This window comes from Salmo salar, chromosome ssa06, assembly GCF_905237065.1.
Source record: "Salmo salar chromosome ssa06, Ssal_v3.1, whole genome shotgun sequence".
NCBI classification, from domain to species: Eukaryota; Metazoa; Chordata; class Actinopteri; order Salmoniformes; family Salmonidae; genus Salmo; species Salmo salar.
In genome coordinates, this window is record NC_059447.1 from 54547172 (window position 1) to 54691350 (window position 144179).

Here is a 144179-nt window from a genome sequence, read left to right on the forward strand (position 1 = left end):
CTGACTTTCTGGAGTGTAGAGGACAAATGTCACCAGATTAAGGTGGGTTCAGGAAAGGCAGGGGAAGAATGGATCCTGTACTGTGCCTTGAGTCAGTCATACGGACGGCATAGGCTAATAAGGTGGTAAATGTTTTCTTTGATGTAGATAAGGCTTATGATGTGGAAGGGATGCCTACTTATCAAGCTGGATAACATGGGGTTTGGAGGAAGGGTTTTTAACTTTTTTGGTGATCAATACAAGTGAGGGTGGGGAGCTCTATCTCAAGGCCATCAGACTGTTAAACAGCCATCACTAACAGACTCAAATCTCTTGCCACTTTAATAAATGTAATAAATGGATTTAATAAAGGTATCACTAGTCACTTTAATGTCTACATGTCCTACATTACTCATCTCATATGTATATACTGTATCCTATACCATCTACTGCATCTTGCCTATGCCACACGGCCATCACTCATCCATATATTTATATGTACATATTCTTATTCATCCCTTTACATTTGTGTGTATAAGCTAGTCGTTGTGAATTTGTTAGATTACTTGTTAGATATTACTGCACTGTCAGAACTAGAAGCACAAGCATTTCACTACACTCACATTAACATCTGCTAACCATGTGTATGTGACCAATACAATTTGATTTGAGGTATATAATTGTATCTCCCAGGGAAGTGTAATTAGGCCTCTGTTGTTCTCCATTATGTATCAGACCTCAGGATAAGACCCAGATGCAGACAGTTCGAAGTAACAAACATTTATTACAAAAACAGGGGGCAGGCAAACGACAGGTCAAGGGCAGGCAGAGGTCAGTAATCCAGAGCAGAGTCCAAAAGGCACAGCACAGCAGACAGGCTCAGGGTAGGCAGAGGTCAGTAATCCAGGGCAGTGTCACAAGGTACAGAATGGCAGGCAGAATGGTCAAAACTAGAAAACAGGGACTAGAGAGAGAACCAGGCGTACTGGAAAACCACTGGTACGCTTGACAAGACGAACTGGCAACAGAGAACACAGGTATAAATGCACAGGGGATAATGGGCAACACCTGGAGGGGGGTGGAGACAAGCATAAGACCGGTGAAACAGATCAGGGTGTGACATTATGATTGACAATGTATTCTCCCAGGTGTGGACTGATATCGGGAGGTCATTGTTTGTGGATGATGGGGCATTGGGGAAGAAAGGGAGAAATATTACCCATACAGCTAGAAGAGTTCAAGAAGCGATTAGTGAAGTTGAGCTTTAAGTTTTCAGTTGAGAAAAGTTTTTTTTTCCTAGAAGAAAGGTCAGGGAAGAAATATACTTGAGGTTTTATGGAAAACATCTGGGCATGGGTGGAGCATGTTCGCAGAGTAGTTGTCAAAGGAAAGAAAATGTTGAATGTGATGCGTTGCTTGTCAGGAATGGAGTGGGGTTAAGAGAATGTAATTGAGGCCCAAGCACTAAGAATACCGTATGTTGTCGAGCACTCAGTACCTCCCTGTTGGCAGCGATGCAGGTAGGGAAGAAGACAATAGTTAGCATGACATATTGGGTAAATGTACAAGGATGTAAGGTTACATATCCTACAAAAAAGGTACTCCCCGAGAGTGCTGGGGAAATGAATGAAATCTGAGTACAAGCTTTGGGTGGATAGGCAATGGCATGGCGAGCAAGATGGTGTTGCTTGGGAGGGAGTTTAGCCACTCTGTTCTTCCTGGTATCCCACCTTGGTTTCTCCCTCAGCCAGTGATAGATCTAGGGTTGTTTGAGAGGGTAAGAGATGTTGAGGAAGGAGTAGATTCAGTTGTAAGTGAACATTATTTAGACCTTCACTGTCTCTGCTCCACACTCCAGTCCAGTTGGTGGCGGTAATGCAACTTAATGCCAACTGCCAACTCTACAGACGAAGAAGAAACTCTGCTGCTGCATTTTTGGGGGGGGGGTGGTATATGCGTCACTTCCGTCTGTAGCTGTACACCACCTTCATATGGTAATGGCGAAAGCTCCTTGCATGGCAAAACGATTTTTCGAGAAAGACCAGGGTCATAAAACCAGGAGGCAAACCGTCGCTCAGGAACATAGTTACGGGCATAACGCAATTTTAGATAATAGTCGACCTATTTACTTAATCGGTTTAGCTTGCTAACGTTAGCTAGCTAATCATAACGTTTGTTCCTTTCGGTTGCCGGCATTTACGATTCATTTAGCTAGCTAGTTAGCAAGCTTCGGGGACTCAATTGTACAGCTTGTTTGATAGTAAGTTACTACTGTTGCTAACATTAGCTAGCCACCACTGTCGTCATGGCTAAATGGGGAGAAGGGGATCCACGCTGGATCGTGGAGGAGAGAGCCGATGCAACGAACGTCAACAACTGGCATTGGTGAGTAACGTTAGCCAAGTTGAAGAAAGCACACTGCCTTTTCGAGATGCAGTTGGAAAGGCCTGCTCACTGGCAAGCTATTATCAGACCAAGGCAAGGGTTCCGGAAGTAGAAACACGGTTTAGACTGCTCCTACAACAGTTTTGCTTCGGTACTGCACTGCAGTTTAAATAACGCCCGGTCCAGACTCCCACATAGAGAAGTCAGTTGAAAATGCCTAAAAATAGACTTTAGTCATCACCTTTGGGCGGTGGTGGAAAAAGTACTCAATTCTCATACTTGAGCAAAAGTAAATATACCTTAATAAAAAAATTAATTACTCAAGTGAAAGTCACCCAGTAAAATACTAACAAGAGTAAAAGTCTAAAACTATTGGTTTTTAAATGTACTTAAGTATCAAAAGTAAAAGTGTGGATAATTAAAAGTTCCTTATTTTAAGCAAACCAGACGGCACAATTGTTTTTTAAATTTACGGATTGCCCGGGTCACACTCCAACTCTGTCATCATTTAAAAACAAAACATTTGTGTTTAAGTCTGCCAGATCAGAGGCAGTAGGGATGACCAGGGATGTTCTCTTGATAAGTGTGCGAATTGGACCATTTTCTGTCTTGCTAAGCATTGGGCTCCCGAGTGGCGCAGAGGTCTAAGGCACTGCATGTCAGTGCTAGAGGCGTCCATTCCAGGCTGTATCACAACAGGCCGTGATTGGGAGTCCCATAGGGCGGAGCACAATTGGCCCAGCGTCGTCCGGCTTATGGGTTTGGCCGGGGTAGGCCGTCATTGTAAATATGAATTTGTTCTCTTACATCTAGACGTTCTGCTAGCGGAACACCTGCTCCAATATCCAATGATAGGCGTGGCGTGAATTACAAATTCCTCAAAAAACCCAAAACTTCCATTATTCAAACATATGACTAATTTACACCATTTTAAAGACAAGACTCTCCTTTATCTAACCACACTGTCCGATTTCAAAACGGCTTTACAGCGAAAGCAAAACATTAGATTATGTCAGCAGAGTACCCAGCCAGAAATAATCACACACCCATTTTTCAAGCTAGCATATAATGTCACATAAACCAAAACCACAGCTAAATGCAGCACTAACCTTTGATGATCTTCATCAGATGACACACCTAGGACATTATGTTATACAATACATGCATGTTTTGTTCAATCAAGTTCATATTTTTATCCAAAAACCAGCTTTTTTACATTAGCATGTGACGTTCAGAACTAGCATACCCCCCGCAAACTTCCGGTGAATTTACTAAATTACTCATGATAAACGTTGACAAAATACATAACAATTATTTTAAGAATTATAGATACAGAACTCCTTTGTGCAATCGAGGTGTCCGATTTTAAAATAGCTTTTCGGTGAAAGCACATTTTGCAATATTCTGAGTAGATAGCCCAGCCATCACGGCTAGCTATTTTGACACCCACCAAGTTTAGCCCTGACCAAACTCCGATTTACTATTAGAAAAGTTTGATTACCTTTGTTGTCTTCGTCAGAATGCACTCCCAGGACTGCTACTTCAATAACAAATGTTGGTTTGGTTCAAAATAATCCATAGTTATATCCAAATAGCGGCGTTTTGTTCGTGCGTTCAAGACACTATCCAAGGGTGACGAAGGGTTACGCGCCCGACACGTTTCGTGACAAAAAATTCTAAATATTCCATTACCGTACTTCGAAGATTGTCAACCGCTGTTTAAAATCAATTTTTATGCAATTTTTCTTGTAAAAAAGCGATAATATTCCGACCGGGAAAGCATGTTTACGTACAAAGAGAGAGAAAATAAAAGCATGGGATCCCCTCGTGCACGCGCTTGAGTCTCATAGTACTGTGACCGGCCACTATCCAAACGCGCTAATGTTTTTCAGCCATGGCCTGCAAAGCCACCATTCAGCTTTTTGCCGCCTTCTGAGAGCCCATGGGAGCCGTAGGAAGTGTCACGTAACAGCAGAGATCCCCTGTATTGGATAGAGATAATCAAGAAGGCCAAGAAATGGTCAGACAGGGTACTTCCTGTACAGAATCTTCTCAGGTTTTGGCCTGCCAAATGAGTTCTCTTATACTCACAGACACCATTCAAACAGTTTTAGAAACTTTGGAGTGTTTTCTATCCAAAGCCAATAATTATATGCATATTCTAGTTTCTGGGCAGGAGTAATAATCAGATTAACCTCTATGGGCTAGGTGGGACGCTAGCGTGCCACCCGTGGTGCACTCCATCAACAGCAGGTGCATTTCAAGAGCGGCAAATTTGAATCCAAATAAATGTCAAAATTCAAATTTTTCAAAAATACAACTATTTTACACCATTTGAAAGATAAACATCTCCTTAATCTAACCACGTTTTACGATTTCAAAAAGGTTTTATGGCGAAAGCATAAATTTAGAGTATGTTAGGACAGTACATTTACAAGAGTTGTGTGTAATGTTTTGTCAAGTCAAAGACAGGGTCACCAAAACCATAAAACCAGCTAAAATGATGCACTAACCTTTTACAATCTCCATCAGATGACACTCCTAGGACATTATGTTAGACAATGCATGCATTTTTAGTTCTATCAAGTTCATATTTATATCCAAAAACAGCGTTTTACTATGGCATTGATGTTGAGGAAATCGTTTCCCTCCAATAACCGGCAGTCAAGTCAACACCACAAATTAAATAATTAAAATTAGAAAACATTGGTAAAATATTATATTGTCATTTAAAGAATTATAGATTTACATCTCTTGAACGCAATCAACTTGCCAGATTTAAAAATAACCTTACTGGGAAATCACACTTTGCAATAATCTGAGCACTGCGCCCAGAAAAATACGCGTTGCGATACAGACTAGACGTCATGTTGGGGAGATCTAAAATCGAAAATACTATGTAAATAATCCATTACCTTTGATTCTCTTCATCAGATGTCACTTCCAGGTATCACAGGTCCATAACGAATGTAGTTTTGTTCAAAAAAGCTCATCATTTATGTCCAAAAATCTCCGTCTTGTTAGCGCATGATCTAAGCCAGCCGGACTTCTCGTCATGAACGAGGGGAAAAAATATATTTACGTTCGTTCAAACATGTCAAAGCGTTGTATAGCATAAATCATTAGGGCCTTTTTTAACCAGAACATGAATAATATTCAAGGTGGACGAATGCATACTCTTTTTATAACGTATTGGAACGAGGGTACCCAACATGAACTCGCGCGCCAGGTGTCTAATGGGACATCATCGTTCCATGGCTCTTGTTCGGTCAGATCTCCCTCCAGAAGACTCAAAACACTTTGTAAAGGCTGGTGACATCTAGTGGAAGCAATAGGAAGTGCCAAAATATTCCTCAGCCCCTGTGTTTTTCAATGGGATAGGTTTAAAGTCAATACAACACATCAGGTATCCACTTCCTGTCAGAAAATGTCTCAGGGTTTTGCCTGCCAAATGAGTTCTGTTATACTCACAGACACCATTCAAACAGTTTTAGAAACTTTAGAGTGTTTTCTATCCATATATAATAAGTATATGCATATTCTAGTTACTGGGTAGGATTAGTAACCAGATTAAATCGGGTACATTTTTTTTATCCAGACGTGCAAATGCTGCCCCCTAGCCCTAACAGGTTAAATCGGGTACGGTTTTTTATCCGGCCGTGAAAATACTGCCCCCTAGTCATAACAGGTTAACTGACTTGCCTAGTTAAATAAAAACAAATAAATATAATGAGTACTTTTGGGTGTCAGGGAAAATGTATGGAGTAAAAAGTACATAATCTTCTTTATGAATAAAGTGAAAGTTGTCAAATATAAAGAAAGGAATGATACCCCAAAAAACAACTTAAGTACTTACATTTACATTTACATTTAAGTCATTTAGCAGACGCTCTTATCCAGAGCGACTTACAAAATGGTGCATTCACCTTATGATATCCAGTGGAACAACCACTTTACAATAGTGCATCTAAATCTTTTAAGGGGGGGGGTTAGAAGGATTACTTTATCCTATCCTAGGTATTCCTTAAAGAGGTGGGGTTTCAGGTATCTCCGGAAGGTGGTGATTGACTCCGCTGTCCTGGCGTCGTGAGGGAGCTTGTTCCACCATTGGGGTGCCAGAGCAGAGAACAGTTTTGACTGGGCTGAGCGGGAACTGTGCTTCCTCAGAGTTACTTAACACAACTGCCTTGGTATAAAACATTCATTGAATTATTCAAATAATTGTTGAGGATGCCAATTTTGTTTTTCCATCACTCACATCAAAAGATATTAACATCTTATATTCATCCAATGTCTGCTGTGTTTTTGGATGATGTGACGTCTTTGCTGCTCCCTATGCGCAGTGAGTGCTAGTGTGCGTGATGTTGGTCCATATAAACCAGGCCCCCAGTGTCTGGTCTGGAGCGTGAAGTCACGAGCTCTGCTGCTACATAGCAACCTAGCGCTTCCAAAATGCCAGGTCTATCTGAGGAAGCCGATGTAAATTACGATCGCCAGAACTGCCAAACTAAAACATTTCAGACGCCCGTTTTGGGCTCTAAAATGTATTTATGATGATCAAGTTCCGTTTCCACAGTGAATTATTTGAATGTTCGCTACAAATCCATATATTTAATTAAATAGTGATCCATTCTGAGGACTTCATTTGTCATCATACAGGACCGTGCTGACAGACCAATCACGATGGGATTGGTCAATGAATCGGTAAGCATATAGGAACCGGACGATATTAGCTATAAATGCCAACATCTGCATTGGCCCGATGTCTAATTTAACGCCAATGTGCAAAACCGATGTCAAAGCTGACGTGCATACCTATATAACGTAGGTAGATGACAAATGACGCCACGGAGAATCCAGTGCTACATGTGCAACACAGCATTCCCAACCTAGCCCACAATGTCTGCAGTGTGTATCTATTTTTTTTGTTTCAAAGGAAGATAACAAAAAGGACACAAGCAACGTTTGTGCTGGTATTTCCTGAGGTGAGAAAGTGAAATCTTTCAATACCACAAACTTAATTACTCATTTGAAAGTGCATCACCCCCAGACGTTCAGAGACTACTTAGAACAAAAGCAGGAAAAAAAACTAAGCACACACTTCCAACAAGTTCAAGTCGAGCAGTCATTTGAAAGGGTGAGAAAATTTCAGCGAAACAACTCAAAGGCGAAATCCATTTACACCAAGCTAATGGAATTCATTGCCCTTGACTGGTCGAGCACCTCGAGCCCCAGTACACATTACCAAGTAGGTGCTTTTTTTCAGATGTTGCCCTACCGGAGTTGCAGTGTTGTTGAAACAAACATCCATGAGCTACTTGCTATGGGCGTCACTGTTATTAGCTTCACGACTGACATTTGGATCAGTGATGTCATCCCCGTGAGCATGCCAAGTCTGACACCACAGTGGGTCGACAAGGATTTCGTACTGAGGAAAGCCGTATTGCATGCTCAAGAATGTTACTGGTTCTCATACTGCTGCCATTTCAATGGCATTTGAGAACATGTTTGAAGCATGAACACTCATAGCTCCATTCAAAAAACTGACTGGAGAAATAAGCTCAACTGCGTCTGCAGCAGACGTGATACCCTGTCATGGCATTGAAACGCCTGCTCAACAAAAATGCCAACACAGACCGTCGGAAAAGTACTAGAGGTTGTGATCAAGCGATTCAGTGGCATTCTCTCTGAGCCTCTTTAACGCTACTTCGATGCAGACTAGAAAAAGGGTTTACATCAAATGTTAGACAGCTGGACAAGATAGAAAGGGACACAGTGACAGTGTGCACTGAGGAAGAAGACCCACGACAGAAGAGGCCACGGACAGACAGAGCTGAAACGTCGCTGCTTGACATGTATGATGCCTTCCCTGTAGCTCAGTTGGTAGAGCATGGTGTTTGCAACGCCAGGGTTGTGGGTTCGTTTCCCACGGGGGGCCAGCATAGAAAAAAAAATGTATGAAATGACATGTATGCATTCACTACTGTAAGTCGTTCTGGAAAAGAGCGTCTGCTAAATGACTAAAATGTAAAAACATGTAAATGTAATGAAATCCTGGTTGAGAAGGAAACGATTGAACAACGAAACAGCACAGCAAGTAAGTGAAATAAATAGGTTTTGATTGTTTTATTGGCGATGGGGACATGCATAATAAATGACAACAAAAGAAATTTTTGGTGTGTGTGTGTGAACTATTTAACTGTATTAGTTTTAAGGCCAAAATATTTTTAATCTGGCATCGGTATCAGAGTTTTTGGCAAGGAAAATATCGGTATCGCCCAAAAATGTCAAGTCGGTGGATCCCTATGCCATAGACATTAAGGTTGACTCTCTCTGGCAGGATGTTAATGACTACATTGAACATGATCTTTTGCTAGTTACTGCCACTTACATCATGATCCTTAGCGATTTGATATATATTTTTTGGTGCCATTCAGCAATATGCAGGGATGCAAACTAGTCGCCTTTTGGTGAAATTTGCCGTTTAAAAAAAATCCAAAGTAGGTAAACTACGTAATTTGTGCAGATTTGTATTTGGGGGCAGGGCTTGTCTAATATGTGCGTTTGGGTCACTAATGGCTGTAAGTGAACCAGTGATGTGCGTTTGGAGCAATACTGTCTTTATCCAAGGCTCGAGACTGGGCTCAGCCAGTCGTTCACATAACAGAATGCTGCACGCGACTGAAGAGAAGAGCCAACCAACTTTCTAGTTCCAGCATCAGCGCGTGCTCTGGAAAGAGAGTGGAAAGGCAGTTTGCCAGTTACAACGCTAGCATTGTTAAGTATCTTGCTACAGTAGCTGGATCGAATTCTCTGTTAACTAGCCAGAGAAATGTTGAGTAACATTTTAGCTAACTTGGCTGATCAAATAATTTAGTTTATGGTGTGAAAATTAGCTAAAAGAACGTTTCAACATCAGATGAGGTAACGTTAGCTCGAGGAACCAATTAGCTATATTATTAACTGGTTATACGACTCCTTGCCGTTCCTTAAGCTATAACATTAGTTGCTCACTGGACCCTGGCAATCTGTGTGAAATGTTAGCTAGCTAATGAACTAATGTTTTCCCTCTGGTTAATTTTCAGAATGGGAGAATTAGGTGAAAATTAGATGTTGCTTGTTAAACAAGTGGATTCAGGGATCAAGTGGAGCTGGGCCTGGCTTTAAGCTGGATGCCAATAGAGGTGAAAAGGAACACCACACACTTTCCCTCTTTTTCAATAAGGAGTATAAAAAGGGATATGTCAGGTGTGTGTACTCTCTGCCTGAAATAGATCAATTATGCCAACAAAAGGTCTCATGTTCTGCTGCAGGCACATTGTAGAACAATGTACACAGGCAGAAAGTGTACAATGTAATAATGTGCAGTGTAGCCCAAAGATATTGCTTTTGCTGTGTTGAACTTGACATACTGTAACACTTTCGTGTGAGTGAGGGGGGATTATTACATTTTTTTATTCAGTGAATATTACTTTTGCACACATGTAGCCTTGTGCACTTAATCCATGTCTACTATAGTGGCCACAATAATAGAGCATAAATAGAATGCCTGTTTGTTTCATTCTAGTGCAATATTTAGCGTGTGTGTGTGATCACAAGTTTTCTATTATAAAGGCTGTCATCGCTGCAATATTAGTGTATTGTTTTTTTTTTCTCTCAGGATTTGAGTGTCATTTGCAGTAAAGTCTAGGCAACAAATAACATTGGATTGCGTTCCTTAATTTTTAGCTAGGAGTTTGGTTCACATGAGCCACTTTTTATTTTACACACCGAGACTGATCATGTTCTTTGTTGTTTAATTAGTACAGTTAACCTGCATTTCAAGAAGGGATTCCAGCCTAAAAGTCACTAGAAATCTAAGGCAACAAATAAAGGATCCCCGCGTTTGCGTGTCAGTGAAAAAAAAGTCACCTTTTTGGGCCCTCACCAGTTTGCATCTCTGAATATTACATGCTTCATATTCAAATACTTCCTTTTTTTCGTTGTATTCACAGGAATGTCCCTGTATTGATGTGTAATATTGTTATTGTTTCAATAAATACTTCTGGCTTCATGTGACGTCGGGAGTTTTCCATAGCGCTGACATTCCAAGTATTCCTATCTACTAGTTTTAATGTCTATGGTATAAACTGTATGCAACCCGGATATAGACGGTCCATGAATCGGCGTATGCGAACGTGAATAGATTACTCTGTGTAGCATTAGTGCTGTAGGAAGGTGAACCTTTGCCCCAGTCTGAGGTCCTGAGCGCTCTGGAGCAGGTTTTCATCAAAGATCTCTGTACTTTTCTCCTTTCATCTTTGCCTTGATCCTGACTAATCTCCCAGGCCCTGCCGCTGCAGAACTTCCACACAGCATGATGCTGCCACCATGCTTCACCGTATGGTTTCCTCTTTGATGTACCTGTACTGTCTCCTCCTCCTAGATGTTAGCGGGGTGAACAGGCTGTGGTTCGGTGGCTGAGGTCCTTGATGATCTTCTTGGCCTTTTACTCCAGGTGCTGTAAATGTCCTGGGGAGCAGGCAGTGTGCCCCCAATGATGCGTTGGGCTGACTGCCCCACCCTCTGGAGAGCCCTGCAGTTGCAGACGGTGCAATTGTCATACCAGTCGGTGATGCAGACCGACAGGATGCTCTCAATGGTGCATCTGTAGAAGTTTGTGAGGGTCTTAGAGGCCAAGCCAAATGTCTTCAGCCTCCTACACCATACTCTCTGTGTGAGGGGACCATTTCAGATCGTCAGTGATGTACACGCTGAGGAACTTGAAGGCTGTGGCTTTGTCGAGGGCCAAGACCATAGTACACCACATGCACTGGGGGTAGAGAATAATCAATCGTGTTGCTGTGGACACAGGATATTCACACACACACACAACCTGTTTGACCTCGCTGTGATACTGTAGGCCTACTTATGTTACTTATCTGAGAAATACTATAGCAGTAAATTAATAAACCTGTCTCCAATACATTTGTATTAGTTTACACAGACCCACCGTGGACCTTTTTGGCAAATAAATGTGTGAAAAAGCATCCCGTGGTTTGATTTGTCAACGAGCTCAATGTATTCAACACTGGTGGTAACCAGTTGATCCTAGTAAATGATTCCCCCTCTATGTTCTTTTGTGAACTGTCTTGGACTCATTGTTTCCCTGTTTACTACTCAGATAATTTAGTCTGACCTTAAGTAAAATAATTGTAAATAGTGCCTTCAGAAAGTATTCATACCCCTTGATTTATTCCACATTTTGTTACAGCCTCAATACAAAATGGATTTAATATATTTTTCCACTCATCTACACACAATACCCCATAATAACTAAGTGAAAACATGGTTTTAGAAATGTTTGCAGATTTATTGAAAAATGAAATACAGAAATATCTAATTTCTGGGTCTAAGAGCTTTCCACACCTGGATTGTGCAACATTTGCCCATTTAAAAAAAAAAAAAAAAAAAAAAAATAAATATATATATATATATATATATATTTTCAAAATTCTTCAAACTCTGTCAAAGTGGTAGTTGCTTGTTGCTAGTCAGACATTTTTATGTTTTGCCAGAGATTTTCAAGTAGATTTTAAGTCAGAACTATAACTTGGCCACTCAGGAACATTCACTGTCTTTTTGGTAAGCAACTCCAGTATAGATTTGGCCTTGTGTTTTAGGTTGTCTTGCTGAAAGGTGAATTCATCTCCCAGTGTCTGGTGGAAAGCAGACTGAACCAGGTTTTCCACATTTTGCTTGTGCTTAGCTCTGTTCCGTTGCTGTTAATTATTATTATTTTTTTTTTATCTTAACACTCTCCGGTCAATGACAAACAGGCAACACTGCTTAAAAAAATGGAGAGTGAAACTATGTAATGTGTTGCATTTGAACACTTTGTATTCAGGACAAAAAGAAAGTGAATTGCTTTGCCACATTTTTTGCAGTATTACTTTAGTGCATTGTTGCAAACTGGATGCATGTTTTTGGAATATTTTTATTCTGTACAGGCTTCCTTTCCAGTCTGTTAATTAGGTTGGTATTGCGGAGTAACTACAATGTTGATCCATTCTCAGTTTTCTCCTATCACAGCCATTAAACTCTAACTGTTTTAAAGTCACCATTGGCCTCATGGTGAAATCTCTGAGCGGTTTCCTTCCTCTCCAACAACTGAGTTAGGAAGGATGCCTGAATCTTTGTAGTGACTCTGTGTATTGATACACCATCCAAAGTGTAATTAACTTCACCATGCTATTATATCTACCAATAGGTCCCCTTTTCTTTTAAGAGGCATTGGAGAATCTCCCCGGTCTTTGTGGTTGAATCTGTGTTTGAAATGTACTGTCCAACTGAGGGACCTTAAAAGTATCTGTATGTGTTGGTTACAGAGATGAAGTAGTCATTCAAAACTCATGTTAAACTCTATTATTGCACACAGTCCATGCATTTTAGTATGTGACTGTTAGTCAAGTTTTTACTCCTTAATTTATTTAGGCTTGACATAAAAGGGATTGAATGCTTTTAATTTATTAGTTTTTTTTTTTAATCCACTTTGACATTATGGGGTATTGTGTGTAGGCCAGTGATAAAAGCATTTCAATTGAACCCATTTTAAATTCAGGCTGTAGCTGAACAACATATGGAAAAGGTCCAGGGGTGTGACTTACTTTCTGAAGACAATGTATATTTATTATGTAAATAAACCCAATTGAACTATAGTTCTGAAGGAAAAATTAACTTGCCTAAGAATATGTTATTGAAACGGATTACTTTCTTTTGAGTCCATCTAGGGCTATGCACACACTGCTACAATGGAGCTTTGCTGGCATGGTGCCAGCAATACCTGGGTTGTGGGTTTGATACCCGCACGGGCCACACATACTGAACATGTCACGGTGCCAATGCTGACAGCTAAATTACCATATCACAGTTTTACTAGTTCATTACACAAGGCACAAAATATGAGAGGTCTGAAACAGGGAAATTCTCCAATAACAATTGCTTGTTTCTGTTACAGAATGCTTTGTTGGGTGACTGTGTGACCTTATGAACACAACCCAGTTGAATATATGAATTCATTGCGTGTCCCTACAGGACGGAGCGTGATGTGACAGGCTGGTCGACAGACAAGCTGAAGGAGCTCCTGTTGGGGCTGCGCGTGGAGGGCCCCGAGGGGAGCTGCGAGGTCACCGACGTCCCGAAGCTGGACGGCGAGGCGTCCATCAACAACCGCAAGGGAAAGCTCATCTACTTCTACGAGTGGAATGTCAAGGCGACGTGGACCGGTGAGTGCAGCACACTCTCTCACACCACTCTGTATGGAACTCATGTTGAACATATAGTAAGATGTTTTCTGCTAAAAGTATCCCACATTTTGATTGAAACACAGAGGGTTTTGAGCCAAACTAAGTGCAGCTTAACACTCGTTTCCATGGTGATGAGACTAACTTTTATTTATTTTATTTAACCAGGTAGGCCAGTTGAGAACAAGTTCTAATTTCAACTGCGACCTGGCCAAGATAAAGCAAAGCAGTGCGACAAAAACAACAGTTACACATGGGATAAACAAACGTACAGGCAATAACACAATAGAGAAATGTATATACAGTGCGTGCAAATGTAGTATGATTAGTGAGGTAAGGCAATAAATAGGCCATAGTGGCGAAATAATTACAATTTAGCATTAACACTGTAGTGATAGATGTGCAAGTAGAGATACTGGGGTGCAAAAGAGCAAAAATAAATAACAATATGGGGATGAGGTAGTTGGGTGTGCTATTTACAGATTGGCTGTGTACAGTGATCGGTAAGCTGCTCTGACAGCTAATGCTTAAAGTTAGTGAGGGAGCTATGACTCCAGCTTCTGTGATTTTTGCAATTCGTTCCAGTCATTGGCAGCAGAGAACTAGAAGGAAAGGCGGCCAAAGTAAGAGTTGGCTTTGGGGATGACCAGTGAAATATACCTGCTGGAGCGCGTGCTGCTATGGTGACCAGTGAGCTGAGATAAGGCGGGGCTTTCCCTAGCAAAGACTTATAGATTGCCTGGAGACAGTGGGTTTGGCGACGAATATGAAGCGAGGGCCAGCCAACGAGAGCATACAGGTCACAGTGGTGGGTAGTATATGGGGCTTTGGTGATAAAACGGATGGCACTGTGATAGACTATATCCAATTTGCTGAGTAAAATGTTGGAGGCTATTTTGTAAATGACATCGCCGAAGTCAAGGATCGGTAGGATAGTCAGTTTTACGAGGGTATGTTTGGCAGCAGCATAAGTGAAGAAGGCTTTGTTGTGAAATAGGAAGCCGATTCTAGATTTAACTTTGGATTGGAGATGCTTAATGTCAGTCTGGAAGGAGAGTTTACGGTCTTACCAGACACCTAGGTATTTGTCGTTGTCCACATATTCTAAGTCAGAACCGTCCAGAGTAATGAAGCTAGTCGGGCAGGTGGGTGCGGGCAGCGATTGGTTGAAGAGCACGCATTTAGTTTTACTTGCATTTTAGAGCAGTTGGAGGCCACGGAAGGAGAGTTGTAATGGCATTGAAGCTCGTCTGGAGGTTTGTTAAGTGTTCAAAAAAGGGCCAGAAGTTTACAGAATGGTGTTGTCTGCGTAGAGGTGGATCAGAATCACCAGCAGCAAGAGCGACATCATTGATGCATACAGAGAAGAGTCGGCCCAAGAATTGAACCCCGTGGCACCCCCATAGACTGCCAGAGGTCCAGACAACAGGCCCTCCGATTTGACACACTGAACTCTATCTGAGAAGTAGTTGGTGAACCAGGCGAGGCAGTCATTTGAGAAACCAATGCTATTGAGTCTGCCGATAAGGTTGTGGTGATTGACAGAGTCGAAAGCCTTGGCCAGGTCGATGAATACGGCTGCACAGTAATGTCTCTTATCGATGGCGGTTATATCATTTAGGACCTTGAGCGTGGCTGAGGTGCACCCATGACCAGCTCGGAAACCAGATTGCATAGTGGAGAAGGTACGGTGGGATTCGAAATGGTCGGTGATCTGTTTGTTAACTTGGCTTTCGAAGACTTTAGTAAGGCAGGGTAGGATAGATATAGGTCTGTAGCAGTTTGGGTCTAGAGTGTCACCCCCTTTGAAGAGGGTGATGACCGCGGCAGCTTTCCAATCTTTGGGGATCTCGGACGATACGAAAGAGGTTGAACAGACTAGTAATAGGGGTTGCAACAATTGCGGTGGATAATTTTAGAGGGTCCAGATTGTTTAGCCCAGCTGATTTGTCGGGGTCCAGATTTTGCAGCTCTTTCAGAACATCGACTATCTGGATTTGGGTGGGGGGTGGGCTTGGGCAAGTTGTTGTGGGGGGTGCAGAGCAGTTGGCCGGGGTAGGTGTAGCCAGGTGGAAAGCATGGCCAGCCGTAGAAAAATGATTATTGAAATTCTCGATAGTCGTAGATTTATCGGTGGTGACATCTATATTCTCCCGTACACAAAGACCCAGGGGTTCAGTGAGAAGTGGGTGGGTTGTCATAGTATCTGTCTTCTTCAAAGTAGGCTTCGACATCCTTTTCTCTCCCTCCCTCCCTCCCTCCCTCCCTCAGGAACATCAAAAACCGGAATCAAGTACAAAGGGAACATTGACGTTCCCAACCTCTCTGATGAAAATGACATGGACGACTTAGATGTAAGTTATGACAGAATGCCATTCAGGATCATGCTCTTTCAGGCTAATCGACAGCTGCTAACTGTTGGTTGTAATGTTAGTTACTCCTGAAAAGTTACATTTGTTTCTTTTCTACTTTATTTAACAATTTGCAGATATGAGAACAGAGACATTGAAAACAGTACAACATCCCTAGTCCCTTTCCCCCCCCATCCATCTCTCCCACCCACCCCACCAAGGCTTCATACAAGGACATCACAAAAAAGTAAATAAAAAAAAAGACAAAAATAAACAATGATGGAAAGAAAAACTAAACATTCAAGAAATTGTATTGATAGTAATTGGTAATGGCAACATCACTGCTGACTTCCAACTGTAGCACCAACACCATTCTCCAATAGGAGCACCAACAACATCTAGTCTATATCCGTGGGCCCAAAGGGAGTTAAGTTTATTTCTTTGCACTACCTTTATATGGGTAGAACAAGACCACACCTAACATAACAATTTGTATAGTCTATGCTCTCTTTTTTGCGGGGGGGGGGCACAGATCAGTGTGGTTCTTTGCAAGGATGAACCCAATACACCTCTCACCGAACTCATGAGGAAGGAGGGAGCAAAGAAAGTGCGAGCTGCCCTGGGGAGCTATGTTGGCCACCTGAAATCGGGTGAGGCCTTTATTCAAATCTATTTAACTCTATTGCCTGTTTATAGGCGATAGTTCAGCTTGATACTAGTTGAAATTGAACTTTTCCGATGATTGCAGAGTTCACTCAGGGCATGATCCTCCCCACGGCGAATGGGGCGGCGAGCAAGCCACAGCCTTCGCAGACTAAGGTCAAAGTTGACAAAACCCAGGTGGGTAGCAGTTGCCTTCTTACCTTACGCCCTGATTCTCTAACATCAATCTCTTCCGTTATGGATTTAACAATGGTGGAAACTTCCAGCTAATGTTTACATCAATCCAATACAAACAAAAGGAGAAGAATTGGGACGCAGCCAATGTATCAAGGGGGTAATGATTTAAAACCCAACTAGCAATAACAGTGTAAGGAATGTTCCATACATGTTGTGTTCAAGAAGAGTCCAATTAGCAAAACAAAGAAATTAATGCTTTTTTTTTATCTGCAAAAATGTAACTGTGAAGTTCATCCCCACCGCCCTTCATACAATGTAAAGCGCCACAATCCATTCCAAAATGTATTTACTCAACTTCCAAGTATTCAGGCTTATCGAGTATTACGTGAGCTTCACCTAAGGTACAAATACTGGGACTTCATGATCATGCTTGTCTGTTGTATGTCCCCAGATTGGTCCCTCTGCTTCTGCTCCACCATCCAGCACAGGGGTCAAGATTTCAACCTGCAAGTTTAGTCTCAAGGAGACCTTCCTCACCTCACCTGATGAGCTGTACAGAACCTTCATCAACCAGAACGTGGGTGGTCAAGTAGTCTTTTCCTTGTCCTTTCCTCGAACATCACTTATCGGGTCAGGCATAACAGTTGGAAGTAATACACTACATGACCAAAATATACTCCAGGAGTATATTCATTACGCAGATTCTGTTGCTAAACGTATAGTCTGTTGCAAAATGTTTTGCAAATGTAACTGTTTACTCCAAACGAAAACCTTTTAACAAAAACAGGAGTTTCTATTGGACAAATTCAGTTGGGTCCATCTCCGTTTCGTTCCATTTGCTCTGTTTGCTTCCGTTTTAGTTCTTAAACGGTTCCCCTTTCCAGTCTTTTCCCATTCACTGAGGAAGTAGGAAAGGATGCCATTTTAGAGTATTGAAACAACCATAGTTTGGCAATGGTGAGATGCAGAGAGGCTTAATTGCAGCGTTTCCCAAACTTGGTCCTTGGGACCCCAAGGGGTGGATGTTTTGGTTTTTGCCCTAACACTGCACAGCTGATTCAAATTATCAAAGCATGATGATTATTTGAATCAGCCGTGTAGTGCTAGGGCAAAAACCAAAACGTGCACCCCTTGGGGTCCCGAGGACCGAGTTTGGGTGAAGCAGTAAAGCAGGGTTTTCCATGTCATTAACAAGCTTAGTTGACCTAATAATGTAGAGTAAGAATATCATTGAGTGCATGTGCTAGTTTGCCTTCTAAAGAAAGGGTTTTGATATCCTTTTTTCCCCCTGCGGTACTTCACTAGTGCAAATAATTTCACCAGTGCAAACATTTTTGATTCACTCTTATATCCAATGTTGGATTTTACTGTTGCTTTCAATTGGGAACGAGGAGCAACCTCAGTGAACTAGACTTAAACTCTGTGTAGATTACTTCCGGGTCAGAAATGTTGCCTATTGTAAGATAATGTCCACCTACTTTTAAATTGGTGGACCATAACTCTTTTGAATCATGACTACAATTGGCTGACGGCTTGTAGGAATCATTGCTGATTTGACTCCTCTGGTCTCCTCTCTGGTAATGCAGATGGTCCAGGCGTTCACCCATGCTGCAGCTGTGGTCGACGGAGAAAAAGGAGGGAAGTTTCAGCTGCTAGAGGGGAGTGTCAACGGAGAGTTTACAGAGCTGGTGAGGACACGTGTCTGCTTGAGATCATGTTTGTTATCTGTCAATCGTAACCCATTGTGGAAGAATATCAAAATCTAACTGTAGTCTTTGTTTCCACTTCTTAGGTCCCAGATGAGAAGATTGTTATGAAATGGAGGTTCAAGACCTGGCCATGTGGTAGGTTTCCCCACTTGCTCTGTTGATTTTGTGTGTGCTCCTTTTAACCTCAGCAACTTTCAATATCAACTTTAATTTCAGCATGTCTCCACTTAGGTATTTCTTATACAGGTAATCTCTACAACACTAACTGCTTTCTCAACTAGCTCCTGGGGACCCACAGGTTTTGCAGGCTTTTGTTTCATCCTAGAACTAAGGATAACACTCATTGAGCAAACTGGAAACCGCATTTATTGTTGATGAGGACTTTAACAAAGGAAATCTGAGGAGAATTCTCCCGAAATTCCACCACCACATCTCCTGTGTTACACGGGAAGAGAGGACACTTGATCATTGTTATTCTCCCTTCCGAGACAGTTAATCCAGAGAATCAGAATCAGAGAAAATGGCTGTCTAGCAATGATCAACCAAGTTGATAGTGCTTGAAGAATTTTATTGAAGAATAATGTGCAAATATTGTACAATCCAGGTGTGCAAAATTTATAGACTTACCCAGAAAGATTTAAAGCTGTAATCACTGCCAAAGGTGATTCTAACATGCATTGACTCAGGGGGGTGAATATTTATTTAATCAAGATACAGTATGTGTTTTTTTATTTTTATGTATTACAAATTCTATAATTTCCCCTCCACTTTGAGAGTATTTTGTGTAGATTGTGGACAAATCCATTGGATTCCCACTTTGTAACAACAAAATGTGGAAAAAGTCGAGGGGTGTGAATACTTTCTGAAGCATTGTATTTATATTCTGGATTCTGACATTGCTCACGTGATATCTACTATGGATTTGTTAATTGGACGAGTTCTGACATTTTTTGATTTCTTTTGTGTATTTGTTTGGTATTTGCTAGACATTCTACCACTGATAGAACAATGAGACCGATATTTCACTGGATGTATAAATGTGAAGCATCCTGTTGGCGTTTCCGCTCACAACCAAATTTTGTATGGAAGCGATAGCGAGCTCACTGGCGGGCAGTGGGAGAAGATGGAACGAGATGGATTTTGGCTGACATTCTGTACATTTTCTCATCAATTAAACATTTGATCTCAATACAGTTTCCTGTTCCTAAAACTATAATCTGTTGTGGACAGAGTTTTGTGGAATTTACCGTTTGCAAAAGTAAAAAAAAAAAATTGCGCTGCTTAGGAGTGCAAAGGCAAATTGAGTTATTGTGCACTTCAGTGTAGGTGTTCCTTAACGGAAATATGCAGATATACTGGAACGCGCCAATAGGATATTGCTTGCGCGTGCTTGGCTCTGCCCACCTCTTTGCTTGTTCTGCCCACTATCACTCATTTGTTCCCATTAGACCACAGCTTGTCGATTCAATCTTGGTTTAGTTATAAAAACATTTGATTCAACTGCACTGTTTGAGCTAGTAACAAGCATTTCGCTGCATCAACTATAACACCTGTAAATCTGTTGATGCGACCAATACATTTTGATTTGATTTTAACATACCTGATTAAACTAATCACAGGCTTGATGATTGGTTAGATCCGGTGTGTGTTAACTGGGCAGGAACAAAAGCCTGCATACCCTGTTGGGGACCCACGACTGGACTTGAGAAACCCTGGATAGTAACATAAATGGCTTGGATATATTGTTTTTGCAACAAATTACTCTGATTTCCCTCTTCCAGAGCACTATGCGACTATCACTCTAAACATGAAGGATCGAGGCAATGAGACTGAGCTGAAGCTGGAATGTAAAGATGTCCCTACTGGAGAGGAGGATAGGACGAAGGAGGGTTGGAAGAGATACTACTTTGAAGCCATCAAACAAACTTTTGGATTCGGGGCCCGACTCTACTGAGATTGACTCCTCTAAGTCATGAACAAAAAAAGAGAACCTGATTATTTAATATGAATGAATACTCTCTTTGACACTGTCTTGTAGCACTAGCCATACTGGGTGCCTTTTCCACTTGGAAGACTGGCTTGCAGTGTAAGGGTCAGTGGTTCAAGGCTTCCTTTGAGGTCTGCTTAACTCACTGAGTCTACGCAAAGGAGATGTAGAAACAATCACTCGAATGACAGTATATTTACGCGCTGACAGTATTTGGAATTAATGATTAGTATTCTCTATCCAATTCTGCACATTTTGAAGTGTCATGCTGAAATAAATGCAATTTTTACTGAATTATGTCTTGTGGGTTTAATGATGACTGATTGTGCAAAACTACTGGTTAGTGGCTACCCGATGTCCAGTGATGGAATTATGTCTTGTGGGTTTAATGACTGACTGCAAGACGACTGGTTAGTGGCTACCCGATGTCCAGTGATGTTACTATGGAAAAAAGGTTGCCTCACGCTTGATATTCTTAGTGATTTGTTAAACAGACATCAAAACAAATTGCAGTGCACTTTAAATATGGACAACAGGAGGTACAATTAATTACAAAAGGTTTTGAATTATATTTTCAATATATTATTCCAAGGGAATATATAGACTATCATACCCATTATGCAGGTAGCCAAGCGGTTAAGAGCATTCTTCTAGTAATCAACAGGTCACCGGTTTGAATCCACGAGGCGACTGTGGGAAAATCTGTCGATGTACCCTTGAGCAACGAATTTAAACCTAACTGCTCCTGTCAGTCGCTCTGGATAACGTCTGCTAAATTACTTAAACGTAATTATGCTAAGACTAGTACTGATTACTCTTTTTGACGTGCCAAATACATTTTATGCAACACAAAACGTACACGAATTATGTCCACAGGCGGAAACATTTTGTGCAACCCCGTCTACGGTGCACGCAAGAAACGTAATTGTGTTTACACACCCGATTGGATGACGTCTTTACATTTGGTCAATGTCAGCCAACGCGTGCTAGGATTAGTCTGTCGGAGAGATTAGGAAGTGGCGTTCAAGGCAGGGTAGTTTAGCTAGCTGTGTTGTCTGATTAAAACTGCGAACGGTATAACAGCACAGCGTTGCAATTTATCAACAGGCTTCAAAGACCAGGAACGCGTACAGTTACCTTAGCTAACGAAACATTTATCTCAAAGCATATCGAAACTAGGTATTTTGTTTAGCTAACATGCTAGCTATCCAGCTAAATATCTTCCATGTCAGCAGTAAAAAAGCATGACCTAGCTATCGTTAAGAAAAAAAAACAGTGTACATACCCTATGCTGCTATCAAATATTTATTTCGTGGGCTTTGGGCTCATGAATGTTAGTTAGCAGCGTATGCAAGAGAAGAAGAATCCTGTAAGTGGATAACTAGCATTAGCCACGGAGCTAACTTCGTTAACTAAAGTAACTAGCTAGCAGTCGTTAGTTTGTAATCGAAATGGATTTTAAAGGGTCATTCAAGACTTCGAGGATGGTTTTGTCCCTGGTCATTCTCCTTATATTTTTCTCACACGGAACAGCAGCTGGTAAGTCTTAACGTCAGCCGGGTAGATGTCATCTGTCATAGTTGATACAATTTGACAGATTCTGTAACGCTAGCAATAGTAAGCTTGTTTACATTTTTTGAGGCGCAAACTATCAATACTGTTTGTAGGAAAGTACTTTTTCTTCCTACGAAGTGGTGTTTTTTTTTTAACGAAAAGTGTTTGGATTGTCAACTGATGCACAATGCCTAATCAATTACATTTTCTTTGTTGTCTTTCTGCAGATGAAGAGCTACAGGGGAATCATGATCATGCTCCTGAATTGAAGGTAGCTATAAACACATTTCACTAGCCCTAGGTTCAGATAGGTACCTTGATGTAACAAGCAATATATACAGTGCATTCGGTAAGTATTCAGACCCCTTGACTTTATCCACATTTTATGTTACAGCTTCTAAAATTGATTTAAATTGTTTCCCCCCCCCTCAATCTACAATCTACCCCATAATGACAATGCAAAAACAGATTTTAATACATTTTAGCAAATGTATAAAATTTAAAAAACGGAAATATTACATTTACATAAGTATTCTGACCCTTAGTACTTTGAAGCACCTTTGGCAGCGATTAAAGCCTTGAGTCTTCTTGGGTATGACGCTACAAACTAGGCATACCTGTATTTGTATTTGGGGAGTTTCTCCCATTTTTTTTCTGCAGATCCTCTCAAGCTCTGTCAAGTTGGATGGGGAGTGTCTCTGCACAGCTATTTTCAGGTCTCTCCAGAGATCGGGTTCATGTCCAGGCTCTGGCTGGGCCACTCAAAGACATTCAGAGACTTGTCCCGAAGGCACTCCTGCGTTGTCTTGGCTGTGTGTTTAGGGTCATTGTCCTGTTGGAAGGTGAACCTAGCCCTAGTCTGAGGTCCTGAGTGCTCTGGAGCAGGTTTTCATCAAGGATCTCTCTGTACTTTGCTCTGTTTATCTTTCCCTGACTGGTCTCCCAGTCCCTTCTGCAGAAAAACATCCCCACTGCGTGATGCTGCCACAACCATGCTTCACCGTAGGGATGGTGCCAGGTTTCCTCCAGACGTGACACTTGGCATTCAGGCCAAAGAGTTAAATCCTTGTTTCTCAAGTGGGCTGTCATGTACATTTTACTGAGGAGTGGCTTCCGTCTGGCCACTCTACCATAAAGGTCTGACTGGAGGCAAGTCAGTTAAAAACAAATTCTTATTTACAATGACGGCCAAACCCAGACGACGCTGGGTCAATTGTACGCCGCCCTATGGGACTCCCAATCTCGGCCGGATGTGATGCAGCCTGGATTCGAACTAGGTACTGTAGTGGCGCCTCTTGCACTGAGATGCAGTGCCTTTAGACGGCTGCGCCACTCGGGAGCCACTTGGGGGAGTACTGCAGAGATGGTTGTCTTTCTGGAACTCTGGAGCTGTCAGAGTAACCATTGGGTTTTTGGCCAAGGCCCTCCTCCCCTGATTGCTCAGTTTGGCTGGGCGCCTAGCTCTAGGAAGAGTCTTGGTGGTTTGAAACTTCTTCCATTTAAGAATGATGGAGGCCATTGTGTTCTTGGGGACCTTCAATACGGCAGACATTTTTGGGTACCTGATCTGTGCCTCGACACAATCATGTCTCAGGGCTCTACGGACAATTCTTTCATCCTTATGGCTTGGTTTTTGCTCTTACATGCACTGTCAACTGTGGGACCTTTATATAGATAGGTGTGTGCCTTTCTAAATCATGTCCAATCAATTGAATTTACCATAATTGGTCTCCAATGAAGTTGTAGAAACATGTCGAGGATGAGTCTCACAGCAAAGGGTCTGAATACTTATTTCAATAAAGTATTTCTGTTTAAAAAAAGTATACATTTTCAAAAATGTATAAAAATGTATTTGTCATTATGGGGTCTTGTGTGTGTGGATTTTTGAAATTTTATTTTTTTAAATCCATTTTAGAGTAAGGCTGTAACGTAACGAAATGTGGAAAAAGTCAAGGGGTCTAAATACTTTCCGAATACACTGTACATGTCATATATTGATAGACTGGATAGATTCATTATGCCGTCGCAATCTTCGCTCTCTCTTCTATTCTATCATCTCTTCCTTCCACTAAATCCTTCTCCCTCCTGTCTCCTGACTCTGCATCTTCAACCCTACTCTCCTCTCTTTCCATCTCTTTTCACTTACACTGTCCCCTTTCCTCCCGGCCGGCTCGACCCTCCCCTTCTGCTCTGTGGCTGACTTACAGAACAGGGCTGCAGGCAGCTGAGCAAAAATTTAGGAAAACTAAACTTTCCAGAGGACCTATCATCCTTCCACCCTCCTCTCTACCTTCTCTTGTGTATCCTTTGCTAAAGCCACTTTCTATCACTCTAAATTCCAAGCCTTGGCCTCCAACCCTGGGAAACTCCAACCCCGACACCTTCTCCATCCTTAATCCTCCACCTCCTCCCCCTACCTCCTCCCTCTCTGCAGATTACTTTGTCAACTTAAAAAAAAATTCAGTCAGCCTACTAAAGCCACTGGTCCCACTCACACAGAACTACCCTACGTCTTGACCTCTTTCTCCCCTCTCTCTCCAGATGAAATTCTGCGACTTGATGTCAAGCCGCCTGACAACTGGTCCACTCAACCCCATCACCTCTTCCCTTCTCTAGACTATCTCTGGAGACCTTCTCCCATTCCTCACTTCCCTCATCAACTCATCCCTGACCACTCTCCGCTCTGCCAAAGCTGAATCTCTCTCCTCTGTTCTCATCCTCCTAGATATATCCGCTGCATTCGACACTGTGAACCACCAGATCCTCCTCTCGACCCTCTCAGAGCTGGGTGTCTCGGGCTCTTCACACACTTGGAATGCATCCTACCTGGCGGGTTGCTTCTGATCTGGTTTTAGGCCCTCTCCTCTTTTCTCTATACACCAAGTCACTCAGCTCCGTCACATCCTCTCATGGTCTCTCCTATCATTGTTATGCGGATGACACTCAACTACCTTTCTCATTCCCCCCTTCAGACTCCCAGGTGGCGACTCACATCTCTCAGTGCCTGGCAGATATCTCAGCTTGGATTTCAGCCCACCACCTCAAGCTTAACCTCGACAAGACTTAGCTGCTCTTCCTCCCGGGGAAGACCTGCCCTCTCCAAGACCTCTCCATTACAGTCGACAACTCCACAGTGTTCCCTTCACAGAGTACAAAGAACCTTGATGTGACCCTGGACAACACCCTATTGTTCTCTGCAAACATCAAAGCAGTGACTCGTTCCTGCAGGTTCATGCTCTACAACATCCGTAGAGTACAACCTTGCCTCACACAGGAAGCGGCGCAGGTCCTATTCCAGGCAATCGTCATATCCCGTCTGGATTACTGCAAGTCTCTGTTGGCTGGGCTTCCCACTTGTTCCTTCAAATCCATGTAACTTATCCAGAACGTTGCAGCCCATCTGGTGTTCAACCTTCCTAAATTCTCTCATGTCACCCCTCACCTGGCTTCCAGTCGAAGCTCACATCATTACATCCGTGGTGCTTGCCTACTGAGCAGCAGTGAGAACTGCTACCTTCAGGCTATGCGCAAACCCTACATCCCAATTAGCCAACTCTGGTCTCTTGGCGGTCCAACCCAACATCCCAATTAGCCAACTCTGGTCTCTTGGCGGTCCAACCCCTACGGGAGGTCAGCTCCAGCTCAGCCCAGTCAAAGGGGTTAATCCATTTGAATTCAATCTCTTTTTGACAGCATGCCATTTGTTTTAAACAAAACTTGTTTTGCTCATAGAAGAAGCGGTCGGAATGTTACTTTTGTTGATTGTTGCCTAAACATGGACCTGAATGACTCATTTTGCATACCTTACCCTACCATTAGACATCCATGTCTTGATCACTGGAAAAGATAAACACTTGAGTTTATCATTTAAAGGGTTACAAACAGAGTATGAAAGTGTGACAACCATCTTTAAATCATAAGAATTGCCATTTGATTTAACCATTAACGTCTATATAAAAACGCGAACTTCATATATGCGTAGGTTGTAGCTTATATCCTATTTTATGTCATCTAAGTTTTTTTGTGTTGTGCCTGCCATCGGTTGAGACATCATGCTCTTGAATACAGGGTGGGTGTCATTTCAATCATAGCAATAGAATGGACCTATCCCTTTAGACCACTGTTGTGTATCAGGTACACCATTGACATTGAATTGAAATTGTAACTTCTGATTACTACCACAAAGATGGCCAACGGTCCACCCACTGTTGAATGTCAACTCAAATTGTCATGTCTATTCGATTATCTACATTTCTATGATTTAAATAGGTTTTCTATGGAGGGTTGACAGTATAATTTAAAACAACATATTCCCATTCGTCAACATTCTCTGATGTCTGGACCTCCAGCCATCTTTATGGTACCATTTGGATGTAGACATTTCAATTCTATTCCCATTTTAGTACATTTATCAGCCAAAACATTACACCCACCATGTATTCAAGATCATGTCTCAACTGATGGTGGGCACAACACGAAAACCTCATGATGTAAGCTGCAACATCTGTGAATATGAAAATAATTTGAGTTGGATGGTTAAAATGTCAATTTGTATAAAAAAAAATACAATTGTTTGACAACCCTGTTTATAAGCTTTTAAATGATATAAATCTCAACCATTTATCTTTTCCAGTGATGAAGACATTGTCTCATGGTATGGTTATTTAGCAAAGAACTGACCAAAGCAGATTTGTGTAGCGTTGGTGTTACACTCACCCACTAACCATCAAGATAATGACAATATAATAAGTTATATTTCATCATGTAACATGACGTGACTTAAAATGCCTTTGCTTCCCCTCCACCATCTCATATTGGTTGTTTCCCCCCCTCTAGTCTTACCATGACCCCAACTCTGAGGAAGAAGAGGACCCAGTAGGTTCTAGGATTGTAGCAGGAATGGTGACTTCCCCCAGGGAGGCCCCGCAGCGTGAGGGGGAGAGAAGACCTGATGGTGGGGTTCAGGAGGATGGGCTAGAGGGGGAAGAGAAGGACTTGCCCATCCAACCTCCTCCCGTTGCGGAAAGGCCCAAAGAGAGTAAGGACAGCCAGGACAAACAAATTTTCACGATTTCACTAATATCAATAAATCATAGCACGTTTTGGGGCTCATTCAGTCGTTTTTACCGGATTTAGTAGAATCATATTGAAAAATTATGTTGCAAATGATACTGTTGCTTCTTCCTGTTGTCATGTATTTTTGATTTCAAATGGAAAATATGGCGCTCGACAATGTGACCGGGAAGATGTTTATTTACCGGCCGTTTGAGAAAATTACCGGACCCATATAAACTCAGCAAACTTAACGTGCAAATATTTGTATGAACATAACAAGATTCAACAACTGAGACATAAACTGAACAAGTTCCACAGACGTGTGACAAACAGAAATGGAATAATGTGTCACTGAACAAAGGGGGGGTCAAAAGTAACAGTCAGTATCTGGTGTGGCCAACCGCTGCATTAAGTACTGCAGTGCATCTCCTCCTCATGGGCTGCACCAGATTTGCCAGTTCTTGCTGTAAGATGTTACCCTACTCTTCCACCAAGGAAAGTTCCCGGACATTCCTGGGGGGGAATGGCCCTAGCCCTCACCCTCTGATCCAACAGGTCCCAGACATTCTCAATGGGATTGAGGTCCGGGCTCTTCGCTGGCCATGGAAGAACACTGACTTTCCTGTCTTGCAGGAAATCACCCACAGAACGAGCAGTATGGTTGGTGGCATTGTCATGCTGGAGGGTCATGTCAGGATGAGCCTGCAGGAAGGGTACCACATAAGGGAGGAGGATGTCTTCCCTGTAACACACAGCGTTGAGATTGCATGCAATGACGACAAGCTCAGTCCGATGATGCTGTGACACACCGCCCCAGACCAAGACGGACCCTCCACCTCCAAATCTATCCCGCTCCAGAGTACAGGCCTCGGTGTAACGCTCATTCCTTTGACGATAAACGCGAATCTGACCATCACCCTTGGTGAGACAAAACCGTGACTCGTCAGTGAAGAGCACTTTTTGCCAGTCCTGTCTGGTCCAGCGATGGTGGGTTTGTGCTGTTTCTGTCCTGCAGGTGTGATGTTCGGGTGTACCGATCCTGTGCAGGTGTTGTTACGTGGTCTGCCACTGCAAGGACGATCAGCTGTCCGTCCTGTCTTCCTGTAGTGCTGTCTTAGGCATCTCACAGTACGGACATTGCAATTTATTGCCCTGGCCACATCTGCAGTCCTCATGCCTACTTGCAGCATGCCCAAGGCACATTCACGCAGATGAGGGACCCTGGGCATCTTTTGGTGTTTTTCAGAGTCAGTAGAAAGGCCTCTTTAGTGTCCTAAGTTTTCATAACTGTGACCTTAATTGTCTGTAAGCTGTTAGTGTCTTAACGACCGTTCCACAGGTGCATGTTCAATAATTGTTTATGGTTCATTGAAGAAGCATGGGAAACAGTGTGTAAACCCTTTACAATGAAGATCTGTGAAGTTATTTGGATTTTTACGAATTATCTTTGAAAGAAAGGTCCTGAAAAAGGGACGTTTTTTTTTTCTCCTGAGTTTACATTGGTTGCATAACCTATTAGAAAAGGAAAAGGGTTAGGGAGTCCACCCACTGTGCTCAGAATGACAGAAATCACATTTAGATTATAGTAATGGATCTTAACTCATGTAATAAAGCAGCCAATAAAACTTAATTTTCAAACATTTGCCAAAATGCAATTCGCTGGAAAACACCATTCTAAATAGCACACCTGATATCAGTTCCATATGTGACAGATATCTCTATTAGAAACTTAGAGATCTAAAGATGCAACAACTAGGGTGTGTTGCTATATGACTAGGATTGTGCCTTTTGGCTTCTGGAAAACAAAATAAATAAATAACACGAGAGAAATGGCACCAGTGGTGGGTCCAATAGGGAAGTAAACTGATATACGTTTGCCAAAATTATACAGAAATAATTAATTCAAATCATAAATTCTTCACCAGAGGTGATGACTTAGCCACAGAGGAATGGAAGATCATTAGCTTCTTTAAAAGAAATAGCTGTGGATTGTTTCAAATTACAAGCTTGTTTGGGAAACCTGCAGTTTGGGCAGCGCGCGTGGCAATAGGCCTAGCTGATTATTGAGTTACTGCGATCAGTGAAAAGCATCTAAAATATGTGTAAAGATAATGTTACTATAGTTTAAAATGTTGAGAAGGGGAGAGGTGTGTCGCGAAGATATAGACAAGTCTTTCCAGAATGGCTCAGCTGTCTCCCGCCAGTTCTTGCTCATTAATTGTTTCATTGTGTGAATGGTTTGCCCTCTGATTTTTTTCTTTAATCAATACCGTTAATCCCCATCATTTGGTTACATTCATTTCTGTTAATGCATTTATTAATTAGTAACTTACCTTTGTCATTCTCGGAGTGGAAACATTGTTTGTAGATTTCACAACCTGCTACACTTGTGAGAAACACGTTTTGGTTTATTTCATAACCATCATTTACGAGATTTGTCTTTTGTTTGAAGTGCTCCATGTGAGCAATGAGCATGTGTCTGGTTTCTCTGTCCTGATAACGTTGAGGGAGCGCCCGCATCGAAGTACCTGGCCTGCTCTGCTAAATGTAGCAAAGTGTTTTTTTAACATCCATTGTGAATGCTAATATACTAAAACTATAGTTCCTCACAGTAAGCTATTTTGAAAATAAAAAATCCTTGATAATCACCAATTCTCGGTGTGAAAGAGCAATGGAAGTTATAGGTCTACTGCTGTATTGGACTAATGGCAATGAGTTGTGCTCATTACTTTAGCCGCCAACGGTTCACCGTGTATCAATGTGTCCGTATGGCAGAGGCTGGTGATCTCGCATAAGTTGACTTTTAGATTTTTATCATTTTAATTCAGATTTTTATAATTAACTGCATGACAATGATTTTGAGAAACAAATGTTATTATTGAAATAACTGTTCCACGAAAATGCGCATATGAAGATAGTAACTGGCATGCAGAACGGTAGAAATGGTAGAATAAATTGTAAGCTTGCCTATAGGCTAATTTGAACCAAGGTAAAACATGCCTGAGGAGCTGCAGGAGAAATCCTGCTCAAAATAGGCTCTGTATGCTGTGCGCATGTGGTAGTTGTGTTGGATAAGTAAGATGTATGCTCTCGTTGCCTGGCCCTCATTACATATCCATCACCCAACCCACTGGCTCCAGGTCATCTATAAGTCTTTGCTAGGTAAAGCCCCGCCTTATCTCAGCTCACTGGTCACCATATCAACACCCACCCGTAGCACACGCTCCAGCAAGTATATTTCACTGGTCATCCCCAACGTCAACACCTTCTTTGGCCGCCTTTCCTTCCAGTTCTCTGCTGCCAATGACTGGAATGAATTGCAAAAATCACTGAAGCTGGAGACATATCTCCCTCTCTAACTTTAAGCATCAGCTGTCAGAGTTGCTTACCGATCACTGTACCTGTACACAGCCAATCTGTAAATAGCACACCCAACTTCCTCATCCCCATATTATTTCTTACCCTCTTGCTTTTTTTCACCCCAGTATCTCTACTTTCACATCATCTGCACATCTATCACTCCAGTATTAATGCTAAATTGTAATTATTTCGCCTCTATGGCCTATTTATTTCCTTACCTCCCTACTCTTCTACATTTGCACACACTATACATAAATAGAAAAATCTTTATTTTCTATTGTTTTTGACTGTACGTTTGTTTGTTTAACTCTGTTTTTGTCGCACTGCTTTGCTTTATCTTGGCCAGGTTGCAGTTGTAAATGAGAACTTGTTCTCAACTGGCCTACCTGGTTAAATAAAGGTGAAATAAAATAAATAAAAATGAGACGGAGGTATCGCTGATGGAGATCGGGGTGCCTTTTGAGAATCCGGTGACGAGTGGCTCGTCTGCCTTTGCCATCAGCACTATTGGCCAATGTACAATCGCTGGATAATAAAGTGTACGAACTATAAGCATGTATATCCTACCAACAGGGCATTAAACAACTTCTTATGGCTGGAATCCCGTTAGCGGGATCGATATGACAACAGCCAGTGAAAGTGCAGGGCGCCAAATTCAAAACAACAAAAATCTCATAATTAAAAAATAAAAGTATTATACACCATTTTAAAGCTTTACTTCTTGTTAATCCAGCCACAGTGTCTGATTTCAAAAAGCCTTTACGGAGAAAGCAAACCATATGATTATGTTAGGTCAGCGCCTATACACAAAAAAACATACAGCCATTTTCCAGCCAAAGAGAGGAGTACAAAAAGCAGAAATAGAGAAAATGAATCACTAACCTTTGATCTTCATCAGATGACACTCATAGGACTTCATGTTACACAATACATGTATGTTTTGTTCGATAAAGTTCATATTTATATCCAAAAATCTCAGTTTACATTGGCGCGTTATGTTCAGTAATGTTTTGCCTCCACAACAGCCGGTGATTTTGCATAGAGCCACATCAATTTATAGAAATACTCATAAATGTTGATGAAAATACAAGTGTTATGCATGGAACTTTAGATAAACTTCTCCTTAATGCAACCGCTGTGTCAGATTTCAAAAAAGCTTTACCGAAAAAGCACACCATGCAATAATCTGAGTACGGCGCTCAGACACAAAAACATGCCATACAATATATCCGCCATGTTGGAGTCAACAATAGTCAGAAATGGCATTATAAATGTTCGCTTACCTTTGATCTTCATCAGAATGCACTCCCAGTAATTCCAGTTCCACAATACATGTTTGTTTTGTTCGATAAAATCCATCCTTTATGTCCAAATACCTCCTTTTTGTTCGCGCTTTTAGTTCACAAATCCAAATTCACAACGCGTAGGTCAGACGAAAACTAAAAAAAATTCCATTACAGTTCGTAGAAACATGTCAAACGATGTATAGAATCAATCTTTAGGATGTTTTTATCATAAATCTGCAATAAAGTTTCAACCGGAGAAATCCTTTGTCTTCAGAAATGCAATGGAACTGAGCTACCTCTCACGTGAGCGCGCATGGCTGAGGCTCATGCCCTGCTGGCAGTCCTCTCACTCAATGAGCTCTTATTCTCCCCCACTTCATAGTAGAAGCCTCAAACAAGGTTCTAAAGACTGTTGACATCTAGTGGAAGCCTTAGGAAGTGCAAAAGGACCCCACAGACACTGTAGTTTGGATAGGCAATCACTTAAAAAACTACAAACCTCTTTCTGGCTGAATGTTTTCTCAGGTTTTTGCCTGCCATATGGGTTCTGTTATACTCACAGACATCATTCGAACAGTTTTAGAAACTTCAGAGTGTTTTCTATCCAAATCTCAAATCTACTAATAATATGCATATCTTAGCTTCTGGGTGTGAATAGCAGGCAGTTTACTCTGGGCACGTCAGTCAGCCAAGCTACTCAATACTGCCACCATCCATAAGAAGTTAAAAACTGTAATATCTTATGTTTCACCGAATCGTGGCTGAACGACGACATGAATAACATACAGCTGGCGGGTTATACACTGTATCGGCACGATAGAACAGCAGCTTCTGGTAAGACAAGGGGTGACGGTCTATGTATATTTGTAAACAACAGCTGGTGCATGACATCTAAGGAAGGTGAGCAAAAAGATTTTGCTCGCCTAAGGTAGTGTGGTCAACAGCTTATAATGAGACACTATCTACCTAGAGAGTTTATCTATATTCTTCGTAGCTGTCTATTTACCACCATAAACCTATGCTGGCACTAAGACCGCACTCAATGAGCTGTATATGTCCGTAAGCAAACAGGAAAACGCTCATCCAGAGGGCGCTCCTAGTGGCCGGGGATTTTTTTGCAGGGAAACTTCAATCTGTTTTACTTAATTTCTACCAGTATGTTAAATGTGCAACCAGAGGGAAATAAACTCAAGACCACCTTTACTCCACACACAGCGACACGTACAAAGCTCTCCCTCGCCCTCCATTTGGCAAATCTGACCATAATTATATCCTGATTCCTGCTTACAAGCAAAAATTAAAGCAGGAAGCACCAGTGACTCGGGTCAATATTAAAGTGGTCAGAAGAAGCAGATGCTAAGCTACAGGACTGTTTTGCTAGCACCGACTGGAATATGTTCCGGGACTCTTCCGATTGAATTGAGGAGTACACCACATCAGTCACTGGCTTTATCAATAAGTGCATCGATGACGTCCTCCCCACAGTGACTGTACGTATGTACCCCAACCAGAAGCCATGGGTTTCAGGCAACATCCGCACTGAGCTTAAGCATATAGCTGCCGCTTTCAATTAGCGGGACTCTAACCCGGAAGCTTATAAGGAATCCTGCTGTGCCCTCCGACGAACCATCAAACAGGCAAAGCATCAAAACAGGACTAAGATTGAATTGTACTATCCGGCTCCGATGCTCGTCGGATGTGACAGTGCTTGCAAACTATTACAGACTACAAAGGGAAGCACACCCGAGAGCTGCCCAGTGACACGAGCCTACCAGATGAGCTAAATTACTTCTATGCTCACTTCGAGGCAAGTAACACTGAAACATGCATGAGAGCATCAGCTGTTCCGGGCGACTGTGTGATAACTCTCCGCAGCCGATGTAAGACCTTTTAAACAGGTCAACATTCACAAGGCCGCAGGGCCGGATGGATTACCAGGACGTGTGCTCCGAGCATGCGCTGCCCAACATGCAATTGTCTTCACTGACATTTTCAACCTCTCCCTGTCCTAGTCTGTAATACCAACATTTTTCAAGCAGACCACCATAGTCCCTGTGCCCAAGAGCTCTAAGGTAACCTGCCTAAATGACTCAACCCGTAGCACTCACGTCTGTATCCATGAAGTGCTTTGAAAGGCTGGTCATGGCTGACATCAACACCATTATCCCAGAAACCCTAGACCCACTCCAATTTGCATACCGCCCCAACAGATCCACAGATGATGCAATCTGTATTGCACTCCACACTGACCTTTCACTCCTAGACAAAAGGAACACCTATGTGAGAATGCTATTCATTGACTACAGCTCAGCGTTCAACAACCTTGGTGCCCTCAAAGCTCATCACTAAGCTAAGGACCCTGGGAATAAACACCTCTGCAACTGAATCCTGGACTTGAATCAAATCAAATTTTATTTGTCACATGCACGAATACAAAAGGTGTTGACCTTATATTGAAATACTTACTTACAAGCCCTTAATCAACAATGCAGTTTTAAGAACGTGTTAAAGTATTTACAAAAATAAACTGAAGTAAAAAATAAATGTAATAAAATATTATTAAGGAGTAACAATGAAATAACAGTAGCAAGGCTATATACAGGGGCTACCGGTACAGAGTCAATGTAGGGGGGGCACAGGTTAGTTGAGGTAGTTGAGGTAATATGTACATGTAGAGGTAAAGTGACTGCATGGAAATAAACAGAGTATCAGCAGTGTGCAAATGGGGGTGGACAATGCAAATAGTCCAGGTAGGCATTTGATTAGCTGTTCAGGAGTCTTATGGCTTTGGGGTAAAGCTATTAAGAAGCCTTTTGGACCTAGACTTGGCGCTCCGGTACCGCTTGCTGTGCAGTCGCAGAGAGAATAGTCTGACTAAGGTGGCTGGATGCTTTGGCAATTTTTAGGGCCTTCCTCTGACACTGCCTGGTATAGAGGTCCTGGATGGCAGGAAGCTTGGCCCCAGTGATGTACTGGGCTGTATGCGCTACCCTCTGAACTGCAACACTGCTGGGTTTTTCACGCTCAACAGTTTCCCAGACGTCCAGCCAACTTGACACTGTGGGAAGCATTGGATACAATATTAGGAAGGTGTATTTCATCTTTTGTACACTGTGTGCAATATATAGATGGCAGTTCCCATTCAAGTCAAGACTGGCAGCCATTGCTAATGTACCTGTGAGTTTAGCAGTCAAAAACCCTTCTATGGATTGTCTATGGCCACAATGCTACAAGATGTTCCACAGATCGAAGAAGGAACGATAGGAGTGGGAAAAGTGTGCTTGTGCATTGATATGCGCACCAAAGACGGTATGCTTTTATTTTAATTTCGGCACAAATTAAAAAGTGGCACTGCCTTGCCCTTGGATTGATGTTTCAGCATTATCTCAATAATAGTTTGGTGTTTTACTAGCCATGCACGACATGCATGCGCAGTTACAAGCCTGTTAGTTAGCGGGCAGGCGGACGAGCAATATCCACCGTCGTAGTGTGAATGAACCCTGAGCTGGAATATGAAGCTAACTGAAGTTGGCTATCTTTATGAAAGCCTGAGTAGATCTTGCTTGCTCTGTAGTATAGCAACAGTGTGATGTCTTTTTGAACTCAAGCTCAGTGTAAAAGTTGGCCCTCATTGGAAATGAAAACACACTTTTTTTAAATTGTATTTAACCTTTTATTTAACTAGGACAAAACACAGATCACGACAAGAGAGACAACACTACATAAAGAGAGACCTAAGACAACAACATCATGGCAGCAACACATGACAACACCATTAATTTTGCCGATGACACAAGTGGTAGGCCTGATCAGTGATGAGACAGCCTATAGGGAGGTCGTCAGAGACCTGACCGTGTGGTGCAAGGACAACAACCTCTCCCTCAAGACAAAGGAGATGATTGTGGACTACAGGAAAAGGAGAACCGAAAACGCCCCCATTCTCATTGACGGGGCTTTAGTGGAGCAGTTTGAGAACTTCAAGTTCCTTGGCGTCCACATCACCAACAAACTAACATGGTCCAAGCTCACCAAGACAGTCGTGAAGAGGGCACAACAAAACCTGTTCCCCCTCAGGAGACTGAAAAGATTTGTCATGGGTCCTCAGATCCTCAAAAGGTTCTACAGCTGCACCATCGAGCATCCTGATGGGTTGCATCACTGCCTTGTGTGGCAACTGCTCAGCCTCCGACCGCAAGGCACTACAGAGGGTAGCGCGTACGGCCCAGTACATCACCGGGGCCAAGCTTCCTGCCATCCAGGATCTCTATACCAGGCGGTGTCAGAGGAAGGCCTAAAAAATTGTCAAAGACTCCAGCCACCTTAGTCATAGACTGTTCTCTCTGCTACTGCACGGCAAGCGGTACCTGAGCACCACGTCTAGTTTCAAGAGACTTCTAAATAGCTTCTATCCCCAAGCCATAAGACTCCTGAACATCTAATCAAATGGCTACCCAGACTATTTGCATAGTCCTTTTACCCCCTTTTACGCTGCTGTTACTCTGTTATTATCTATGCACTGTCACTTTAATAACTCTACCTACATGTACATATTACCTCAATTACCTCGACTAACCGGTGCCCCCGCACATTGACTGTTCCTCGTACCCCCTGTATGCCTCACTATTTATTTTACTGCTGCTCTTTAATTATTTGTTAAGTTTTATGTCTTACATTTAAAAAAAATGTATTTTTCGTAACTGCATTGTTGGGGGCTTGTAAGTAAGCATTTCCTGCTGTATTTGGCACATGTGACAAATAACTTTTGATTTAATTTGAACACAACGTGGCAGCGGTACAACATGGTAGCAGGACAAAAACGGGCACAGACAACAGCACAAAGGGAAAGAAGGTAGAGACAGCAATTCATCCCGTAAAGCAGCCACAACTGTCAGTAAGAGTCTTTGAATGAAAAGATTGAGATAAAACTGTCCAGTTTGAGTGTTTGTTGCATTTAGTTCCAGTCGCTATCTGCGGCGAACTGAAAAGACGAGCGACCCAAGGATGTGTGTGCTTTAGGGACCTTTTGGGGCAGCAGGTAGGCTAGTGGTTAGAGCATTGGGCCAGTAACCGAAAGGTTGCTAGATCGAATCCCAGAGCTGACAAGGTAAAAATCTGTCATTCTGCCCCTGAACACTAAGAAAGCTTTGTTGTAGAGCGTTCAACACAAATCCATGGGGGGGCCCAGCTGAGTATGACTATCATCTGCATATAAATGGGTGAGAGGGCTTCCTACTGCCGGAGCTATGTTGTTGATGTAAATTGAGAAAAGCGTGGGGCCTAGGATTGAGCCTTGGGATACACCCTTGGTGACAGGCAGTGGCTGAGACAGCAGATGTTCTGACTTTATACACTGCACTATTTGAGAGAGGTAGTTGGCAAACCAGGGCAAAGACCCCTCAGAGACACCAATACTTCTTAGCCGGCCCACAAGAATGGAATGGTCTACCGTATCAAAAGCTTTGGCCAAGTCAATAAAAATAGCAAGTTTTGCACCAGTGTTTTCTCTGAAAGTAGCACTGATACTCTGGTGAAGGGTATATATAATTTGGCCACTGTTCTGTAGGGTTTCTTTCAGCATTCAGTGGAATTGAACAAGAATGATTAAACTTTAACTTACATGATTTGTATTTGATCTTACTTTTATGTACTTTTGTTTATGTTTGACACACACACACACACGGTTATCATCATCCATCTGCTTTCTGTCTGTGTTTTTGCTTGAACATACTAACTCCCCTCCCATTTGTGATTTTTGGTTGATGCAGTTCCTGTGGTGAATGGGGGCACAGCCAATAGGGAGCCCTGTCTGTTCCCCTTTCTCTTCCTGGGGAAGGAGTACTCGGACTGTACCACCGATGGACGGGGGGACGAACGCCTGTGGTGCGCCACGACCTACGACTACGACAGGGACAAGAGATGGGGCTTTTGTGAGAGTAAGTCGGCATGGGCATTTCAGACCTTGAGGAAACTCAAAAGTGAGTTAGTGTTATATTCTAATATTATTCAGTGAGTGAATATATTGGTTTAATTTGTGAGCTATAGCAAAACGTGTAAGCTCAGTGAGGAACAAATTCGGAATTGGCCTAGACTGACCAATCATTTGAGTGAACCTTTGCTGACAGCAATTTTTTTTCTTTGTGACTGAATCAGTGTTTGATTGTTGTGGTAAAAACAAAGCTCTCTTTTCTGTCCCTCCCCCTTACAGCATGCATACGTCAAAACAAGACACATTTTTTTAGTCCCTCTCCCATAGAGAGGGACACACCCACTACTTACGAGGCTGAAACAAATTGTGAATAAATCAAATTGTGTTGTATTGTAGCGGAGGAGCAGGCTGAGCAGAGACATGTAGCGGAGGAGGCCGAAAAGGAGTACCAGACTGCCCTCCGCATGATCAACGGAACAAACCGGAAGAGTCAGAAGAAAGAGTGAGCTTCCTTTCTTCTCTTCCTTGTCTCACCTACACACTAATCTCACATTCTCCTTTAGTGTTCATAAGTGTGCCTGTTGAAAGCAAGAACATTCTAGACATTCCACTTACTCTTATTATTACTTGCTTTCTTGCTTTAGCGCTTAAACCACTTAAGCGATCAAAACCAAACAAACTTTTAAAAATGCAGACAGACCGTCTTTAGGTTGCTAGAGAAAGTTAGGACCGATTTTGAGAAACCCTGGTTTAAAACAGACATGGGATTTGACTAACTCCTGCTATATGCACCTGAGCCTCATATAGGCTACCATTTGTATAGCCACATCATGGGTTAGCACATCCTGAGATGATAGGATGGCTATTTTGTGATTTTAGTAAATAAGAATGTATATTTGTATAGGAATGTGTGTAAATTTTTTGTGTGTACATTGCCTTCAGAAAGTATTCATACCCCTTGACTTATTCCACATTTTGTGTTACAGCCTGAATTCAAAAATAATATACAAATCAAATCAAATTTTATTGGTCACACGTTTAGCAGATGGTATTGCGGGTGTAGGGAAATGCTTGTGTTTCTAGCTCCAACAGTGCAGTAATATCTAACATTTTCACAACATACACCCAATACACACAAATCTAAGTAAAGGACTTGAATTAAGAATATATAAATATATGGGCGAGCAATGTCAGAGCGGCATAGACTAAGATACAGTAGAATAGAATACAGTATATGTAAATGAGATGAGTAATGCAAGATATGTAAACATTTAAATGACTAGTGTTCCATGTATTAAAGTGGCCAGTGATTTCAAGTCTATGTATATAGGCAGCAGCCTCTAATGTGCCAGTGATGGCTATTTAACAGTCTGATGGCCTTCAGATAGAAGCTGTTTTCAGTCTCTCTGTCCCAGCTTTGATGCACCTGTACTGACCTCGCCTTCTGGATGATAGCGGGGTGAACAGGCCCATCTCTATTCTTTCCATGGTCATTTTAAAACAGTTAGAGTCTTACATCTAGATGTTCCGCTAGCGGAACACCTCGCCAATATCCAATGATAGAGCGTGGCACGAATTACAAACACCTCAAACATCCCAAAACTTCCATTTTTCAAACATATGACTATTTTACACCATTTTAAAGACAAGACTCTCCTTTATCTAACCACATTGTCCGATTTCAAAAAGGCTTTACAACGAAAGCAGAACATTAGATTATGTCAGGAGAGTACCCAGCCAGAAATAATCACACACCCATTTTTCAAGCTAGCATATAATGTCACAAAAACCAAAACCACAGCTAAATGCAGTACTAACCTTTGATGATCTTCATCAGATGACACTCCTAGGACATTATGTTATACAATACATGCATGTTTTGTTCAATCAAGTTCATATTTATATCAAACACCAGCTTTTTACATTAGCATGTGACGTTCAGAACTAGCATACCCACCGAAAACTTCCGGTGAATTTACTAAATTACTCACGATAAACGTTCACAAAAAACAAAACAATTATTTTAAGAATTATAGATACAGAACTCCTTTATGCAATCGCGGTGTCCGATTTTAAAATAGCTTTTCGGTGAAAGCACATTTTGCAATATTCTGAGTAGATAGCCCGGCCATCATGGCTAGCTATTTTGACACCCACCGAGTTTGGCACTCACAAAACTCAGATTTACTATAACAAAAATTGGATTACCTTTGCTGTTCTTCGTCAGAATGCACTCCCAGGACTTCTACTTCAACACCCAATGTTGTTTTGGTTCCAAATAATCCATAGTTATATCCAAATAACTGCGTTTTGTTCTTGCGTTCAAGACACTATCCGAAGGGTGACGTGCCGGCTCGTATCGTGACAAAAAAAATTCTAAATATTCCATTACCGTACTTCGAAGCATGTCAAACGCTGTTTAAAATCAATTTTTATGCGATTTTTCTCATAAAATAGCAATAATATTCCGACCAGGATACCTTGTTTTCGTTCAAACACTTGAAAATAGAAAATGGAGTCTTCACATGCACGCCCACACCCGTGTCATTGTTCTCGGAACGACCACTTTCCAAAACCCCTACTGTTTTTCGCCCAGGGACTGCAGAGTCATCATTCCCTGCTCTGGCGCCTTCTGAGAGCCTATGGGAGCCTTAGAAAATGTCACGTTACAGCAGAGATCCTCTATTTCCGATAAAGAGGCTATAGAAGGACAAGAAATGGTCAGACAGGGCACTTCCTGTATGGAATCTTCTCAGGTTTTGGCCTGCCATATGAGTTCTGTTATACTCACAGACACCATTCAAACAGTTTTAGAAACTTTAGGGTGTTTTCTATCCAAATCAAATAATTATATGCATATTCTGGTTTCTGGGCAGGAGTAATAACCAGATTAAATCGGGTACGTTTTTTATCCAGCCGTGAAAATACTGCCCCCTGTCCTAAACAGGTTAATAGTTTTGATATCAGAAAACTGAGGATGAATCAACGACGTTGTAGTTACTCCACAATACTAACCAAAATTGCAGAGTGAAAAGAAGGAAGCCTGTACAGAATATATACAGTTGAAGTCGGAAGTTTACATACACTTTAGCCAAATACATTTAAACTCAGTTTTTCACAATTCCTGACATTTAATCCTTGTAAAAATTCCCTGTTTTATGTCAGTTAGGATCACCACTTTATTTTAAGAATGTGAAATGTCAGAGTAATAGTAGAGAGAATGATTTATTTCAGCTTTTATTTCTTTCATCACATTCCTAGTGGGTCAGAAGCTTACATACACTCAATTAGTATTTGGTAGCATTGCCTTTAAATTGTTTAACTTGGGTCAAACGTTTTGGTTAGCCTTCCACAAGCTTCCCATGATAAGTTGGGTCAATTTTTGTCCATTCCTCCTGACAGAGCTGGTGTAACTGAGTCTGGTTTGTAGGCCTTCTTGCTCGCACATGCTTTTTCAGTTCTGCCCACAAATTTTCTATAGGATTGAGGTCAGGGCTTTGTGATGGCCACTCCAATACTTTGACTTTGTAGTCTTTAAGCCATTTTGTCACAACTTTGGAAGTATGCTTGGGGTCATTGTCGATTTGGAAGACCCATTTGCAACCAAGCTTTAACTTCCTGACTGATGTCTTGAGATGTTGCTCAATATATCCACATAATTTTCGTTGTGTGAAGTGCACCAGTCCCTCCTGCAGCAAAGAATATCCACAACATGATGGTGTACTTCGGCTTGCAAGCCCCTCCCCCCTTTTCCTCCAAACATAATGATGGTCATTATGGCCAAACAGTTCTATTTTTGTTTCATCAGACCAGAGGACATTTCTCCAAAAAGTACGATCTTTGTCCCCATGTGCAGTTGTAAACCGTAGTCTGGCTTTTTTTATGGCGGATTTGGAGCAGTGGCTTCTTCCTTGCTGAGCTGCCTTTCAGGTTATGTCGATATAGGACTCGTTTTACTGTGGATATAGATACTTTTTTACCTGTTTCATTCAGCATCTTCACAAGGTCCTTTGCTGTTGTTCTGGGATGGATTTGCACTTTTCGCACAAAAGTACGTTCATTTCTAGGAGACAGAGCCATCGTTCCTGAGCGGTACGATGGCTGCGTAGTCCTATGGTGTTTATACTTGCGTACTATTGTTTGTACAGATGAACGTGGTGCCTTCAGGCATTTGGAAATTGCTCCCAAGGATGAACCAGACTTGTGGAGGTCTACAATTTTTGTTCTGAGGTCTTGGCTGATTTCTTTTGATTTTCCCATGAAGTCAAGCAAAGAGGCACTGAGTTTGAAGGTTGGCCTTGAAATACATCCACAGGTACACCTCCAATTTACTCAAGTATGTCAACTAGCCTATCAGAAGCTTCTAAAGCCATGACATCATTTTCTGGAATTTTCCAAGCTGTTTAAAGGCACAGTCAACTTAGTGTATGTAAACTTCTGACCCACTGGACTTTTGATACAGTGAATTATAAGTGAAATAATCTGTCTTAACAATTGTTGGAAAAATTACTTGTGTCATGCACAAAGTAGATGTCCTAACTGACTTGCCAAAACTATAGTTTGTTAACAAGAAATTTGTGGAGTGGTTGAAAAACAAGTTTCAATGACTCCAACCTAAGTTTATGTAAACTTCCGACTTCAACTGTATATGTTTACAACAAGCAAGGGGAAGATATCAGAATAGGGGCATTGGGGAATAATTACATATTATACGGAATACATTTGTACTGTGGTGTAGCCGTCTCTAGAGTAATGCAAGGTCTCTTTAATGATCATGTGAAACGTCAATTGCTATGGAGATGTGTTTTTCAATGATGTTAAAGGTAATTGTGATGCAACTATGACGGTGATACGATATGGATTACAATTATCGTCATGAATATTTAGGCTATACGCACTACATGTTACACACACACAGACACTCAACCATGCAAATTGGTGGAGTTATTATTTATTTGGACAGCACACATTATAGTCTTACTCTTATACAGACATCATACACACTCACGAAATCACATCCAATATCATACACATCAACCTACTCAGATTTACTACACACAGAATATCTTGTCTCAATTTTCTAACGTCTGTGGCATTGGCTCAAAGGCAAACAGGCAAGGGAATACAACAAATATAGCTAGAACCTATTTCTTGAATTCTAAATATCAGACATTTGAACGCTGTAATTTTGACCATCACAAGCACTAATTATGGTCAATTTAGCCTGAGAACAGTATCTAGTTATGGTAAGGGATGAATTAAGTATAGCCAGTTATAATTGTAACGGTTTAGCAGATTATAAAAAAAAGATCAGTCTTTACGTGGCTAAAAGACAAGGAAAATAACATTCTGTTTACAGGAAACTCACTCCTGCATCCTTAGATGAAGTTGCGTGGAAAAAAGTAATTTTCTATCATGGACAAAGGAACTCAAAAGGTGTGATGATATTAATTAACAAAAGTTATGATCTGAATGTGCAAATAGTAAGGAATGATTCGCAAGGAAGGTGGATCTTTTTTAATATGAAAGTGGACGAAAAAGAGATTTGGCTCATTAATCTATATGGTCCAAATCAGGATGATCCATACTTCTTCAGAAACATTTATACCAATTTATTGATCTTACAGGCAACAAATGATCAAATAATTTATGGTAGGAGACTATTACACAGTGTTAAGTACCTCAATGGACCGTAAAGGTAATCACTCAACAATCTATCATCACCGTGCCCTTAAGGAAATCATCAATTATTATGGAAACATTAGAAATAGTGGATATCTGGAGACTAAAAAACCCTGACCTAGTGAGACATACATGGAGGAGACAAAATCAAGCTAGTCATCTTGACTACTTTCTTGTCTCTTTCTCTCTTGCATCAAAGGTTAAAAAAGTTTTAATAGGAGACAGAATGCGATTGGATCATCATCTAATTAGCATTCACATAACTCTTATAGGTTTTCCACGTGGACGGGGATATTAGAAATGTTATCAAAGTTTACTGGAGGACAACTTATTTTTAACTAAGACAAAATAATTTATAACAGAATTTTTCCAGTATAATATAGGTTCAGCAAATCCCCTTATTGTTTGGGATACCTTTAAATGTACCTTGAGGTCATTCAATTCAATATTCATCAATAATAAAAAAACAGGTGGGCAGCAGAGATAGGTGGGATGGGCTGAGGGTTGGGATGTGGAGTTGGAGACAAGTGGGAGTGGAGTTGTTGTGCGGGAGATGGAATGATGGTCAAAGATAAAAGTAAAAAATAAAGTCAAAATACAACAAAGCATGTTTGAATGACACTGAGGGGCAGTGTTTTTACAGCTAATTCCGGGTTGGCTGAGTTTGATGCCGTGCAGGTGTTTGTACACATGCATATACATACACTCTCATTCAAATAAATGCATACAAGAACACACACATACATGTAATAGTGCCAGACATGCACACAAACATATACAGTTGGCATTGCTGTTATGATTTTAGTTGTCTTTGATGTCCTTTTTTTTCTTTTGCATTGTTGTTTGCTGTTTTCTTCTGTTTTTCTTTTTTCCCTTTAGTTCATTCTCTTGGTTGTTGGTGCATTGGGGGGTTCTTGGGGGTGGGGAATGGAATTAATTGTATTTTTTATTTTTATTTTTCTTCTTGGGGGGACTGTGGGAGGGGTCTCTAATGGTTGAGGGACAGCTATTGGGGAACTGTGGGGGGATCTTGGAGGGTTTGGGTTCATGTTTTTTGGCCTGGTGGGAGATCTGTCAACGTGCCCTTGAGTAAGGCATTGACCCTGGATGCTTCTGTGTGTCGCTCTGAATGGGAGTCTGTTGGATGACTTGTATGGTGTAGTTGTTAAGCAGTTTCACTGCAAGTATATTGTATGTTTTGGATATTCAATAAAAAGAATATCCACTTTGACATTATGGGGTATTCTGTGTAGATCAGTGACACAAAATATAAATTTAAGCAATTTTTAATTCAGGCTGTAAAGGGGTGGGGTGTGAAATACTTTCTGAAGGCTTTGATAGGCTTGCACGGCTGCGAGTGTCTTGTCACTAATCTGGTCCACAACACCTTTTTCCCGATTTGGGGCAGTCCTACTCCTTTCTTATTTTGTATCTTTATCTTTCTTGGACAGGATCGACAGAGAGAAAGGAAGGAGGAAAGATATTGCTAGAGCAGTGGGTTGGATTGGAACCCTTGCTTGCAGCAGTACTTAGTACACGTGTTCTAGTGGAGAGGCTTAGACCGCTAGACTACCCCAGGCTACATCCACACACCTTTAACTTCTCAATCTTCATCTTATTCCTCACCAGGTTGTATGAGAAGCTATTGAAGGTGGCGTGGAAAGGCCACCACAAGGCCATGGAGAAGGTGGCCTACGCCATGCTGTTTGGAGACTATATGACCCAGAACATCCCCAAGGCCAAGGAGCTGTTTGAGAAGCTGGCCCTGGAGGGCTCCCCCAAAGCTCAGATGGTAATGGAACATTCCTATTTAAACTTAATGCATCCAGGGTAGACATTTTAAACATGCTCTGTTGATGCTTAGGGCTACAGCCAGACAGCTTTTGTCTTAAAATTACGTATTGAGTTGGTTTTTCAATGGGAGTCGTCCGTTGATGAGCAGAGATGATTGTCCTTCAAAATAAGCACAGTATGTCCGTCGTCTTACGTATAAAACTTGCTTTAAAGTGTATGACTTGAATAGAAATGTTGACTGACGAAAACGAACAGTTGATGTATGCGTATACTATTTCATCTATGTTCATGCATCTCTGTGTGGTCGTAGGTAGTCTTAACGCTCCACCCGGTATCTTCCAACAGGCACTTGGTTTCTTGTACGCTGCTGGGTTAGGAGTGAACTCCAGTCAAGCAAAGGTACCAACATCCAGCCTCTCCTTCTTTCCATGTAGCCTATATTCTGATGAAAAGCTATATTTGTTCAGAGGTAGCTTTCTTAGATAATATGGAGTTACCTCCTTAACCAGGAATGTAAAGTAAAGCATAACTCCTCAACTCTGTTTCAGGCATTGATTTACTACACCTTCGGGGCTTTGGGTGGAAACCTGGTGGCTCATATGATTCTGGTGAGCTACTTCTGCTTTTTGTAGGTTTGGAATAGAGAAGCCGTATAATGTGTATTGTTTCTCTCTTATGGATATATACTGTATGATGATTGACCTTTTCTCCCTTTGCTACCATTCTCTCTTTAGGGATACCGATACTGGGGTGGTGTGGGTGTGCCCCAGAGCTGCGAATCAGCACTGACGCACTACAGACTGGTGGCCAATCATGGTAAGAAGCCACCCGCTGCCAACCAATTGAACACTTTCACTATCTCAGATGACAGTTTCTCAGTGTTTTGAATCGAGAACACCTGCATCTGTACAGCCCTAAACGAGCATGTGCAGTAGAGTTTGAAAAGTAGATGTTCTTGTTGCGAAGTGTCTATTGCACATTTGTAGGTGCTGCCCTTTTATAGAAAAATCCCCAGATTCTCAGCAAACTGATAAAACAAAAGCAAAGGCTGCAACTCAACTGCATTCAAAAAAATCTATTTTATTCACAGAGCAATTTATGGCAGAAACATTGTCTTTCTCTTACCCTCTCTCCAGTGGCCAGTGACGTGTCCCTGACGGGAGGCAGTGCGGTGCAGAGGGTGCGTCTGCTGGACGAGGTGGAGAACCCGGGCTCTACCAGCGGCATGCTTGAGGAAGACCTGATCCAGTACTACCAGTTCCTTGCTGAGAAGGGAGATGTCCAAGCCCAGGTTAGGGTTCAGATGGGGAAGACTGCTCTTAGTGATTTTCTTTGAATAGGATATTCTTTGGAATTCTTTGCGATGGAAAAAAGCAATCAGTGTAAACGTGAAGCACTAAAACTAAGTTCAACGTATGTAGAAAAGATAAAAGCCTTTACTTATTTGTTTCATAATGTAATCTTTGAGAACTAACAATCACCAAAGTTAAAGCTAGGCAGTCAGGGAAAGTGGAAAATTCCATAAATGATGAATTCGGGGCATTATACCAATTATACACTTCCTCGCACTTGCAGGAGTTAAAGGAAGTAATCAAATCACTTTCTGAGTCTATTGATTTTCAAGCTTCTCTGGCACTTGCACGCACTGGCTTGCACGGCTGCAGTATGATAATGAGTAAGCGTGTAATGATTGAAAGGGTGGATTCTGGTCAAAAGTAGTGTACTATATAGGGAATATTGCGGCATTTGGGACTCACACGTCATGTTTCGTGCCATGACCCCATGCTTTGTCCACAACAGGTGGGACTGGGCCAGCTGCATCTGCACGGTGGTCGGGGGGTGGAGCAGAACCACCAGGTAAACTTTCGCTAACCCATTTTCAAATTATTCAAACGTTAGCTCTATGTCGTGCTCACTCTTGTATTCAATGTGAAGTTGTTGTGTGGAGTTGGTCACAAATTAAATGTTTGTTTGTCAACAGCGGGCCTATGATTACTTCAACCAGGCAGCGAATGCGGGGAACACACACGCCATGGCCTTCCTTGGGAAGGTAAGATTATTACATGATCAGTAGCACTGTAGCACTGTGTAGAAATAAGTTAGTAACGCAAACCTTACTCTGTGGCTGTGCTACTTTCCAGTGGTTTCTCCTCATGCTCCCTTCTCTCCCCTTCTCTTTATTCTATTTTCCTCTGTCTGTCGCTCTCTCTGTCTGTCGCTCTCTCTGTCTGTCGCTCTCTCTGTCTGTCGCTCTCTCTGTCTGTCGCTCTCTCTGTCTGTCGCTCTCTCTCGCTCTGTCTGTCGCTCTCTCTCGCTCTGTCTGTCGCTCTCTCTCGCTCTGTCTGTCGCTCTCTCTCGCTCTGTCTGTCGCTCTCTCTCGCTCTGTCTGTCGCTCTCTCTCACTCTGTCTGTCGCTCTCTCTCGCTCTGTCTGTCGCTCGCTCGCTCTCTCTGTCTCGCTCGCTCTCTCTGTCTCGCTCTCTCTGTCTCGCTCTCTCTCTGTCTCGCTCGCTCTCTCTGTCTCGCTCGCTCTCTCTGTCTCGCTCGCTCTCTCTGTCTCGCTCGCTCTCTCTGTCTCGCTCGCTCTCTCTGTCTCGCTCGCCCGCTCTGTCTGTCTCGCCCGCTCTCTCTGTCTGTCTCGCCCGCTCTCTGTCTGTCTCGCCCGCTCTCTGTCTGTCTCGCCCGCTCTCTGTCTGTCTCGCCCGCTCTCTGTCTGTCTCGCCCGCTCTCTGTCTGTCTCGCCCGCTCTCTGTCTGTCTCGCCCGCTCTCTGTCTGTCTCGCCCGCTCTCTGTCGCTCGCTCTCTGTCGCCGCCGCTGCTGTCTCTGTGCGCGCGCGCTTTCTGTGAACGGGCGAATATCGCGTGTGAACGGGCGGATATGGCGCTGTGCGAACAGGGCGAGATATGCCGGTGTGAACGGGACAGTATCTGCGATGTGTGAGCAGATATGCGGTGTGAACGAACGGGCAGATATCTTGTTGAACGAACCGGGCAGATAATGCGTTGTGACGGAGGGCGATAATGCGTGTGCTTGAGCGAACGAGCAGATAATGCGGTGTGCGAACGACGGGCAGATATGCGGAGATGGCAGGCGATAATGCTGTGTGCGAGTAGCGGGCGATATGCGATGTGAATGGCGGACGAATATGTGAATAATGCGTGTGGAGATATGCGGTGGGCGAGATGGCGGACAGACGAGATATGCGATGTGGAGCGAGACGAATATGCGGTGTGAATGGCGAACAGGGCAGACTAATGCGTGTGCGGGACCAGATATGCGTGTGCGAATATGCGATGTGGCAGACAATAGCGTTAATGGCGAATATGCGGTGTGGAGCCAGATATCGTGGCGAGAGCGGGCAGACAGATATGGCGCGCGAATAGCGAACAGGGCAGATATGCGATGTGCGAATAGCGGGCAGAACAGATAATCGTGCGTGCGAATAGCGAACGGGCAGATATGCTATGTCGCCGGGCTGCGCGCAGATATCGTGTATAATGTGGCGACAGCTCTCTGTCTCTCACTTGCTCGCTCGCTCTCTCTCGCTCGCTCTGTCTCTCTCGCTCGCTCTCTGTCTCTCTCGCTCGCTCTCTGTCTCTCTCGCTCGCTCTCTGTCTCTCTCGCTCGCTCTCTGTCTCGCTCGCTCTCTGTCTCTCTCTCTTGCTCGCTCTCTCTCTCTCAGATGTACTCGGATGGCAGTGAGTACTTGTCTCAGAACAATGAGACGGCCCTGCAGTACTTCAAGAAGGCCTCTGACCTGGTGAGTGTCCAAATCTTAGAAATAGAATCACTCGAGTGGACATCATATTTCTATGGTTCAACCATGGATTGTTATACATCCATAATGATATCTGTATAACTCTGTGTTTGCTTAATCTTTCCTTTTATCAAACTATTCACTTCTTTGGGTATCTTATACATAGGCCACAGTGCCTGTACATATGCCTGTAAGAATTACCAATTTAAGAATCCACTGTTCATAGTGGTCAAAAACTGCTGGGACAGAAACATTCCTATACATCGCTTTTCAATTACCACATGGTTTTTCAGGATCGATCAGTTACAGTTGAAGTCGGAAGTTTACATAGACCTTAGCCAAATACATTTAAACTCAGTTTTTCACAATTCCTGATATTTAATCCTAATAAAAATTCCCTGTCTTAGATCAGTTAGGATCACCACTTTATTTTAAGAATGTGAAATGTCAGAATAATAGTTGAGAGAATGATTTATTTCAGCTTTTATTTCTTTCATCACATTCCCAGTGGTTCAGAAGTTTACATACACTCAATTAGTATATGGTAGCATTGCCTTTAAATTGTTTAACTTGGGTCAAACGTTTTGGTTAGCCTTCCACAAGCTTCTCACAATAAGTTGGGTGAATTTTGACCCATTCCTCCTGACAGAGCTGGTGTAACTAAGTCAGGTTTGTATGCCTCCTTGCTCGCACACGCTTTTACAGTTCTGCCCACACATTTTCTATAGGATTGAGGTCAGGGCTTTGTGATGGCCACTCCAATACCTTGACTTTGTTGTCCTTAAGCCATTTTGCCGCAACTTTGGAAGTTTGCTTGGGGTCATTGTCCATTTGGAAGACCCGTTTGCGACTAAGCTTGAACTTCCTGACTGATGTCTTGAGATGTTGCTTCAATATATCTACATAATTTTTCTACCTCGTGATGCCATCTATTTTGTGAAGTGCACCAGTCCCTCCTGCAGCAAAGCACCCCCAAAACATGATGCTGCCACCCCCGTTCTTCACGGTTGGGATGGTGTTCCACGGTTGGGATGGTTTCCCTCCAAACATAACGATGGTCAATATGACCAAACAGTTCTATTTTTATTTCATCAGACCAGAGGACATTTCTCCAAACAGTACGGTCTTTGTCCCCATGTGCAGTTGCAAACCGTAGTCTGGCTTTTTTATGGGGGTTTTGGAGCAGTGGCTTCTTCCTTGCTGAGCGGTCTTTCAGGTTATGTCGATATACGACTCATTTTACTGTGGATATAGATACTTTTGTACCTGTTTCCTCCAGCATGTTCACAAGTTCCTTTGCTGCTGTTCTGGGATTGATTTGCACTTTTCGCACCAAAGTACATTCATCTCTAGGAAACAGAACACATCTCCTTCCTGAGCAGTATGACGGCTGCGTGGTCCCATGATGTTTATACTTGCGTCCTGTTGCCTGTACAGATGAACGTGGTACCTTCAAGCGTTTGGAAATTGCTCCCAAGGATGAACCAGACTTGTGGAGGTCTGCAATTTTTTTCTGAGGTCTTGGCTGATTTCTTTTGATTTTCCCATGATGTCAAGCAAAGAGGCACTGAGTTTGAAGGTAGGCCTTGAAATACATCCACAGGTACACCTCCAATTGACTCAAATTATATCAATTAGCCTATCAGAAGCTTCTAAAGCCATGACATCATTTTCTGGAATTTTACAAGCAGTGTAAAGGCACAGTCAACGTAGTGTATGTAAACTTCTGACCCAATGGAATTGTGATACAGTGAATTATAAGTGAAATAATCTGTCTGTAAACAATTGTTCGAAAAATTACTCGTGTCATGCCAAAACGATAGTTTGACATTTGTGGAGTGGTTGAAAAACAAGTTTTAATGATTCCAACCTAAGTGTATGTAAACTTCCGACTTCAACTGTATATATTATTAGTCAAATTAACCAGTATAGATGTGGTTTTCAAGTGTCTCTCTTTTTGGTGTCCTTTTCAACTGTTCTTGTCCCCTAGGGTAACCCTGTTGGACAGAGTGGACTGGGCATGGCGTACCTGTACGGGAGGGGCGTTCCAGTGGTAAGTGAATGCCAGTGTCCACCATCACCCAGGGCCACCTGGCACCTACACTACAAGAGCTTGGCAGGTAGCCTGGCGGGTAGGAGTGTTGTGCTAGTAACCGAAAGGTTGCTGGATCAAATCCCAGAGCTGACAAGGTAAAAATCTGTCGCTCTGCTCCTGAGCAAGGCAGTTAACCCACTGTTCCCCAGGCACCAATGACGTGGATGTTGATTAAGGCAGCCCCCCCCCGCACTTCTGTGATTCAGAGGGGTTGGGTTAAATGCGGAAGACACATTTCAGTTGAATGCATTCAGTTGTACAACTGACTAGGTATCCCCCTTTCCCAAAACATATTTATTTCAGATAAAGATTTGGCACATGCAATAGGGTTTAGCAGCATGCCTGTATGATTCAAACTGTAGTTACATTCCAAAAGTGAGCTTTTGTAGAGATTGGCATAGGCAATTGAATCCAGCAGCTGTGTAGGCTGTCTGTATTTTCTGTATGATTTACACAATACTTATGTTTTGTATGTGTGTCCTACAGAATTACGAGTTGGCGCTGAAATACTTCCAGAAGGCAGCAGAGCAGGGCTGGGTAGACGGACAGCTTCAGCTGGGCACAATGTACTACAGTGAGTGTGTGCTCATGCGTTGTGGGCCTGTGTGTGTAGAGAACCCCTGTTTTTTCTGTTGGTTAGTGTAAAACAGCCTTGTACCTTTGGTTTCCTGGGGAACAGTGCAATGTTAGTTGCCCACCAACATTCTGCTCCCAACTCTGCAGTCTCAACCACTCTTTTTTCTCTTGCACACCACCTCTCCTTCTCTGTGTTGGGGATCTCTCACTCACTTTTGTCTCTCCATTCCACCTCTTCCTCCCCAGATGGGATCGGGGTGAAGCGTGACTACAAGCAGGCCCTCAAGTTCTTCAACCTGGCCTCGCAGGCGGGCCACATCCTGGCCTTCTACAACCTGGCCCAGATGCATGCCACGGGCACTGGAGTTATGCGCTCCTGCCACACCGCCGTGGAGGTGAGCTAGTTAGCCATTAGCTAGCGGTTGTACATACCCAGACTAGCTACAGCATTATCCATTAATTAGTAATTAGCTATAGCTGCTGTATAGAATTGGCTAGCTATAGCATTAGCCATCAACTAGCCGTTAACTAGCTGCTATGGAATTGTATAGCTATAGCATTAGCCATTAGCTAGCTATTAGCTAGTTCAGTATCCCAGCGCGTCACAGTTCATTAGCCTTTAATTACACACCACTGCCAAACTAGCCACCTGGGAGCTAGCCTCTAGACAGCATTTTCCATTAGCCAGCAATTAGCTTTCTGTTAGCTGTGCATTAAGCCATCAATAAACCATCCGATAGCCTAAGATTAACCTTCATCCGTTAAATCTATGCATGAATAGCCAATTAGCCGTCTTCTAGCTAGGAATAAAAATAGCCATCCGTTTAGCCATTTAGTAGCGTGTTAATTGCCCTCCATTAGCTGCCATTCAGCCATGTATTAGATAAGCATTTAGCCATTTGCTACTCATTGTCAGTCATTGTTTGCCAATCCATACTTATCCGTTCCTTAGCCATTGATCCACAACTGGGGTCAGATATTTTTCCTCCCAATGGTTAAATTTAAAATCAGGGGTTGTGCAATCTGATCCTAAGTCTGTGGTTAGGGGTGACTTCTACCTCGAATTCTCTGAACAGACCCTTTTGTTCATGTTTCTGTGTGTATATCTGTCTGTGTCTTATTGTGTGTGTGTGTGTGTCTGCGAGCAGCTCTTCAAGAATGTGTGTGAGCGTGGGCGCTGGTCGGAGAGGCTTATGGCAGCCTACCGCAGCTTCAAGGACGGCGACATGGACGGGTCACTGGTGCAGTACCTACTGCTGGCCGAGCAGGGCTTTGAAGTGGCCCAGAGCAATGTAGCCTTCATCCTGGACCAGAGTAAGAACACATAAACAGTGCGTGTACAGTTGAAGTTGGAAGTTTACACACACTTGGAGTCATTAAAACTCGTTTTTCAACCACTCCACAAATTTCTTGTTAACAAACTATAGTTTTGGCAAGTCAGTTAGGACATCTACTTTGTGCATGACATGAGTAATTTTTCCAACCATTGTTTACAGACAGATAATTTCACTTATAATTCACTGTATCACAATTCCAGTGGGTCAGAAGTTTACATACACTAAGTTGACTGTGCCTTTAAACAGCTTTGAAAATTCCAGAAAATGATGTCATGGCTTTAGAAGCTTCTGATTGGATAATTGACATCATTTGAGTCAATTGGAGGTGTACCTGTGGATGTATTTCAAGGCCTACCTTCAAACTCAGTGCCTCTTTGCTTGACATCATGGGAAAATCAAAAGAAATCAGCCAAGACCTCAGAAAAAGAATTGTAGACATCCACAAGTCTGGTTCATCCTTGGGAGCAATTTCCAAACGCCTGAAGGTACCACGTTCATCTGTACAAATAATAATACGCAAGTACAAACACCATGGGACCACGCAGCCGTCACACCGCTCAGGAAGGAGATGCATTCTGTCTCCTAGAGATTAAACCATAACTTTTTTTGTAATATTTGTTCAATCTTTTCTGGAGGATAAAACTGAAATTGTAACCAACTTTGTATGGCTTGTTTAAGAAAGGGCGATACTTTAAACAACATTTAATTTTCAATTAGTCGGAAATGAGAAGTTGTAATCCGTATAAAGGTAAAAAGGCAATTTTTGAACAAAGGATGAGCCTTTCTTAATAATATACTGGAGAACCATTTTGGTTTTAAGTATAATTTATGTTTGAGTGAAGCTTTTAGTGAGAGGTTTAAAGCTTTAAGATTTAATAATTTTAGACCACCAAACACCTGTTCATTATATAAATAGGCAAGTTTAATTTTGTCTAGCTTAGCATTCCATATCAAATCAAATATGTTTTGCTCATATGATTTTTAAAAATGAGTCGTCTGGAGTAGGCAGTGCCATTAGTAAGTAAGTAAATGTTCATAATGCCAAAGAGTTAATCAATGTAATTTTTCCATAAGTAGACAAGTATTTACCTCTCCATGGTTGCAGAATCTTATCTGTTTTTGCTAACTTTCTATTGAAATGAATTGTGGTAAGTTCATTTATATTTTTTGAGATGTGAATACCAAGTATGTCTACTTCATCATCCGCTATTTTGTTGGCAAACTACAAGGTAGTGTAAACACAATTTTTTTAACGATCCAATACATAATATGGTACTCTTGTCATAATTAGGTTTTAACCCAGAGAGGCTAGAAAAGTGATCAAGATCTTCAATGAGACTGTGCAGAGATCCAGATTGCGGCATACATTGACACTTTTATTTTTATCCCCTGGATTTCTAACCCCTTGATGTTCTTGTTGGATCTAATTTTAATAGCTAGCATTTCAATGGCCATAATAAATAGATATGGAGACAAAGGACAGCCTTGTTTTACTCCTCTTAAAAGCTCAGTACTTTCTGAGAAGTAACCATTTACATCTGGGGTTGCTGTACATAACTTTAAACCATTGCATAAGAGATTCACCAAAATTAAAGTAATCCAGGCATTTATATATAAATTATAGTTTTACTTCATCAAATGCCTTTTCGAAATCAAAAGTAATTATCGTATATTATCTCCAATATATCGTCTATGTAAAAAAAAAACAATCAGGATGAACAATATCAGGTAAAAAATACTTTTTCATTCTATGTGCTATGCATTTCGCCAGGATTTTGAACATTGAAGTGTTAGAGGCCTCCAGTTTTTTAAATAGACTGGATCTTTATACTTACCACCTGGGTCCTGTTTTAGTAATGAAATCAGACCTTACTGTTGAGTACCTGAAAGTCTACCATTTGTACAAGAGTAATTAAAACATGCTAATAATGGATCTTTGAGTACATAAAAAAATGTCTGATATACCTCTACTTGTATACCGTCAAGCCATGGTGTTTTTGCAGACTGAAACTATTTTATTGGCTCAAACAGTTACTCTTCTGTAAGTTGGCCTTCACATAGGTATTTCTGTAAATTTGTTAATTTTACATTATTATTATTATTATGAAAGAAATCCTTACAGTTAACATCATTCAGTGGAAATGGATGCTACCTCTTTCAAAATATTTGGTTAAGTCCCTGTAATCAATGTTCCAACATCCAGAAGAGTGGAGGCTCTTATAGCAGCAAAGGGGGGACCAACTCCATATTAATGCCCATGGTTTTGGAATGAGATGTTCGACGAGCAAGTGCCTCATAATTTTGGTCATGTAGTGTGTGTATCGACCCTGACGTGGGCATGTTTTCAATAGAGTCCTTTTGTCGTACAATATTCCATATAAGGCATCCAGACCATATGAAAATTGCACAGTATACCCTTAATCTTGTAATAAATCAAATCTAGTTATACATAACTTGACATTTCTTCCATCCATTGTGGGAGGATACCCAACCTTCCAATTAATTGCAATGCGTTTCTTAGCTGCTATAAATACTAGGTTGCAGTTTCTTCTTTTAAGTCTCCAGTATCTACATTTCCAACCAAACAAAAACAAGGAGAAGGTAGAACCTGTAGACATGCTGAGATAAAATAACATACTCTTTGCCAGAATTCAGCCAGCCTTCACAAGAGCATAACATATGCAAATATGTCCCCTTATGTGATTTACACCTCCAGCAGAAGAATTACATTTCTGAGTGCATGATATTCAGTTTCACTGGCATATAGTACGTTCTACAACTGGTGTTAAATTGCAGTAATTTATGTCTGAGATGATATGAACATGACTGGCCATTCTAGCACATCTGTATCCATTCATCATCTTCCTCAATAGTGTCTCAGGTCTTCCTCACATTTTTGTTTTACATGTTTTGTGTCACCGAGAAAAGCCTCTATCAACCCTTGATACAGTTTTGAAATCAACTTTAGAGGTTTGTCACACTGCCTTAAAATAGTTTAAATCTTTGAAGATTCTTGCTTGTCCAGTGTTCGCTGCACAGAGAGAATAAAGTGTTTTATCTGCAAAAGTTAACTTCAGCGCCATCACAGACTGGTCTTCCCTGGTTCTCTGACCCTGCTGTGACCCCTGTCACCATCTGATCCTGTTCAGATGAGGCATGACAAAGAAATACTTTGGTGTACATTTATACATTATATTATCCAAGAATAGAATCAATGGTTCAATAATTGAAATTACAATTTTTCCCAGATCCCAGACTGTACCCATCAACTCAAGATGGAACTTTGCATCCATTCACTTATTATTATTATATACTGCAAAATTCACCTGAGCACCGTAGACTGGTCTTCCCTGGCTGTCTGACCCTGCTGAGACACCTGTCACCATTTGATCCTGCTAAGACATGATGAGCATAGTGTTGTGTACTAACAGTGCACCATGACAGTGAAGCGTGTAGAGCTGTTTATACAGTGTCAGTGTGAAAGTAGGGAAATAGCTAGGTAAACTGACAGATCAATAACATTACATTGCTATACTGACTAATAAAAACTCACATTGGTCTTAAATAAGTTTGGCTGCTGGTTTCATCGTTTGATTCAGGTCTAGTGTGATTGAGGCAAAAATAATAGCTGAAGTTAGTGAGCTAGCTAGCTAACGTTGGACAACTTTTGGCTAGCTCTAACTAATGGTACATCAAATGTACTTCTGTTAAAATGGGACAAAACAAAGGCTAGAAAGCATTTCCATACACACAACAGCTGTTAGATACTGCTTGCTGACAGATAGCTAGAGCTGAACTGGCTGTGGTAGCTACTAGCTAGCTAACCAGCTGCTAGTAGTTCATTCACTCCAGTCGAGAGGAGATTAAACATTACATTAGCTAACGTAACATGTCAGTTACGCTACTAGCTCAGTACTGGGAATAAATACATTTTTTTTCTGTCAAAAAGCAGTTACCTTGCCAGTTAGATCAGTGAACTAAAGAGTAGCCAGTTTCTGCTCTGATTACTTTTGCAACTTGGAGAAATAGCGCAACACACACAGACAGCAGCAGCCTCTGTTAATCTCGCCCATGCCGGTCCTAAGCGCCAGCCTTTCAGAAGCTTTGCCTTCACACAGCCTGTCCGCACGTACTGTGGTGACCGTGCAGTCCTAAAATCCAGCCGGCTGAACCCGGAAAACAGCCTACCCAGGCCACCCTGAGGCGTCCGCATGGTCCTAAAACACCGGTGCTTGGTTTTGTATCACAGTGCAATAATAAAACTGGGGGTGACAAAAATGCCATTTCAGAATGTGAGGGGGGTCATGTCCCCCCTGTCCCCAGTGAAAGTTTCTCCCCAGGACCATATTATATTTCAAAACTCGAGCTTTGATTAAAAAAAAAATAAGTTCAGTTGGTGTAGCACTTGTGAGGCATAACTGAGCATAAATGTAAATAATTTGCAAATAATTTATTTTTATTTTACAGGACAGATGGTACCTGCATCTGATGTTCATGGTGCTTTCAAGACAACTGGGAACTCGGGAGGAAAAAAACAAGGTCATGATGTCAGTGATCTTCAGGTTGGAAAGTCAGAGCTATAGAAAGATGCTAGCGTTTCCGACTTGGAATTCCGAGTTGGATGACCGTTGAACTATTTTTCCCAGACTGACTTCCCAGTTGTCTTGAACGCACTGATGTCTGAGATTTCCAAGTTCCCAGTTGTTTTGAACACGGCATTAGTCTCAGCGGAGGGAGGGAGAGAGCAACAGAGGGTCCGCCTCTCACGGCTCTCTCCTTCCTTTTGTCCGGTGAGACTGACCAGTGAGAGGGGACACTGTCTTCCACTTTATCTGCCTCATGCACAAATTCATGTTGTTCCTATTACCAGAGAAAGTTAAATATTCCTCTATAAAAATTGGCACGCAGGGCTATCAATACACTTGGCTACTCATTCATTGCAGCTGCCGCACGAGTGGGAGTAGGGAGAAGTGTTTTTATGTTTTGTAATGGTGTTGAGCAAAAACAGTGTTGAATAAAAACGTAAGAACTCACTCAAACAGCAGCTCTTTGTTGTATTATTTGACAGTCTCTCTGTTCATGGCTTTAAAAGGTATGACGTCTCACGTAGGCTAGTATCAACATTTGCTTTTGCCAGTGTCGTGGAAGCTGTCGGAACGGTGATATGAGCTATCACTCGATTTAGCCACAGGTCCACCGGGCAGGCGGAGTTAGTCTTTATAGACACATTTAAATTGTTCAAAATGGGAACACTTTGCCTACACGGTGCGCAGGGCTTCTGAATCAAGTCCACATACCGCCAACAGCGCAACACGAATAATAAAAAAGGAGAACAAGCCTTTATTTATGGCTTTTCTACAGAAACGTCTGGTGATCGACTAGGAATGCCTTTAGCGATCGACCGGTTCGTGACCACTGAATTATATAATTGTATCTATTATTTGTTATTTGCAAACTTTGTCATGAAATGAGCAGCACCAGCACAGATACATTGCTAGACCATCACATTAGACGGCACATTCCTCACTTGCTAGAAGCGCAATTAAAGGGCCAGACACTCAATTAAAGGGGAATTACACTTAAAAACCCAAATGTAAGTTTTTCACACCAAAACAAGTGTTCTGTGATTTAAGCATTGACATTGACTCAGAACATCTAATTTAGTTGTTTCTATATGAACCAAAAAAATCTAAAACAGTTAACCTCTACGGGATCAGTCCCCCACCCCCAACGGGACGGTTGAGCTAACATGTAAAACTTACATACATTTTTATCTAACAGCACTGTCCAATGTACAGTAGCTAGTTTTTATTATGAAAACATACCATGCTATTGTTTGAGGAGAGTACACAGTTATGTACTTGAAAATGTATATATTGACTAATTAGGCACATTTGGGCGGACTTGATACAACATTTTGAACAGAAATGCAATGGTTCATTGGATCAGTCTAAAATGTTTCACATACACTGCTGCCATCTAGTAGCCAAAACCTAAATTGCACCTAGAGTCTTAAGTCATATAATGGCCATTCTCTTGCATTTCAAAGATGATGGAACAAAAAAAAAAATCTTTCTATTATCTTTTACCAGATCTAATGTGTTATATTCTCCTACATTAATTTCAAATTTGTGTGTGTGTGCGTGCATTTCTCGTTTTAAGCAGAGGCCCGGATCTTCAGTGAGAACGAGACGTACCCTCGAGCCCTCCTCCATTGGACAAGAGCAGCAGCACAGGGTTGGTCTAGCCTCCTTCATAAATCACCCTCCCCTCTTATTGCTGTGCTGAGCAACCATCTTGTTTTTGTACCCTTAAGTTATTGTTGGCAAGGATAGGTAAGATAAAGCTGGGGTATTAAAACGTATGGTTATGGTAATGACGTGGACTGTATGTTCAACTGTGGTTAAACAAGGACTAGGATAAAGCTGGGGGACAACCACTTCTACGGTTACGGGACTGACGTGTGTACTGTGTTACCCAGGGGCCAGGTTAAAAAACAAACATTTTAATCTACATTAAAATGATCCTGTGACAAAATGGAAGAAAATCTCCAACATATCACATTATATGCTACAATAAATATAAAATTTAATAAAATTGTATTAGTCGCATGCGCCGAATACAACAGGTGTAGACCTTACAGTGAAATGCTTACTTACGAGCCCCTAACCAACAATGCTGTTTAAAAAAATACGGATAAGAATAAGAAATAAAAGTGACAAGTAATTAAAGAGCAGCAGTAAATAACAATAGCGAGACTATATACGGGGGGTACCGGTACAGAGTCAATATGCGGGGGCACCGGTTAGTTGAGGTAATATGTACATGTACAGTTGAAGTCGGACGTTTACATACACATAGGTTGGAGTCATTAAAACTCATTTTTCAACCACTCCACATATTTCTTGTTAACAAACTATACATTTACATTTAAGTCATTTAGCAGACGCTCTTATCCAGAGCGACTTACAAATTGGTGCATTCACCTTATAATATCCAGTGGAACAACCACTTTACAATAGTGCATCTAAATCTTTTAAGGGGGGGTTAGAAGGATTACTTTATCCTATAGTTTTGGCAAGTCGGTTAGGACATCTACTTTGTGCATGACACAAGTAATTTTTAGAACAATTGTTTACAGACAGATTATTTCACTTATAATTCACTGTATCACAATTCCAGTGGGTCAGAAGTTACACTAAGTTGATTGCCTTTAAACAGCTTGGAAAATTCCAGAAAATGATGTCATGGCTTTAGAAGCTTCTGATAGGATAATTGACATCATTTGAGTCAATTGGAGGTGTACCTGTGGATGTATTTCAAGGCCTACCTTCAAACTCAGTGCCTCTTTGCTTTACATAATGGGAAAATCAAAAGAAATCAGTCAAGACCTCAGAAAGAAAATTGTAGACCTCCACAAGTCTGGTTCATCCTTGGGAGCAATTTCCAAACGCCTGAAGGTAACAGCAATAGTACGCAAGTATAAACACAATGGGACCACGCAGCCATCATACCACTCAGGAAGGAGACACGTTCTGTCTCCTAGAGATGAACGTATTTTGGTGTATTTTTGCAAATCAATCCCAGAACAGCAGCAAAGGACCTTGTGAAGATGCTGGAGGAAACAGGTACAAAAGTATCTATAGCTACAGTAAAACGAGTCCTATATCAACATAACCTGAAAGGCCGCTCAGCAAGGAAGAAGCCACTGCTCCAAAACTGCCATAAAAAGCCAGACTACGGTTTTCAACTGCACATGGGGACAAAGATCGTACTTTTGGGAGAAATATCCTCTGGTCTGATGAAACAAAAATAGAACTGTTTGGCCATAATGACCATCGTTATGTTTGGAGGAAAAAGGGGAAGCCTTGCAAGCCAAAGAACACCATCCCAACTGTGAAGCACGGGGGGGGGCATCATGTTGTGGGGGTGCTTTGCTGCAGGAGGGACTGGTGCACTTCACAAAATAGATGGCATCATGAGGATGGAATATTATGTGGATATATTGAAGCAACATCTCAAGACATCAATCAGGAAGTTAAAGCTTGGTCGCTAATGGGTCTTCCAAATAGACAGTGACCCCAATCAAACTTCCAAAGTTGTGGAAAAATAGCTTAAGGACAACAAAGTCAAGGTATTGAAGTGGCCACCACAAAGCCCTGACCTCAATCCTATAGAACATTTGTGGGCAGAACTGAAAAAGCATGTGCGTGCAAGGAGGCCTACAAACCTGACTCAGTTACACCAGCTCTGTCAGGAGGAATGGGCCCAAAATTCACCCATCTTATTGTGGGAAGCTTGTGGAAGGCTACCTGAAACGTTTGACCCAAGTTAAACAATTTAAAGGCAGTGCTACCAAATGCTAATTGAGTGAAAAAACTTCTGACCCACTGGGAATGTGATGAAAGAAATAAAAGCTAAAATAAATAATTCTCTCTACTATTATTCTGACATTTCACATTCTTAAAATAAAGTGGTGATCTTACCTGACCTAAGACAGGGAATTGTTACTGGGATTAAATGTCAGGAATTGTGAAAAGCTGAGTTTAAATGTATTTGGCTAAGGTGTATGTAAACTTCCGACTTCAACTGTAGGTAGAGTTATTAAAGTGACTATGCATAGATGATAACAACAGAGAGTAGCAGTGGTGTAAAAGAGGAGGGGGGGCAATGCAAATAGTCTGGGTAGCCATTTGATTAGATGTTCAGGAGTCTTATGGCTTGGGGGTAGAAGCTGTTTAGAAGCCTCTTGGACTTGGCGCTCCGGTACTGCTTGCCGTGCGGTAGCAGAGAGAACATGTTATATAAAAAGATCATCAAGGACAACAACTACCCGAGCCACTGTCTGTTCACCCCGCTACCATCCAGAAAACGAGGTCAGTACAGGTGCATCAAAGCTGGGACCGAGAGACTGAAAAACAGCTTCTATCTCAAGGCCATCAGACTGTTAAATAGCCATCACTAACACTGAAAGGCTGCTGCCTACATTCAGACTTGAAATCATTGGCCACTTTAATAAATTAATCAATAGTCACTTTATTAATGTTTACATGGGGCCTCCCGGGTGGCACAGTGGTGTAAGGCACTGCATCGCAGTGCTAACTTTGCCACCAGAGACTCTGGGTTCGAGCTCTGTCGCAGCCGGCCGCGACCGGGAGACCAATAGGGCGGCGCACAATTGGCCCAGCGTTGTCCGGGTTAGGGAGGGTTTGGCCGGCAGGGATATCCTTGTCTCGTCACGCACTGGCGACTCCTGTGGCGGGCCGGGCGCAGTGCACGCTGACGAGGTCGCCAGGTATACGGCGTTTCCTCCGACACATTGATGCGGCTGGCTTCCAGGTTGGATGTGCGGTGTGTCAAGAAGCATGGCTCTTGGGTTGTGTTTCGGAGGACGCATGGCTCTCGACCTTCGCCTCTCCCGAGTCTGTACGGGGGTTGCAGCGATGAGACAAGACTGCTACCAAGACTACCAAAATAAAAAAAATAAAAAAATAATGTTTACATATCTTGCATTACTCATCTCATATGAGCGCTGTCATTGCTCATCCATATATTTGTATGTATATATTCTTATTGCATTCCTTTACTTAGATTTGTGTGTATTAGGTAGTTGTGGAATTAGATTGCTTGTTTGATATTGCTGCATTGTCGAACTAGAAGCACAAGCATTTCACTACACTCACAATAACATCTGCTAACCATTTTTCTCAGGTTTTCACCTGCCATATCAGTTCTGTTATACTCTAGAAACTTTAGTGTGTTTTCTATCCAAATCTACCAATTATATGCATATCCTAGCTTCTGGGCCTGAGTAGCAGGCAGTTTACTTTGGGCACGCTTTTCATCCGGAGGTGAAAATAGTTCCCCCTACCCTAGTGAAGTTAAACAGTGGCTAGGATAAAGCTGGAGGACTACCTTTTCTACGGTTATGATACTGATGTGTGTACTGTTACGGTACTGACGTGGGTACTATATGTCCAACTGTGTTACCCAGGTTATACAGTGGCTAGAATAAAGCTTGGGGACTATCATTTCTACGGTTATGGTACTGATGTGGACTACGAGACTGCTGTCATCCACTATAGGCTGGCCTCGGAGCAGCAGCACAGTGCTCAGGCCATGTTCAACCTGGGCTACATGCATGAGAAAGGCCTGGGCATCAAACAGGTGGGCAAACACACACATGCACACACATTTATATACGCACACAACCATGTAACCCTCTATCTTTCCGACCTGGTGTAGGACATCCACCTGGCCAAGCGTTTCTATGACATGGCTGCCGAGGCCAGTCCCGACGCCCAGGTGCCCGTCTTCCTGGCTCTGTGTAAACTGGGCCTGGTCTACACCCTGCAGTACATGCACGACCTCAACGTGAGTGTATAGTACAGAGCACTTCCTGGACCCGGGTGACTCTGGGAGATTCAGTTTACTCAGTCGTTTCTATTTCAACTCGTGGGGGCCAGGCTCAATGTTTGAGGCAAACTTAGGCTAGTTGTAGTTTATTACATTTGTACAGGATTCATGGGATTGTACTGTTTGTTAAATGTAATCAATGCTCTCTCTTTCTGCTCCCTCTTTCTCCCCCTCCCTCCCTGCATCATCTCCCTCCTCACTCCATCCCCCCTCCACCAGATGACTGAGCTGGTCAGTCAGGTGGACCTTGACCAGCTCCTGGGCCCCGAGTGGGACCTCTACCTCATGACGGTCATCGCCCTGCTTCTGGGCACCGTCATCGCCTACCGCCAGAGACAGCACCAGGCTGTGCCCCCGCGGCCCCCTCCTCTCTCGGCCCCAGCCAGGCCCCCCCAGGAGCAGCCCCAACCTGAGGACCAGGTTCAGCCCGAGGTCCCACCCCAGGACGAAGAGGAGCAGCAGTGAGAAATTGCTACTAGCATAAGAGCAATGACTGGAAGTCTATGGGAACAGCTAATATGCTAGCTGTTCCTGTAGACTTCCAATTATTGTGCTAACGCTAATTAGCATTGGCTCCCAAAATTACTTCTAACTTCCTGCATACTGGAAGTTAGACATAAAAATGGTGTCCACAAGTTAATCTGACTGAGGAAGTAGATGAACGACTTCATTGCCAAAATCCCGAACTATCCCTTTAATTATTGTCCAATCTGTAAATTAAACAGTCTTGTTTTGTGTGCTCTAGTAGTGGTTACCAGATATTTTATCTGATTTTTCTTTGCGGATTTTATGTAGGTGTTTAAGGTTGCAACTTTCCTTATCAGCAAATACGATACCAGAACAATACACACACCTTGCAATACCAACAGATTTGAGATTGGCAGCAATTGGAACTTGACACGTGAAGTTAGCTTCATCTCCTTGTCTTTATGAAATTATTTGTTAGGGAACACATTCTATAAGCAAATATTCTTTATCAAGCAAGTTTTTTTTCCAGCATGCTTTTTTTGTGCAAATATTTCTTTAGCAAACAGGAACTTGTTTTGTTAGCAAATGTGCTTTGTTAGCACATTATGTTGAATTAATGAAGGAAACATAAACTTGCTAATTTATTTGACATCCAGTAAAAACAGAGCTGAGCTTTGGGCAGCCTTCTTGTTTGAGTAGAACAAGTAATGAAAGGTATTATTGTCACTTGTCAGTCATTTGAGCTCTGCTATGGTATGGTCAGGCAAAAAGTTGGATTCTTGCGCTTTTCTCTATATAATAAGGAAAATGTTATGGGGATATTGCTGAATGCCAATCCCAACCATAGATGATCTCTTACAGCCAAAATCCTGAGAAAGTGCTAGGTTGAAGAAACTCTTCAGTCTCTACACTGTATGTGCCTGAGAGGTGGGGCACACAGCTGAACAATTAAAGGTACACTCAGCAGATTACATCATCAACAGAAGGACATTATGCAACAGCAGAATTCAAATCTGCCGCCAAGAATACCATTATTAAACAAACGTAACAATTTGCATCCTCCTTTGTGGTACACACACATTGGGAATAGCCAATAATGTCAGTCTTGGCAGATTTTTAATTCTCTATGTTGTCTGTAAGTAGGAAGTTGCCCCATTTTGTATGATGATGTCATCTTGCTGAGTGTACCTTTAACCCTTTGTGGCCTTTTTTTTTTTTTTTACGGCAAACATAGAGAAGAAATGTATATTTTTTTGTCTACTGCACTCTGCACAATATATTACCGTAAAGAGTAGCATATCTTAAGAATTGTACAATTCTCTGTGTTTGTTTGTAGTCAGTCTACATTGACACATGATTATCTTATTGTAGGTACATTTTCGGGTTGTTCCATCTTCTAGTAATTGGTAGTACGTTTGTGGCACCATTGTTAATTTAATTTTCTCCTGTTTAAACTGTTTGGTTTGATAAGTCAAACAGAAGTTTAACTGCGACAGGAACAGAGATGGCGGCTCTCGTAATCTCCGGTGACTGTGTAATGTTTTTGTTATAATTTTAGGACCAGTTACCCTTCGTGTCATGTGAAGACTCAATAGAAGAAAGCATTGACTTTTTCTAACTATTGACTTTGTTATATACATGGATCCACTCTCATGGGCTGTATGTATAATTATTTTGGAGTCGGAGTGCTGATCTAGGATCAGTTTCTAGTTTTAGATCATAATTAATAAGACTATATTATGAACAGGAGGGACCTGATCCTAGATCTGCTCTCCTACTCTAACACACTTGACACATTTGGCCCCAGATCTTCATATTTGAGTGTAAGGTGACAATGGGAAACGCTGTGTTTCAAGGTAAAACATAATTACAGTACTTTAAGCAAGATGGGATGGGGTATAATACAACTGATGTAAAAAGAGAACATTCACGGCCTTTATGTGCTATTTCCTGGGCTGTGTTCATTGGAGCACGCACTGGAAAACGTTTTTTTTTTTTTAATCTAAAAATGTGTAATATGAAAGGTCCCTCTCTGTGTCAGTATGTTTTGTTCCATTTGGTGCCCAATTTAATTTGCCAACGGAGGATATACCCGTTGCATAATGTAAAGAGGAATACACGTGTTTATATAGCAATACACTAACGTTCAATGTATGAACCAGTATATTAAGAACATAATGGGATGTTAAGAGAATGATTCAGATTTTTCATGAGAAGTTTCAAATAAGACTCATCACTCAACAAAACGCAACAATGATGTCCTCTGTACTCACTTTGGTTTGAATATGATATCAACACAAGTAATAAAATAACAGGCTACATACTGTTTCTCTCTGTCTGCAATAGAATACTGGTCCAGGTCATTGAAAAAAATGGCATTTTACCATCAATGTTTATAGTTTATGAATAATGATCTATAGATATACACTACCGTTCAAAAGTTTGGGGTCACGCAGAAATGTCCTTGTTTTTGAAAGAAAAGCAACATTTTTGTCCATTTTTAAAATATCATCAAATTGTTCAGAAATACAGTGTAGACATTGATAATGTTGTAAATGACTATTGTTGCTGGAAATGGCTGAATTTAAACTTTTCACAATTCCTGACATTTAATCCCATTAAAAATTCCCTGTCTTAGGTCAGTTAGGATCACCGCTTTATTTTAAGAATGTGAAATGTCAGAATAATAGTCGAAAGAATTATTTATTTCAGCTTTTATTTCTTTCATCACATTCTCAGTGGGTCAGAAGTTTACATACACTCAATTAGCATTTGGTAGAATTGCCTTTAAATTGTTTAACTTGGGTCAAATGTTTCGGGTAGCCTTCCACAAGCTTCCCACAATAAGTTGGGTGAATTTTGGCCCATTCCTCCTGACAGAGCTGGTGTAACTGAGTCAGGTCTGCAGGCCTCCTTGCTCGCACACGCTTTTTCAGTTCTGCCCACAAAGTTTCTATAGGATTGAGGTCAGGGCTTTGTGATGGCAACTCCAATACCTTGACTTTGTTGTCCTTAAGCCATTTTGCCACAACTTTGGGAGTATGCTTGGGGTCATTGTCCATTTGGAAGACCCATTTGCGACCAAGCTTTAACTTCCTGATTGATGTCTTGAGATGTTGCTTCAATATATCCACATAATATTCCATCCTCATGATGCCATCTATTTTGTGAAGTGCACCAGTCCCTCCTGCAGCAAAGCACCCCCACAACATGATGCTGCCACCCCATGCTTCTCGGTTGGGATGGTGTTCTTCGGCGTGCAAGCCTCCCTCTTTTTCCTCCAAATATAACGATGGTCATTATGGCCAAACAGTTCTATTTTTGTTTCATCAGACCAGAGGACATTTCTCCAAAAAGTACTATCTTTGTCCCCATGTGCAGTTGTAAACCGTAGTCAGATTTTTCTATGGCAGTTTTGGAGCAGTGGCTTCTTCCTTGCTGAGCGGCCTTTCAGGTTATGTTGATATACGACTCGTTTTGCTGTGTATACCTTTTTTGATGTATTCAAAGATCCATTATTAGCATGTTTTAATTACTCTTGTACAGATGGTAGACTTTCAGGTACTCAACAAGGTTTGATTTCATTGCTACTAAACAGGACCCAGGTGGTGAGTATAAAGATCCAGTCCATTTAAAAAACTGGAGGCCTCTAACACTTCAATATTGTGATGTGAAAATCTTGGTGAAATGCATAGCACATGGATTTTTTTTGTTTTACCAGATATTGTTCATCCTGGACAAAGGATGAAGTAGACATACTTTGTATTCACATCTCAAAAAATTAGCTTTAAACCTCTCCCTAAATGCTTCACTCACACATAAATTATACTTAAACCCAAAATGGTTCTCCAGTAGATTATTTAAGAAAGGCTCATCCTTTGTTCAGAAAAGCTTTTTTGTCTTCATACAGATTACAATTCCTCATTTCTGACTAATAGAAAATGAAATTTTGTTTAAAGTATCGCCTTTTCACTTCCTAGGTCTAGGCCTTTTTTTCTTTCAATTTCCGCCTGAATGACGTGCCCTGTTGCTCAGGCCCTGAAACCAAGATATGCATATAATTGGGGCCATTGGAAAGAAAACACTTTGAAGTTTGTATAAATGTTAAAATAATGTAGGAGAATATAACACAACAGATATGGTAGGAGTAAAATCGAAGAAAAACCAACCAGAATTGTTTTTGAGAGATAGACCATCGTCTTACTATGGGAAGTATAAGGGCATTCTGAAAATTAGCTCCCAGGATGCAATTCCTATGACTTCCACAGGGTGTCAGCAGTCTATGTTTAAGGTTTCAGGCTTGTAAGTTGGGAAACAAATAAGAAATATCAGTTTTAGTACAGGACACAGTCTTTGAAATTCGTGTTTGTGCACGCCATGAAGAAAGCACGCACCTGCTAAAATCGGTTTCCTATTGAACATGCTTCTTTTCATAAGAAATATTATAGTTTGATTACATTTTAGGGTATCTGAGGACTAAATAGAAACTAATTTTAGGGGTAGATTTTCAAATTCCTTTCTCTGCATGTTGAACGAGTGGATTACTCAAATCGATGGTGCCAACTAAATTTACTTTTTGGGATATAAAGAAGGATTTGATCTAACAACACGACACTACATGTTATAGCTGGGACCCTTTGGATGACAAATCAGAGGAAGATTTTAAAAAACTAAGGGAATATTTAATCACTATTTGTGAATTTATGAAACCTGTGCCAGAAACCTGTTAGCCAGCCTGCCAGCATCGTGGAGTCTGCCACTAGCACAGTCAGTGTAGTCAGCTCAGCTATCCCCATTGAGATCGTGTCTGTCCCTCAACCTAGGCTGGGCAAAACTAAACATGCCGGTGTTAGCCTTAGCAATCTCACTAGAATAAAGACCTCCTCCATTCCTGCCATTATTGAAAGAGATTGTGATACCTCACATCTCAAAATAGGGCTACTTAATGTTAGATTCCTCACTTCCAAGGCAGTTATAGTCAATGAACTAATCACTGATCATAATCTTGATGTGATTGGCCTGACTGAAACATGGTTTAAGCCTGATGAATTTACTGTGTTAAATGAGGCCTCACCTCCTGGTTACACTAGTGACCATATCCCCCGCGCATCCCACAAAGGCAGAGGTTTTGCAAACATTTACTATAGCAAATTTCAATTTACAAAAAAAAACTGTTTTCGTCTTTTGAGCTTCTAGTCATGAAATTTATGCAGCCTACGCAATCACTTTTTATAGCTACTGTTTACAAGCCTCCTCACTGAGTTCCCTGAATTCCTATCGGACTTTGTAGTCATAGCAGATAATATTCAAATTGTTGGTAACTTTAATATTCACATGGAAAAGTCCACAGACCCACTCCAAAAGGCTTTCAGAGCCATCATCGACTCAGTGGGTTTTGTCCAGCATGTCTCCGGACCTACTCACTGCCACAGTCATACTCTGGACCTAGTTTTGTCCCATGGAATAAATGTTGTGGATCTTAATGTTTTTCCCCATAATCCTGGACTATCGGACCACCAATTTATTACGTTTGCAATCGCAACAAATAATCTGCTCAGACCCCAACCAAGGATCATCAAAAGTCGTGCTATAAATTCTCAGACAACCCAAAGATTCCTTGATGCCCTTCCAGACTCCCTCTGCCTACCCAAGGACGTCAGAGGACAAAAATCAGTTAACCACCTAACTGAGGAACTCAATTTAACCTTGCGCAATACCCTAGATGCAGTCGCACCCCTAAAAACTAAAAAAAATTGTCATAAGAAACTTGCTCCCTGGTATACAGAAAATACCCAAGCTCTGAAGCAAGCTTCCAGAAAATTGGAACGGAAATGGCGCCACACCAAACTGGAAGTCTTCCAACTAGCTTGGAAAGACAGTACCGTGCAGTATCGAAGAGCCCTCACTGCTGCTTTATTTTTTATACTGTCGCAAAGCTAACTAAAAAGCAGCATTCCCCAAGAGAGGATGGCTTTCACTTCAGCAGTAATAAATTCATGAACTTCTTTGAGGAAAAGATCATGATCATTAGAAAGCAAATTACGGACTCCTCTTTAAATCTGTGTATTCCTCCTAAGCTCAGTTGTCCTGAGTCTGCACAACTCTGCCAGGACCTAGGATCAAGGGAGACACTCAAGTGTTTTAGTACTATATCTCTTGACACAATGATGAAAATAATCATGGCCTCTAAACCTTCAAAGCTGCATACTGGACCCTATTCCAACTAAACTTCTGAAAGAGCTGTTTCCTGTGCTTGGCCCTCTATGTGGAACATAATAAATGTCTCTCTATCCACCGGATGTGTACCAAACTCACTAAAAGTGGCAGTAATAAAGCCTCTCTTGAAAAAGCCAAACCTTGACCCAGAAAAAATAAAAAACTATCAGCTTATATCAAATCTCCCATTCCTCTCAATTTTGTTTGGAAAAGCTGTTGCGCAGCAACTCACTGCCTTTCTGAATACGAACAATGTATACGAAATGCTTCAGTCTGGTTTTAGACCCCATCATAGCACTGAGACTGCACTTGTGAAGGTGGTAAATTACCTTTTAATGGCGTCCGACCGAGGCTCTGCATCTGTCCTCGGGCTCCTAGACCTTAGTGCTGCTTTTGATACCTTCGATCGCCACATTCTTTTGGAGAGATTGGAAACCCAAATTGCTCTACACGGACATCAGCTGATGTAAAAAGGGCTTCCTAAATGAATTTGATTTGATTTGAATATTTGTTCTCATCCCTTATAAAGTATATTTCTTAATGGGTCTTCGATGGATAAATAGGAAAAATAAATAGAATACTGTATCACTTTATTAATTACAATTTACAACACTTGACACTGACTGGGAGAGTATAGTGCATGGTAGTTGTGTGTCTGTTTCCATGGTAACTTGTCAGCATTTTTTCTTGTTGCGGTCATGGAAATATACTGAACAAAAATATAACCGCAACATGCAACAATTTCATTGATTTTACTAAGTTACATTTGATATAAGGAAATCCGTCAATTGAAATAAATTCATTAGGCCCTAATCTATGGATTTCATATTACTGGGAATGCAGATATGCATTTGTTGGTCACAGGTACCTTAAAATAAATGGGCCTCACAATGGACCTTAGGATCTCGTTACGGTATTTCTGTGCATTGAAATTGCCATCAGTAAAATGCAATTGTGTTCGTTGTCCGTAGCTATGCTTGTCCATACCATAACCCCACTGCCACCATGGGCACTCTGTTCTCAAAGCTGACATCAGCAAACCACTCACCCACATGACTCCATATACGTGGTCTGTGGTTGTGAGGCCGGTTGGACGTACTGCCAAATTTTCAAAAACGATGGAGGTGGTTTTATGGTAGAGAAATTAACATTCAATTCTCTGGCAACAGCTCTGGGGCACAGTTCTGCAGTCAACATGCCAATTGCACACTTCCTTAAAACCTGATGAGAACAGACATTCCGCTAGCGGAACGCCTAGCCAAAATCCAATGGAACAGCGTGGCGCGAAATACAAAAACCTCAAACTCAATAATATCAATTTCTCAAACATACGACTATTTTACACCATTTTAAAGATACGCTTCTCCTTAATCCAACCACATTGTCTTATTTAAAAAAGTCTTTACATCAAAAGCAAAACATTAGATTATGTTAGGAGAGTACATAGACCAAAATAACCACACAGCCATTTTCCAAGCAAGCATATATGTCACAAAAACCCAAAACACAGCTAAATGAAGCACTAACCTTTGACGATCTTCATCAGATGACACTCCTAGGACATTATGTTACACAATACATTTAGTTTTTGTTTAATCAAGTTCATATTTATATCCAAAAACAGCATTTTACATTGGCGCGTGATGTTCAGAAAATATATTCCCACCAAAAACTTCCGGTGAATTTACAAAAATACTCATCATTAACGTTGACAAAATACATAATTATTTTAAGAATTATAGATACAGAACTCCTTTATGCAACCGCTGTGTCAGATTTTAAAATAGCTTTACGGAGAAAGCACATTTTTCAATATTCTGAGTACATAGCTCGCCATCACGGCGAGCTATTCAGACACCCGCCAAGTTCGGGGCAACCTAAACTCAGAATTAGTATTAGAAATATGCTCTTACCTTTGCTGATCTTCGTCAGAATGCACTCCCAGGACGGCTACTTCCACAAGAAATGTTGTTTTTCTTTGAAATAATCCATAGTTATGTCCAAATACCTCCGTTTTGTTCGTGCGTTCAGGTCACTATCCAAAGGGTAACGCGTGAGTGCAATTCGAGACACAAAAAGTCAAAATGTTCCATTACCGTACTTAGAAGCATGTCAAACGCTGTTTAAAATCAATTTTTATGGTATTTTTAACGTAAAATTGCGATAATATTCCAACCGGACAATAGCGTATTCATTCAAGGAGAAAAAGAAAAAAACGCGTGCTCGCGGGACCGCGCATATCCAATCCCTTTGTTGCCAGGCAGACCACTCAGTAAATGAGCTCCTATACTCTGCCCAGTGACAGGAGAAGGCTCAAACCACTTTCTGAAGGCTTTAGACAGCCAATGGAAGCCTTAGAAAGTGCAACGTAACACCACAGATACTGTAGTTTCGAAAGGGACTAGAAAGAAGAACTACAATTCTCAGATTCTCCACTTCCTGGTTGACTTTTTCTCAGGTTTTTGCCTGCCATATGAGTTCTGTTATACTCACAGACACCATTCAACCAGTTTTAGAAACTTCAGAGTGTTTTCTATCCAAATCTACTAATAATATGCATATTCTAGTTTCTGGGCAAGAGTAGTAACCAGTTTAAATCGGGTACGTTTTTTCATCTGGCCGTGAAAATACTGCCCCCTATCCATATCAGGTTACCTTGAGACATCTGTGGCATTGTGTTGTGTGACAAAACTGCACATTTTAGAGTGGCTTTTTATTGTCCCCAGCACAAGGTGCCCCTGTTTAAAGATCATGCTGTTTAATCAGATTATTGCTATGCCACACCTGTCAGGTGGATATAAACAAATTTGTGCACAAAATTTGAGAGAAATATGCTTTTTGTGTGCATGGAAAATTTCGGTGAACTTTTTTTCAGTTAATGAAACATGGGACCAACACTTTACATGTTGTGTTTATAATTTTGTTCAGTATAGAATTATTCTAATTCTGTGGTTGCGGTCTAGGTTCCCCGTATGGTTGTGAACGTAGTTCAGATCCTTCCAATGGAGACCCTGAGGCAGGTCCAGAGGCCCTCCCCAGTGTCAGGCCCTGACCATAGAGAGCCCTTGTTTCTCTATGGTGTAGTAGGTCAGGGCGTGACTAGGGGGTAGTCTAGTTTATATTTCTATGTTGTGTTCTAGTTTATATTTTCTATGTTGGTGTTTTGTATGATTCCCAATTACAGGCAGCTGGTAATCGTTGTCTCTAATTGGGGATCATATTTAAGTAGCTATTTTTCCCACCTGTGTTTGTGGGATATTGTTGTGTGTTTGTGCCTGTGGACCACTTAGTCAAGTTTAGTTGTTCGTTTATTTGATTTATTTGTTTTTGCTTGAAGTTTCACTTTGGAATAAAGATGTGGAACTCTACACACGCTGCGCCTTGGTCCCGTTCTTACGACAACCGTGACAGAATATCCCAACAAACCAGGACCAAGCAGCGTGTTCACGAGGTGAAGGAGTTTTGGACATGGGAAGAAGTGATTGGTGGATGCGAGGACCCTTCCTTGGTGGCAGACGGAAGGTAATGATGGAGGAAGGCGACGACGCCGGGGTTCACGGCCACAGAAAGCCCAAGGACAACCCCAAGATTTTTTTGGTGGGGGGCACAAGGGGTGGCCGGTCGAGCCGAGGAGAGTGCAAGAGCCCAAATGGCAAACTCTGGAGGAGCGTGTCGTCAGACCACGGCCACAGAAACCCCAAGATTTTTTTTTTTGGGGGGGGGGGGGGGCACATGGAACTGGTGGCTGAGCAGAGGGAAGAGACAGAGACCACATGGGAGGAGATAGAGAGTTGGTCGGTCGACCCAAGGAGAGTACCAGAGCCCGCCTGGGATTCGATGGAACAGTGTGAGGAGGGATACCAGAGAATGGAGTTGGCTAGGAGTATGCGGCAACGCACGCAGGCAGACTGAAGATCGGGTCATCAGTCCGGTGCCATCTGTGCCGGCTCCACGCATCAGATCTCCAGTGCGCCACCCCAGTCCGGTACGTCATGTGCCTGCTCTCTGCACTTGCCCTGAAGAGCCAGAGACCATCAGGGAGGCAATGGGGAAGTTGGGAGAGAGAGATGTTGTGCAAGTGTGTTCTGCTCAACATCCGACCAGAGGATCCGGTTAGCAGTCTGGTGCAACCTGTGCCGACCCCACGCATCAGGCCTCCAGTGCGCCTCCCCAGTCCGGTACGTCCTGTGTCTGCTCCTCGCACTCGCCCTGAAGTGCGTGTCCCCAGTCCGGTACGTCCTGTGCCTGTTCCTCCCACTCGCCCTGAAGTGTGTGTCACCAGTTCGGTGCCACCTGTACCGGCTCCACGCACTCGGCCTCCAGTGCGCATTCACAGTCCAGAGCATCCGGCGACGGTCCCCAGTCCGGAGCTTCCCGCGGCGGTCCCCGGTCCGGAGCCTCCTGTGGCGGTCCCCGGTCCAGAACCTCCAGCTCCAGGGCCGGAGCCTTCTTCTGCGCCGGTGCCCAGTCCAGGCACTGCGTCCGGTCCAGCTCCATGGCCGGAGCCCCCCTCTGCACCGGTGCCCAGTCCAGGCATGGCGTTCAGCCCGGCGCCATGGTCGGATCCGGGGTCTTGTGGGGGCTACGACCCGCACCGGAGCCGCGACCGACACTAGTCACCCCCATAACCCCCCCATTTGGTTTCAGTTTCTGCAGCCGGAGTCCGCACCTTTGGGGGGGGGGGGGGGTTAATGTCACGGCCTGACCATAGAGAGCCCTTGTTTCTCTATGGTGCAGTGGTCAGGGCGTGACTAGGGGGTAGTCTAGTTTATATTTCTATGTTGTGTTCTAGTTTATATTTTCTATGTTGGTGTTTTGTATGATTCCCAATTAGAGGCAGCTGGTAATCGTTGTCTCTAATTGGGGATCATATTTAAGTAGCTATTTTTCCCACCTGTGTTTGTGGGATATTGTTTTGTGTTTGTGCCTGTGCACTACGTAGTCACGTTTAGTTGTTTGTTTATTTGATTTATTTGTTTTTGCTTGAAGTTTCACTTTGGAATAAAGATGTGGAACTCTACACATGCTGCGCCTTGGTCTCATTCTTACGACAACCATGACACCCAGGTTGCCTGATCCAATGGTGAGCTGGCTTTGACCTTACAACGCACTGCGATGTACATTTTAGGACACCCTTAGCACCTTCAAGACTCTCGCCTCACTCCTCCTTGAACCAATTGTCAACCCTCTTTGAAATGTAAACCATAACGCACACAGTCACTCTTCCCTTGCACCTACAGTACATCATCTGAAAATATTATCTTGGGGCCCCACCATCATCATCAAAGGTTTACTTAGCAATATGGCATTTTCAGATTATGGCAGGACAACTGCAGATACTATTATTGTCTCTTCCTCCTGTGGATGTCCCTCAAAGGAGTTCACAAAATTAGGATGTGCCGATAATGGCAATCGTGGTAGATTTTGTATCTTTTGTTGTTGTGTGTAATCAAGTCGCTCTGTTGTGTATGATGATGTCGCTTATGTGAAATCCCACGTTAATATTTTCAAGATTGTTGGGGTGCCCTGAATTGTTATGTAACTGGATTGGATCCTAGGGTCGTCCTCTTTAGGACACACCATAGCGAAGTGTTTCACAATGTTTCTTATTGGAGAAGTTTAGAAAGCACCACATGTCATGCCTATTGAACACAACCCTCCTTCTTGACCCATAATTTGTTCCAGGTCATTCTGTTCCTGCCTGATCAAGCCCGGGGCCGGTTCCCCTGACCTGAAGGAGCTGGTGGAGATCAACCTAGAGTTTCAGGTGGGTGGTCTGAAATTTGATCCGCCCTGGCCTTGATTTCCACGAAGTCCACAGACATCGTTTTTTTGTTCCTTGATCATAACGTCCATAGATTTCGATTTTTGGTCCTGTTCTGGACTGGACCAAATCTGAACAAATTTTTATTTCAAAGTCCACAGAGGTCCGGTCCTGACCAGCCTTAATTTGGACCAGACTGGACCAAACCTGAACCAATCATTGACGTCTATGTTCTGAGAACGGAAGTAAAAATTGTGCCTGTTCTGAGAACGTACATTTTTAGGTTAAAGGGAGGCATTCATGAGTCATGACAGCAGTCAAATTCCACATGACTGTTTAGTCACGGTAATTAGGCTTCTCTGAGCTCTGATGCTGCTGATGGTCATTAGGAGCCTACCAAACCTGTTCCTCTAATCACTCTGACATCAATGCAAATGTAATGGAAAATCTAATCGAACACTTCATGAGAGCTCAACATTTCTATAGGCTATGCAATTGCGTGAGAAATCAGTGATGTCATTTATTAAAAAGATGAGGAACCCATCAGCTTTCTATATGCTAGGCCTACTATATTTATTTCTAAACTTTCCTTATATTAAGCACAATGATTCTCTTTTAAACATTAGTATAGCCTACATGGCTAGCATTAAAATGCACCGTGGGAAAAGCGTCCTCAAGTCGCTATTTAAGTGTATAGATTGACATGCATTTTTTTTCCACTTCCCGTTTCGATACAGGTGCATGATAATGGTCCATTCTAAATCAAAACAAATTTCACACATACACTGCTCAAAAAAATAAAGGGAACACTTAAGTAACTCCAAGTCAATCACAATTCTGTGAAATCAAACTGTCCACTTAGGAAGCAACACTGATTGACAATACATTTCACATGCTGTTGTGCAAATGGAATAGACAACAGGTGGAAATTATAGGCAATTAGCAAGACACCCCCAATAAAGGAGTGGTTCTGCAGGTGGGGACCACAGACCACTTCTCAGTTCCTATGCTTCCTGACTGATGTTTTGGTCACTTTTGAATGCTGGCAGTGCTTTCACTCTAGTGGTAGCATGAGACGGAGTCTACAACCCACACAAGTGGCTCAGGTAGTGCAGCTCATCCAGGATGGCACATCAATGCGAGCTGTGGCAAGAAGGTTTTGTGCAAGGAGGAGCAGGAGAAGCACTGCCAGAGTCCTGCAAAATGACCTCCGGCAGGCCACAAATGTGCATGTGTCTGCTCAAATGGTCAGAAACAGACTCCATGAGGGTGGTATGAGGGCACGACGTCCACAGGTGGGGGTTGTGCTTACAGCCCAACACCGTGCAGGACGTTTGGCATTTGCCAGAGAACACCAAGATTGGCAAATTCGCCACTGGCGCCCTGTGCTCTTCACAGATGAAAGCAGGTTCACACTGAGCACGTGACAGAGTCTGGAGACACCGTGGAGAACGTTCTGCTGCCTGCAACATCCTCCAGCATGACCGGTTTGGCGCTGGGTCAGTCATGGTGTGGGGTGGCATTTCTTTGGGGGGCCGCACAGCCCTCCATGTGCTCGCCAGAGGTAGCCTGACTGCCATTAGGTACCGAGATGAGATCCTCAGACCCCTTGTGAGACCATATGCTGGTGCGGTTGGCCCTGGGTTCCTCCTAATGCAAGACAATGCTAGACCTCATGTGGCTGGAGTGTGTCAGCAGTTCTTGCAAGAGGAAGGCATTGATGCTATGGACTGGCCCGCCCGTTCCCCAGACCTGAATCCAATTGAGCACATCTGGGACATCATGTCTCGCTCCATCCACCAACGCCACGTTGCACCACAGACTGTCCAGGAGTTGGCGGATGCTTTAGTCCAGGTCTGGGAGGAGATCCCTCAGGAGACCGCCACCTCATCAGGAGCATGCCCAGGCGTTGTAGGGAGGTCATACAGGCACGTGGAGGCCACACACACTACTGAGCCTCATTTTGACTTGTTTTAAGGACATTACATCAAAGTTGGATCAGCCTGTAGTGTGGTTTTCCACTTTAATTTTGAGTGTGACTCCAAATCCAGACCTCCATGGGTTGATAAATTGGATTTCCATTGATTATTTTTGTGTGATTTTGTTGTCAGCACATTCAACTATGTAAAGAAAAAAGTATTTAATAAGATTATTTCTTTCATTCAGATCTCGGATGTGTTGTTTAAGAGTTCCCTTTATTTTTTTGAGCAGTATATATAAGAAAGACACCAAGAGGGCCTCCTGAGTGGCGCAGTAGTCTAAGGCATTGCAGTTGCTAGCTGGGTCACAAGAGATCGTGGTTCGAGTCCAGGCTCTGTCACTGCTGGCCGTGACCGGGAGACCCATGGGCTGGCGCACAATTGGCCCAGGGTCTTCCAGGTTAGGGGAGGGTTTGGCAGGCAGGGAAAGCCTTGTCCCATCACGCTTTAGCGACTCCTGTGGTGGGCCGGGCGCGTGCACGCTGACATGGTCGCCAGCTGTACGGTGTTTCCTGGCTTCCGGGTTAAGCGGGCATTGTGTCAAGAAGCAGTGTGGCTTGGTTGGGTTGTGTTTCGGAGGACGCATGGCTCTCGACCTTCGCCTCCTGAGTCCGTATGGAAGTTGCAGCGATGAGACTCTAACTACCAATTGGATACCGAGAAAGAGGGGTAAAAAATAAATACATTAGATCTTTAAAAAGAGGAGAGGCTCAGTGGCGTGTTTGGTGGGGTATGTACCTGCTTTTTCCATGACATTGACCTACCAGGTGAAACCAGGTGAAGGCTATGATCCGTTATTGATGTCACCTGTTAAATCCACTTCAATCAGTGTAGATGAAGAGGAGGAGACAGGTTAAAAAATAATTTTTAAGCCTTGAGACAATTGAGACATGGATTGTGTATGTGTGCCATTGGGTAAGACAAAAGATTTGTGACTTTGAACGGGGTATGGTAGTAGGTGCCAGGCGCACCAGGTAGTGTGTGTGTCAAGAACTGCAACACTGCTGGGTTTCCTGTGTGTATCAAGAATGGTCCACCATCCAAAGGACATCCAACTAACTTCACACAACTTTGGGAATCATTGGAGTCTACATGGGCCAGCATCCCTGCGGAATGCTTTCAACACCTTGTAGATCAAATCAAAGTTTATTTGTCACGTGCGCCGGATACAACAGGTGTAGTAGACCTTACTGTGAAATGCTTACTTGGAGTCCATACCCTGATGAATTGAGGCTGTTCTGAGGGCAAAAGAAGGAGTGTGGGAACTAAATATTAGCGTGGTGTTCCTAATGTTTTGTGTATGTCTGTTTGAAGTGTACACAAATAGATTATACAAGTGGTAAGGCATTTCTAACACATAAATGTTTCTTAAAAAGACTAGAAGAGAAGTAGTCAATTTCTCCTCAACCAGGAAACACTATCATGCATGTTGTTGACGTTAGTTCTATGTGTGCAGTTAAGGGAAAAGCGTGCTGCCTTGTTTTGATTTTTTTTTTTTTTGCTGTACCTGACCATATTACCGGATAGTAATCAGGATGGGACAAGACCAGAATTTTGTTTTATAACAGACATTTTCACAACAACTTTCCCAACATGACTTGACCATGATAACTCATCATCCAGTGTTACTCCTAGGAATCCAGCTACAACTTGTTCAATGGTCACACCCTTTATGTACAACTCCAGTTGAGGTTTAGGTCTTAGAGAATGCTTTGAACCACATACAATGCTTTTGGTTTAGATGTATTTAAGACCAGTTTATTATTAATTACCCATTCTGACACTGGCTGTAACTCCTTGCTAAGAGTGTCAGTGAGCTCACTGGCTGTAGGTACTGATGTGTAGAGTGTGCAATCAGCAGGACACACAGACATTTTAGCTTGTAAGACAAGTGGCAAATTATTTGTAGCGTCCCGCACTGTACATATCTGATGTTAGAGAAGCTTCTATGGAAGAATACTCCCTGAGTTATATTGGATAAGTAACTCTCCAACCATGTGATGTAAAGCCATAAGTGAGTTTTTTTCAATAGCAAATTATGATCAATAACATTGAAGGCCGCACTGAAATCTAACAACACAGCTCCAACTATTATCTAATTATTAATTTCTTTGTGCAGTACAAGTTGTGATACTCCCTATTTGCATACTGAAAGTCAATAGTTAATTTGTTCTTTAATAAATTAGCATTGTATTTGTTCAAACACAACTCTCTCCATCTGTTTACTAATAACTGTCAGAACCAGCAAAGGGTGCTTTACTAAACTCAGCAAAAAAAGAAACGTCCGTTTTCAGGACCCTGTCTTTCAAAGATAATTCGGAAAAATCCAAATAACTTCACAGATCTTCATTGTAAAGGGTTTAAACACTGTTTCCCATGCTTGATCAATGAACCATAAACAATTAACGAACATGCACCTGTGGAACGGTCGTTAAGACACTAACAGCTTACAGTCATTAGGCAATTAAGGTCACAGTTATGAAAACTTTGGACACTAAAGAGGCCTTTCTACTGACTCTGAAAAACATCAAAAGAAAGATGCCTAGGGTCCCTGCTCATCCGCATGAACGTGCCTTAGGCATGCTGCAAGGAGGCATGAGGACTGCAGATGTGGCCATGGTAATAAATTGGTAATAAATAACCACATCTGCGGGGCAGGTACAGGATGGCAACAACTGCCCAAGTTACACCAGGAACGCACAATCCCTCCATCAGTGCTCAGACTGTCCGCAATAGGCTGAGAGAGGCTGGAATGAGGGCTTGTAGGCCTGTTGTAAGGCAGGTCCTCACCAGACATCATTTGTACCCTGTTTCAGTAAAAATGAAATCAGACCTTGTTGAGTGTCTGATAATCTACCATTGACATTGGAGTGGTTAAAACTTGCTAATAACGGTCCTCTGAGTATATCAAAAAAGGTTTGGTATACCTCCACTGGTATGCCATCCAGCCATGAAGTTTTCCAGGACTTAAAGGCTTTATTTACATCAAGAACTTCCTCCTCTGTAATATCGCCTTCAAATTAGTATTTCTGTATGGTTGTTAATTTTTTCTTAACTTCTTTGGGATAGGGGGCGGTATTTTGATGTCCGGATGAAAAGTGTTTCCAAAGTAAACTGCCTGCTACTAATTAATCTAAGTTAATCTAACTGCACTGTTCGTTTTACAGTAGCTATTACAGCGAAAACATGCCATGCGATTGTTTGAGGACGACGCCCCACATCAAAATATTTTTCCACTGGCACAGGTTTCATAAATTCACAAATAGCGATTAAATATTCACTTAATTTTTGAAAATCTTCCTCTGATTTGTCATCCAAAGGGTCCCAGCTATAACATGTAGTGTCGTTTTGTTAGATAAAATCCTTCTTTATATCCCAAAACGTCCATTTAGTTGGCGCCATTGATGTGAGTAATCCACTCGTTCAACATGCAGAGAAAGGAATCCGAAAATCTACCCCTAAACTTTGTTTCAACAAGTCAAAATATGTTTCTATTTACTCCACAGATACCCTAAAATGTAATCAAACTATAATATTTCTTACAGAAAGAAGTATGTTCAATAGGAAACCGATTTTAGCAGGTGTGTCCTTTCTTCATGGCGCGAGCAGACACGAATTTCCAAGACTGTTTCCCTGTACTAAAACTGATATTTCTTCTTTATTTCTGAAGTTACAAACCTGAAACCTTGAACATAGTCTGCTGACACCCCATGGAAGCCATAGGAATTGCATCCAGGGAGCTAATTTCCAGTATGCCCTTATACTTTCCATTATAATAGCATGGTCTCTCAAAAAAAACAATTCTGGTTGTTTTTTCTTTGAATTTTCTCCTACCATATCTATTGTGTTATATTCTCCGACATTATTTTAACATTTCTACAAATTTCAAAGTGTTTTCTTTCCAATGGTACCAATTATATGCATATCCTGGCTTCAGGGCCTGAGCAACAGGCAGTTTACTTTGGGCACATCCTTCAGGCGGAAATTATTAATATCAGTAATTTTTATGATTTTTTATTTGAATTGTGCGCCCTCCAGTTTCACCGGAAGTTGTCCCTCTAGCCCTAAGAAGTTTTAATAGAAAAAAAATCCATACATTTAGCTTCGGTTAGAGGAGACGGGGGAGACTGAAATTAAAACATGCTTTAAGTTCTTTGCTTCCTCTTTCAAAATATAATTTGGTGAATCATGGATGACTCCGTCAAGTTTTAATTCATTTTGGTAGCATTCCTATGTTGAAGATTAAAAAATAATTGAGTGTATTTTTCCACATATTCCAATTGCTTTATTATTATAATATATTACACTTGATCTTTGTTGAATAAGGTCCACCATTTATTTTTGTTTTTCCTCTGACTTATTCTGAGCCTCTATGGTACAGTTTTTATTGCTATTTTTCTGTTCTGTTAGACCTTCTGTTTCCTTTGTTAGTATGGACTCCTTTGACCTAAATTGCTTTTGTTTTAGAGCTGAGTACTGAATTGCATGGCCTCTAAAGGCATATTTAAAAGAGTTCCATACAATACGCGGATTTCCTAAACCTATGATATGTTAGAACAATTCAGTTATATATTCCTCTGTCTTAGTTAAAACAAGTTATCATCCATTAGGCTTTGATTAGATTTCCAAAATCCTCGCCCACGTGGAAATTCAGTAAGAGTAATGTATATGCCAATTATCTGTCGGTCCGACCTCAATACAGGATTAGGATTGAATCCTACTACACCGGCTCTGACACTCGTCTGATGAGGCAGGGCTTGAAAACTATTTCAGACCACAAAGGAAAACCCAGCCACGAGCTGCCCAATGACGTTAGCCTACCAGACGAGCTAAATGCCTTTTATGCTCGCTTCGAGGCAAACAACACTGAAGCATGCATGACACCAGCTGTTCTGGACAACTGTGTGATAACACTCTCGGTAGCGGATATGAGCAAGAGCTTTAAACAGGTCAACATTCACAAAGCCACGGGGCCAGATGGATGACCAGGACGTGTACTCAAAGCATTCACGGACCAACTGGCAAGTGTCTTCACTGACATTTTCAACATCTCCCTGACCGACTCTGTAATAACTATATGTTTCAAGCAGACCACCATAGTCCCCGGCCCAAGAAAGCGAAGGTAACCTGCCTAAATGATTACCGCCACGTAGCACTCATGTCGGTATCCATGACGTGCTTTGAAAGGCTGGTCATGGCTCACAACAGCATCAACCCAGATACTCTAGACCCACTCCAATTTGCATAACGCACCAACAGATCCACAGATGACGCAATCTCAATCGCACTCCACACTTTCCCACCTGGACAAATGGATGTGAGAATGCTGTTCTTTGACTACAGCTCAGTGTTCAAAACCATAGCGCCCACAATGCTCATCACTAAGCTAAGGACCCTGGGACTAAACACCTCCCTCTTCAACTGGATCCTGGACTTCCTGACGGGCCGCTCCCAGGTGGTAACAACAACAACACGTCTGCCATGCTGATCCTCAACACTGGGGCTCCTCAGGGGTGCGTGCTTAGTCCCCTCCTGTACTCCCTGTTCACCCACGACTGTGTGACCAAACACGACTCCAACACTGTCATTAAGTTTGCTGACAACACAACAGTGGTAGGCCTGATCACCGACAACAATGAGACAGTCTACAGGGAAGATGTCAGTGACCTGGCAGTGTGGTGCCAGGACGACAACCTCTCCCTCAATGTGAGCAAGACAAAGGAGTTAGTAGTGGAGTGGGTCGAGAGTTTCAAGTTCATTGGTGTCCACATCACCAGCAAACTATCATGGTCAAAACACACCAAGGCAGTTGTGAAAAGGGTACGACAACACCTTTTCCCCCTCAGGAGACTGTCATAAGACTGTTCCTCCTCACAATATCTGACCAGACCTCGGCCCACATTCCTCGCTCCTCCTTAACTCACGGCTGTCCTACCATATCAGTGACTGAAACCAGACCGTTGCCCTTCTCCTCTCCATAGGATACATGAGATTTAACCATAACATGTTCTGACAGAATGTAAACTTTCTGCACTCCCCTTTCTCACTCAGTAGATTTGCATACACCCTGTTCTAATACGGTAACATGAATAGAGATATTTTTATAAGTTGGAAGTTAGTACCCAACATAAGCAAATGCATTTATTCTGAAATGTAGCTCATACATTCATTCTTTGTAACAATTAGATCTTTCATTGCTTTATACAAGTAGTAGCTAGCTCATCTTGATCATGTTGTTACTTCTCCCGTTCTAGAAGCAGTCAGTCACAAGGCAAAAATACAGATTGAGACCCTCAATCAAACTGAGGACAGAGAAATGTGCATGCACCAGACAGGTCAAGTCTTCTTGCATCCATGGGTTTGAGATGTAAGTTACACTCTAAAAATTGCTGGTTTGGGTCAATAGTTGGGTCAATAGTTGGGTCAATAGTTGGGTTGTTTTCTGTAAAAACAACAAGGTTGGGTTGTTGGTGCTGGGTTATTAAGGTTCTGCTAAATGACGTAAATGTAATGTAAATGGTTACGGCAGTGTCAATTTTAGTATGTAAATCTTGGTGGGGCAACCAATTTAACCAATTTTTTTAGATGCATGCCAGCAAAGCCACGACACAACACTAAACAATACAAACCCCTAAGCTCTACACTCAACAGGGTATTAAAAAATTCACTGACGACATGACTGTAACTCTAGTGGCTGGTAATCTCGATTCCAGCCTGTGGGTATCTGGGAATTTGCCCACATTCAAAAAGGAACATAAAGTGTACTGGGTTCAGAAGTAAACAAACACATGACACAGATTGAGCTGCCAACACAACAGAAAGAAGCTAACCTTGTTGATCAACTTGACTCTTTTTTCATGCATTTAATGAACACCTCTTTGCATTGAAGTGATTTTAACACAACACAATACCAGACCACTTAACATAAGAAACAACTCACCACAATAAAACCTGACCCAGACGCAGCAAGAGTCTGACCAAGCACAGGAGGACTACAAGCCTAAACACTGTACTCTGGACTACTCACAGTTTCCATTGAACATAGTCAATATCACTTTATTGTAATATTTACAAATTCTATGACCGACACATTTCCTGAATTTTGGGATTCCTTGCTATTACTCCCAAGAGTTCCAGCTATTTGTTTTGTTGTTCAGCGATATCTGTCCCTCATCAAAAAACTAGGCCAGCTCCCGCTCAGGAGCAATCTGAGCTATGAAGTGGGAGAGGAAAAGTTGGCCCACCACACTGTGGATATCACGTGAAGCCTCCAGAAATATCCTAGACGGCTGGAGCAGAAGCCCAGGCTCAAAGCCCTCCACTGTCAGAGGAGCGGAGACGTCTTAGTGGGGGAAAGTGAGACTAACCAGAGAAGAAAAACACTTTTAAAACTGTTTTTGCCTTTGGAGAACGGTAAGAGCTTGGGTGTAAGGTAAGACAAATATTGGACTATGTTGTTCTTCCCTGTATTATACTTATGCTAAAAAAATATATATTCTACTGAGCCGTTTACTTTATTTTCATATTCTTATTTTTTATTATTACTTATTGCATTGACGAGAAGGAACCTGCAACCTGTAAAGGCTCCTGAGTGGTGCAGTGGTCTAAGGCATTCCATCTCAGTGCTTGAGGTGTCTCTACAAACACCCTGGTTCGAATTCAGGCGGTATCACAACTGACCGTGATTAGGAGTCCCATAGGTCGGCACACAGCGTCGTCTGGGTTTGGCCGGTGTAGGCCGTCATTGTAAATAAGAATTTGCATGACATTCTTGTTAGGGGTGTGCCGACATGGCAATATTCATAAATTGACAGTTCATACTCGTGAGCGGAAAATATTTGTGAGCGTTTTTTTCATGACTAAGTAGATGTTGGGAAAATAACTCCCTGCACATTTTCACTGCAAAAAAGCTGCAGATTAGGAGCAGCACGTAGTGGGGTGTGTGTGTGTGTGTGTGTGTGTGCCTGTGTGTGTCCTCAACTTGCAGCAGGCAGACAAGTTTGCTGTTACTCAGTCAGAATACACATCAGCGTTTAATATTTTTTCCCTAACCTTTCCGTGCTTGCTAGATAGTATGCACATTGATAGCTTGACAGCAATAGTCCTCGACATGTGATTTATCATAGTAGCAATCTAAATGATCAGACCTGAAAACATGCGAGGAAAACTGATCAAGTGAAATTATGAAGCGAGTGGACAGGAGAAATACAGTTTAAATCTATCCAATCAACGCAGCAGAATTAACGTACAGCCTGCCCTTCTCTTTACAAACAGCCAGTTGAGTTATTTAGACCACATAGAACCTCGCACGTGACTGACTGACATTATAAAGACGTGCACCCACCTTTTTTTTCTATAATGGATAATTACAAAAAATACTTGATCATAATCATTCCCAGAAAATGCCCATATCTGACTACTCAGCCCATCCCCAATTATTGTGTACAAAGGGAGTTTGCCTTATTAATTGACAAGCCACTTGCACGTACTTTGGTCTTGCAGTTATATTCACCTACGTATTTATTTAGACAGTGAAGATAAAACGTTAAACTTGGCTCTATACTCCAGCATTTTGGATTTGAGATAAAAATGTTCAAATGTTGCGACAGTAGGGAATTAAACATTTTATTTGAGGGGATTTTAAAACACTATCTTTTTTACCATTTAGAAATTAAAGCACCCCCATTTGAAAGTGTCATAAGTATTTGGACAAATTCACTTATTGTAAATTAAAATTAGTCAAAAGTGTAGTAATTGGTCCCATATTCCTAGCATGCAAAGTGTCACGGATACGCTGCTACTGCTGCTCATTCCATTCACCAGCTCCAGAGGTCTACGTCTAGGCGTCACTGAACTGGATACATTACCACCAACCCCGGACTGTCTTGTCTTATTACGCACACCTGGTTCCCATTTCTCTTGATTAGTATGTGTATATACAGTTGAAGTCATACATTTACATACACCTTAGCCAAATGCATTTAAACTCAGTTTTTCACAATTCCTGACATTTAATCCCAGTAAAAATTCCCTGTTTTCGGTCAGTTAGGATCACCACTTTAATTTAAGAATGTCAGAATAATAGTAGAGAGTGATTTATCTCAGCTTTTATTTATTTCATCACATCCCAGTGGGTCAGAAGTTTACATACACTCAATTAGTATTTGGTAGCATTGCCTTTAAATTGTTTAACTTGGGTCAAAAGTTTCGGGTAGCCTTCCACAAGCTTCCCACAATAAGTTGGGTGAACAGAGCTGGTGTAACTGAGTCAGGTTTGTATCCCTCCTTGCTCCACACGCTTTTTCAGTTCTGCCCACAAATTTTCTATGGGATTGAGGTCAGGGCTTTGTGATGGCCAATCCAATACCTTGACTTTGTTGTCCTTAAGCCATTTTGCCACAACTTTGGAAGTATGCTTGGGGTCATTGTCCATTTGGAAGTCCCATTTGCGACCAAGCTTTAACTCCCTAACTGATGTCTTGAGATGTTTTATCAATATATCCACATCATTTTCCTCCCTCATGATGCCATATATTTTGTGAAGTGCACCAGTCCCTCCTGCAGCAAAGCACCCCCACAACATGATGTTGCCACCCCCGTGTTTCACGGTTGGGATGGTGATCTTCGGCTTGCAAACCTCCCCTTTTTCCACCAAACATAATGATGGTCATTATGACCAAACAGTTCCATTTTTGTTTCATCAGTCCAGAGGACATTTCTCCAAAAAGTACGATCTTTGTCCCCATGTGCAGTTGCACACCATAGTCTGGCTTTTTTATGGCGGTTTTGGAGCCATGGCTTCTTCCTTGCTGAGCGGCCTTTCAGGTTATGTTGATATATAGGACTCGTTTTACTGTGGATATAGATTATTTTTTACCTGTTTCCTCCAGCATCTTCACAAGGTCCTTTGCTGTTGTTTTGGGATTGATTTGCACTTTTCGCACCAAAGTACGTTCATCCCAAGGAGACAGAACGCGTCTGATTCCTGAGCGGTATGACGGCTGCGTGGTCCCACGGTGTTTATACTTGCGGACTATTGTTTGTACAGATGAACATGGTACCTTCAGGCATTTGAAAATTGCTCCCAAGAATGAACCAGACTTGTGGAGGTCTACACATTTTTATCTGAGGTCTTGGCTGATTTCATTTGATTTTCCCATGATGTCAAGCAAAGAGGCACTGAGTTTGAAGGTAGACCTTGAAATACATCCACAGGTACACCTCCAATTGACTCAAATGATGTCAATTAGTCTATCAGAAGCTTCTAAAGCCATGACATCATTTTCTGGAATTTTCCAAGCTGTTGAAAGGCACAGTCAACTTAGTGTATGTAAACTTCTGACCCACTGGAATTGTGATACAATGAATTATAAGTGAAATAATCTGTCTGTAAACAATTGTTGGAAAAATTACTTGTGTCATGCATGAAGTAGATGTCCTAACCGACTTGCCAAAACTATAGTTTGTTAACATAGAAATTTGTGGAGTGGTTGGAAAAAGAGTTTTAATGACTCCAACCTAAGTGTATATAAACTTCTGACTTCAACTGTATGTACCCTCTGTTCCCCATTGTCCTTGTTGGTTATTGATACCATGTCCGTTGGTATTGTGAGCACCTGTGCTGTTGTATCGGCTTCCATGCTACGTGTTGTTGTGCACTTGTTTTACGGTTCTCGTCCCAAGTATTATTTAGAAGTTTACACCTCACTCTTTGTTTGGGTGGAGAAAATAAAAAACCCTATTACGTATTACTGGCTTGTCTCCTATCATTATACCACATGACACAAAGACTGCATCAAACTTGTGGATGCATTTGCAGTTTGTTTGGTTGTGTTTGGATTATGTTGTGCCCTATAGAAAGGAATGGTAAATAATGTATTGAGTCACTTTTATTGTAAATAAGAATATAATATATTTCAGAACACTTCTACATTAATGTGGATCCTACCATGACTACGGATAATCAGTAATAAATTGTGAATAATTATGAGTGAGTCAAAAGCTTGATGTAATCATTGCGTGCTAGGAATATAGGACCAAATGCTAATCTTTTGACTAAATTGAATACACTTAATGTCACACCCTGATCTCTTTCACCTGTCTTTGTGATTGTCTCCACCCCCCTCCAGGTGTCACCCATCTTCCCCTTCATCCCCTGTGTATTTATACCTGTGTTCTCTGTTTGTGTGTTGCCAGTTTGTATTGTTTGTTCAAGTCAACCAGCGTTTTTTTGTCTCAGCTCCTGCTTTTTCCAGTCTCTCTTTACTCGCTCTCCTGGTTTTGACCCTTGCCTGTCCTGACTCCGAGCCCGGCTGCCTGACCACTCTGCCTGCCCCTGAGCCTGCCTGCCGCCTGGCACTGTTGCCCCACCTCTGGTTTACTGACTCCTGCCTGCCTAGACCTGTCTATTGCCTGCCCCTTTTGGAATATTAAACTATTTTTAATTCGACGTGGTCTGAATCTGGGTCTTACCTTCATACCTGATAGTACGAACTGGCCATGACTGACCCAGCAGACCTGGACCAGGTGCACAACACCATCTCCTCCCAAGGAGCCTCCATAGGTAGGCACGAGCAATTGCTTCGTGGGCTGATGGAGGGGGTCCAAACGTTGGCTGAGCGCCATTACCGGGACATGCTGATAGAGCAATTCTGCGTGTCATCTGGGCCAGCCACGGTGGTAACGGCACCACCCCTCAACAACTCGGCAGTTAGCAGCGCCACCCCACCACCTTCCCAGGAGCCCCGGTTACCTCCTCCGGAACGTTTTAATGGAGAGCCGAGCACCTATCGGGCTTCATCCCTCCTCCTTCCCCTCGGATCGCTTCAAAATAGCCTACCTCATCACGCTGATGTGCTCTCACCTGGGCTACCGCCGTATGGGAACAGCAGCAGAACGGGCCATGTGCGCGAGCCTGGAGGGGTTCGTGGGAAAGGTGAGGAAGGTCTTTGATGCCCTGTTCTCCGGGAGAGAAGCTGCCTGGAAGCTAATCCAGCTCCGGCAGGACACCCGCACTGTGGCCGACTATGCGGTGGATTTCCGTACGTTGGCAGCGGAGAGTGCGTGGAACCAGAAGCACTGTTCAACATGTTCCTGCACGGCGTCTCGGAGGTGGTTAAGGACGAGCTTGCGGCTCGGGATGGTTGTATCCCCCATATATATCTATTGATTGCAAGCATGTTGTATAGTCAACTATATTTAAAAACTCAAAGTTTTAAATCTGGTTACATTTTGTGTATCAGTTCATAAACCATGTGCCATGGAATCGGTACATCATCATTCTCCTACCAGCTATTTTGCAACCTGTATGGCGAAGCTGTCCATTTTTTAGTCCTTAAATAAAACTTGTATTCTTTTTTTATTGATCACAATTCTTTAGCCAATTTTGGTGTTTAATGCAGGGCCAACAGACAAGTTCCTTACCCTCTCTCCTTTCCACATGCCTCCTCTATTTTTGCGGTAATGCTGCAATCAGACATTTCCATATATTTTTGTTAACTGCATGTGTTACATAACTCCACCAGTCCTATTTATGATATAATTTACAATGATGATACCGTGTTATTTTATTTTTTTATAATGTTTTTTTTCATCAATTAGTATATTTGAATTTAACCATTATATTTGTTGTAATATTTGTTGTGTCTTTTCTGGTGGATTAAACTGAAATTGCAACCAGATTTTTCCACAAATATACAGAATTTTGGCATCACAATACCAAAGTGTAAGGGGTCTCCAGTTTTTTAGGTCGGACTTGATCTTTATATTTACCTCTTGGGTCCTGTTTCAGTAATCATTAAATCAGACCTTCTTGCTGAGTATTTAAGATTTTTATAGGAGTGGTTAAAGCATGTTAATAACAGACCTTTGAGTACATTGAAAAATATTTGATATACCTTTGATATACCAGCTCTGGAGTTTTCCCGGATATGAAGGCTTTACTTGCATCTAGAAGTTTCTCCTCTGTATTAGGCCTTCACATGAGTATTTCTGTATACCTGTTAATTATACGCTATTAACAGAAAAAATCCTTAGAATTAACTTCAGTTAGTGGAGATGGAGGAGACTGAGATGAAAACATATAATTGAAGTACTTTGCCTTTCTCTTTCAAAATATAATTTGGTGAGTCATGGATGACTCCATTTGTAACTTGTTTCTGTAAAATGTTGGTAGCATTTCTATGTTGAAGATTAAAACATAATTACAGTTTCAACGGAAAGTATTCAGACCACTTGACTTTTTCCACATTTTGTTATGTTACAAAGTTATTCTAAAATTGATTAAATTGTTTCCTCATCAATCTACACACAATACCCCATAATGCCAAAGAAAAAACAGGTTTTTAGATTTTTTTTGTTAATTTTATTAAAATAAAAAACAGAAATAATACATTCAGACCCTTTACTCAGCACGTTGTTGAAGCAACATTAGCAGCGATTACAGCCTCAACTCTTCTTGGAATGATGCAACAAGCTTAGCACATCTGTATTTGCGGAGTTTCTCCCATTCTTCTCTGCATATCCTCTCAAGCTCTGTCAGGTTGGATGGGGAGCATTGCTGCACAGTTATTTTCAGGTCTCTCCAGAGAAGTTAAATCGGGTTCAAATCCGGGCTCTGGCTGGGCCACTCAAGGACATTCAGAGACTTGTCCCGAAGCCACTCCTGCATTGTCTTGGCTGTGTTCTTAGGGTCATTGTCCTGTTGGAAGGTGAAACTTCGTACTAGTCATACATTTCACAGTAAGGTCTACACCTGTTGTATTCGGCGCACGTGACAAATAAACTTTGATTTGATTTGAAGTCCTGAGCGCTCTGGAGCAGGTTTTTATTAAGCACTTCTCTGTATTTTGCTCCGATCACCTTTGCCTCAATCTTGACTAGTCTCCCAGTCCCTGCCACTGAAAAACATCCCCACAACATGATGCTGCCACCACCATGCTTCACGGTAGGGATGATGCCAGGTTTCCTCCAGACGTGACGCTTGGCATTCAGGCCAAAATGTTGAATCTTGGTTTAATCAGACCAGAGAATCTTGTTCTCATGGTCTGAGAGTCTTTAGGTGCCTTTAGCCAAACTCAAACTCGCTGTCATGTGCCTTTTATTCCGGAGTGGCTTCCGTCTGGCCACTCTACCATTAAGGCTTGATTGGTGGAGTGCTGTAGAGATGGTTGTCCTTCTGGAAGGTTCTCCTATCTCCACAGAGGAACTCTAGAGCTCTGTCAGAGTGGCCATGGGGTTCTTGGTCACCTCCCTGACCAAGGCCCTTCTCCCCCGATTGCTCAGTTTGGCCGGGCGGCCAGCTCTAGGAAGAGCCTTGGTGGTTCCAAACTTCTTCCATTTAAGAATGTTAGAGACCACTGTGTTCTTGGGGACATTCAAGGCTGACAGAAATGTTTTGGTATTCTTCCCCAGAAAACCTTTGTTTTTGATTATCTGGCCAGTGTCTACAAATGCTCAGTTTTTTGCATTTGTGGCATGTAACCAATGCAAGTCAATATCCCTGATAATCCCATTTTTGCACGTCATGTCCAAATCATCTACACAATCAGAACCAATATGTATTTTTGTTATTTGGGTTAACTATTCCTTTAATCATGGTCTCTAGATGGACGATATTGTGGCACCCGCTAGGACCAGTCTTGGCCACCCCTGGTGTAGGTGCCAAGGAATGGGTCTCAAGATCCAACATGGTGGACATAATGCATAAAACATCATATGTAACTGTTATATTGTATGCTCTGTTTTCTTTCCAGATCCAACATGGCAGTTGAAAGCAAGTCCATGCCTGGCTCCACTATCGGCCCCACTCTGGGGTTTGATGACTACTCTCTCTACAGCAACCTGTCAGATGACGAGCTGATGCAGCTGGCTATCGAACGCAGCCTTAGTGATCCCCACAATGCCACTTCACTGGGTGAAGCCAGCAAGACCTCCACAGCTCTAGGCAGAAGAACAGTCCAGTTCAGGGCAAATCCACCCACAACTACACCGAACCCATCAAATCCACCTAGGGAGGACCCAAGCCATAGGCCGCCTACTGCCAACCCACCTGACGCGTATGTGCCAGCTGAAAAGACCCTTCATTGTTTTTCATGATCCACTTTGGGTTATATGAAGTTGTAGGCTACAGATAGTTACATGTAATTCAAATGTATTGGCATAATATGTGTATTTATTTTTAACCTGTTGGTGACCCCTTCCTGTTCTCATCCCGTTAACGGGATTGATTTTGACAACAGCCAGTGGAAAATCAGAGCGCCAAATTTAAAACAGCTAAAATCTCATAATTCCATTTTCTCAAACAATCAACTATTTTACACCATTTTAAAGATACACTTCTCGTTAATCTAACGACATTGTCTGATTTCAAAAAGGCTTTACGGCGAAAGCATAAAATTAGATTATGTTAGGACATAAACTTCTCAAGAAACACCACACAGCCATTTTCCAAGCAACTAGATGCATCACAAAAAGCCAAAACACAGCGAAATGAAGCACTAACCTTCATCAGATGACACTCCTAGGACATTATGTTACACAATACATGTATGTTTTGCTCGATAAAGCTCGTATTTATATCCAAAAACAGCATTTTACATTGGCGCGTAATGTTGAGAAATGTTTTCCCTCCAAACCTTCCAGTGAATCAGCACAATGAGCACACACAGTACGTAAATTCTCATCGTAAACATTGATCAATATAGAAGTGTTATGCACAGAATTATAGATACACTTCTCCTAAATGTAATCGCTTTGTCAGATTTCAAAAAAGGTTCACGGCGAAAGCACAATTTGCAATAATTTGAGTACAGCCCAGATGACACTAACAACTAGCAAACAGAAACCCGAGTCAATATAACTAAGAAATTACATTATAAATATTCACTTACCTTTGATTATCTTCATCAGAAGGCACTCCCAGGAATTCCCAGCTCCACAATAAATGTTCGATAAAGTTCATATTTATTTCCAAATAATCAATTTTGTTCGCGCGTTAGGTTCACTATCCAAATCCACTACGCGTGTGCTGACTTAGTCCAGACGAAAAGTCAAAAAAGTTATACTACAGTTTGTAGAAACATGTCAAACGATGTATAGAATCAATCTTTAGGTTGTTTTTATCATATACCTTGAATAAAATTCCAACCGGACCTATCCGTTCTCTTTAGGAGTGAATATGAACCCAAGTCATTGCGCGTGACTTGAGCCCAGGCCTTATAATGGGACACCAGTTTACCACAGCTGGTATTCCCTTCAAATTCACCATAGAATCTTCAAACACCGTTCTAAAGACTGCTGACATCTAGTGGAAGCTTTAGGAAGTGCAAAATGAACCCTAAGTCACTGTATACAGTCAAGGCAATCACTTAAAAGGACTACAAGCACCAGACTTCCCACTTCCTGCTTGACTTTTTCTCAGGTTTTTGCCTGCCATATGAGTTCTGTTATACTCACAGACACCATTCAAACAGTTTTAGAAACTTCAGAGTGTTTTCTATCCAGATCGACTAATAATATGCATATTCTAGTTTCTGGGACAGAGTAGTAACCTGTTTAAATTAGTACGTTTTTCATCCGGCCGTGAAAATACTGCCCCCTAGCCCTTAACCTTTATTTTATCACATTCTTATTTACAATGACGGCCTACCGGGGAACAGTGGGTTAACTGCCTTGTTGAGGGGCAGAATGACAGATTTCTACCTTGTCAGCTCAGGGATTCGATCCAGCAACCTTTTGGTTACTGGCCCAATGCTCTGACCACTAAGCTACCTGATGCCCCGTAGCACTATAACTGTCCTTATTACGTACCTTATCTGTAGTTACAGTGTAGAAAAGAAAAGCTTCTCTGATTATTATATGGATCTCGTCAGTAATGTGTGTTTATGTATCACTACACAGACATCTCCTTCAAAGCAAATGTAGTATATGTTTCCAGAGTTATACAACCTTTGATGGGGTTTGGCCATTTGATTTCATATGTAGGTTGCAGACTTCATACAGTGGGGCAAAAAAGTATTTAGTCAGCCACCAATTGTGCAAGTTCTCCCACTTAAAAAGATGAGAGAAGCCTGTAATTTTCATCATAGGTACACTTCAACTATGACAGACAAAATGAGAAAAAAATCCAGAAAATCACTTTGTAGGATTTTTAATGAATTTATTTGCAAATTATGGTGGAAAATATGTATTTGGTCAATAACAAAAGTTTATCTCAATACTTTGTTATATACCCTTTGTTGGCAATGACACAGGTCAAACGTTTTCTGTAAGTCTTCACAAGGTTTTCACACACTGTTGCTGGTATTTTGGCCCATTCCTCCATGCAGATCTCCTCTAGAGCAGTGATGTTTAGGGGCTGTCGCTGGGCAACATGGACTTTCAACTCCCTCCAAAGATTTTCTATGGGGTTGAGATCTGGAGACTGGCTAGGCCACTCCAGGACCTTGAAATGCTTCTTACGAAGCCACTCCTTCGTTGCCCGGGCGGTGTGTTTGGGATCATTGTCATGCTGAAAGACCCAGCCACGTTTCATCTTCAATGCCCTTGCTGATGGAAGGAGGTTTTCACTCAAAATCTCACGATACATGGCCCCATTCATTCTTTCCTTTACACGGATCAGTCGTCCTGGTCCCTTTGCAGAAAAACAGCCCCAAAGCATGATGTTTCCACCCCCATGCTTCACAGTAGGTATGGTGTTCTTTGGATGCAACTCAGCATTCTTTGTCCTCCAAACACGACAAGTTGAGTTTTTAACAAAAAGTTCTATTTTGATTTCATCTGACCATATGACATTCTCCCAATCCTCTTTTGGATCATCCAAATGCTCTCTAGCAAACTTCAGACGGGCCTGGACATATACTGGTTTAAGCAGGGGGACACGTCTGGCACTGCAGGATTTGAGTCCCTGGCGGCGTAGTGTGTTACTGATGGTAGGCTTTGTTACTTTGGTCCCAGCTCTCTGCAGGTCATTCACTAGGTCCCCCCGTGTGGTTCTGGGAGTTTTGCTCACCGTTCTTGTGATCATTTTGACCCCACGGGGTGAGATCTTGCGTGGAGCCCCAGATCGAGGGAGATTAACCGTGGTCTTATATGTCTTCCATTTCCTAATAATTGCTCCCACAGTTGATTTCTTCAAACCAAGCTGCTTACCTATTGCAGATTCAGTCTTCCCAGCCTGGTGCAGGTCTACAATTTTGTTTCTGGTGTCCTTTGACAGCTCTTTGGTCTTGGCCATAGTGGAGTTTGGAGTGTGACTGTTTGAGGTTGTGGACAGGTGTCTTTTATACTGATAACAAGTTCAAACAGGTGCCATTAATACAGGTAACGAGTGGAGGACAGAGGAGCCTCTTAAAGAAGAAGTTACAGGTCTGTGAGAGCCAGAAATCTTGCTTGTTTGTAGGTGACCAAATACTTATTTTCCACCATAATTTGCAAATAAATTCATTAAAAATCCTACAATGTGATTTTCTGGATTTTTTTTCTAATTTTGTCTGTCATAGTTGACGTGTACCTATGATGAAAATTACAGGCCTCTCTCAACTTTTTAAGTTGGAGAACTTGCACAATTGGTGGCTGACTAAATACTTTTTTGCCCCACTGTACGTATGCATGAGTGACGGTTTCCTCAAATAAATGACTTGACTTGTGCAGTGTTTGCTTAATGATCTTAATTTGATCACTCTTTTTTGGTGAGAATTCCTGCGCTGAAGGAAATGCAAATGAGCTTTGTGATTTACATAAATTCACTGAAAATCCACACTAACACAGTTATATTAACAATACTGCACTTTTCATGTCACCTAATTTTGGCCAGCTAATAGCCTAACCACAATCAACAACATTGTGGATTAAACATTGAAATCCTCTTGCTGCAGGATTATTTTGCTGCAACAATACCAGTCAAATTAAGATCCTTCATCTGTAGCTAACTTGACTAATAGTGACTCGATAGTTTTTCACAAAAACTTGGTGGTGCCAGGGTTTTAAAAAAAGATACCTTTTTAGTGCCCTGCAACTTTGCACGTTGGATATCAACTATGCACATGCATTAAGACTACCACTTAGAAATGCTTTTGGAGGAACACTTGAGCAGTGGATTGTGATAGTGGACAATTACTTTAGATGGCTGTACTGTATTCATTGATACAGAGCTTTCCATAGTACGCATGTTAGCAATGAAAGTTGATTAAGGATTCAAATATTTCACTTTGAAGAAACACAATATAGAATTAGATTAAGGTCCCACCATATTAGCTTCATTTATTTTATGTACCGTAAATTCCGGACTATAAGCCGCAACTTTTTTCCCAGGCTTTTAACCTCGCGGATTAAACAATGACGCGGCTAATATATGGATTTTTCCCGCTTTCAATTTTTTTTTTTCCAAAAAAACACATTCTGTGACGTGCTCAGTTTTTTGGCGGCATGAAGCTTTCATTAGACCAATGAAATTGCTGAACGGGTTAAGGTCAAACAACTTTTTTGTTTACTGTTTAGATTAAATCGAGCACTCTCAAACTTCCCACCATTCTGATTACGGTAGTCATTTTGTCACCCTCATCATGGCAAAGACACGGAGAAATGCATATGATGCAGCTTTCAAGTTGAAGGCGATTGATCTGGCTGTTGGAAAAGGAAATAGAGCTGCTGCACGGGAGCTTGGTCTTAATGAGTCGATGATAAGACGTTGGAAACAGCAGCGTGAGTGCAAAAAGACAACTAAAGCTTACTGCAAATTTGTTATTTTTTGTTACAAGCCATGTTTCGTTAAAGCCTATTTATTTTTGTTACAAGCCGTGTTTCGTTAAAGCCTGTGTAAAGTTAATTTGTTTCAATGTACCGGTAGGCACCTGCGGCTTATAGACATGTGCGGCTTATTTATGTTCAAAATATATATATTTTTTAATTCAGTGGGTGCGGCTTATATTCAGGTGCGCTTAATAGTCCGGAAATTACAGTATACATTTGCATAAAATGTGACTGTCAACTAATTATATCTCACCGTTCCTGTAGCAGGAGAAGGACATGTGAAGAAAGAAGGAAATGCGGAGACATTGTGGTGACTCATTTTGTAACTGGCAATGGAAAGCGCATGCTGGCATATCACAGAGGCGATGGCTCCATTCAGTACGTGCCAGACACAGAAAAGTAAGTGTGTCCTTTCACAGAGGGTATTTAGCAACACATATTGCATTCACACCAAGACATGAACACTTTAGGATATGTAATAATGTTTCTATAATATGTGATGACATTTGTTGTACTTTGTACATCATTTTTCCATGTTAAAGGATACAAACCTGTTGGGATACCTGCTGGGATTTCCACCACTTTTCAACCTCATATGCATTATCTCCGGCAACATACCAAAGTGTACATACAGTATGTGAAAACGATGCATATCTTTTACACTGCAGAACAAAGAAAAGAAGAAAGATCCTACAAATTGCAATTTGCTAACTTTAAAAGTGAACAACAATGCACAACAGCGGTTTTCAAAACCTGCAACGTTTCTAGCCTGGGGAGGACATTTTCCTGCTCACCACGTGACCGCGATTCTCATAGTCTTTGAAAATCACTATATTTAAAAATGTTTTGGATGACATCATCAAATTGCACTTTTTTTATCGTAGATTTTTAATCACAGTGCCATTTTCACATATGTAGACAATGGTATGGTGTTGGAAATAATAAATGAGGTTGAAAAGTGGTGAAATTCACAACTTAAGTAACCAATGTCTTTCCAACACCATAAACCCTAACTAAGGATGTGTGTATTTCATTTTAATCCACTTTCCATAACTCAAAGATAGCAAATCAATAAAACATTCACTAATTGAGTTTGATAATGTTCTGAATTGTCCCTTTAAAGGACTGCGAGATTCTGGCAATTAAGCCGTTTCTCTACTTAGCCAGAGTCAGATGAACTTGTGGATACCTTTTTATGTCTCTATGTGCATTATGAAGGATGCTAGAGGTAGTTTTGCGAGCCATTGCTAACTAGCATTAGCGCAATGACTGGAAGTCTACAAGTACAGTAGCATATGTTAGCTCTTCTATAGTTTATGTGGACTAGGGAAAAAGGCAAGTGGATGATGATGGGTATGTTTGCCTATTAGGGAACAGGACCCTATTGTGAAAGCCATCTTGAATGGTGATGTGACTACGGTTCGAGCTATGGCTAGAAACAGCGGGAATAACATAGTGCGGCCTGACAAGTATGGATGGATCCCGCTGCACGAGGCTGCATATCATGGCCAAGACCAGTGTGTCAGAGTTCTTCTTGGGGGTAAATGCAATTTAAAACCCCATAGATGTACTGTACATGTATAGTGAGTGATTCCTTGTACATTTAGTACAGTCATTCTTTGGATCATTGGTTGTTGTCCTTTTTTGTAAGACTGGTATCTTTATATTTTACAGTCCCATTTAAGCTGGTATTTACTGGGAAAGTGTGTAGTGGTAACAATTGACATGTTCTAGTCTCATGTCAAAGAATTAACAATTGATTACAATAGCAGTCCATACCAAATGGTACACCCATTTTACTAAGTAATTACCAAGTATTTTACAATTTTACCAAGTAAATGCCAGCTAAATAGCAGACTGTAAAATACAGTGTAAAATAAAGTATATCCTAGTGTTCTTCTTTCCACTTTTCAAGCTCAACCTGGTGTGATTAACAAGTGCGACCTGAAAGGCCGGACCGCTCTCATCTTGGCGGTGGAAAGGGAAAAGGTGGCTTGTGTAGAGGCACTTCTGGAGATGGGGGCTGACCCAGACCTTGCCAACAAGGAGAGAGAGAGCCCCCTCTACAAAGGTAAAACATTTGCCTTTAAGACCTACTAAGACCTACAGTATCTGCCAACCCCTTTGTTATTATCCTTTTACTTTAAGCGTAGTAAGTCATAGGCTACTGATAGTAAAATAACTTGTTGAGTAGCAAGATCAGAGCACCGTGAGAAAATTTAGCTGAAAAACTTGCCCTTCATGTATTCAACATGAAGGGGGGAGCACTAGTGAACAAGGGCACACTTCAGGAGAAAGGAGAGGTTATTGGGAGACAGGGATGGCTTGATATAAGAAATACAGCTACACCCAAAATCTGCCATTACAGATTGCCTCTCCCAGTATCCTCTCAAGCTGTCTTGAGAACCCCAGGAAATTCTTCCATATAACTACTGTCTGTCAATGTTTTTGCATATTCCGCAGCTTGTGAAATGGACAATGCCAAGATTGTGGCCATGCTTCTGAATCACAGTGCTATGGTGAACAAATACTCCATCCAGGGCTGGACAGCTCTCCTAGAGGCTGTGAGCCGCAACAACGTTGAGATCTGTGAGATGTTAGTCCGGAACGGGGCTAAGCTCAGCCCAACCAACATGTACGGTATCACACCCCTGTCTACTGCAGCCCAGAATGGACATGTGGAAACACTTCGATTTCTTATTAAACACGGTATGGGTATGACTTTCCCCTGGAAAAGAGGATGAATTCTGTAGGCCAGATGGCTTTACACCGAATTAAGACTGTCCCCAGACCACATACAGCTTTTGTGAAGCTCTAACCATGGATTTTTTGTTGACTTTTCTAACTGTACATTGTTCTGAATATGTTCTAGGTGCTGATGTCAATAGCGAGGCAAGTGATGGGTCCACAGCTCTGTATGAGGCGGCTAAGAATGGCCATGAGGACATTGTGGAGATTCTTCTTTCTCAGAAAGCTGACGCCAACAAAGTGGGCAAGAAAGGACTTCTGCCACTACATATCGCTGCCCAACAAGGAAATGATGGGTAGGTGCAATTAGCTTAAATTGCCTTGAAACATGGGGAGATTACAAATATCCCTGCACAGCACCTTTAACACTAGAACCACTGGGATTCTTAACCTTCAAATACTCGCTAAAGAATGCACTGTTGGTCATCCTCTTTAGCCTACGTATCAGATTCATCTACTGTGTCGTTATTAGTATTGGAGGTGTGACAACCTGGCTATACTTGTATTTGTAATCGCATCTGTAAATTGACAGCTGATACTCATGATCAGAAAAAGCTTAAGTGTTTTATTATGCCTAAGTAACTGTGTGTTTCATTCTATAGTTAGAAGACTCCTGATATCTCCAGGAGTGTTAAAATCTCTTAGTGCACGGATCCCGCTAGCGAGATCAAATTCGACATCATCCGGTGAAATCGGAGCACGCCAAATTCAAAATACAAAATCGTAATATTAAATATTCATGAAAATACAAGTGTCATACATGATGATTGTTTAGCTTAGAATCTTGGTAATTGAACCGCGTTGTCCAATTTACAATAGGCTTTACAGCGAAAGCATAGCATTCGATTATCTGAGGACAGCGCCCCCAAACAACATATGTTTTCAAACCAGCACAGGCGTCACAAAATCATAAATCGCGGTAAAATAAATTACTTACCTTTGAAGATCTTCCTCTGCTTGCAATCCCAAAGGTCCCAGCTACACAATGAATGGCCGTTTTGTTCGATAAACTCCTTCTTTATATCCCAAAAAGTCAGTTTAGTAGGCGTCATTGAGTTCAGTAATCCACCCGTTCAACATGCAGACAAAGAAGTCCCAAAAGTTACCGGTAAAGTTCGTCCAAACAAGTCAAACGATGTTTCTAATTAATCCTCAGTTAGTCTAATATATAAATAAATGATAATATTTCATACAGAGACTAGATGTTCAATAGGAAAAGAAAATAACAAAGAGCGCGCCCTTGTTCCCGCGCGCAAAGAGACTACTTTTGCCTTAGTGCTCCCCTTGGATAAACTACTATTCCTCATTGTTAAAAAAAAAAACAAGCCTGAAACCATGTATAACCTGTCTAGGCTAGGGGGTAGTATTTTCACGGCCGGATGAAAAATGTACCCAATTTAAACAGGTTGCTACTCTGGCCCAGAAACTAGAATATGCATATTATTAGTAGATTTGGATAGAAAACACTCTGAAGTTTCTAAAACTGTTTGAATGGTGTCTGTGAGTATAACAGAACTCATATGGCAGGCAAAAACCCGAGAAAGATTCAAGCAGGAAGTGGAAAGTCTGAGAATTGTAGTTCTTCTTTTGATTCTCTATCGAAGCTACAGTGTCTGTGGGGTGAAGTTGCACTTCCTAAGGCTTCCATTGGCTGTCTAAAGCCTTCAGAAAGTGGTTTGAGCATTCTCCTGTCACTAGGCAGAGTATAGGAGCTCAGTTACTGAGTGGTCTGCCTGGCAACAAAGGGATTGGATATGCGCGGTCATGCGAGCATGCGTTCCTTCTTTTTCTTCTTGAATGATTATGCTATTGTCCGGTTGGAATATTATCGCAATTTTACGTTAAAAATACCATAAAGATTGATTTTAAACAGCGTTAGACATGCTTCTAAGTACGGTAATGGAACATTTTGACTTTTCGTCTCTCGTTCCGCGCTCGCGCATTATGCTTTTGGATAAGTGATCTGTACGCACGAACAAAACGATGGTATTTGTACATAAATATGGATTATTTGGAACAAAAACAGCATTTCTTGTGGAAGTAGCAGTCCTGGGAGTGCATTCTGATGAAGATCAGCAAAGGTAAGAGAATATTTCTGATAATAATTCTGAGTTTAGGTTGTGCCGAACTTGGCGGGTGTCTGAAAAGCTCACCGTGATGGCTGAGCTATGTACTCAGAATATTGAAAAATGTGCTTTCTCGTTAAAGCTATTTTAAAATCTGACACAGCGGTTGCATCCAGGAGTAGTCCATCTATAATTCTTTAAATAATTGTTATATATTTTGTCAACGTTTATGAGTATTTTTGTAAATTGATATGCACATTCACCGGACGTTTTGGTGGGAATACATTTTCTGAACATCACGTGCCAATGTAAAATGCTGTTTTTGGATATAAATACGAACTTAATCGAACAAAACATACATGTATTGTGTAACATAATGTCCTAGGAGTGTCATCTGATGAAGATTGTCAAAGGTTAGTGCTTCATTTAGCTGTGTTTTGGGTTTTATTTACACATGTCCTTGCTTGGAAAATGGCTGTGTGATTATTTTTGTCTATGTACTCTCCTAACATAATCTAATGTTTTGCTTTCGCTGTAAAGCCTTTTTGAAATCGGACAATGTGGTTACATCAAGGAGAAGTGTATTTTTAAAATGGTGTAAAATAGTTGTATGTTTGAGAAAGTTGAATTATGACATTTTGTTGTTTTTGAATTTGCCGCCCTGATATTTCACTGGCTGTGTCCCGCCCATAGAAGATAAAGACTGTTGACATCTATTGGAAGTCATAGGAACTGCAATCTGGGAGGCGGAAGTCAGTTTTCAATAGCTTCACATTTGAAGTGGCTGGGAGCTAAGCTGAACCTCGGCAAGACGGAGCTGCTCTTCCTCCCGGGGAAGGACTGCCCGTTCCATGATCTCGCCATCACGGTTGACAACTCCATTGTGTACTCCTCCCAGAGTGCTAAGAGCCTTGGCGTGACCCTGGACAACACCCTTTCGTTCTCCGCTAACATCAAGGCTGTGACCCAATCCTGTAGGTTCATTCTCTACAACATTCGCAGAGTACGACCCTGCCTCACACAGGAAGCGGCGCAGGTCCTAATCCAGGCACTTGTCATCTCCCGTCTGGATTACTGCAACTCGCTGTTGGCGGGGCTCCCTGCCTGTGCCATTAAACCCCTACAACTCATCCAGAACGCCGCAGCCCGTCTGGTGTTCAACCTTCCCAAGTTCTCTCACGTCACCCCGCTCCTCCACACACTCCACTGGCTTCCAGTTGAAGCTCGCATCTGCTACAAGACCATGGTGCTTGCCTACGGAGCTGTGAGGGGAATGGCACCTCCGTACCTTCAGGCTCTGATCAGTCCCTACACCCAAAGAAGGGCACTGCGTTCATCCACCTCTGGCCTGCTCGCCTCCCTACCTCTGCGGAAGCACAGTTCCCGCTCAGCCCAGTCAAAACTGTTCGCTGCTCTGGCACCCCAATGGTGGAACAAGCTCCCTCACGACGCCAGGACAGCGGAGTCAATCACCACCTTCCGGGGACACCTGAAACCCCACCTCTTTAAGGAATACCTGGGATAGGATTAAGTAATCCTTCTAACTGCCATTCTGCGATCAAGAACGGCGAGTTCATCTTAGTCTATGCTGCCCTTCAGTCCCTCGACTTTTGACGCTGATGGAGACATGGATCACCCCAGAGAACACTGCTACTCCAGCTTCTCTTTCTTCATCTATGTTTTCTCTCATAGTCCGAGAGCATCTGGTCGTCATGGTGGTGGCACAGGTCTACTCATTTCTCCTAAGTGGAGATTTTCTTTTCTCCCTCTCTCACCTGTCCATCTCCTCATTTGAATTCCATGCTGTCCCTGTCTCTTGTCCACTCAAACTTAAGATTGTCATCTTTCGCCCACCTGGTGCCCTTGGAGAGTTCCTCAATGAGCTTGACGCCTTGATAAGCTAATTTCCTTTAGATGGCTCACTGGTCTGCGTACTTGGTGACTTCAACCTCCTGACGTCTGCCTTCAGTTCAATCGTTTCCAACTCTCTCTTACCCCTCCTTGCCTCATTTGACCTCACCCTTTTCCAATCCCCTCCAACTCACAAGGCAGGCAATACGTTTCACCTCATCTTTACCAGAAGCTGCTTGCCTACTAATCTCACTGCAACCCCCCTCCAGGTCTCTGATCAATACTTTGTTTCCTTTTGTCTCCCTTTCCTCCATTCCTAACCACTACCCAGATGGTCATGCGCTGTCGCAATCTTCTCTGTCTCTCCCACTACTCTCTCCTCTTCTATCCTATCATTTCTCCCTTCTGCTAAATCCTTCTCTCTCCTGATTCTGCCTCTTCGACCCTTCTCTCTCCTTTTTCCGCATCCTATGACTCGCAGTCCCCTTTCCTCCCGGCCGGTCCGGCCCTCCCTTCCTGCTCCGTGGTTGAGTGATTCATTGTGAGCTTACAGAACAGGGCTGCGGGCAGCTGAGCATAAATGGAGGTAAACTTCACTTTAATAGGACCTATAATCCTTTCCCTCCCTCCTTTCTACCTTCTCTTTCTCTGTATTTGCTGCTAAAGACACTTTCTAACACTAAATGTCAAGCTTCTGCCTCTAACCCTAGGAAACTCTTTTCCTCTGTCCTTAATCCTCCACCTCTCCCTCCTCCTTCCTCCCAGACCATCTCTGGAGACCTTTTCCCATTCCTTACTTCCCTCATCAACTCATCCCTGACACTGGATGCGTCCCCTCTAACTTCAAAATGGTCCGAGTTACTCCCCTCCTCAAGGAAACCAACACTCGACTCATCTGACGTCAAACTATAGACCTGTATCCCCCTCTTTATTTTCTTTCCAAAACACTTGAGCATGCAGTCTCTGAACTTTCTCATTATCTCTCAGAACAATCTTCTTGACCCTAACCAGTCAGGCTTCAAGACGGGTCACTCAACCGAGACTGCTCTTCTCTGTCACCAGAGGCTTTCCACAATACCAAAGCTGAATCCCTCTCCTCTGTTATCATCATCCTAGATCTATCTGCTGCTTTTGACACCATGAGCCATCAGATCCTCCTCTCTACCCTCTCATGGCAGATAGGATGGAGACGAGGATCTGATGGTTCACCTGGTAGACGGTGCTCATGGGGCTCTCATGAAGTGTTTGATTAGATTTTTGATTTCAGTGATTTGAGGGACAATAGCATGCTGAGTACCAAGCAGTTAGCAAGTTTGGTAGGCTACTAATGACCATCAGCAGCATCCAAGCTTGGGGAAGCCTAATTACTGTGACTAAACGCTCACATGGAATTTGACTGCCTTCATGACTCGTGACCGCCGGTGTGGTGGTAATATGGTTACCACAACAGCCCTACCCAAGCTATAGGCTTCTTTAGGGCTGAACCTGCCGTGTTTGTACAATTTGTATAATGTTAAATATTAGCCACCATCAGTAATACTCACATACATTTATTTAAGCATTATTCCATTTCGTTAACCTTCCTTCCTCTGTCACGTCCTTATAAATTCTCCCTGAGGGATGCTAGTATTAGTAGATCATATTAGGCTAACGTTGTGCAACAATTTGGGACATGTTCACGGCAACTGGACCATTGTCATACAGTTCCATGATTCGTGAGAATTAAGGTGGATTTATAGGATTATTGTTCAACCTCTATTGTACACTTTTTTTTCCCACCTTCAATATTGTATGGATTGAACTTGAATATGACAACTTTCAGGAGGAATCAAAGCACTGACTTTGTACTCTTCAATATGCAATGAGTGTACAAAACATTAGGAACACCTGCTCTTTCCTTGATATAAACTGACCTGGTGAATCCAGGTGAAAACTATGATCCCTTATTGATGTCACCTGTTAACCACTTCAATTAGTGTAGCTGAAGGTGAGACAGGTTAAAGAAGGATTTTTAAGCCTTGATACAATTGAGACATGGATTTTTTTTGTCATACATACTTCCTAACCCAAAAAATAAATAAATAATATACAAGATCACAATATTTTTAAATCTACCAGTTGGTGCTGAAGCGGAGACAAATATGCATAGATGGCTTATATTCTATATTCTGACCGCGTTCTCTCAACATATTCTATTGAGTCTGTGGTATACCATATTTAGAAGAATGGCTTAAGTTAAATGTACTGAAAACCCCAATGAATGAAAACTGAGGGTTTTCAATGGTTTAATTAAATTTTTTCAGAGCGAGCAAGGTAACCACACCTGCAGAGTGCATTACGCAACTTAATACTTAATACTGAGAAGTGCATAGGAAAGGCATGCATCAGAAAGATATAATTTCCTAAGTCAGGATCGGGCCCTATGTCTCTTCTTAGTCATACTGTACATGTACTCCCAAAATCTCCTTGACTTCTTTAACAATTTAATGCATTCCAACTGTACAGTTGAGGCACTGTCATTGACTGTTGAAATGTGAGCTATGAGGAGCCCGTCATTGCAAGAAGGCTGTTTTCTCAGCAGTATAGTCTCCTTTATTACAAATGTAAAAGCATAACTTACAACAAGCGATGCATAATTTTGTGGACAAATTCTGAGTTTTTGCTCCCACAAAGGATACATTCATGGCAACCGCTCATGTCATGGCCGTCTTTGTCATCATGGCCAATAATAATACCATTATTGTACTTTCCCCCACCTTTTTTCTATCCTGTACTCTACCCTACCCCCTAGTCTCCTTTTCTGAATCTACTGACTTTCCTTTCACTTGCACCTTTCTCCGCACCACAAAATAAAAGTTAAAGGGACTCTCAGCCTATGAAAATGCTGCTGTAATCATTCAGTTTGTAGAGCACATGATACGAAATGCTAGTCACGCATAAACATTTAGTCGGACATGTGACAAATATTTTAGACACACTAAAACCAAGCTGCGAAGAAATGTTATTGTTCCACCTAGAATATGAGCCCCTTGTGTCCAGCCTTTGTGGTGGGCTTTACTTGTGGAGACTTTGACCCCTAATTCAGGTTGGAGGATTCCCGCAATCAGGAGGGTAATATCTAGGGAGGGAATTCTCCATCTTGGAATATTCAGATTTCTGAAAGACGTGGGAACTTTGGGAAAGTTTTAAGGGGAAATTGCAACCCTAGCCCTTAATCCTCAACTCTGTGCACCCCCTAATTTCCCCTGTGTGATTTTCTATTTCAGTATCGTGTCGTTGCTGATGAAAGCCACCAGCAAGTCCAGAGTGAAACGCAGTGGTGTCAGTCCCCTCCACCTGGCCGCCGAGTACAACTGGGACGAAGTCCTGGAGGTCCTGATCAAGGCCGGCTACGACGTCAATGCCATGCTGTCGGAGGAACGCTCCAGGATGTATGAGGACCGGCGTAGAACAGCGCTCTACTTTGCCGTCACCAACGGCAACGTGGACACGACCACCATGCTTCTAGAAGCCGGTGCCAACCCAAACCTGGACACTTTCAACCCGCTACTTGTGGCCATGAGGCAAGGGAGTATCGAATTGGTCACTTTGCTGGTGGAGCACATGGCCAACATCAATGCCTACGTCCCCACTCACCCCACCTCATTCCCGGCCACCATCATGTTCAGTATGAAGTATCTGTCCATGCTGAAGTATCTGATGGACAACGGCTGCGATGCCCTCTCCTGTTTTAGTTGCACTTACAGCAGTGGTCCACACCCACCCCTTCAGGAGACCTATGAGAGAGATGACTTGCGCTACAATACCGATACGCGGAGAAATACCGGGGAACCTGTTCAGGTAAATAGAATACAAGTGAAATGTTTAGTATGTGCGTCTGTAATATTTTCACATACAGTAGGGTACATTTCTTTAGGGATCCCTTGATAAAGATGAGAATAGAAGACTGTATAAGATAAATAATACATACCGAGCTCTCTTGTATGCTAAAAAATATATATATTAATTCTATACTAATGCAATTGCTCAGAGAAATACATTTTGTATAACAAGCAATGAAAAAAACTCAAAAGGATAGCGGTCAAAATGATTGGATCCCCTGTTTTCAAGACTCCAGCACCCTCCCCTTGCAAACACAGCCTTTTTCTCAAATGTTTTATGAGATTGGAGAACACATAGAGAGGGGTCTTGGACCATTCCTCCATACAGAAACTTTTCAGATCCCTGATATCCTTCATCTGCGCTTATGGATTGTCCTCTTCCATCTAAACCATTGCAAAATGTTTATTTGCAAAAAATGTTTATTTGTGGATTTGTATGTGTGCTTGGGGTTATTGTATTGCTGGAATGTCCACTTTTGGCTTCCAATTTCAGCCTCCTGGCAGAGGCAACCAGGTTTTTGGCAAAATAACCCACACACTGCAAAATTGCTTAGGAGCTAGAAGCAGAGCTACCATGTCTGTCTGCTCCATCTTACTTTCTATACAGAAACCGAGTGCTCCTTTTTCTTTATTTTCCTGTTGAAGTGTCCTTTGGTAAGGAATGTTTTTTTGGATTTACTATGTAACAATATTTACCTACACTGTAATCACCAATGTAACTGTCATGATGTTATGTTAGCACATAGGTATTTGGGACACTTCTTACATTTCTTGTAAAGTGGGGACTATTGCTTTTTGTGTTTCCATAATTAGTTTTGTGAGATAATCTCTACTCCGGCAATAAGCCGCTGGGCAGGACCCATCATAGACGTACTCCTGGATTACGTTGGCCAGGTGAAACTCTGCTCCAGACTTACTGAACACCTAGATAGCTTCAAGAACTGGGAAGTCATCAAGGAGAAAGCAAGTGAGTGTCCCCGGCTTCCAAACAGACGCACATATGCATACAGACTGTAGATGCACACCTACACAATTACACATATTACACAACAGAAGCTAGCATTAGTGTAGCAGTACAGTATGCGTGGTTGATAACTAGGGTTCAATACCAGCATGTTACAGTGGTGCCGTGACCTGAATCCCAGAGCTAATGTCTAGCCAGCAGCTGCTGGCAGGCGTGTATTTTGCATGGGGGGGGGGGGTCATTTTCCCACCTTAAAGTGCCAGGCATCTATTTTATAATTGATCCCCCGCCACCAATTATACTTTAGGTTTGGCCCCATCCTCAGAGGCAATGGTTTGTGAAGGGAAAAAATTTGCGCAAAGCTTGGGGGGGCCAGCACAGAAAAAAAAAAAATGTATGAAATTGTATGAAATGTATGCATTCACTACTGTAAGTCGCTCTGGATAAGAGCGTCTGCTAAATGACTAAAATGTAAAAAATGTTGTTAGTAGAGAAGAGAAATGCTCAATAGCTCCTCTCTTTCTCGCTTCTTTTCTTTGAGGGTGGATCAGCTTTAATATTATGGGTAGATTGTTGCTTCCGTTAATGCAATTGTCTGCATCATTTCCAATCCCCCATATATTTTTGGGATATATATATATATATATTGTACATAGACATTTTTAGAATATACCTTCCTTTATTATTCCCCGCAAACCCTACCACCTCTACCCCAATTGGAGTAATCTAATAAACAATAACACCTAGTGTTCTACTTCCAGCTTATACATACTATACACATTTTACAGACACAATCTATTTTACAATAGTTATATTTTGTTTGTTTTTAGTCCTGGCCTTCCGCTATTTCTGCTGTCCATCCAGTTTGATTTATGTTTGCCATATATTGTTAACTGTGCTATTTCACAACATTTCTGAACCTATATACATTTTACAGACCCCATATGTCTTACATTGGTTATCTTGTTATTAGTCCCACCCTTCAGCTCCATTCAACCCCTCCCATCTATCTCTTAACACCATCCATATTGGATTTCTATTTGCCATATATTTTTAAACTGTGCTGTGATGCTTCACAAAGTACTGAACCTGCTAGATCGAATCCCCGAGTTAAAAAATCTGTCGTTCTGCCCCTAAACGAGGCAGTTAACTCACTGTTCCTAGTCAGTCATTGTAAATAAGAATTTGTTCTTAACTGACTTGCCTAGTTAAATAAAAAGAATAACCTTTTTATTCTCATAGTTTCTACAGATGGTAAATTAAAGGTAAATGTTTTTGCTAAAATAATTATTAAATGATTGATTCATTGACTATTCAAATCACCCTACACATGGACAGTACCAAAATAATAAACCCTCAAAACTGTGAGCAAACTTGGAAACAAAATAGTCAAATTGAACATGGTAAATTCAAAGACACGAATAAGAATTATATCGAAAATTATATTTTTTCAAATGGAGAAAGTTTCTATTGCGAAGCAACGAGATGCGATTCATACGTGTGAGCGCTATTTTTTTTTAACAATGGATAATTGGTAACGGTTATATTGGGATACATTTTGAGAGTTCAAAGACAACTTTGGTAGTACTGTAAACCTTAAAATATTTGGTTTCTTGTAGGCTACAGAAACCGAGAAGGGTTGCTTCTCTGAACCTCAGGTAGTAGACTCAAGCAAGGCTGTTTCTCCTAGTGCAGCCTGCCCTGCCCGTCTCCCAGACTCTGACCAGCAGCCTATCCTCCTTAATTATGTTCAGAAAACAAATTTGAAGGCCGGAATTGTGGGGGGATAGCACTAATCATGTTTATGCAACCTAATAGTCACCCTTAGAATACTTCCAGAGCCAATTATGTTACCCCATGATGAAAGGGGGTTATGACTGAAAAAGTTTGGGAAGCACTGATCTACCTAATGATTAGCACAAATGTAAATGGGAAACCCCATGATTTGGCCTTTTTGTTATTGCTAAATAACACACCAGCCTGATAATATGGACCAGTATGTTGTTATGCTCATTTCTGGAGGGGAGATGTATTTTTTAGACAGTGTCAGCATACTTTTATTTTCACTCATTTTAGAGTACAAAAAGTCACCAGAACTGACTTTCTCGCAGTCGTTCAGTTGTGTTTGGGGATACAGTGCCATCGGAAAGTATTCGGGCCCCTTGACTTTTTCCACCTTTTGTTAGGTTACAGCCTTATTCTAAAATTGATTAATGAGGGGGGAAAAAACGATTTAATCTACACACAAAACCCTACAATGACAAAGCACAAACATGTTTTTTTCTTTTTTGCTAATTTATTAAAAATAAATAACTGTTATCAGATTGACAGAATTATTCAAATCCTTAACTCAGTACTTTGTTGAAGCTCCATTGACAGCCTCAAGTCTTCTTGGGTATGATGCTACAAGCTTGGCACACCTGTATTTGGGGAGTTTCTCCCATTCTTCTCAGCAGATCCTCTCAAGCTCTGTCAGGTTGGATGGGGAGCATTGCTGCACAGCTATTTTCAGGTCTCTCCAGAGAAGTTCAATCAGGTTCAAGTCCGGGCTCTGGCTGGGCCACTCAAGAACATTCAGACTTGTCCCGAAGCCACTCCTGCGTTGTCTTGGCTGTGCTATTAGGGTTGTTGTCCTATTGGAAGGTCAACCTTCACCCCAGTTTGAGGTTTTTGTCAAGGATCTCTCTGTACTTTGCTCCGTTCACCTTTGCCTTGATCCTGACTAGTCTGCCAGTCCTAGCCTCTGAAAAACATCCCCACAGCATGATGCTGACACCACCATGCTTCACTGAAGGGATTTGCCAGGTTTCCTCCAGATGTGACGCTTGGAAATTAAGGCAAAGAGTTCAATCTTGGTTTCATCAGACCAGAGAATCTTGTTTGTCATGGTCTGAGAGTCTTTTAGGTGCCTTTTGGTTAACTCCAAGCGGGCTGTCATGTGCCTTTTACTGGGAGTGGCTTCCGTCTGGCCACTTGACCATAAAGGCCTGATTGGTGGAGTGCTGCAGAGATGGTTTTCCTTCTGGAAGGTTATCCCATCTTCACAGAGGAACTCTGGAGCTCTGTCAGAGTGACCATCGGATTCTTGGTCACTTCCCTGACCAAGTCCCTTCTCCCCCTAATTGCTCAGTTTGGCCCGGGCTGCCAGCTCTAGGAAGAGTCTTGGTGGTTCCAAACTTCTTCCATTTAAGAACTATGGAGGCCACTGTGTTCTTGGGGACCTTCAACGCTGCAGACATTTCTTTTGGTACCCTTTTCCAGATCTGTGCCTCAACACAATCCTGTCTCAGAGCTCTACTGACAATTCCTTTGTCCTCAAGGCTTGGTTTTTGCTCTGACTTACACTGTCAACTGTAAGACCTAATATAGACAGGTGTGTGCCTTTCCAAATCATGTCCAATAAATGTAATTTACCACAGGTGGACTCAAAGTTGTAGAAACATCTCAAGGATATTCAATGGAAACAGGATGCACCTGAGCTCAATTTCTACTCATAGCAAATGGTCTGAATACTCATGTAAATAAGGTATCTGTTTTTAATTTAATACATTTGCAAAAATATCTCAACATGTTTTCACTTTGTCACTATGGGATATTGTGTGTAGATTGCTAAGGAGTTTTTTTGTTTAATCAATTTTAAAATAAGGCTGTAATGTAACAAAATGTTGAAAAACTCATGGGGTCTGAATACTTTCCCGAGGACCAAATTATCAGGAACGTTTTGGATGTGTTTTCTCTAGACAATTTACTAGAAACAAGCATTTCACAGTTATTTATATATTAAATCTCCAGGGGGAGCATGCCCCCAGACCCCCCTGTAAGGGTGTTGACCCCCACCCCAATACGCAACACAAAGTTACGCCCTTGGCTGCTGGGGTTACTGCTGTGATGAGGGGGGGATATCATGCATGCACACACACAATGCACTGCCCAAACGAGCACTTATTTGGAGTGACTTGTGCACAGGTTATATATATATACTGTATACAAACTTATACTACCTCATTACCATATATGTTGCCATTGTCTTCCAGCGCCACCACGTCCACTGATGCAGCTGTGCAGGCTGAAGATCCGCCAGAAAGTTGGAATCCACAGACTGAGGTGCATCAAGAATCTGCCCCTCCCACAACGACTGATCAAGTACCTCAACCATGACGAGCGCAACCAAGAACAGTTTGGTGAATACTAATGTGTAAAATCATAGTCAAAGTAAGAGACAACAGAGGGAATACAGCACAACATCTCTTCACATATTCATTGTTTTTAGTGTGATATTTGAGCAATAATAGAGTAGAGTGCGTTGAATCTAGAGTTCACAATTAAACTTTAAGACCAGACTAAGGTAGACTTACCAAAGTTGGTAAGTGTGTATGCTTGCACTTCACGTCAGACAAACTCCTCATGAGGGTGCCAAATGACTTCACAGAGGATGGATCCATGGATGAAGTTCTGTTGACACCACCATTCCTCTTGCCCTCTAGCATTGTACTGAACTACTACTGTACCACATAACCCAATCTAGTGCATTATTCATGCAATGTACTGTCCATGTTATGATGGCTCAAATTTTACAACATATAATAATCTACAATGTTGTCTCTTGGATTATTGTTAAATTACATTATGGTCATTAATTGGATTGTGAATTATCACAAACATCCATATGGTAGAGGCAGCTGTTTTAGTCTTGAAATAGGTCTATAACAAGCTATTCTGTATACATGACTGAACTGCATTGGTCAGTATTAAAAACCTAGTATGTAATTGCAAAACCTGTCAAGGCAACGGAAACTACTTGCCCACAATGTTGATAGACAGATGAACACACAAGCACAGCCCACCTTTTCTGTAGAATTCATGTGGGAATCTGGTTCCACTTCTAGCACATTGGTCCACTCTGTCCAAACTGAGGAACGCCACAGAAGATTACTTTGTTAGACTGAGGTGCTATCTTTAGCTCACAGCTCATTTTAACTGTGTAGTGAAACTCAAAGGCATAGAGAAGGTGGATCTTTTGAGAAGTATTTCTTACTCTAACCTAAGAAAATATGCTATTTAAAAAAAATATACATGCATTTTGATTTATTGTTTGTAAATCCTGCTCTGTGATTTTCCCAAGTGAATTTTGCAGATGGTTACAGGCTACATTGATATGACATTGCTGCTGTTTGGTGTTGCTTGAGTGTAAAACATATCTATTCAAAGTTCACATTTATATGTATGGACTGTTATGTGCAAAATCCTAATTATGCTGCACTAAAGGTAAATGTAGAAATTATCATTATTTGAATGACAAGTCATCTTTGAGCTATAATCCATCGATGATGATGGCGCAATTAGCTTTACTCCATCTTCATACACCAAATGAGTGTTGTTTGCACTGCACCTGTTTCCCATTTTCCTAAAATGAAGATTCCACCACTCTTCAGCCTCATATTTCGCACAGTTTCTACATTCTGAAGATTAAACCTTGTGTGGGTTAACATTTTCAGTGTTTACTAAAATATTTTTTTTCCAATTAATACTTTTTCAACTTGAGACTCATTTGGCTTTGGCTCATTTTCTGCGAAGAACACATTTTCATTGAGTGCACACTGCATCCCCCTACACATTTATATTAGATATGTGGTGTTCGGGTCCACTGGACTGGGTAATAAAAGTGTGCGTGTAGGTGGAACAAGTAAAGATTTAACAAAAAGGTTTGCTGTGTGCCTTCACTCTGTATTCCTTCTCCCTGGGACTGCTGTTTCAACATAGCACCAAGAACCTGTCTGTCTCTGCCTGTCTCCCGCTTTTCTTGCACGCTTTACCCTTTGTAGTGTGTGAAACTACGCAATGTCTTGCGGGAACCTGCACAATGTTATTACAATACATTATTTCGATACACCGTAAAAATTTATTTTCCCACACTCTATCCCAGCCAGGTACAAATTGGGGGAGGGACACAAAAAATAAATAGCGTTGCATATGTGGCTCAGAGGGCCTTACAAATATTTTTTGCAAAGAGAGAAGCTAGTGTGGAAGGAGCGTTTTCCACCGTCTATTTTCAGAATTTTCAAAATATGAGGATCATGTCTCTGTCAATTCATAGTCTGACAGTGTGATGGAAGAATAGGATGAGATTGACCCTCAGCACCCCCAGGACCAGCCCATCAGCAGCCAGCCCCAGGACCAGCCTGTCAGCAAACAGCTCATCAGCAGCCTGCAGGAGGAGAAATATGAATGTCAAATTATTTTTAATTTGAATGGTCTTCTTGCCCAAGGAAGGAGCCAGCCTGCATGGCTGCCAATGTGAAAGGACTGGTCACACTTGTAACACAGCTAGTCTTTCATTCATAACCTGTCATTGTATATTCATTTGGATTGAAAACATCTACGATCAGGAATACGACTTTCACGAAGCGGATCTTATGTCCGCACCACCCAGGGCATTTGAACTGATCCCAGAGGCCGACCCAAAACAACGCCGGAGAAGAAGAGGAAGATGGAGCAGTCTTCTGGTCAGACTTCAGAGGTGCGCACACCAACCACCGCTTCCGAGTATATTACTCGCTGATGTCCAGTCCCTAGATAACAAGGTCGACGAAATTAGGGCAAGGGTTGCTTTCCAGAGAGACATCAGGGATTGTAACATACTCTGTTTCACGGAAACATGTCTCTCTCTGGGAGCCTTAGAAAATGTCACGTTACAGCAGAGATCCTCTGCTTTCGATAAAGAGGCTATAGAAGGCCAAGAAATGGTCAGAGAGGGCACTTCCTGTTTAGAATCTTCTCAGATTTTGGCCTGCCATATGAGTTCTGTTATACTCACAGACACCATTCAAACAGTTTTAGAAACTTTAGGGTGTTTTCTATCCAAATCTACTAATTATATGCATATTCTAGTTTCTGGGCAGGAGTAGTAACCAGATTAAATCGGGTACGTTTTTTATCCAGCCATAAAAATACTGCCACCTATCCCAAAGAAGTTAAGGAATACCTGGGATAGGATTAAGTAATCCTTCTAACCCCCCCCCCCACCCTCCCCCCCCAAAAAATATATAGATGTACTATTGTAAAGTGGTTGTTCCGCTGGATATCATCAGGTGAATGCACCAATTTGTTAGTCGCTCTGGATAAGAGCGTCTGCTAAATGAGTAAATGTAAATGTTTTTCTTCCTGGGTTTTGTGGGTAGTTTTCTGTTTAGTGTATGTCACCTGACGGAACTGTTGTCGGTCGGTTTGTTGCTTTTGTTATAAAGTATATTCATTAAAAGTAAATATGAGCACTCTACACCTTGGTCCCCTTTATACGACCCGCGTTTCAATTATGCTTTATATACATCACAGAAGACTGAAATATAACGAAACCATTTGACATAGAAATACCGGATTTTCTGAAGTTTCTTTTTTTATTATGATTTTTTTTTTACATTCTACCCATGAGGCCACTAGTTCATTTGACTGCAGGGAAGGGCTACTGGTTTTAAACTACTGTCAACTCTTAACAGAACAGGATTTTGCAGATAACATTTGAATGCCTGGCTATGAAAGCCAACTGACATTGAATCCTAAGGTGTTGAACTGTTCCACCCTCTATAGCCACTATGGTTATTAAGTAGATGGTTATTACATTGCAGGTAATTTTTTTATGTCTCAAATAAGGATCTTACCTTAATGGCCACGTGTATTCTTAAAATATCCACCTGGAACAGCCAGAAGAGGACTTTGCCACAAGCCTGGTTCCTCTTTAGCTTTCTTCTTAGGTTCCTGCCTTCTGGGGAGTTTTTCTTAGCCACTGTGCTTCTGCATCTGCATTGCTTGCTCTTTGGGGTCTTGGCAGAGTATCTGTAAAGCACTGTAAAAAGATTTTAAAAACACGATTGACTGATTTATCTATACATGTTTGCTACTGTACCATTTAAACTAAAGACGTTATGTCACTATACAGCTATTTGTTACTGTTCTGTTGGAATTATACAAGTTGTCTCCAAAAAAGGGGGGAGATTTGGAATCTTCAGACACTTTACTAATAGGATCTGGTGTCATATCATGAAGATTTGCTCCATTAAGGTATTTTTTTCGGCAGAAAGCTATGGCCACCGTTTACGAAAATCACAATTTTCAATACCGATCTCTTTCATAGCACTATACAGCTATTTGTTACTATATTGTTAATTCCATAGAAGTTGTCTCCAATAAATGGGGGTGATTTGGAATCCTCAGACTGTACTAATAGGATCTGGTGTCATACTAACCAGATTTGCGTCATTAGGGCCTTTTTGGACATTTTCAATACAGACCTCTTTTACAGCACTATACAGCTACTGTATTGCTAATTCTATAGATGTTGTCTATAGAAGTTGTCTCCTATAAAGAGAATTACTATGGGAATATCAAAGTTCCAGAGTGGGATCTCTGCTAGTTTTAAAGTTATGGCCAATTTTAAACAGAGAAATTGGCATAGACAATGTAACCAATCACAACCCTCCTTTTACTTGTATCATTGCACATCCTGCAAATCACAAGCAGAGGGTGACCACTTTTAATCCATTTTCACATTCACTCTATTGATAATGCTTACAAATTGGATCATAACACTAAAAGTAGCAGATATCGCACTCTGGAACATTGATATGCCTGTAGAGTATTATGTTCAAAGCATCCTTTATTCTGGGAGGTAGAGAGAGTGTGCATGGAGACAACAAAAGCCCTCTCAAGCCCCATTCATACAACTTCTAGTCAAATAGTAGCTACAGTATTACATACTACAACCTTGGACATGTTCGACTAACCTGCATTGGCAAGAATGATGAAAAATATTCATTTCATGCATATTATTTTCCTGTGATCATACACTATTGTATTTCTTTCTTTGCCATCCTGAAATTTTACAGTGATTACAGAGCTCATCATTGAGTGGGGGAGGTGTTTAAATGTTCTGTATTTTGCAGTACATGAGCCCTTTTCTATTTCTAAATTAAAACATTGAAAATAATATTTGTTACTGTACAGACACTATCATATTGTTCCAGTACTGTGTCTCTGTAAAGTTGGGTATATAATTGGTATAGCGGTTCAGTAATACTGAAGTTCGTTCATTTGAAAAAGCTAAAGACCTTCACGGTATAGGTCTGTTGTTTTAACAATGTAATAGCAATTTATAATGTTATACGTGTCTATAGCAGTCAATAACAGTGATAATAGCAGTCTAAAGCAGTGTAACAGAACTGTATAGCACATCTACCAATGCACGGATGTGTTTCAAGTGCATAAACTATTTTGTTTCTGAATCCTCAGACCTGATTTGGAGCAGTATGGGGGACAGTGTCATCTGGTGGAATGGAAATGAAACTTATTACAGATATTATTTAATTAACATTATTGAACTTCAAATCATGAATGCCTTTTCAGCTCATTAATATTTGACATAATTGTTTAATACACATTTTGATGTCCCCTTATTAACATTAATTACGTTTTTGAACATATTTTGAACATGTACTGATTTCATATTTTATTTACCCACCTTGGCAAAGAACCCATTTACAAATAACCATTGGAACTCAACAATAAGACTCAATTCCTCCTAAAATAACTTTAAAAAGAGGGTAGGATCAGAAAAACAGAACGCATCTTGAAACATGCAAAATATACTATGATTTGTACCCATTAACGGAGCTCAGGATAAGCACATCAATGATGTTCTGTTCAGCAGCGCATGGGAATAAAACAAACTATGTAATTGCATTAACCACTCCAGCCAGCAGATGGTAATGTGGTTCTTCTTGTGACATGGCATGCTTGCGTGATGTCAAAAACAGTGGCTTCCTCCACAGATTATCAATTATATTGACCAGATACTCAAGTGGCCTCCCTAACAATGAAAAGAAAGGCAGTTGGGAGAAGGCAAGCTCATGTGGGACTATTCTAGCCAATGAGAGGGCAGATACATGTCTGAACTACAGGCACATCTCCGATATAGTGTTTTTTCTCAGTTACCTTTACGAAAAGCACTATAGCATTCCAATAAGATCCCTATAAGAAACTGTACGTTTTTTATAATACCCTATAGTTAGCTTATAGTATACTATGATATATTCTTTTGCATTGAAAGTACTATAGAATGATTTTAGGAGTCTCTATTTTTGACCTATAATAACTTCAAAATATCTAATAAGATTTCAATAGTATAAATATTATGCAGTACCTCTATAGTATTCTTATGAATTGAAATAGCGTTCCTGTATTATTTTCTATAGTTTTCCCCTGAAGTTATGAAAGCATTCCTATAGGCTATTCCTGTCGGGTTTGTAATAGTATTCTAATTGAAGAGATGAAAAGAAAGAAAAAACATTTACTGCAAGGAAAAAAAGAAGGCCAACCAATATTTCTTTTATATGCCAACATGGGTATAGCCAGGTTACTTTAAGGTAGTGTGAATTTTTGGGATGGATATTTTCAATACATTAAATCAATTAAAAACATGTTGCATCTTAGTAAAAACAGAACAGTAATATTAATGTTAATTTATTTTTATTAAAAAAAACATCTATTTCCACTGAACATGTTAACCTCATGTACAATACAATATATAAGTGATGGCCCTTGCATCACTGATGCATGTCCCTGATAAGTTATCAATGAGTGATACTATTAAAATCACACAGATTCAATGACATACAACACACATTCTGTGATCTCCAACTATTGCTCAATTCCAGTGAAACTAAATGCATGTGCTTTAACTGGAAGCTGCACGTCCCTAACATATCTTCACACTGGACAGACCTGAATTAAAGTATGTTGATGCTTTTCTTGGCCAGGTCCCCATTGCAAATGAGGATCAGCTCTCATTATCAATCAGCTCAGTAACATCAACTAGCTCTCTAAAAAACACCCATAACTAATCTCTCTCATAAGTGTTTGGCAGAGGGACAAGCCAGCCATCCACATAAATACATTTACACTTGATATCTTCCAAAGAAAAAACTTTTTTTGTCTCGACCTCTCAACTTTCACACACATTTTTTTTAATAAGATGCCAAGATTGCGGTTGAAGAACAAACTGTCAGCTTGAATTACATATGGTTGAATCACAACAATGAGAATAGGTTGACATAAGCAGTTTGTTTGACAAGTGCAATTCAGTCTAACAAATAAAAGAGCAGCAGTTGTGCACAACATCGATTGTTGAACACGACTGAGGCATTATCCCTTTTTTCTGAGATTTTGCAGTTAGTTGTGTGATAAACAATCTGTTCATAAATGAATCGGCTGTATGACTCCACAGTCTGGGACGGGAGAGATCCGGTAATTAGTTCTTCTACAGCAAGTTTTACAGAAGCTGGAAGGTGAAGAGGTACAGATTTTCCAAGAGTTTTGAGGTATCCTGAGATTTTTTCTCCTTTCAGTCTCCTGTCTGTAAGGAATATACCGAAGTCCTAAAACACTAAGACGTTTGGGAATGTCTCGCCAAAGAAGGAAAAGCTGGCAAATTTGTTGTGGAACACACCGCGTCCCATGGAAAAGAGATTTCACACTTCCATTGTAACCCTCAAATGTAAACGATGACGTTGCCCAGAGAGGCCCCCAGTTCAGTACACTGTCAGTAAGGTGGATTAGCTGATGACAGTTGAAAGAAACATTTCTTGTCCATATAATTCTTACATTTTCTTGACAAAGAGGTCTAAAGAAATGTGAGTTAATCTAAGGTCACGCTGTGAAATAGATCCTTAAAGCAAAATATGCATGCTGAATGTAAGTACAATTTTTTTTTTTGAAATGGAGCTGGAAGGATGCCAGGCAGAACAGTGATTGAATGAAACAGAAGAAATGCACAACACTCCGATGCGTTCCAAAATTGTCTTATATGCAGTGATCGCGGTATTCTTGTGATTTCCTTTGTCGGCTTGAGAATTAGCAGTCGAGAGTCTAATTCTGTAATTTGTCGACATAAAACGCAGCAAAAAAAGAAACGTCCCTTTTCAGGACCCTGAAAGATAATTCATAAAAATCCAAATAACTTCACAGATCTTCATTGTAAAGGGTTTAAACACTGTTTCCCATGCTTGCTCAATGAACCATAAACAATTAATGAACATGCACCTGTGGAACGGTCATTAAGACAGTAACAGCTTACAGACGGTAAGCAATTAAGGTCACAGTTATGAAAACTTAGGACACTAAAGAGGCCTTTCTAAATCAAAAGAAAGATGCCCAGGGTCCCTGCTTATATTCGTGAATGTGCCTTAGGCATGCTGCAAGGAGGCATGAGGACTGCAGATGTGTCCATGGCAATAAATTGCAATGTCCGTACTGTGAGACGCCAAAAACAACGCTACAGGGAGACAGGATGGACAGCGGATCGTCCTCGCAGTGGCAGACCACGTGTAGCAACACCTGCACAGGATCGGTACATCCGAACATCACACCTGCGGGACAGGTACAGGATGGCAACAACAGCCCGAGTTACACCAGGAACGCACAATCCCTCCATCAGTGCTCAGACTGTCAGCAATAGGCTGAGAGAGACTGGACTGAGGACTTGTAGGCCTGTTGTAAGGCAGGTCCTCACCAGACATCACCGACAACAATATCGCCTATGGGCACAAATCCTCCGTCACTGGCAAAAAAGTGCTCTTCACTGACTAGTCGCGGTTTTGTCTCACCAGGGGTGATGGTCGGATTCGCGTTTACCATGGAAGGAATGAGCGTTACACCGAGGCCTGTACTCTGGAGCAGGATCGATTTGGAGGTGGAGGGTCCGTCATGGTCTGGGGCGGTGTGTCACAGCATCATCGGACTGAGCTTGTTGTCATTGCATGCAATCTCAACACTGCGTTACAGGGAAGACATCCTCCTCCCTCATGTGGTACCCTTCCTGCAGGCTCTTCCTGACATGACCCTCCAGCATGACAATGCCACCAGCCACACTGCTCGTTCTGTGCATGAGTTCCTGCAAGACAGGAATGTCAGTGTTCTGCCATGGCCAGCGAAGAGCCCAGATCTCAATCCTATTGAGCACATCTGGGACCTGTTGGATCGGGGGATGAGGGCTAGGGCCATTCACCCCCAAAAGTGTCCGGGAACTTGCAGGTGCCTTGGTGGAAGAGTGGGGTAACATCTCACAGCAAGAACTGGCAAATCTGGTGCAGTCTATGAGGAGGAGATGCACTGCAGTACTTAATGCAGCTGGTGGCCACACCAGATACTGACTGTTACTTTTGATTTTGACCCCCCCTCCCACCCCCTTTGTTCAGGGACACATGATTCCATTTCTGTTAGTCACATGTCTGTGGAACTTGTTCAGTTTACTTCTCAGTTGTTGAATCTCGTTATGTTCGTACAAATATTTACACATGTTAAGTTTGCTGAAAATAAACACAGTTGACAGCGAGAGGATGTTTCTTTTTTTTCCTGAGTTTAATTATTGGCTGAGAGTCGCGTCATTGAAAAAATATTTTTAGATATATTGTAGGCCTACAGTTGGCAACATGTGTCTCACTAGTGTTGAGTAATGTGCTGTTAAAAGTGGTGTAGGTCTTGTTTATTTAAAAAGCATATTGAAGTTAGAACTATTTCAGTACCGTTCTGCGCTGCTCTGAGTCAAGCATGGGGAATGGTCTTGATAAATCACTGAGATTTTTCTTTTCACTGAATCTCCATTTGGGTGTTGGTTAGACTACAATTATGTTGTGGAAATGTTATGCTCTTAGTACTGTAGTCTACTCCCGACCGTCATGTTGTATTTTCCATTCCATCCTAACGGAAACGCTGAGGGTTTCACTTTTTCATTTTTCTTGGAATAGAAACACCATAATATTAATCAAATTAATTAAGCTATATTTCTTAAAATCAATCCCATTTACTATGTTCTTACAAAAAAGGTTTTAAATTCTCTAGTACAGCCAATATTGAAGGCTATCAAATGCTCCTCAAAGATGCCCTCCGGTGGTCAAACTAGCACTAACTAGCATTAATGTAACAATGGCTGACAATTAAATAACGTGCCATACTTAGGTAAAATGGTCATGAATGGGCAGAGAGAGTCAGTTAACTACACACAGGGCCTGAGTTCGAGGCTGGGGCCAACAGATAAACAAAATAAACAAAATGGAGTACCGTGATTAATGAGCAGTCCAGCAGGCATCAGCTATGTAGCCAAGTGATCATAGGGTCCAGTGAACAGCAATAGATGAAACAGGGAAGCCGTTAGGTAGTCGTTACTATGCTAGCAAGTGGGAGACACAGCGTTCATAAAGTTAGCAGGCCGGGGCTAGCAGAAGCATCTTCACCGACGTCCGGCAATTGCCGGTTGAGGGCACATCGGACGGAATTACGTCGGCAGACCAGTCGTGATGGATCGGTGGGGCTCCATGTTGACAAAGGCAAAAGAGGTATTGTAGCTGGAGTAATTTTATTTGCTAGCCGGGAGATGCGCCTGGTTTGAGGCTAACTGGTGCTAGCTTCGGGACGAGGGCGTTAGCCACTATAGCCACTCGGTAGCAGCTGCGATGATCCGAGGCAAAGGTCTAGAGCTTACGGCAGGAATCCGGTGATATAGTGGCTTCTAGTCGTGTTAGTGAAGAGTACGGGAGGCATCAGCTGTGTAGCCGAGTGATCATAGGGTCCACTGAGCAGGCCGGAAGATGGGCCTGGCTCAAGGCTAGCTTTAGGGCTGGGCCACTTGGTAGCAGATAGCTAGCTGCGATGATCCAAAGTAATGGGCCAGAGCTTACGGCAGGAATCCGGTGATGTAATGGAGAAAAGCAGTCCGATATGCTCAGGGTTGATATCGCACTGTGCAGACTGGCAGGTGTTATCCAGGCTAAAAGCAGCTGGAGTTTGAGCTAAAGGTAAAGGCCGCTAGCAGTGGCTAACAATGACTAAATAGCTAGTAGCTAATTAGCTGGTTAGCTTCTGATGGCTAGCTTCTGATGGAGATTCTAGCTATAAGGTCTAAAAATAGCAGATCCATATCACATTGGGTGAGGCGGGTTGCCGGAAGGTATATTTCATTTAAAAATGGACTGCTACGCCATCTTGGAGTGCTGGTTTGGTGGTTGGAGGAAGGGTGTGGATCCACCAGCCATGATGTCTGGGAACACACAGTATGACAGACAGTTAAAGAGATTTAATACAGATTCATTCAACCACCTCCTTACAACTTCTAATCATTCCTCCTATTCTCAATTTCCACTCCTCATATTCTGATCATCAACCAACAACAATCTATAACACACACACCGTTAGAAACTGTTTTTCCTCTCTCACCATTGTGAGATTTGGAGATGGGTCTCAAACCACCAGCAACGCCTGGGAACACAGTATGACAGACAGACAGTTATAGAGGGTGAATACAGATTCATTCAACCACCACCTACCAACTTCAAATCATATGTCTTACTCTCAATCTCTACTCCTCATATTCTGATCATCATGCTTAAACCCAAACACACACACTGTTAGAAACTGTGTTTCCTCTCTCACCATTGTGAGTTTTGGAGATGGGTGTGGATCCACTAGCCATGATGTCTGGGAACACACAATATGACAGACAGATTAACTTTAGACCAGGGTTGTTTTGATATTGGACACTGGTTTCTACAGTAGTTAATGTTTGCATATCTGGAGGTTCTAGATTTGTGGAAGTAATATAGCAGAAGTATCGTGGAGACCATTATACAGCAGGGTGGAGTCATCACCATATTGCTACACCTATCCGAGCCCCATCAGGCAAAACATGGAAAAGATAGAGTAGGGGGTTAACCTGTTAGGGCTAGGGGGCAGTATTGACGTAAAAAACGTACCCGATTTAATCTGGTTACTACTCCTGCCCAGTAACTAGAATATGCATATAATTATTGGCTTTGAATAGAAAACACGCTAAAGTTTCTAAAACTGTTTGAATGGTGTCTGTGAGTATAACAGAACTCAAATGGCAGGCCAAAACCTGAGAAGATTCCATGCAGGAAGTGGCCTGTCTGACAAGTTGTGTTTCATCTTGGCTCTTTTTATTGAAGACTGAGGATCTTTGCTCTAACGTGACACTTCCTACGGCTCCCATAGGCTCTCAGAGCCCGGGAAAAAGCTGAACGATATCGAGGAAGCCTCTGGCTGAAACACATTATCGCTTTTGGCAAGTGGAAGATCAGAGTACTATGGGCTTAGGCGCGTGCCCGAGTCGACCCCATGCTTTATTTTCTTTCGTCTGTTTACCTAAACGCAGATTCCCGGTCGGAATATTGTCGCTTTTTTATGAGAAAAATTGCATAAAAATTGATTTTAAACAGCGGTTGACATGCTTCGAAGTACGGTAATGGAATATTTAGAATTTTTTTGTCACGAAATTCGCCATGCTCGTCACCCTTATTTACCCTTTCGGATAGTGTCTTGAACGCACGAACAAAACGCCGCTGTTTGGATATAACTATGGATTATTTTGAACCAAACCAACATTTGTTATTGAAGTAGAAGTCCTGTGAGTGTATTCTGACGAAGACAGCAAAGGTAATAACATTTTTCTTATAGTAAATCAGACTTTGGTGAGTGCTAAACTTGCTGGGTGTCTAAATAGCTAGCCCTGTGATGCCGGGCTATCTACTCAGAATATTGCAAAATGTGCTATCACCGAAAAGCTATTTTAAAATCGGACATATCGAGTGCATAGAGGAGTTCTGTATCTATAATTCTTAAAATAATTGTTATGCTTTTTGTGAACGTTTATCGTGAGTAATTTAGTAAATTCACCGGCAGTGTTCGGTGGGAATGCTAGTCACATGCTAATGTAAAAAGCTGGTTTTTGATATAAATATGAACTTGATTGAACAAAACATGCATGTATTGTATAACATAATGTCCTAGGGTTGTCATCTGATGAAGATCATCAAAGGTTAGTGCTGCATTTAGCTGTGGGTTTATGTGACATTATATGCTAGCTTGAAAAATGGGTGTCTTATTATTTCTGGCTGGGTACTCTGCTGACATAATCTAATGTTTTGCTTTCGTTGTAAAGCCTTTTTGAAATCGGACAGTGTGGTTAGATTAATGAGAGTCTTGTCTTTAAAATGGTGTAAAATAGTCATATGTTTGAAAAATTGAAGTTTTTGCATTTTTTTGGTTTTTTGAATAACGCGCCACGGGATTACACTGGCTGTTGAGTAGGTGGGAGCGTCCCACCTAGCCCATAGAGGTTAAGAAATAATACATAAAAAAATCGAAATACTGCATAGTTTCCTAAGGACTCGAAGCGAGGCGACCATCTCTGTCAGCGCGATCTTGCTAACCTCTATTTGGATGAAGATTTCTACTTCAATAAGTCGGAGGCGCAAGGTGATGACAAGATTATTCCTAGCCCATAGAGGTTAAGAGCCTTAATTAAACTGGGTAAAAAATATATATTTTAAACTTCTCTCGGCCTCTACCTTGACATGGTGAGAGGGCTTTCAACTAAACCAGGTACATATTATTGAAATGTAAGTAATCTTTGTGTTTGCTTTTTCATCTCGCCACTACTGCCTCCTCCCTTTACTCTGCTTTCGATCTCTAGGGGTTCTGCCATGTTCCAAAACGGAGGCGAGGAGACAAGACGACGGAGGCTTGAGCTAAATTCAATCCCCCCTTTTGAGACTGGCTGCCTGTCGAGGATAAGTGACAGGAAGAACTAGTCGCAGCACCTCTTGTCTCTTGATTCTGCCTCATCCCATTCTCTTCATCCTTTAACTCTTTCTCTCCTCTCCCTCCAGACAAAAAAAGATCTGCATCTACTGACGTCTGATTGCACAACAATCTGCCCACACATCCCATCCCCTCCTCCATCTCTAGAGACCTCTTCCCATTCCTTACCGCCCTCATCAACCCCTCTGACGTCTAAAATTACAGACAGGAATCCATGTCTTTCTTTTCCATGTCTGCCATTAACATTATTGCATGTCTAATCGAACATTTAATAAAAATTACATCAATCAAAAACTGTATTGATACATACCTGATATACCCGTAACCTGTGTGTTTGATTGTTTACGTCTTTGTCTCCTCCCCTGTTCCCTTTAACTCTGCTCCTGTTCTTCAGGATTTCATTTATTTTTATTTTTATTTAGCCTTTATTTAACTTGGCAAGTCAGTTTAAGAACAAATTCTTATTTACAATGACGGCCTACCAAAAGACAAAATGCCTGCTTAGGGGCGGGGACTGAGATAAAAAAAATTATATAATAATAACAAATTAAATAAAAATATAGGACAAAACACACATCAAGACAAGAGATCAACACAACACCACATAAAGAGAGACCAAAGACAACAACATAGCATAGCAGCAACACATGACAACACAGCACAGTAGCAACACAACATGACAACATGGTAGCAAAACAACATGGCAGTGGCACAACATGGTAGCAGCACAAAACCGTTTACAAACATTATTGGGCACAGACAACAGCACAATAGGCAAGAAGGTAGAGACAACAATACAGTTGAAGTAAGAAGTTTACATACACTTAGGTTTGAGTCATGAAAACTCGTTTTTCAACCACTCCACAAATTTCTTGTTAACAAACTATAGTTTTGGCAAGTCGTTTAGGACATCTACTTTATACATGACACAAGTAATTTTTCCAACAATTGTTTCCTGACAGATTATTTCACTTATAATTCACTGTATCACAATTCCAGTGGGTCAGAAATTTACATACACTAAATTGACTGTGCCTTTAATCCGCTTGGAAAATTCCAGAAAATTATGTCATGGCTTTAGAAGCTTCCGATAGGCTAATTGACATCATTTGAGTCAATTGGAGGTGTACCTGTGGATGTATTTCAAGGCCTACCTTCAAACTCAGTGCCTCTTTGCTTGACATCATGGGAAAATCAAAAGAAATCAGCCAAGACCTCAGAAAGAAAATTGTAGACCTCCACAAGTCTGGTTCATCATTGGGAGCAATTTCCAAACGCCTGAAGGTACCACGTTCATCTGTACAAACAATAGTACGCAAGTATAAAAACCATGGGACCATGCAGCCGTCATACCGCTGAGGAAGAAGACGCGTTCAGTCTCCTAGAGATGAACACACTTTGGTGCGAAAAGTGCAAATCAATCCCAGAACAACAGCAAAGGACCTTGTGAAGATGCTGGCGGAAACAGGTACAAAAGTATCTATATCCACAGTAAAACGAGTCCTATACCGACATAACCTGAAAGGCCGCTCAGCAAGGAAGAAGCCACTGCTCCAAAACCACCATAAAAAAAGCCAGACTACGGTTTGCAACTGCACATGGGGACAAAGATCGTACCTTTTGGAGAAATGTCCTCTGGTCTGATGAAACAAAAATTGAACTTTTTGGCCATAATGACAATTGTTATGTTTGGAGGAAAAAGCGGGACGCTTGCAAGCCGAAGAACACCATCCCAACCGTGAAGCACGGGGGTGGCAGCATCATGTTGTGGGTGTGCTTTGCTGCAGGAGGGACTGGTTCACTTCACAAAATATATGGCATCGTGAGGAATGACAATTATGTGGATATATTGAAGCAACATCTCAAGACATCAGTCAGGAAGTTAAAGCTTGGTCGCAAATGGGTCTTCCAAATGGACAATGACCCAAAGCATACTTCCAAAGTTGTGGCAAAATGGCCTAAGGACAACAAAGTCAAGGTATTGGAGTGGCCATCACAAAGCCCTGACCTCAATCCTATAGAAAATGTGTGGGCAGAACTGAAAAAGCGTATACGAGCAAGGAGGCCTGCAAACCTGATTCAGTTACACCAGCTCTGTCAGGAGGAATGGGCCAAAATTCACCCAACTTATTGTGGGAAGCTTGTGGAAGGCTACGTGAAATGTTTGACCCAAGTTAAACAATTTTAAAGGCAATGCTACCAAATACTAATTGAGTGTATGAAAACTTCTGACCCATTGGGAATGTGATGAAATAAATAAAAGCTGAAATAAATCACTCTCCTATTATTCTGAAATTTCACATTCTTAAAATAAAGTGGTGATCCTAACTGACCTAAGACAGGGAATTTTTACTAGGATTAAATGTCAGGAATTGTGAAAAACTGAGTTTAAATGTATTTGGCTAAGGTGTATGTAAATTTCCGACTTCAACTGTATGTTGTGCTCAATGATTCAAGCAATAAACGTCTGGGCTATTAAGTGAAGGTCTCTCTCACTCTCTTTCTCTCGCTCGCTCTCATTGTTACTACGTTGCAGTCTTTCCTCAAAGTTTTATATCATGTTAATAGTCCAGTGTCTCAACTCCATTCAGTGTTGTATTGCCAATTTTGTCATCTGTGGAACGCTCCTCTCTAGAGAAGAAATTGCTGGCCAAGTAGTATTCCTGACAGAGAGGGTAGAACCTGCCTCTAAACACTGATAGCAGGTTCCCCTTATGGTTAAGGTGATGACAAGATTATTCTGAGCCTATATGTGTGGTTAAGGGAAACTACATTTTACTAAACAGTATGCTCTAAATAGAACGTGGTGCTCTAAGTACATAGTATATACTTTTAGTAAGCAACATTTAATATGATAATTCTGACACAGCCTGTGACTCCCTCAGATGGGACGTTGCACCAAAAAGAGTACAGCTCTCATGGTGAGTAACAGCTACACTTCAGTTCAGGTTCACTACCAACTAGGCAACATTGGGTAGCTCTGAGGAAGTTGTGAGGAGGAACTATATCAACATGTCATATATATCGCTGTACGTGTGGCATAGAATGTACCCTGTTAAATAAAGGTTAACTAAAATAAAAAATACCCTGCTTTTGATCTCCAGGGGTTCTGCCATGTTCCAAAAACGAGGTGAGGAGACAAGACGACGACCAGCTTGACGACGACCAGCTTGAGCTAAACTCTAGCCGCAGCACCTCCTGTCTCTTGATTCTGCCTCTTCCCATTCTCCTCACCCTTTAACTCTTTCTCTCCTCTCCCTCCAAATGAAATTCTGCATCTACTGACGTCTGATTGCACAACAATCTGCCCACTCATCCCATCCCCTCCTCCATCTCTAGAGACCTCCTCCCATTCCTTACCACCCTCATCAACCCCTCTGACATCTAAAATTATAGACAGGTATCCATCTCTTTCTTTTATATGTCTGCCATTAACATAATTGCATGTCTAATCAAACATATAATTTAAATTAAATCAATCAAAAACGGTATTTTTACCTGATCTACCTCTACCTTTGGGGCGGCAGGTAGAGCATGGTGTTTGCAACGCCAGGGTTGTGGGTTCGATTCCCACGGGGGGCCAGTACGGGGGGAAAAAAATGTATGAAATATATGTATGCATTCACTACTGTAAGTCGCTCTGGATAAGAGCGTCTGCTAAATGACTAAAATGTAAAAAATGTAAATGTAGTCTAGTGGTGAGAGCATTGGACTTGTAACCGAAAGGTTGCAAGATCGAATCCCTGAACTGACAAGGTAAAAATCTGTCGCTCTGCCCCTGAACACGGCAGTTAACCCACTGTTCCTAGGCCGTCATTGAAAATAAGAATTTGTTCTTAACTGATTTGCCTAGTAAAATAAAGGTAAAATAAATAACCTACCACCACAGAGCGATGCTGGCACCTTAACCGCACTCAATGAGCTGTATTCCACTATAAGCAAACAGGAAAATGCTCATCCAGAAGCAGTGCTCCTAGTGGTCGGGGACTTTAATGCAGGGAAACTTAAATCAGTTTTACCTAATTTCTATCAGCATGTTGAATGTGCAACCAGAGGGAAAAAAATTCTAGACCACCTTTACTCCACACACAGAGACGTATACAAATCTAACCCTCGCCCTCCATTTCGCGAATCTGACCATAATTCTGTCCTCCTGATTCCTGCTTACAAGCAAAAATGTAAGCAGGAAGAACCAGTGACTAATTCTATAAAAAAGTGATCAGATGAAGCAGATGCTAAACTACAGGACTGTTTTGCTAGCACAGACTGGAATATGTTCCGGGATTCTTCCGATGGCAATGAGGATTACACCACATCAGTCACTGGCTTTATCAATAAGTGTATCGACGACGTCATCCCCACAGTGACTGTACATACCCGAAACAGAAGCCATGGATTACAGGCAACATTCGCACTGAACTAAAGGGTAGAGCTGCCGCTTTCAAGGAGCGGGACTCTAACCCGGAAGCTTATAAAAAAATCCCCCTATGACATCCGATGAACCATCAAACAGGCAAAGTGTCAATACAGGACTAAAATCGAATCGTACTATACCGGCTCCGACGCTTGTCGGATGTGGCAGGGCTTGCAAACTATTACAGACTACAAAGGGAAGCACAGCCGAGAGCTGCCCAGTGACTCGAGCCTACCAGACGAGCTAAATAACTTCTATGCTCGCTTCGAGGCAATTAACACTGAAACATGCATGAGAGCATCAGCTGTTCCAGACGACTGTGTGATCACGCTCTCCGCAGCCGATTTGAGTAAGACCTTTAACCTGTCTAGGCTAGGGGGCAGTATTTTCACGGCTGGATGTAAAACGTACCCAATTTAAACAGGTTACTACTCTGGCCCAGAAACTAGAATATGCATATTATTAGTAGATTTGGATAGAAAACACTCTGAAGTTTCTAAAACTGTTTGAATGGTGTCTGTAAGTATAACAGAACTCATATGGCAGGCAAAAACCTGAGAAAAAGTCAACCAGGAAGTGGAGAATCTGAGAATTGTAGTTCTTCTTTCTAGTCCCTTTCAAAACTACAGTATCCGTGGGGTTATGTTGCACTTCCTAAGGCTTCCATTGGCTGTCTAAAGCCTTCAGAAAGTGGTTTGAGCATTCTCCTGTCACTGGGCAGAGTATAGTAGCTCAGTTTCTGAGTGGACTGCCTGGCAACAAAGGGATTGGATATGCGCGGTCATGCGAGCATGCCGTTCCTTCTTTTTTCTCCTTGAATGAATACGCTATTGTCCAGGTTTCAATATTATCGCAATTTTACGTAAAAAATATCATAAAGATTGATTTTAAACAACGTTTGACATACTTCTAAGTACGGTAATGGAACATTTTTACTTTTCGTCTCTGGTTCCGCGCTCACGCGTTATGCCTTTGGATAGTGCTCTGAATGCACGAACAAAATTGAGGTATTTGGACATAAATATGGATTATTTGGAACAAAAACTACATTTCTTGTGGAAGTAGCAGTCCTGGGAGTGCATTCTGACGAAGATCAGCAAAGGTAAGAGAATATTTCTAATAATAATTCTGAGTTTAGGTTGCCCCGAAGTTGGCGGGTGTCTGTATAGCTCGCCGTGATGGCTGAGCTATGTACTCAGAATATTGAAAAATGTGCTTTCTCCGTAAAGCTATTTTAAAATCTGACACAGCGGTTGCATCCAGGAGTAGTCTATCTATAATTCTTTAAATAATTGTTATATATTTTGTCAACGTTTATGATGAGTATTTTTGTAAATTGATATGCACATTCACCGGCCGTTTTGGTGGGAATACATTTTCTGAACATCACGCGCCAATGTAAAATGCTGTTTTTGGATATAAATATGAACTTAATTGAACAAAACATACATGTATTGTGTAACATAATGTCCTAGGAGTGTCATCTGATGAAGATCGTCAAAGGTTAGTGCCTCGTTTAGCTGTGTTTTGGGTTTTATTGACACATGTCCTTGCTTGGAAAATGGCTGTGTGATTATTTTTGTCTATGTACATTCCTAACATAATCTAATGTTTTTCTTTCGCTGTAAAGCCTTTTTGAAATCGGACAATGTGGTTACATCAAGGAGAAGTGTATCTTTAAAATGGTGTAAAATAGTTGTATGTTTGAGAAAGTTGAATTATGACATTTTGTTGTTTTTGAATTTGCCGCCCTGATATTTCACTGGCTGTGTCCCACATAGCCCATAGAAGTTAAACAGGTCTCCATTCACAAGGCTGCAGAGCCAGACGGATTACCAGGACGTCTACTCTGAGCATGCGCTGACTGGCAAGTGTCTTAACTGACATTTTCAACCTCTCCCTGTCTGAGTCTGTAATACCAACATGTTTAAAGCAGACCACCATAGTCCCTGTGCCCAAGAACACTAAGGTAAACTTCCTAAATGACTACCGACCCATATTGGGAATTTTCCAGTACCTATGTGCACATTATACATCTTCGAGTAGTAAGCAGAATCAATACAAGCCATATGTGGCTGGGCCATTAGACATGCACTCTGAAGCCATTAATCAATAGGTCATCAGGCTAAGGGAAGCCATATGGGTCTGGGTCATTAGGCTAAGGGAAACCATTAATCAATAGGTCATTAGGCTAAGGGAAGCCATTACCTAGTCCCGTGAGGTTCATTAGACGTGCATTAGGAGAACAGGTTTGTATTACTTAAAGCACCATTAAACATTCACCTGCATTAGGAGTGTTCGTGTCTGTTTATTTTTGTATCATTGCTATGATTATGCCACCAATAGAATCTATGCCCTAAGGTCTGTGCCAATAAGAAAATGGAAACCAAGCTGAAATGAGCGCAAGGCAAAAAGATAATGGTGGCTAAATACTCAAGGGGAATGATCATTAACATAACATTAACAATCATCATCATTAACATGTGTGTGACGTAAGGATGAAAACTGTATAAAAAGTGTGTGCCGAGGCTGGAAAGTCAGTTGCTTCATGAAGAAGCTCGGCTTTTGTTACTTTGTAATAAAGTCTATTTGACCTCACAAGCTCCGGTATTTGGGAAATATTATTGACTGAATATTTCTACAACACCTGTAGCACTGACGTCTGTAGACATGAAAAGCTTTGAAAGGCTGTTGATGGCTAACATCAACACCATTATCCCAGAAACCCTAGACCTACTCCAATTTGCATACCGCACCAACAGATCTCGCTGATCCTCATCGTGAGGGCCCCTCAGGGGTGCGTGCTCAGACCCCTCTTGTACTCCCTGTTCACTCATGACTGCACGGCCAGGCACGACTCCAACATCAATTTACAAACAATAATGACAAACAACCCCATAATGACAAAAAAAAAGGTTTTCAGGTCTCTCCAGAGATGTTAATCGGGTTCAATTCAAGGCTCTGGCTGGGCCACTCAAGGACATTCAGGGTCGTTGTCCTGTTAGAAGGCGAACCTTCGCCCCAGTCTGAGATCCTGAGCAGTCTGGAGCAGGTTTCATCAAGGATCTCTCTCTACTTTGCTCCTTTCATCTTTTCTCGATCCTGACTAGTCTCCCAGTCCCTGCTGCTGAAAAACATCCCCCCAGTATGATGCTACCATCACCATGCTTCACCGTAAAGATGGTGCCAGGTTTCCTCCAAACATGACGCTTGGCATTCTGGCCAAAGAGTTCAATCTTGGTTACATCAGACCAGAAAATCTTGTTTCTCATGCTCTAAGAGTTTTTAGGTGCCTTTTGGCAAACTCCAAATGGGCTGTCATGTGCCTTTTACTGAGGTGTAGCTTCCGTCTGGCCGCTCTACCATAAAGGCCTGATTGGGGGAGTTATGCAAGATGGTTGTCCTTCTGGAAGGTTCTCCCATCTTCACAGAGGAACTCTTGAGGTCTGTCAGAGTGACCATTGGGTTGTTGACCAAAGCCCTGACCAACGCACTTCTCCCCCCGATTGCTCAGTTTGGCCTGGCTCTAGGAAGAGACTTGGTGGTTCCAAACTTCTTCCATTTTTAAGAATGATGGAGGCCACTGTGTTCTTGGGGACCTTCTGCTACCCTTCCCCAGATCTGTGCCTTGATACAATCCTGTCTCCGAGCTCTACGGACAATTCCTTTGACCTCATGTCTCGGTTTTTTCTCTGACATGCATTGTCAACTGTGGGACCTTATATTGACTTGGAGTGTCTTTCCAAATCATGTCCAATCAATTGAATTTACCACAGGCAGACTCCAATCAAGTTATAGAAACATCTCAAGGATGATCAATGGAAACATCCAAATGTGGGAAATGGTCAGTGGGGACATAAAGAATAATAATGTCATACTGCTTTTCATTTTGTGATGTTATTAAAAACTGTATGAACCAAATACTGTAACTTAGGAAGGAAACCCCCTTCTAACTGTCAAGTTTCCATCCAATATGTGATATGAAAATGGGTTAAACTATTTTTGTTAAGATAGGATTGAGATTTTAGGAGTCATAAGAGATACCTTCTAATCATGTCCTTTGCACATTAACCTGTCTGGGCCAGTGGGACGCTTGCGTCCCACCCTAATCAACAGCCAGTGGAATCGCGTCGCGCTAAATGCAAAACCTCATAAATGCTATAACTTTAATTTCTCAAACATATGACTATTTTACACCGTTTTATAGATACACCTCTCCTGAATCGAACCACACTGTCCGATTTCAAAAAGGCTTTACAGCAAAAACAAAACATTAGATTATGTCAGCAGAGTACCCAGCCAGAAATAATCACACAGCCATTTTCAAAGCAACTAGCATGCATCACAAATACCCAAAACACAGCTAAATGCAGCACTAACCTTTGACAACCTTCATCAGATGACACTCCTAGGACATCATGTTACACAACACATGCATTTTTTGTTCGATAAAGTTCATATTTATATATAAAAACAGCATTTTACATCGGCGCATGACGTTCAGAAAAAACTTTTCCCTCAAATGCTTCCGATGATCAGCGCTACAATTTACAAAATTACTATTCGAAAACATTGTTAAAATGTAATATTGTCATTCAAAGACTTATAGATTAACATGTCTTGAATGCCATCTCTTTGCCAGATTTAAAAATAACTTTACTGGGAAATCACACTTTGCAATAAATGACGTGGTATGCCCAGAAAAAAAAGTCTAGGCTATCAATGTTGGAGCCATCTTGGAACGATCAACCATCAAAAATACTATTGTAAATAATCCCTTACCTTTGATTATCTTTATCAGAAGGCACTTCTAGGAATCCCAGGTCCATAACAAATGTAGTTTTGTTCAAAAAAGTTAATAATTTATGTCCCAATAGTGTTAGCGCGCTCCGAAGGCTAGTGAAAATGTACTGTGTGCGTCTGACTTGTCGTCAGGAATGAGCAAAAAACAATATTTAAGTTCGTTCAAACATGTCAAACGTTGTATAACATAAATCTTTAGGGGCTTTTCAACCAGGGCTTCAATAATATTCCATTGGGACGGTTGCATTGTCTTTCAAAACGTTTCGAAAAGGGAGAGTACCCATGGGCGCCGACGTCACAATGGTAATGGCCCATCCCCTGTGACCAAGGTAAACATCCTCTCTTTCAGTCACTTTTGATAGTAGGAGGCTCAAACCACTTTGTAAAGACTGGGGACATCTAGTGGAAGCCATAGGAAGTGCTAAATGAATCGCAAGCCCCTGTGTGTTTCAATGGCAAATGTTTGAAGTGATATCCACACATCAGATTTCAGTTTCCTGTCAGGATTTGTCTCAGGGTTTTGACTGCCATATGAGTTCTGTTATACTCACAGACACCATTCAAACAGTTTTAGAAACTTTAGGGTGTTTTCTATCCAAATCAAACAATTATATGCATATTCTAGTTACTGGGCAGGAGTAGTAACCAGATTAAATCGGGTACGTTTTTTTATCCAGCCGTGCAAATACTGCCCCCTAGCCCTAACAGGTTTTTAAGTAGCCACGCCCCAAATGAGGTTAAAACCTGTTGGGGATACCCCTTCCCGTTCGGATCCCGTTAACGGGATTGCTTGACAAGATACATTGCGCGAAATTCAAAACAGAATAAATCGAATAATTTAAATTTCTCAAACAATCAACTATCTTACACCCTTTGAAAGATAAACATCTCCTTAATCTAACCACGTTGTCCGATTTCAAAAAGGCTTTACGGCGAAAGCATAAAGTTAGATTATGTTAGGACAGTACATTGAAAATAGCTGTGTGTAATGTTTTGTCAATGCAAAGACAGGTGTCACCAAAAGTAGAAAACCAGCTAAAATGATGCACTAACCTTTGACAATCTTCATCAGATGACACTCCTGGGACATTATGTTAGACAATACATGCATTTTTTGTTCTATCAAGTTCATATTTATATCCAAAAACAGCATTTTACAGTGGCGGTGAAATTCAGAAAATATTTTCCCTCAAATGCTGCCGGTGGATCAGCGCTACAATTTACAAAATTACTATTCGAAAACATTGGTAAATTATAATATTGTCATTCAAAGAATTATAGATTAACATCTCATGAATGCAACCGCATTGCCAGATTTCAAAATAACTTTACTGGGAAATCACACTTTGTAATAAACGAGGTGCTATGCTCAGAAAAATAGGCTAGGCGGTACAGGTTAGCGCCATCTTGGAACCATCTAAAATCAAATATACTATTGTAAATATTCACTTTCCTTTGATTATCTTCATCAGGAGGCACTTCCAGGAATCCCAGGTCCACAACAAATGTAGTTTTGTTCGAAAAAGTTAATGATTTATGTCCCAATAGCTCCTTCTTGTTAGCGCATTCTGTAGGCTACTCAAAATGTACCGAAGCGCGCGGGACTTGTCGCCACGAAAGAGCAACAAAAAAAATATTTACGTTCGTTCAAACATGTCAAACGTTGTATAGCATAAGTCTTTAGGGCCTTTTTCAATCAGAACTTCAATAATATTCAAGGCGGACGATTGCATTGTCTTATAAAATGTTTCGGAAAGAAAGGGTCCCCACACGCATGCGTGTCATAGTAGACATGGCCATCCGCCTGTGACCTAGTTTACAGCCTTCTCGTTCGGTCAGTTTTTACAGGAAAAGACTCAAACCACTTTGTAAAGACTGTTGACATCCAGTGGAAGCCTTGGGAAGTGAAAAATGAATCCTAACTCACTGTCTGTTTCAATGGCAAAGGCTTGAAGTGATTCCACACATCAGATTTCCACTTCCTGTTAGGATTTGTCTCAGAGTTTTGACTGCCATATGAGTTCTGTTAAATTCACAGACACCATTCAAACAGTTTTAGAAACTTTAGAGTGTTTTCTATCCAAATCTACTAATTATATGCATATTCTCGTTTCTGGGCAAGAGTAGTAAACAGTTTAAATCGGGTATGTTTTTTATCCGGCCGTGCAAATACTGCCCCCTATCCCCAACAGATTTTAAAGAGCTTGTTAGCGTGATGGAACCACCCTCATTGACCAGAGTGCTTCAGACCAAAAGAAGTGAGACCGTGGTCCACATGTTGAAATGGTGAGAAACTCTCAACACCAGGTGAAGAAAATTAACCTCTCTGGTTTCATTGGGACGCTAGCATCCCACCTCGACAACAGCCAGTGAAATTGCAGGGTGCCAAATTCAAACAACAGAAATCCCACAATTAAAATTCCTCAAACATACAAGTATTATACACCATTTTAAAGATACACTTCTTGTTAATCCAACCACAGTGTCCGATTTCAAAAAGGCTTTACGGAGAAAGCACACCATGCGATTATGTTAGGACAGCGCCTAGCCACAAGAAACCATACAGATATTTCACAGCCAAGGAAAGGACTCACAAAGGTCAGAAATAGCGATTTAAATGAATCACTAACCTTTGATGATCTTCATCTGGTGGCACTCCCAGGACTCCATGTTACACAATAAATGTTTGTTTTGTTCGATAATCTCCCTCTTTATGTCCAAAAACCTCAGTTTAAATTGGTGCGTTATGTTCAGTAATGCATTGTTTCAAATAACATCTGGTGAAATTGCAGAGAGCCAAATCATATTACAGAAATACTCATCATAAACATTGATGAAAGATACAAGTGTTATACATAGGATTAAATATACACTTCTTGTTAATCCAGCCGCTGTGTCAGATTTCAAAAAGGCTTTACGGCGAAAGCACACCATGCGATTATGTTAGGACAGCGCCTAGCCACAAAACACCATACAGACATTTTCCAGCCTAGGAGAGAAATCACAAAAGTCAGCAACAGCGATTAAATTAATCACTTACCTTTGATGAGCTTCATCTGGTGGCACTCCCAGGACTCCATGTCACACAATAAATGTTGGTTTTGTTCGATAATGTCCCTCTTCATGTCCAAAAACCTCAGTTTTGTAGGTGCATTTAGTTCAGTACCCAAAGCGCGCTCTCAACACCCAGACGAAAAGTCAAAAAAGTACAATAAAAGTTTGTAGAAACATGTCAAACGATGTTTAAAATCAATCCTCAGGTTGTTTTTGTCATAAATAATCAATAATATTTCAACCGGACAAAAGCTTCATCAATAGAAAAGGAGAAACAATAAAGGTGCGCTCCTGATCATTCGCTGGCTTCATGTCTGGAAATTTCCACTGTCCACTCATTGAAAGTGCTGTATCTCCCTCATTTTTCAGAGTAAAACCCTGAAACAATGCCTAAAGACTGGCCACATGTAGAAGAAGCCATAGAGATTGTGAACTGGGTCCTAAGTCTTTGTATGGTGGATAGGCTTTCAATGGAAAAACAGCCTTTCAAAATAATAGTGCTTCCTGGATTAATTTTCCTCAGGTTTTCGCCTGCCATATCAGTTCTGTTATACTCACAGACATTATTTTAACAGTTTTGGAAACTTTAGAGTGTTTTCTATCCAAATCTACCAATTATATGTATATCCTAGCTTCTGGGCCTGAGTAGCAGGCAGTTTACTTTGGGCACGCTTTTCATCCAAAATTCCGAATGCTGCCCCCTACCCTAGTAAAGTTACCTTACCAGACCAGGACCCCGCCAGTCTTTAGCTGTGCGTGTAAAGTGAGTTTGGAACTTTGACTATTTACCCGAGGAAGAGAGGAGAAGCTCACCTCAGACAATCATTGGTGAATCATAGAAGCCACAGACAAGTAAGAAGAAGGACATTGTGACATCTGGTGGACAATAAGAGCATTACAACTTCCCCATAGAAGGTTTGATTGGTTTCAACAGAGAGATGAACAAAGACATCTACACTTAAATACATTCATGATTTCTTATCCTGAATGGGCGGTGGTTTGTGTGCAAGGTATATGATTAATGTGAGAACAATCCTAGAATGTGTCCACGATAAGCGTCTTTTTCCTCTCAATCGCTCTTTCCGCCTCTCCATCTAACGTTATGTTGTAACAAGCCATTAATTCTTGTCAGTCCACTTGGGACCTTTGTCTCATGTAAGTGTGTATTTTATTCTGTATTATTATTTACTTAGCTAGTAAATAAATAATTAAATAAATTCATGTAAGACTAAATAATGAGCTAGGCTGGGGTTCTTGAGGATCCAAGAAGGTTAAGACCGATCAGAATGAGAATGATGTAAGGGGATGATTATTAAGTGACTGTTATTGAGATATAATTTATATCTTCTAGAGTTTAATTTTGGAGATGGTAACTCTAAATAACTTATTCCGTGGTGCCCCAAATTCCTAATGAGTTAGTTGTTACATTATTAATTTAATCAATTGACAAATTAATCATAGTTGGTGGATTGAATAAATTACAGTCATGACATAAATGAAAGTCACGTCACAACCTTGGTAAAGAAGCTTGATGTGGAGGTCCTGGGCTGGCATGGTTACACGTGGTTGTCAGGTCAGTTGGACGTACTGCCAAATTCTCTAAAACGACAATGGAGAAGGCTTATCGTAGAAAAATGAACATTCAATTCTCTGGCAACAGCTCTGGTGGAGTGAGCATGTCAATTGCACACTCCCTCAACTTGAGACATCTGTGGCATTGTTTTATGCGATAAAATTGCACATTTTAGAGTGGCCTTCTATTGTCCCCAGCACAAGGTGCACCTGTGTAATGATCATGCTGTTTAATCAGCTACTTGGTATGCCACACCTGTCAGGTGGATGGATTTCCTTGGCAAAGGTGAAATCATTAACAGTGATGTAAACAAATTTGTGCACAAAATTTGAGAGAAAAAAGCTTTTTGTGTGTATGAAGATTTTCTGGGATCGTTTATTTCAGCTCATGAAACACTTTACATGTTGCGTTTATATCTCTGTTCATGGTAATAACATTTTGTCAGCCGGTGAATTGTCTCACGGTAATTGACCGTTCATTAGCATAAACACATTTAGCGTCTCCTGGCTTCCACACACAGCCTACAAGACACTGATGGAGACCTTTTGAACGTCTACATTTTAAAAAGTCTAATAACGCCATATAATATAGACTACATCTTTACAATAAATCCATTATTTATTTTGACAGGTCTAAAGAAAAATGATATGAAGAAAATGTAGTCTATTTCAGAAGAACATAATAGCATACTCTGAGTTGTTCTTATGTTAGGCCCTGATCTGACTATGCCATATGACTGTGGGCTACACTAGTTAATTTAGCAGACAAAATTTGTTTCGAATACCTTGGCATTACTTGATATTATTTTATAGTATAAAGAATACAATTGAACAAAGCTGAATAAAATAGAAAGGATATTTTCTCCAAACGATTTGAGGGAGTGTGCATATGCGGATGTTCTGTGTTGAGCGGTTAACAAAGAAATAGGTACTCCTATATGCTTAATTTAGAATTATTAATGTAACTTTAATTGTTCTACAAACGTTGGGCTATATGTTTTGATTTTTAATACATTGTAAGGCTGCATGACGCGACTTCAAATCAAATTTTATTTGTCACATACACATGGTTAGCAGATGTTAATGCGAGTGTAGCGAAATGCTTGTGCTTCTAGTTCCGACCATGCAGTAATATCTAACAAGTAATCTAACAATTTCACAAAAACTACCTTATACACACCAGTGTAAAGGAATGAATAAGAATATGTACATAAAAACATATATGGAGTGATGGCCGAACGGCATAGGCAAGATGCAGTAGATGGTATAGAGTACAGTATATACATTTGAGATGAGTAGTGTAGGGTATGTAAACATTATATAAAGTGGAATAGTTTAAAGTGACTAGCGATACATTTATTACATTCAATTTTTAAATATTAAAGTGGCAAAGATTGAGTCAGTATGTTGGCAGCAGCCACTCAATGTTAGTGATGGCTGTTTAACAGTCTGATGGCCTTGAGATAAAAGCTGTTTTTCATTATATCGGTCCCAGCTTTGATGCACCTGTACTGACCTCGCCTTCTGGATGATAGCGGGGTGAACAGGCAGTGGCTCGGGTGGTTGTTGTCTTTGATGATCTTTTTGGCCTTCCTGTGACATCGGGTGGTGTAGGTGTTGCGCCTTCTTCACCACGCTGTCTGTGTGGGTGGACCATTTCAGTTTGTCCGTGATGTGTACGCCGAGGAACTTAAAACTTTCCACCTTCTCCACTACTGTCCCGTCGATGTGGATGGGGGGAGCACCCTCTGCTGTTTCCTGAAGTCCACTATCATCTCCTTTGTTTTGTTGACGTTGAGTGTGAGGTTATTTTCCTGACACCACACTCCGAGGGCCCTCACCACCTCCCTGTAGGCCGTCTCGTCATTGTTGGTAATCAAGCTTACCACTGTAGTATTGACTGCAAACTTGATGATTGAGTTGGAGGCATGCATGGCCTGGGTGGGTGAACAGAGTCATGGGTGAACAGAGAGTACAGGAGAGGGCTGAGAACACACCCTTGTGGGGCTCCAGTGTTGAGGATCAGCTGGGTGGAGATGTTGTTTCCTACCCTCACCACCTAAAGGCGGCCCGTCAGGAAATCCAGGACCCAGTTGCACAGGGCGGGGTCGAGACCCAGGGTCTTGAGCTTAATGACGAGTTTGGAGGGTACTATGGTGTTAAATGCTGAGCTGTAGTCGATGAACAGCATTCTTACAGAGGTATTCCTCTTGTCCAGGTGGGTTAGGGCAGTGTGCAGTGTGATTGCGATTGCGTCGTCTGTGGACCTATTGGGGCGGTAAGCAAATTGGAGTGGGTCTAGGGTGTCAGGTAGGGTGGAGGTGATATGATCCTTGACTAGTCTCTCAAAGCACTTCATGATGATGGAGGTGAGTGCTACGGGGAAATAGTCATTTAGCTCAGTTACCTTAGCTTTCTTGGGAACTGGAACAATGGTGGCCCTCTTGAAGCATGTGGGAAGAGCAGACTGGGATAAGGATTGATTGAATATGTCCGTAAACACACCAGCCAGCTGGTCTGCGCATGCTCTGAGGACGCTGCTAGGGATGCCGTCTGGGCCGGCAGCCTCGCGAGGGTTAACACGTTTAAATGCTTTACTCACGTTGGCTGCAGTGAAGGAGAGCACGCCGGTTTTGGTAGTGGGCCGTGTCGTTGGCACTGTATTGACCTCAAAGCGAGCAAAGAAGTTGTTTAGTTTGTCTGGGAGCAGGACATCGTGGTCCGTGACGGGGCTGTTTTTTTTTTTGTAGTCCGTGATTGACTATAGACCCTGCCACATACCTTTCGTGTCTGAGCCGTTGAATTGCGACTCTACTTTGTCTCTATACTGACACTTAGCTTGTTTGATTGCCTTGCGGAGGGAATAGCTACACTGTTTGTATTTGGTCATGTTACCAGTCGCCTTGCCCTGATTAAAAGCAGGGGTTCGCACTTTCAGTTTGAACGAATGCTGCCATCAATCCACGGTTTCTGGTTGGGGAAGGTTTTAATAGTTGCTGTGGGTACAACATCACCGATGCACTTGCTAATAAACTCGCTCACTGGATCAGTGCATTCATCAATGTTGTTGTCCGACACTATGTGGAACATATCTCAGTCCACGTGATCGAAGCAATCTTCGATTGTGTGGAATCAGTGTGGAATCAGATTGGTCGGACCAGCGTTGAACAGACCTGAGCATGGGCGGTTCCTGTTTTAGTTTCTGTCTATAGGCTGGGAGCAAAAAAATTTGCTCGTGGTCAGATTTTCCGAAAGGAGGGCAGGGCAGGGCTTTTTATGCATCGTGGAAGTTAGAGTAACAATGGTCCAGGATTTTGTCTGCCCGGGTAGCGCATTCGATATGCTGATAAAATTTAGGGAGTCTTGTTTTCAGAATCCCCAGCTACAATGAATGCAGCCTCAGGATATGTGGTTTCCAGTTTACATAGAGTCCAATGAATGTCACGATTGTCGTCGGTAATGGAGGACCAAAATGCCGCAGGTATGTGTAAACTCATCTTCTTTATTATATTGAAAGAAGGAAAACCCAAAATAAACAAGTATACAAAGAAACACACCGACAATAAACAGTCCTGTAAGGCTTGATGCTATACACAGAACAATCTCCCACCATTAAAC

General features: G+C 41.7%; 3 protein-coding genes across 6 annotated transcripts; all 3 read left to right on the forward strand.

Moving 5' to 3' along the window:
- Positions 1 to 1930: 1930 nt before the first annotated feature.
- LOC106607651 (activator of 90 kDa heat shock protein ATPase homolog 1) lies at positions 1931 to 20827 on the forward strand. Its single transcript, XM_014204825.2, has 9 exons — positions 1931 to 2364; positions 13438 to 13628; positions 15918 to 16000; positions 16530 to 16647; positions 16746 to 16837; positions 17289 to 17414; positions 18424 to 18525; positions 18630 to 18681; positions 20328 to 20827. Exons 1-9 carry the CDS (start codon positions 2285 to 2287, stop codon positions 20498 to 20500), a joined length of 1017 nt encoding a protein of 338 aa, XP_014060300.1. The 5' UTR covers positions 1931 to 2284; the 3' UTR covers positions 20501 to 20827.
- Positions 20828 to 21481: 654 nt separating this feature from the next.
- On the forward strand, positions 21482 to 66160 carry LOC106607650 (protein sel-1 homolog 1). Of its 2 annotated transcripts, none has more exons than XM_014204823.2 (21): positions 21482 to 22072; positions 22315 to 22358; positions 26924 to 27125; positions 37554 to 37721; positions 38111 to 38216; positions 45026 to 45188; positions 45536 to 45589; positions 45739 to 45798; positions 45925 to 46006; positions 46327 to 46481; positions 46991 to 47047; positions 47172 to 47240; positions 48873 to 48950; positions 50938 to 51000; positions 51529 to 51616; positions 51865 to 52013; positions 52767 to 52932; positions 59118 to 59192; positions 62950 to 63122; positions 63201 to 63329; positions 63591 to 66160. In XM_014204823.2, the coding sequence occupies exons 1-21, from the start codon at positions 21985 to 21987 to the stop codon at positions 63834 to 63836; spliced, it is 2415 nt and encodes an 804-aa protein (XP_014060298.1). In that variant the 5' UTR covers positions 21482 to 21984; the 3' UTR covers positions 63837 to 66160. The 2 variants fall into 2 exon arrangements, with proteins under 2 accessions (XP_014060298.1, XP_014060299.1); XM_014204824.2 differs by having other exon boundaries at positions 59121 to 59192.
- Positions 66161 to 85090: 18930 nt separating this feature from the next.
- Positions 85091 to 114759, forward strand: LOC106607652 (ankyrin repeat and SOCS box protein 2). 3 transcript variants are annotated; one of them, XM_014204826.2, is made up of 10 exons: positions 85091 to 85230; positions 92552 to 92854; positions 97812 to 97946; positions 98918 to 99087; positions 99463 to 99618; positions 100011 to 100256; positions 100420 to 100591; positions 107479 to 108052; positions 108907 to 109060; positions 113092 to 114759. In XM_014204826.2, the coding sequence occupies exons 2-10, from the start codon at positions 92559 to 92561 to the stop codon at positions 113247 to 113249; spliced, it is 2061 nt and encodes a 686-aa protein (XP_014060301.1). In that variant the 5' UTR covers positions 85091 to 85230; positions 92552 to 92558; the 3' UTR covers positions 113250 to 114759. The 3 variants fall into 3 exon arrangements, with proteins under 3 accessions (XP_014060301.1, XP_014060303.1, XP_014060302.1); XM_014204828.2 differs by having other exon boundaries at positions 97815 to 97946; XM_014204827.2 differs by having other exon boundaries at positions 85091 to 85211.
- Positions 114760 to 144179: the final 29420 nt, after the last annotated feature.

Excerpts from the sequence above, each read along its gene's own strand:
- LOC106607651 (XM_014204825.2), top strand. The coding sequence starts at position 2,285 with ATGGCTAAATGGGGAGAAGGGGATCCACGCTGGATCGTGGAGGAGAGA. Across the intron at positions 16,001-16,529 it reads ATGACATGGACGACTTAGAT|ATCAGTGTGGTTCTTTGCAA; the intron begins GTAAGTTATGAC and ends GGGGGGGCACAG. Across the intron at positions 17,415-18,423 it reads GAACCTTCATCAACCAGAAC|ATGGTCCAGGCGTTCACCCA; the intron begins GTGGGTGGTCAA and ends CTGGTAATGCAG.
- LOC106607650 (XM_014204823.2), top strand. The coding sequence starts at position 21,985 with ATGGATTTTAAAGGGTCATTCAAGACTTCGAGGATGGTTTTGTCCCTG. Across the intron at positions 37,722-38,110 it reads GAGATGGGGCTTTTGTGAGA|CGGAGGAGCAGGCTGAGCAG; the intron begins GTAAGTCGGCAT and ends GTTGTATTGTAG. Across the intron at positions 48,951-50,937 it reads TCAAGAAGGCCTCTGACCTG|GGTAACCCTGTTGGACAGAG; the intron begins GTGAGTGTCCAA and ends CTTGTCCCCTAG.
- LOC106607652 (XM_014204826.2), top strand. The coding sequence starts at position 92,559 with ATGGCAGTTGAAAGCAAGTCCATGCCTGGCTCCACTATCGGCCCCACT. Across the intron at positions 99,619-100,010 it reads AGAGAGCCCCCTCTACAAAG|CTTGTGAAATGGACAATGCC; the intron begins GTAAAACATTTG and ends CATATTCCGCAG. Across the intron at positions 108,053-108,906 it reads ATACCGGGGAACCTGTTCAG|TTTTGTGAGATAATCTCTAC; the intron begins GTAAATAGAATA and ends TTCCATAATTAG.